This window comes from Urocitellus parryii, chromosome 6 (genome assembly GCF_045843805.1).
Source record: "Urocitellus parryii isolate mUroPar1 chromosome 6, mUroPar1.hap1, whole genome shotgun sequence".
Taxonomy (NCBI): Eukaryota; Metazoa; Chordata; class Mammalia; order Rodentia; family Sciuridae; genus Urocitellus; species Urocitellus parryii.
The window spans coordinates 186304517-186448695 of record NC_135536.1 but is presented as its reverse complement, the minus strand read 5'-3'; the positions used below and the strand labels follow the sequence as shown (position 1 = coordinate 186448695).

General features: G+C 40.8%; 2 protein-coding genes across 2 annotated transcripts; both read left to right on the top strand.

Annotated features, from left to right (window-relative positions):
* Positions 1-81901: 81901 nt before the first annotated feature.
* Rab22a (RAB22A, member RAS oncogene family) lies at positions 81902-140041 on the top strand. The gene is made up of 7 exons (XM_026412251.2): positions 81902-82165; positions 83014-83093; positions 123701-123782; positions 132743-132814; positions 132897-133003; positions 133622-133731; positions 138207-140041. The coding sequence occupies exons 1-7, from the start codon at positions 82130-82132 to the stop codon at positions 138302-138304; spliced, it is 585 nt and encodes a 194-aa protein (XP_026268036.1). The 5' UTR covers positions 81902-82129; the 3' UTR covers positions 138305-140041.
* On the top strand, positions 121019-121356 carry LOC113199341 (large ribosomal subunit protein eL39). Its single transcript, XM_026412252.2, has one exon. The coding sequence runs from the start codon at positions 121067-121069 to the stop codon at positions 121220-121222; it is 156 nt and encodes a 51-aa protein (XP_026268037.1). The 5' UTR covers positions 121019-121066; the 3' UTR covers positions 121223-121356.
* Positions 140042-144179: the final 4138 nt, after the last annotated feature.

Sequence of the window (144179 nt, the reverse complement as noted above, 5' to 3'; positions counted from 1 at the left end):
GCATGGCAGTGCACAAAGCCTGTAATCCTGGCTGCTTGGGAGGCTGAGGCAGATGAATCCCAAGTTCAAGGCCAGCTTGAGCAACTTAGTGAGATCTTATCTAAAAATAAAAAAAAGATATTTACATATGTACAGTATCTCAGTTAAAAATAAATATAACACCATGAACTATATTTTATATAAAAGCAAAAGGGAAACAAATATGCAAGTCTAGTAAAGATTTCAGAGCTTCTAATAAGTGATCGGGAGGGGAGACTCGAATACAGTCTGTCTTGAACAAAACAAGTTGCTGGCAGGCTGCACCCTGTCCACTAGGTGTCCTGGGTCAGGCCTGTGGGGCTGGGGAATGTGGCACAGGCCTAGCCATCTGCACTTAAGTCCCCACCGAGATTCAGTCTGGGAGCCTCAGACAGGAAAGGGGTCTGTCATTTGGGTGCACAATGTGGAAGTTTCAGAAGTCTTTTCTTCTTCAGCAGATAAAATACAATCAGTTCCCCTTCAGGTCACAAGCCAAAGGTGCCAGGCATGAAACAACCTTCCCAGAGGAGTCCATCCTGTTTTCCTGGTGCAGTAGGGTCCAGAAGACTCTGTCGCTTGGTTCTAGGGTGGCAAAAAGGAAACATCTTGGTCCTGGTCAGATTGCAAAGCCAAGATGGTCTCTCCAGCAACTTCAAGATGAGGGTTACTTGCATTTCTAAAATACCCTGAGGAGAGAAATCACAAGTTCGTATCACATGTGCCATGAACTGTGTCTTAACACATCCTCTAGTTGCTGCTGCTGTTGTGAAACCACGTCAGGATAACAAGTCATTTTAATAGAATAGTCATACGGACGTCCTTTCAAATGACAAAATGCCTTCATTATTAAGTATCTAACTTTTAAAGATGGACTCCCAATAGTTTTGCATATTTAAAAAATTATAGTAAGTAAAAAAAATTAATATTACTTGTTTTCCCTGAAATATAAAAGAACTGGCACCAAGTGGAAGACAGGAGGAGGGCAGTTGCTCGTGGGTGGGGCAGAGGTACAGGTACAGGGAAGGATATAACCTCTCCCTATATTGGGGTGTAGAAATAAACCATTCAAAGAACACACAGATTTTATTAACTTAGTCTTGCTCAGGTTTAAAATAACCAACCAGGCTGGTGTAGGAGTGTCTTCTTAGTACACCTCCGCTGCAGTGGAACAGAAGTCACAGCATAAGTCACTAACTTTTACATCATGCCTCAAAATTTACAAGTGTCCCTCCTTTCTAGAAGACCACGTGATATTTTGTACTTTAGCATATGTTCATCAAACATAAAGACTAATTGCATTTATTTCCTTAGCTGTTTTATAAATAATAGGCACAAAAGTTGGTCTATTAATTCACCTACTACTTTGGAACTGTGTTGTCACATGACTTGCCATTGTTTCCTAGAGGAAGTCCAGTTCCCCCTTTAACAGCTGATGGTTTATTGAAGTGTGTAAGTTTGGAAAAGCGCAGGGCGCACCCTTGTCCAGCAGTGTCCACCGCGGAGCTCTGGCCAGCAGCGAGGGATCCTAAGCAAGGCCCCGAGGCTGGGACGCAGGGGCTCTGCAAGCTGGTCCTCCTGCACCATTGCTTGTGGCAACAAGCAGGGAAGCCAGAGGAGCGACTTGTCCAACTGTTTTCTAAAAACACAAACTTGTGTAGTGCCAAAGAATTCAGAATCTGTAGGTTTAAGGTATACGTGTGTGTGTGTGTGTGCGCGTGTGAGCTTCAAAATCCCAGCACTGAATGTGGTTAGAAATACCATTAATATTTCAGCCTCATTTAGCCACTGACCAGCGACATGGCCTGGGTTTATGGCTTAACTTTTCCAAGCCTCACTGTCCTCAACCGTGCGGTCCTTTGCACAAAGCATGGAGCAGGGTGCTGCCGCACTGCATGTGGCTGGCCACGAAGGGTTCGAACCCCACCTCTGCTATCCACCAGGGCACAGGCTCTGATGCAGGGTGTGGCTCTCTGCGCAGCACGCTCCTCCAGCATCTCCTGCGCACTCCTTCCCTGGCCAGCTGTATGTATATCCCCTCATTTAATCCTCAGGACTCCCCTAGGAGAGCAAAATTAGCCTAGTATTAGAGTGAGAGAATTCTGGTCCAATCTGGTGGTGATATCTGGAGGCCTCATGACAGCTGGGTGGGAACACGCCAGGTAGGCCCTGAGATCTTCCTGCTGCAGGGCATCTGGACCCTGGTGGGTGACACTGGAGCCACAGCTAGCAGATAGGCGCCAGGCACTGTCCTGCCCAGCTGAGCAGCCCTAGCCCTCTGAGCCCTTCAGCAGCAGGCACAGGGGACACAGTGAGGCTGCTCTGCCCCAGGCCACTGGCGAAAAGTTGTAGACCTGGGCTTCAACCAGATGGTCTTGCTCCAAGTAACCCTCCCAACTCCCTAGTGACACTTCCCAAGAGCTGTGCTGAATAGTCCTCTCAAGACTCCCAGAGGGACAACTGGCTGCAGGGTACCCACTGCCTTCTGCCACTTACCGAAGGCAATGGAGGTAGCAAGTGACCTTATAGTGAGCCTTTTGGGTTGTGCTTTTGTGGGTGCTCTAAAACCTGAATAATTAATTAGTTAGAACAACAACAAATCTCATTGATTTTTCTTGAACAGAATTGGTTGGTGTGATGTCCTTTTGTTTCTCAATGATTTTCTAAATCCAGATAGAGAATTAAAAAGCAAAAGCAAAATTATTTATGCTTCTGCAGTTTGGGAGTTGGCATTTTTCAAAGCAAATGGCCCAGTACTCCACAATTCCCTTCCAGCCCTACAGGGGGCGTTCATGAGTCCTTTGGTTGGGGATGATTATGAGGGAGGAAAGGAGATTTGAGGTTTGGGGTCAGGTAGGGTCCAACCATGGTGTGCGTCATTGTACTATCAGTGCAGCTGGGTGATGGGCTCAAGGAGATGAATCACACCATTGTATATGCTTGAAAAGGTACATGAAGTAAAGTTACAATGCTTAAAATAACACCAGCAGAAAACAAAAATCATGAGTTTATACTTCCTGTGTGATCTTGAGTAAATTACTTAACCTCTCTGGGCTTGAAATGTATTATCTAAAACAAGAGTCCAAAGGCAAATTGCTCAGTACACAGTAGCTCTATTAGAGAATCTGATGTGATGAGATGCTTTGCACTAAAGAAGTATTCAATAAATGGCAATAAACCCTCATCACTGCCATTGTCCCCAGCCAAACACATGCCCCCATTTCCAACACTCAGTAGAGCACGTGGCCTAGGAGCCTGACAGACTGATATGAACTTCAAGTACCTGAAGAGGTGAAGCAGGCTCTGTTCTCACCTCTTGCTCTGCCTTTCATCCCCTCTCCTTCCAAAGCCACTGGCTACAGTAAGGTACAGTGGTGGGATGGCCCTCGCCTGGCCAGACAAAGGGAATGGGAGAGTCAGAGCTTGTTCCCTGCTAGCAGCCACAGGATGTCTGGCACACAGTAGGGACTCTGGCCATCCACAGGTGGGTGAGCTCACTGGAAGGTGAGCCTGGGTTGGTGCTTCCCGTCACTGCAGGATAAGGGTCCAGGCAGAATGTCCTGGAGCTCCCAACTAGGGCTCGGGGGCTGGGGTTCTGTGTTGAAAGGATGTCATCAGGTTGCAGAGCAATACAGGGGTGGATTCTCCCAGGGCCTCACCTACCCCACCCATTGAGAGCAGTGCAGGAGCCCCCACCAGCTCCCGGGGGCAGGGGACTAACTCCAGGCCCCTGAACTGTGTGGCCAGAGCGTATGCAGAATCACCACGGCCTGCGAAAACACGGAGGAGCTCATGAGAAATGCTGCCCTTGTGCCGTCTCTAACCATGAAACAGAAACCAGACATCTGTCACCCTCCCACCTTTCTCACGGATTCACAAGCAAGAGAAAAAGTCGGTTTTGTCACAATAATCATTAGAACACAGAAAAAGGATGTTTAAATATATGGCAATAAACATATAGACACACATATAAAAAACCCTTCATTAAAAATGAAAAAGAGAATGGCATTTGAAAAATGCATTAGCAAGCTTGGGGGTCTAAATTTTAGAACATTTCTTCTTGCATCATAACGAACTACATCGTTACTTCTTAGAACATGTCACTTTTCATAAGATTTTAGAGCCATCAGAAAATCAGTATTTTCAAATGAGATTTCTCAGTCGGTATTCAGCTGGTACGAAGCCCATGAGAAGCAGAACCGGCTTTCCTATACTGCAGTCTGCACACTGAGCACCTCACAAAACCATGCCAGAGTGTTAAAAAAAAAAAGAAAAGAAAGAAAGAAAGAAAGAAAAGAAAAGAATAGGAAAGGAAAGAAAGAAAAAAGAAAAAGAAGAAGAGAAATAAAAAGCAGCAGCTATTATTTAAAGGGTTTCACATATAAAGTGATCTATCCACAAATTCTAACACTGAGGCACATAATTTTTAAAAAAGCTACTCCAAAAATTGATAAAACTATATATAACACAGTTCCTAATTTCAAAATTTAAAAGCTGGTTTTATAGGTAAACTGACAAATTCACCCCATGAAAAATACAGATGTTAAAATGGAAGATAAACACTCCTGCTTTTTTTTTAATTGATGATTTTTAATGGCATTGCTTTTTATTTTTTTTCTGTTTTTTATTTGTTCTAATTAGTTACACATGACAGCTGAATGCATTTTGATTCATTGCACACAAATGCTTTTAATACTCCCAAACAGAAAAGGCCGTGTTTCCTCCCTCGTTGGAAGGAGAGCCACCAACTTCAGAAACCTCTCGGCATACAACTTCAGGGCAACGTGCATTAGGTAATCACAGGCGCCACAGGGGCTACGGAGGTCCAAAATCAGCTTCAGCTGTGTGAAATTAAAACAAAACCAAAATAACAAAAAGCAAAAAACAAAACAACAAACAAAAACAAAAAACAAAAACCAACCCAACAACAAAAAAACTTCCTTTGGTCCCAAAGAACACCTCACTAATTTCTCTTCACTCTCATTTAATCGTATGCATGGAGGCAGCCAGGCTGGGAAGCGAACAGCACAAGACCTCGCCAGCGCGGTCAGTAAAATGCACACAGCAGAAGGCCAGGCCGCGCGAAACGGCTACGCTAAGAAACGTGGAGGCAAAAATCAACGCGCACAAACCAAACTAAAAGGAAGCGGATGCAGCTTCGCACCACAGAGGCTGGGAAACGACGGCCGCGGACCTAGTGTCCAGCCGGTACCGCTCGAGCGGCCCAGGACACCCGCACCATCCGACAGCGTGAACCGCGGGTCGGGCTCCCGGGCCGCGGGGGAGCGGGGGCGCCGCCTGGAGACCCGGCCGCGGCCACCAGCCGGCGGCCGAGCGGAGCGGAGCGGGCGCAGCGCGCCGCGGCGCCCCGCGGCCCGGGCGGCTGCGGAACCGACCGCATTATTTGCACCAGGCAGCCAAAGGAAATGAAAAAGCGGCGGGGAGGGGGGTCGGCGCCGCGAGCCACGGGCGCAGGTGCTACTTTCATATGGAAAGCACTGTGCTGGGGAAAATGACACCGTATCGCGGGCGCGGGAGCACAGGATCCTTATCAGCAGCTCGGGCTGCAATAAGCGCGGCGGAGATGGAGATCGGCGCTGCGGAGCGATAACGCCGGGCGGCCAGCGCCGCGCACCGCCGCGCACCGCCGCGCACCGCCGCCAGAGGGCGACGCGGCGCCGTGGAAGCCGCCCGCTGTCCTCCGGCTCTGCACAGCGCGCGGGGAGCGGGCATAATGACTGAGCCTCAATCTCTCAAATTAAGCATAATGATTAAAGCTCGCAGCAAAGAGAAAATCTTCCAGCTCGCCCCTGGCACCAGCCAGATCATATCCTGAATGGCTGCAAAAGCCTGATGAATTTCTTCGGGGAAGACAATGACTGGAGAGATTTCGAGTTGTGGATAAGAAAAATGAAAACTAAAGATACCGAAATGAATCTCAACAAGGCGTGAACTAAAACCCAAACCCCTGCCAACACAAACAAACCCTCTCCACATCACGAAAAGCGCATTATACACCTCGGGAAGGGGAGTTACTTAAAACGATGCTATCACCCTTTCATAATCACGAAAACCCAGCACATTCCTACTGCCGGCACAAGATGGAATCGAATAACTCCTCCACACACGAAATGATGCACAGATATAAGCCACCTTGGGGGACATTTTTATTTAATAATCTTCTCATCTGGGTTAGACCTTTTCAGATCTCGCTGTCGCCCCATTTTCTTTAGCAGCTGAAGTACATAAAGCATGCTGTACCCTGCAGAGCCGACAGCACTCAAAATGCTCAAGAAAGCTTTGCAAAACCTGCTCTGATTAATAGGGAAATATTGAAGAGTGGGCAATTCATCTTTTATTTGGTTCAAACAAATTACCTTATAGAACAGCAGAACACTCTAATTCCAGGGTGCCTGCAGCCCCGGCTCTGTGTGAAAATGAATGTCTCCCCAGAGACCGTGGTATTTGTTACTTAGAGCTTTGGAATTCGGTTATACCTTAATAAAAACATAATCTCTTTATCCAAAAGAACATTATTACTGCTGGTTTAGAAATCAATTATAAGGTAGGAAAATTAAGACTTACTTCTTCTGATTTGCCTTCTCATTGCCCTGAACAGGTTTCTACTTACTCTGCTAGTTAATGTCCAAACCTCCAATTCCTGCTGATATTGGTCACTACAAATTCTTGAAGCTGATACAGATATTCTTTCCTCTTGTCTTCATGGAGAAACTATTTTTTAAAATGTATATGTAATTAAAAACATATAAACCCACAAAATAACCCCAAGTGCCCCCTCTTATTTTGTTTCAGATTAAGGTTTGGCACTGGAAGATCCCTGCCTTTCCCTCATGCCCTAACTCCTTTCAGTTGTCATCTATGGCCCAGTTTGTGTGTGAGCTGGCATCCCAGCCAACTGACATCAGTTCGCCCAGGATGCTCCCAGTCTTTCCCCTGGTGGGCGCCTGCCTATGCTGTGTATTCCCAAAAGCCCCAGGGTCTCTTCCTTCTGCCATTTCCCACCTAAACAATCACCTCGGTGTGTGCAGCGGACAGTGCCGCTGCTGCCTTCCTGCAGTCAGCTCAGCACCAGCAAAGGGGAGTCTGAGAGCGCATCCCCCCAAGGGCAGCTCCGGGTCAGTGGATGCAACTAATTAGTTTCTCTAGGCCATTTCTAAATGCTTGTTTTTACACTCATCGTTCCTTTACAGCAAAAAAGAAAAAGGAAAAAGAAGACAAGACAAAAGCAAGACGGGAAGCAGCAATATCCTGCAGAGAAAGCCCTTCATGCCGACCTGAGGTCAGGCCTCGGCCCAGGCTCTCCCCAGCTGACTCTGGGCAAGTCAGGCCACACGAGGGGCCTGGTTTCTTCTTCTGCACCCAGTGTGCTCAGCTGTGCGTCCATAACACCCTACACAGAACTGCAGCCCTGAAGGACAGGAGCTGGGGAGGAAACACGCTAAGGCATTGCCTATTGATAAAACAACATCCACTTTAAGATTTGGGATGGTGCATTTCAACAGAAGAAACCCAGACAACTGCACTGTGAATTTTTTTCTTTTTGTTTTTCACTGATTCCAGACATATCCAGGGCTTAACACGACTGACTGGAGAGAGGGAGCTTGTTTTTAACCCTCCTTCCTGCCTTTAGAAAATCATAAAGATGCTTAAGAACTCCTGTGCACAAGATCCTTTAAAATCCACTGAAGACAGGTACCGGGTCAGCTGCCATCAACTGATCCCCAAGAATCACAGCCAGCTCATGAAGGGAGAAGGCAAGATTCTGGCGGACCTTCCACTAGGGGTACAGAGCAGACACACAGATCACAACAAGCAAATGTAATTTAATGTTCCCAACATCTTACATGGCATTTCTGGAGCAAAATGAATGCTGCCAGGTGTCAGCCACTTAAAGCTCTATTTCATCAGAGACCAGTAAACACGCCGATCGGCATCCACAGGAAATCCAGGTCAGCGAGCCTGGCCGAAGCTTCCCTTTGCTTCCTAATTAAATAACCCTCCTCTTTATGCACCTTCCTCTGAAAAGGCTTCCTTTACCTGCATGAAGACAGTGTTTTGTACGTGTCCTTCAGGCAGTGCCAATTCTGCCTACCCAGGTCACTGCCACCCTGGGAAGCTGTCTGCACAGTGTTTGGCTACGTCTGGGCCTGCACTTGGTCAGTCATTGACACAAAGTGATTTAGCAGAAGCTGAGGGATTATAGCCTGGGAAATGAGAGAAAAAGGAAAACATTACACTTTAGGAAAGAGGGTCAAAGGGAACAGCAAACTAAGGAAAACAAGCAATTTGGAATTTAAAGGTGAAAATAACAAAGCAGAAATTTGGGGAGGAACAAGAGGCCTTCCCAAAGTCAAAGGGCTTTTGGGTAGCACCCTGTTTTCTCCTGGGAATGGGTTTTGGCTTTGGAGGAAGTTCAAGTGGTGCCCACAACTTATCTGGAATCACAAAGAACAGTCTAGGTAGCTGTCTGCTTGGCATGGTTAACCACCTTGAGGTTGGGGGCTGTCTACTCTCTCCCACAATCACCCTGCAATCGAGGCCCCATGACCAACACCTAGGTCATTACTGTCTTCCAACAGATGGGTGGTGCCCCTAAGATGCCCCCTGCATACATTCATTGCTGTAAGGGCAAAGCTCCACCATAATCTAGAACATGTGTGAGAACTTATTTGGCACCAGAAGCTAATCCATGAGAGAGAGAAACTGAACACACACAGTTCAACCAAAGAAGCTGTCAACTTTTGACAAAAAAAAAAAAAAAAAAAAATATTTGTATTAAACAGACACCAAATAGTAAGATGTCAAAATATTTCTTACATTAACTTTATTAAAATAATATTATAGATTGTTCAGAATATTTTAAACACTACTTTAAATTTTCTCTTTTTAAGTTAGAAAATGTTAGCAACACAGGTTATGAACCAAGATATATACTTAATATTGATAGAAGAAAATTATTTGGTTTCAATGTCTGTTCTTAAACTTAACTTTCAGAAAATAAAGTTTTGAGTTGTTTGTTCTTCTTTCTTTTCTTTTCTTTTTTTTTTTTTTTGAGGAACAAGCCTATAATTTAGATTTGTTCTCCTCAAGGGGATGGGTTCATGCCTCTGCTCAGTCTCCAAAGGGTCACTGGTTTCATTTCTGGGGTTGCCAAGATCCTACAGAGTTGTTTGGGAGTATTTATCAATTTGCACCAGGCCACTCCCCCTTCAAAGAAATGAAAGAAGCCAACCTAAGCCAAGAACATTCTCTGAAGTCAATGATGTCTCTCCAGAGGTTACAAACTGCTTTTGTACAGTTAGATATCATGTCGTACAGGCCAGTCATTTTAAGAGCTAGAGAAAATTGATTGCACATATTTTAATTCCAAGACTGCTTGTGGTCCTTACACAAAACAAAAGCTACTGTAAAAGTTGGTGAGTGCCAACCATGTGAGCCTGCTTGTACTAGTCTCTGAGCCCTGAAAACCTCCCCCGTGTGGCTTCCAGCACCCTCCAATAACATTCACATGTTAAGGGTAGACTGCCCCAGAGGAAGGATGAGGTTTGCAAGCCACAGAGTGGCAAGCACCTCAGTTTTCTGGGGAATAGATACTGCAGGGCCAGTGGACCTCTCAGAGGGCAGGGGGCAGTGAACTGAGTGAAGAGGTGTGGCGATGACAGAGAATGCGCCCCGTAAACTGCTTTTAGTTTCCACGTGGACAAACACTGTGCCTGTTTGCTAATGAACCTTTACATTAGGTTAACAATTAAAATGAACAAGAACATTCACCAGTGACATATTGGTCTCTGATCATTGATTAACATTAACTGAGATGGATCTGACCTTCTCCTTCAACCATGACGTGGATTTCTAGCTTGCACTTGAAATGTCATACTGTCTACCAGCTTAATGGATTCTGACAAATCAGCTCAACATATGATCCAGGAAAGTCGATTAATACAGGGATAGATGCTTCGTTCATTCTGAGGCATGCCACCAGAACCTTCAATGCCAAGGTTTTCACTGAAGTACACTGTTTATTTTAACAGAATACGAGATAAATACAGAGGTCATCTGGTATGACAACCTAAGGTTTTTTTCTCTAAGTTAATAAATTCACATATACTCACAATGTGTGTGGCTGGAATTATTATTATCCAAAGTCCTCGGGGTCCTGTTGAGTGTAGCAGTTACCAGGAGCCAAGTTGGGTGCAAGCCAACCACCAAGGCCAGCCCCTAACAGTGCCTGAGTTCAGTGCCCTGCACCAGCGCAGCAACAGGCTAATGGCTCCTGAGCACCCCCTTCCTTGCAGAATCCTGATGCTTGAGGAGATGGGCGTCTTCTATACCCTCCCTCATGCTGCACCCACAAATATATGGAGCAGCTATGGCCAGAGAGGGGCACTTGGGGAGAGGGCAGTGAGGTGGGTTTCTGGCATAGGATACCTTGCTCTTCTGAAGAGACAAATGGGAGACAGGCAGAACTGTCACGAGCACCTGGCAGAGTGGACAAAGATACCGAGTGGCCAGCCCTGGAGCTTCCTGTCCACGGCACTGCTGTGTCTCAGCATCTGGCATGAGGGAGCTCTCTCCTCACTGTCCAAGCCTCTCAAGAGTCTGTTTCCTCTTCCTTCTTTTGCAACTGGCAGCTCTGGCTGGGCCCAGAAGAACCTTGAAGTTGAGCTGAAGTCCACAGCTCTGGCTCCTCACTACAAAATGAAGGCACAGGGGCACAGGGGCTTTTCCATCCACCCAAGAGCCAACCTGAAGCAATTGCTTCTTTCCCTTTCCATGTCTGTCTCTAATGGAGAAGCCCAAATACTGTCACATCAAGTTCACCATGGTCACTCACACCTTTCTACTTTATCCCCATGATCACTACAGTCAGGTCACAAGGTAACAGCATGAGTTTTCTGGCCCATTTTTTAGGAAAAAACAGCAACCCAGTATACCGTCTCATTTCTTACTAAAGATAACTATGACCAACTCTTAAACATTTTATAATCAGGTTTTATGAATTTTGTTTTGCTTTGCTTTACTGGAGCAGGTCTATGGAGTATGAGAGTTGGTAAGTCAGTTTTATCACTAAGCCAAAATTAAAAACTGTGTGAACAGAGAAACAATTTGCACTCAGGCACTGAAAACCATAAGTCTGAAGAGCCTGCCCACCACGGCCCACGGTGAAGAGAAGGCTAACATCCCTGCTCCTTCCCTGATCACAGACCCCTCCCTGGTTTTCAGGCTCCACTCCAACCCCCAGGCACGGGAGAGCATATTTTAAAGTGGTCGAAGAGAAGTTTAGAAGGAATTAGGGCGGCTCAGGAACCCCAGTGGAAGAGGGTTAGAAAGCTTCTAGAGACTCAGAAAGAAAGAAATCCAGGCCCTCTGACCTGGCTTCAGGCCCTGGACTCCAGGAGGACTCAAGGTCTATGTTCCAACCAGCACCACTGCCAGGACACCCTGGACTAAGGAGCCCTGTGCAGTGAGGGGCTGGGTGCGATGATCTTTCCCTAAAGCCTCCATCAACTTTAAATTCTAGGAATTCCATGAGTCCACCCTCCACTATTATTAAAAGATGTAAATGACTGTCAGCAGTGACACAGACATTTATATCATTAATGCCCCCTCTCCCAAGAATCAGTTCTTGTCATCTTTGGAGGAGAGGGAAGGTACTTTCTGGTCCCCGCCCTGTTTCTGTGGAAGAGAATCAGTGTTATCAATCACCTGATTGATTGGATGTCTAGTTATCCCAAACATGACCTTAAGAATGAAATGAAACTTGCCATTTATCTTCTCTGCAGGGATATATTAATAAAAGAAAACGCAACTTTGTGATTTCTGTCACATCCTCAGTGGCTGAGGGATAGGGCAAACACTTACTGTGCTTTGTAATATCCTGGCCACAGAGAGCTCATTCCGAGATGATGAAGCTGGCAGGGGGATGTGACTGTCAGAGGCAGAGCTGGGATCTGCAGTGGACCTTCTCTTCATCCTTCTGTTGGCCTATGCTGGGGTCATCTGCAGAGTCATACTGTGTGGCTCTCAGTGCAGCTGATGACACCTGAACTCGAGCTGCAGGAAGAGAAGTGTCAAGAAGCCGAATAGCTTATGTGACCTGTGGGGGCTCACTCCAGAGAAGTGGGCACCGCACACACACACAATTCCCAAGCTGAACACGTCAGAGTGACAAGGTTCTGGAGTCTCAAAGTGAGTTCTCAGTAAGATGTAATGGGCCGCTTACAGTAACCACTTCAACTAAGGGCCAGCCCCACACACAGCGTCCATTTTGAACTCAAAAGCCTCGGCCAGGCAAAGCCAGAGCTGGACTCCATCAGCTTTCACAGAAAGAACCCAATGCTACTGCGCAGCAAGCCTGGGAGGCCTATGCCACGCAGGGTATGCTCCCATCCTCTGTGAGGCCTGCCCCTGGCACGCCCTGCACACCCGCACTCAGTGAGTTGGTGTGTGAGCAGATGAGTTACGACCTGCTCACCAAGCCCGGGCTTCCCCCCTTTGTCCATAGCATGACTAGGAGAGACCTCCTAACAGTAAAGATGATATATTTGACATATTTTTCTATAAAAATAAAACTGCATGCTTCCAGTGTCCAGCCTGCCAACACACACACACACACACACACAACTTCCTGCATCCTGTTTTCTATGAGTTAAATTTGATGGACCCCAAGATTCATTAAAATACTTAGAGCTTGCAGCTGGCTCTCCTCTGTGCCCAGGGCAAGTCCCCTCTTCTTAGTGCAGCACACTAGGCCCTTCCCAATGGCCTAAGGGACATTCCTGTTATGGTCAGTTTACAAATAAAACATGTCATTTATTCCTGTATCTTTGGGGTTACAGATGCCTTGGAGAACCAAGGAAAGCTATAAGTCCTTTCTTACAAAGAAGTTACACATGCTGCACATACAAGATGCCACAAACAATGGTTTCAGAGAACTGAAAGAACCCTCTGGAACTCACTCCTTGACCTCCCTGGCTGGTGGACTCCCAGCCATCCCCCAGAGATCAGGTCAAAGTACTGGTGTACTCTGTAAGTAACTCTTGCAGACATTTCCTCTGTCCCCAGGAACTACACTCTTTAAGCTGGCTAAGTCTCCTCCTCAGCCAGTCCTCACCATGCTCCACATGGGGCTGTCTGCATAATCCCCTCAGCAGATTCCAAGAGCTTCAGGTGCCCATCATAGGTGCCCAGCCTCCAGGCTCAGGTTCCAGTGCTAGGGATCAGGGTGGGTCCCATGATGTGTTTTCCAAACAGACCTCTGCCTGCACCTGTTAGAAGTGACGTGTTACATGTGCTCTTTCCTTTAGAAAACTTGATTTAATACTCTCCATAAATTTAAGGACAAAGACTAATCACAGGGCTAACTGGACCTTCACATTTCCCTTCCTGAAAGCTTCACCAATCTTCACCCAGCAATAGCAGTAAGTGGTGTTTTTTTCCAATTCTCCAACTCAAGGAAGAGTATAAATATAGCAGCACCATAGAGAAAGCAGAGTCATGATAATGGATATAGACGGCAGGGTCTGACTCTCAGATCAGATGCCAAAAGGAGCTCTAGTCAGAAAATAAAAACACCCCAAGATGAAGCTGTAGTCTTCCTAGCCACACAGAGACAGACACCTCAGAGTGCAGCCAAGGGCTGAGTTAACAAGCTCCAAAAGAAGCATCACCCTTAGCTGCCTGTAACGAGAAAGGGCATCAAACAGGGGAAAGACATCAGTGTCCACGCACTGTACTTTTCTTATAAAACTGCCTCAAATGATGCATATGTCTGTCTGCAGAACAAGGAGGCTCAGTCCTTGCAAGAGTCCCACGTGGAGACACCTCCAACTGTCCTGGCCAGGGAGAGACCAAGCCGATTGGTTTTCTCCACATGTGCATAGTGTATGTAAACTCAGGCACACACATGCATCAATATGCAGGCCGGAGGGGGAAGGAAGTGGCCACATGCAATGCACAACACAGAAACATCTCGTGTTCTCTTTAATGACAACAGACCACCTTTACGTTGAACATCTGGACCATTCATCTTATGCTCCTGCAAACCAGGGAGGACTTCCTGACTCTCACATCTAGCCTCGGGTCCGCTACAGCCCTCTTCCTGCGGCCAAGCCCCACTCAGAAGCTGCTTTACGTCCTGGCTTATATCAGGAGTTTGCCAATAAAGAACACTAGAGAACACATCCTTTGAATTCCTTGGGCAGGCTGGCTGCTGATGGGAGGTCATTAATATCAGAGAGCTGTGGGAAGGCACTGGCCCCGAGCAGGGTTTGGGCAATGCGGCGCTAGTCACAGCAGGGCCTTCCCCCAGGTTTTCTGTGGGGCTGGTAGAGGGGCTACTGATAGGCAGGAGACACTAGTTTCCACTGATGTCCCTTCCATGAGTGGATCTGGCACTATCTGCATAGGCCTTGTTGAATCAATAGGTTAAACTGAAGGAAGCAAACTTGTAGTGTCATGTGACAGACTGGAAGGGACGTGAAAAAACCTGAGACCTACCTCCTCACAAGCCCAGTCCTTCTCCTCCTCCTCTAACTGGTCATCCACCATTCGTGTGCCTCCCAGTGTCAGATTAAAACATAACGAGTAGGTAAGAGGCCCAATTCACTCCCTCTGAACCATTGGGAGTGTGGCGGACATGAAGAACATCATGTGACAGCCAGGCTGAGCCTTCCTCTGCATTCCAGTGCAGAGTGTGCCTGACACTGCAGAAGCACCTCAGGGGCAAGTTGTACCCACTTACTGCTCATTTGTACTTCCACTAGGGGGCAGGCACTGGGAAAGAAAGCATGTGGAAGCTGGCAAGAGCTGGCTATTTGTTGGCCACTGAAAATCTTGATGAAGAAGGTGCGGCACCTGGGCCTGACATTCAGCAAGTGTTTCATGAATTCTGATGGAGCAGGCTGGTGGGGAGGATGGCCCCATCTTCAGATGACCTGTGTCAGCTGAGGTGTAGCGTGCCCACTAGCGCATACCTGCAGAACGCTAACAGTGGACAGACACTGGATTACCTCAAGGCGTTGGGTTGGTAGGCACCCTTACACCACAGAAAAGATGGACACTCCCAGAGACAGCATTGCAGACCTCAGAGGTGGGCAAGAATGCCACCATTATTTGCACAGAACACCTACATCACCAAAGCGCACTTGGAAGACTTTGCATTTTTCCTGTGTAAACTATCCAAAGAACTTCATTAATCAAAAAGTAAGAGAAATTTTTCTTTATAGGTTATTTAATCACTACTCTCAATGAATATTTTATCTAAATTTAGGAGACATGGTAGCTTCATTATTTATAACCTAGTAGTCATGTTTCAAAATCATTATTGCAATTACTTTTTGCTTCTTTACATAATTAAAGCTCTAATATTCCATCCTGCCCAGAAGGTCACTGTCACTAAACTCAAGACAAGATGGTAACTGCGGGGATTTTAGGGGAGTGCTTGAGGTGCGACTGGATCCTGGTGTTGACCCTGGCCAGGAGGCGCTACCTGCTGGGTCTGGGCCAGCCAGAGGCAAGAGCAGTCCTGCCTTAGTGGAGGGGGGCTCAGTGTGCCATTCTCTGGAACATGCAGGCCAGCCCTGGAGGGGTTTACAAAGATGGAAATGAAGGGGCACACGCACTGGAAGGCAGCCTGCCACACCTGAAGCCAGAGTGCAGCACAGCGAACAGGCTCAGCCTGCGGTGGAGGCCAGGCTTGCTGACAGCTGACCGCCAGACATCTGCTCCACTGTGTCTGCCGGACTCAGCGCTATCCAGAGCATTAGACAAATCCCCAATAAACTAATTTTTAACAGAAAATAAGCAAAAATTTAGCCCTATAGTTTTTATTTTTTCTAAAATATTATTTATACAACAAATAGTGACAGATCATATAAAGTATTTAAGCAGAATGCATTAACCATGGTGTACTTACAACAGTAACAGAAAAGGGAACAACTCGGTTAGTATTTCCTTCTCGATTCTAACTTCGACAAGAGTGAGCTCATTGCAGATAATAAGGTGTGCACCACTTTCTTAATATTCACCCCCAAACTTTTGATACTTCAGGTGCCCTAATTTTGACTTCAGATGGTCTAAATCTGATTATGCCACCAACCAGGGACTATAAGGACACAATACATAGGCACAAGCCCTGAGGCTGGACACAGTGAGACAGGCGGACACAGCACTTTCAGCACTCACCATCCACAGGGGTCACTGACAAGCCTGATGAAGAGGGGAGAGCAGAGCTCTGCGGACCCAGGGTGGGGATGGGTGGGGGTCATAGGAAGTATAGGCTTGTCGTGGGCCCCACCATGTTATCTTAGTAGAACTCAAAAAATCTGGGGATCTAACAAAGCACACACACACAAAAAGTAACTATTCAACTCTGAGTACCCTGGGGACGGGCAGAACCTGTCTTACTGCACAGTGATGGCAGATCCCAAAGTAGTAACAAGAGGGAAACAACCCTGGTCTAAAAGGAACCCCTGGAGACAGGAGAAAGTAAGAGAAGTGGAAGAGAGAAACACATTCTTCACCTCCTGACTTCACTGTAGGACTTGGTTAAATTTAACAAGATACAAGGGGAAGCTCAAAAAAAAAAAAAGTTGGGGGGGGATATAACTGATATTTGTTATAAAAACAGAGAAAGACTGTACAAAACTGAGGCTTAATGGTGGTCCCTAAGCGGAAACTAATGGCAATGCAAGCGATTCCTATCCACAGAAGACCAAGTGTGTCCCGTGGAATGCAATCAGGTATCACTTTGGATATTGATCTGTTTTGAATCCCTCAAAGTTTACGTCAATATTCCTTGTTCAGACTACAAATGTGTGCTACTTTGAGTTCTCCATTAAACTGGTTGTACTATCTTACTGGTTTCCATCATTAATCAATGAGTTAAAAACATAATCTTTGACATATGTTCAGTTATATCTAGGTGAAGGTCATGATTACATCTTCTTTTAAAATTTATCCTTTAAAAAGGCTTTGACTTTAATATCATAATGTAAAATAATTAGCTTAAAGTGTTCCACAAAGGGGAATATGATATGATCATGGAACTATCTGCCTACAGAAAGATCAGCATTTTGGCCACTGCTGCTCCTCATTCAGATACATTAGGTGGAAAATAACACTCACTGTATTTTCAAAGCAGCAAGCCCATTAAAAAATTGTTCTTGGGTTACAACCATGGTGACATGGCTTATACTTCAAATAAAACAAAGTGAGTTTCTAAACCTAAATTTAAAAATCGATTAAAAAATTATAGTTTCTGAGGTTAAATTCCAACCACCCAGGTAGTCCACTCTGCCAAATGAAAGTGAGTGCCTTCTGAGCACCTGGCAGCTCTCCAGTTGCCAGGTGGGCACAGGGGAGACAAAGATTAACAAGATGTGGTCCCCGTCCTCAAGGTCCCTCTCCACAAAACCTGCATGAAGTGCTCTGAACAAAGGTCGACAGAGGGCTGCCAGGGAGAAGTGAGTGGGCTCTGGCACAGTGGCCAGGTGAGTCTGGACAAGGAAAAACACCACAGAGCAAACCCAAGCTGTGTTTTAACTTTGCAGAAGGTCCAATCAGGCAGAGAAGACCCTTGTGGGAGAGCAGAGGCCCAGAGGGCAGAAAAGCATAAAGCCTCAGGGAGCTGAGGGTCACCTGGCTGGCTGGTGAAGTGGCTCTCTGTGCTGTTATATACCAGGATCACATGGGGATTTATAAAAAGTATAGATGTGTGGGCTCTCCTCCTTCCTCCAGCTTCTCCAGGATTCAGATGAATGTCCAGAGGTGAAGCCCACCAAGGCCAAATAGAACAGAGCAGGTGACTGCAAGTGAGGCAGAAAGTACGTCTGTGAAGGGGACTGAGGCCAGTAAGGTTCTGGGCTTTCAGCTTACACCAAGAAAAAGCATCCATGGTTTGGAGGCCCAGAAGCAAGGTGAGAGTGAGCAGAAGAGCAGCGAAGAGGGGACAGAGAGTGACTTCCATGGGGAGAAGAAACAGGGAGTGCGGCCTGAGAAGAAGCAGCTGCCACATCTTCAGGAGAGGCGGGCTACCTCCATCACTTCCAGACCAGCTGCCTAGTGCTCAGGAGTAAGAATTTCAGAAGTCGAGAAATCTGAAGTTGATGAAGGCAGAACTGAATTGCCATTCCAGAATAACAGACTCATAAATATAAAACTTTACAAATGATCTGGAAAGTGCACTAAGAAATGAATCAGCAATTATAATTGGCAAAACTATACATACTGAAAATTTCTTGTGGCTTCTTGTCCAACAGCATGACAAATAACACCAAAATTTGTAGCGCACACCTTAGAGAGGCAAAAGGCATCCGCATTATCCCTTTTTGTCTTAACAAATTTAAAACTAACAAGCAGGAACCCTGAGAGCAATCATGGCTCCAGTCAGGGCGCTAACAAGCACTTACCACGCCTGCCGCCCACACAACATCAGGCTAGGGCCTCTGCTGCACTGAGAACACAAGAGCTACGAGAAGATGCCAACTTCTAGGATTGTCTGGCTCCTAATTGATCTTGATACATAATGTATTTGGTTAGCAATAGGGCAAAAAGAGCCCCTTCACATTCTCTGCATGGTAAATGAGACCGTTGTCTTGCCCACGCATCACGAGGACGGGCTAGAGGAGCAGGGCCAGCAGGCAGCAAGGTGGAAGCAGAGGCTATTGAGAGAGGGGCAATGACAGCTTCCAGGAGGAACCTGACACCAAGTGACAAGAGACCAAGTGGGAAGCTGGAATTGGGTTTGGAAGGTACAGCAAAGAGAAGAGGGTTCTGGCAGGAACTACCCCAGGAAACCTAAGACCCTGCAGGTCTGGCACAAACCTGGGCCACGGAAGCAGTGGGTGGCGAGGCCTACACCCCCAGCAGGCAGGTCCCGTCCACTCCCACCCCAGGGCTCTGTGTACTTCCTATCTGCAGCAAGAAGTGGAACACTGCCAAATATTTCCCTACACAGTTCACACTGGCTACATCTTTTCTCCAGATGTGCATCTACTGAAGGAGTAGACAGAAACTTTAGAGAAATCAATTCTGATTATTTTGATTTTTAAAGAGTTTTGAAACTCTTAGGTTCCTACCTTCTGAACTTGAAAGTGTTTCCCATCACCACACAGTTCACAGAATCAAGGGAGGAGCAGGTGTTCAAGTATGTCTTTGCTCAGCATTGATGTCATTTTTCAGATTATCTATAAATAAAAAGAAAATCAGAATCACTTGAAATACCGAAATATCTAAATTACATGTACCAATGACAAGATAGTTTCCAAAAGCAAATATTTAAAACATTACCAAAATAGCCAAGAATGATAAACACAGAGCATCTTCTTTTGAATTTTATCAAATTATATGATCAATAGACAGATATTTCTCCACTGTCACTCACATAAGTGCCTGTCTAAAGCTCAAGCCATCATCTTCCAGGTACACACCATGTGCCCAACACGTGAGCACACGGTGGAAGTACACAGGCTCATTCTACCTTCCCCAAAACGCCATAGCGTGGATATTATCCCACTTCTCCAGATGAAAAAACTAACACTGACAACGGCTAAGTAATGTCACTGAGAACAAACGGTGGTAATCTGGGACATACAGGCATAGAAGGTCACGGCATATAAAATGCTACATGGGCTCTGGGGAATAATGAAACACTCGAGGAAACTAAGAGAGGGACCCTTGCCATGAGAAAAATGCACTGGATAAAGTGCTATTTTTTGTGTGAGGGCACTTCTTAGGCTGCATGGCCATATAAGGTAGTCAGGTCTCAAGCAAAAGCAACAATTTTACTGTTTTGAAGCCAGAGAGCAGAGGTTGAACCTGCCATGGCAGCTAGAAAGTGGGTAGAATTCCTGGGAAGAAAGGAAGGCTAGAGCTAGAGACTTTTCTGTGAGCCCCACTATCTGTGATTAGATCCTAACCCTAGAATGACCTCTGACCTATGCATGCACAGGGGAGATGCTAAGGCTCAGAGAAAACATTGGTAACTTGTGGTTTAAAGAGTGAGTACTTAGAACTGCTGACTACTGTAAGGAAACACAAATATGAATGCTGCCCAAAACAAAGTCAACACTCTTCAGAAGAAAATAATAAAATCCAGAGTTTTTACAAAGCTTCATCAATAAGATACAATAAAAAGCAAACACACATAAGTATATCCCAACCCCACAAACAAACAAACCAAAACAAGCAAAAGCATAAGGAGAAAGAGGGTAATGTGATTCATACACAAGAAAAATGTCGTCAGTAGAAGGAAACCCACACAAAAAAATTCCAGATATTGGAATCTGCAGACTTTAAACTGAATTTAAAGTGACTATTATATATATGCCCAAGGACTAAAAGGAAAAGACAGTCACACTAAATGAAGACCAGGAGTCCCATCAAAGAAATAGAAACTATAAAAAAAATCCAGTAATGATCCAGAAGCTTAGTTGTACTAACCTTCCTACAGACAATAATGAGAGAATATTAACAAACATTAAAAACAGGCATTTGGAAGGAATGGATAACAACCAAAAGGCAGAAACTGGAGGGCAGCCTGCCCTTAAAGAAACTGTAATGGGAGAAATTTGTAAGCAAGGTCCAAATCTGCATATAAAATCTGCTTCTATCTTTGGCTGTCTGCTAAACCACACACATGGGGCAGATTACAGAGGACCCAGCAGGCAGAAATCAGACAAACTGGGCAGACATTAGCTGATGTTCATCAAAGGGAGACAGTTTGGAATTAATGATCAGTCAAGGTAACTGCCTACTAAGGCAAAATGACATTAGAGAAACAACACAATCCAGAGCAATTACCACTTATAATGTCCAGTATTCAACCAAAAACTGCTATTCAGGGGTTAACATGAGAAGGTGACCCTTAATACAAGTAGTCAATGGAAATCAACACTTAAGATGACACAGATGTTGCAATTACCAGAAAAAGGCTTTAAAGAAGGTATTATAAATATATTCAAGGATTAAAAGAAAAACAAGTGTAAAGAAGAACAGATAGGAACTCCCTATATCACACATAGGAACCCTCAATATCACAGCACTATTGAGACTGTAAAGATTCTGGAAAAGATCAAAATGGAAATTTAAAGCTGAAAAGTAAGATAACTGAAAAAAAGAAGGGGAAGAAGAAGAGGAAGAAGAAGGGGAAGAAGAAGGGGAAGAGGGAAAGAAGAAGAAGGGGAAGGGGAAGAAGGGGGAAGGGGAAGAAGGGGAAGGGGGAAGGGAGAGAAGGGGAAGGGGGAAGGGGGAAGGGGAAGGGGGAAGGGGGAAGGGAGAGAAGGGGAAGGGGGAAGGGGGAAGGGAGAGAAGGGGAAGGGGGAAGGGGAAGAAGGGGAAGGGGGAAGGGGGAAGGGAGAGAAGGGGAAGGGGGAAGGGAGAGAAGGGGAAGGGGGAAGGGGGAGAAGGGGAAGGGGGAAGGGGAAGGGGAAGAGGAGGAGGAGGAGGAGGAAGAAGAAAAAGAAGAAGAAGAACAACAACAACAACAAGAACCACCAAAAGACCTAACAACAAATTGAAGATGACAAAAAAGAGTTATTGAACTTGAGATAAATAAAAATTATCAAATCTGAACATCAGAGAGGAAAATGATTAAAGAAAAACAGAGCCTCGAAGACCTGTGGAACAATATCAAGGGTTAAAACCTCATATAATCTAAATCCTAGACTGAAAGGAGAAAAAGAGAATGGCAAAGAAAAACGTATTTAAAGGAACAATAGTCAAAAACCTCCTAAATTGTGTGCAGGGTATAAATACACAAATCCAAGAAATTCAATGAACATGAGCAGAATAAACACTCTGCTAAAATCCAAAGGTAAGAGTGAAAAATCTCAAATCCAGCCAAAGAAAAGAAGAATAATTGAGAGCATAACATGAATAGCAGCTGACTTCCATGAGAAAAAAATGAAGGCCAAAAAACAGCAGAATGACTCTAAACATGCTAAAGGAAGAAAGCAAACCTGCCGACCCATAATTCCATATCCAGCAAAACTATCACTCAAAAAATGATGGCAAAATAAATACACTGTCAGATAAACCAAAACCGAGAGATTTCATTACACGAAAGTACTAAAGGAAGTTCTCCAGGCTGAAAGCAAATGATACCAGATGATAATTCAGATCTAGGGGAAAAAAAGGAATGACGATCACCAAAAATGGTAAAAATGAAAGTATAAAAGCCATATATTTTTCTCTTTTATTAACGTCTTTCAAAGATATAACTTTAAAAATTATGAAACTATTTTCAGATTCACAATGTAATACAGATGAAAATAAAAAGGACAAAGCACGAAACCAAGTGAATGTAAATACAACTGCACTATTGCTGTATTTTTTGAAAATCCTTATCAGGGAAATTAAAATGCAATGCTAAAAAGTATTCAATCAACTTAATGGAAAGAAGAACAAAATTAACAAGGGAACAAAAACTGATCAAAAAGTGGAAATCAAAGAGCAAAATGGCAGAAATAAATCCAAATATAGAAATAATCACATTAAAAATAAATGGACTAAATACTCCTTTTAAAAGGCAGAAGCCCAGAGTGTTGGCTCATACCTGTAATCCCAGCTGCTCCGGAGGGTGAGGCAGAAGGATCATAAGTTCAAAGCCAGCTTCAGCAACTTAGTGAGGCCTTAAGGAACTTAGTAAGACCCTGTCTCAAAAGGGGCTGGGGAGATGGCTCAGTGGTCAAATACCCCTGTGTTCAATCCATAGTATTAAAAACTAAAAACTGTCAGACTAGATATAAAAGATCCAACTATGTGCCAAAAGCAGAAACACTGTATATATATAAGTTGAGAATATAAATAAATGTTATAATAAACAGTAAGTATAAGAACAGTGGAGTAGTTATATTAATATCACAAATAGAAAGCAATATATAGATTACTGTAAGAAACATTCCTTAATGATAAAAGGGACAATACATTACAAACATGTTTAATGTTTTTATATTTATAATGGGAAAGAAGTTAGGAGTAAAAATGCTTCCTCTTCATGAAGCTAAAAAATACATGCAAACTAAGTAAAGTAGAAGAAGAAAAAATAAACAGCATATATTTTTCACAAAGAAAAAAAGTAACAATGAAAACCAATAAGGCCCAACTTTAATAAAATTGACAAGCCCATAGCAAGACTGATTAAGAACAAAAAGAGAGAATACAAAGTACCAATACCATAAATGCAAGAAGATAACACTATTGATCTTACACTCATTAGAAAATATAAGGAAATATTATGAAAACTTAGATGAAATTAATAAATTCTCTAAAATATCCAACTTACCCATTGACATGACTGAAATAACAAAAATGAAGCCCTATATCTGATTTGAATCTGTTATCAAAAACCATTTCATTAAAAAAAATTCTAGAACCAGGCAGATGAATTTGAACAAATATTTAGGAGGGACAATAACTCCAATCTTAAACAACTTTTTAATCAGAAAACTGAAGAGGAGGGACTACTTCCCAACTCATTTTTGAGGCCAGAAAACTCTGATTCCAAAACCTGACAAAGACATAATAAGAAAATTACCTACAATGGCTCTGTTAAATAGAGATGTTAATTCTTCAACAATCTATTAGCAAATAATGGAAAGGGAACAACTAGAATTATCCACAGGTACTAAAATTCATGAGTGAAAGTTTAATGAGGAAGAGTATACTCACACAGCCTTGAGGAAACTCTCCTGTAAAATTGGGCAAATACTGTCTCTATCTATGAAGTCAACAAAATTAACATCCCAAGTATTAGCAGGTCTTGTGCCTCCTGCCATGACACACTGAGAACATATCATTTCTATGACACTCAGCCAGTTGGACAGATTGAATCCATTCATTAAGACACATCAGTCAAATCGGGAGACGTTTTACAAAAGAACCAGCCTATACATATCAATGTCACAAAATTCAAAGACTCAGTAACTGTTCCAAATTGGTAGAAACCAGACCAGATCAGTGGAGACAACTTGACACAATGAGAGATCATCCACAAATGGCACCGGGATGTGAACTGCAAATGACAGACATTGATTAGCACAATATCAGTGCTAAAATTCCCCAAATTTGATCACTGTGCTGTATTTGTACAAAAGTAATTTCCTTAGTTTTAGGACATATACACTGAAGTATTTAGATGTAAAGGGGAACAATGTCTCCAACTTACTCTCGAATACTCAGGAAAAAAAATGTGTGTGCATGTGCACGCCCATGTATATGTGCTTAAAGAGAGAAAATGACAAGAACAAATGGAGTAGAACATGAACTACTAAGGAAGGTGGATAAAAGGTACAGGAGTTTGGGTTATTATTCTTGCAACTTTTCTGAAAAATGTTAAAATAAAACAAATGAAAAGTTGCCCTAAAAAAGTTTTTTAAAAAACACTCTCCCAATCTTGCCCCCAAAATAAAAGGGAGTGGCTGGGCACAGTGGCACACGCCTGTAATCCCAGTGGCTTGGGAGGCGGAGGCAGGAGGATCGCGAGTTCAAAGCCAGCCTCAGAAGTTTAGCGAGGCACTAAGCAACTCAGTGAGACCCTGTCTCTAAATAAAATACAAAATAGGGCTGGGGATGTGGCTGAGTGGTCAAGTGTCCCTGAGTTCAATCCCTGTAACCCCCCAAAAAAATTAAAATAAAAGGGAGTGAAGAGGGAAAGGGAAGGGAGGAAGGAAGGGAGGACCTTCTGTCTCTGAAGTCTGCCAGTCTCAATGTATACTCAGCACTGCTGCTTTATAGTAGGAAAAGGTCCTGAGTAGGTAATCCACCCATCACTCTATTTGGAATTTGCAGACAAGCAGGCAAGAGAAGAAAAAAGAGTAATCAGAGCAGGTAGAAGCAGAAACCAGCTCCATAGCACAAAAAAGGAAAAGGCTTGTATCTTCTAACTTAGGAGGCACATATTTCTGATCTCACTCAGCGAAGTTGTACAGTTACAGCCTCAATAAACAGAGACATTAGGCTTCTGTTTCCAGGGTAACAGGCAACTATAGAGTTCCCAGTACCTCCTTCCACTCCCCTCTGCCACACCCACATGACCTTATTATCACACAGTATAAAACAAAGCAAGAATCATTAAAAGTCAGCACACTGAGTGACAAGAAATGATTTTTCCGGTGGCCCCGGGAACCACGTATATAAAATGATGATCTGCGTTTAGTTTGTTGGAACCAACTATTCTTTATGGCGTATAACCACAGCATACTCTTTAAATAAATGCACAGATAAAAATGAGCCTAAAAACAGGAATGACGACAAAAAAATGAGGAAGCCTTAATGTGAAATGCATTGCGAGAGAGAACAGGCTCCTGACAATTAGTTATAATTTCAGAATGCTAATGGCCTCCCTGCAAGCAAGAGGAATTATAATTGGTCTCCGGTGGCCTGTTTATCCTGTCTAGATATAATTACAAGATACAGCTCTTGCCGCCTTGAACCAATCCATTCATCCAACAACTAACATTTATCCAGGACCGACACTGGGCCTTGCACTGTGCTGCGTGTTGATGGTGCAGATATGCCGGGCCCATGTTTGAGGAGTTCCTTGTCTCAAGGGAGAAACAAACAGAGCTCACAACTCAACTGCCGAGTGACAGAAGACAGATATGTACAAACTCTAAAGTCACTAATGCTGCTTGGGGGGTTGAGAAAGACTACATGAGCAAGAAGCACATAGGAACCCAGGAATCTATCCTCATCCCAGCAGTTTCCTTAGGAGTGAGAAGCCATTCCTCCGAACAGCACTGTTCTCAGTAGGTATGTATTTTTACCTGCGCTGTGGCAGTGTTCACATGGTTGCAAAGACAGCCCTAGACACAGAGGGCACTGGTCCAGCCCAATTTAATTCTTTTCTTCTCGATCACCCTGCAAACCATCAGCCCCCCAAACCACTTCTAAACAGAAACATGCTGGTGCCACAGTGCTGAAGGTCACTCACAGACCAGCTGAATCAGAACCTGCAAAGCACACACGTGACTTCCTTGAATAATGAAACCCACACTCTACCCACAGTGCCATTTCCCAGCTGACAAGAGATGAGCTCTGTCTGCACCCCACAGCTCCTGGGGGCCCAAGGGGCATGTTCTCTCTGAGGTTCTGGAGAGGAACTAGACCAAGACTCATGAAGGCCATACAAGACACTCCACAGTCTGTTCCTATAGGAGCTCCTGGGAGAAGCTCAGAAACCCTCTAGAAACACTGTGGGGACAAAGGCATGTGCCTGGCCTAGTATTAGGGGGGTCCAAGGTCATTTCAGTTCTTGCAGCCACAGCTCAAGATTCAAGCCATGATACCAGCAACTCACTTTGAATGAGAAAGAAAATTTATGTGAACTAATTTGTTCTGCAAATGATTTGTGGAGAGAGCTTCTGAGAGGCCTGTTATATTTTCCAAATGTTTCAAAGAAGAAAAAAGAAGAAGAAGGATATTGCTGACAACAATGGAGTGTTTGGAAACAAAACAAAATAAATATCATGCAAAAATGCCTTTAGCATTATTTTTCATGGTATTATCAGTCCTTAGGGATAAGATATTTGGTTGTCGGTCGTAACCTTGGAAACTCACCTAATCAACTTCCAAATGAAGAAGATCTAGTTGGCAAAGTTCACTGCTCAACTGCCAAATACCCCACTAAATGTTATTATCCAGGTTCATTTTGCACAATAAATTTAATTTCTCGTAGAGAAACTTGAAATTTATAAAAGAACCCTGGAGAATTTGAATTTTAACAATCAATTATTCTTCAGGCTGATTCATCTTATAAACATATGGAAGATGCAAAAAATTAAATTAATTTAAAAATTCAGGCCTTTAACACATAGTTGAAGAAAACTTTTACATAAACGAAGAAAAATTGCCAAATGTTCTAATGACACAATATAATATTTTAGCTCTATGGTGTATAATGATTTTGTATTTTGGAAAAGAAAATAATTCCTTTCTCTAATATCATTCTTTACTTAATAAAAGAATAGTTTAAGAAAAGATAGTTTATCTTAATAAAAGATAGTTTAAGAAAACTATCCTCTTTTATTTACTCATAATTAAGGCTCATTATTTTTAAAATCGTTTATGTACAAATTTTTCCTAAAATGCTGAAATAATCCCAAGCTATGCACTTCTGTACTGCACAAAGAAAGGGTCAAGTCACACAGCAACCTTTGCACTGGTCAATGGAGGAATGGCAGCTTCAGAAACAAGATGGTCCATGACAACCTCTCCTGGAGTCACAGGCCAGGCTGCAGCCTCTGATTTCAGGTTGGTAAAAGCTCCAATGGCTCATCAACTACTGGTCTGCAAATAAAGGCTCCAGCAAGCAGAAAGTTATATAGTCACTTAGCAATGGGCTCAGACTCTTCCAAACCCAAGGGTACCATTTCATTAACTATTAAAGAGAGAAGATACTAGTAGAGAAACTATTACTTTCATCATATGTCTTTAACTGATATGAACACAAACATTCAACAGCATTTCCCACACTGCTATGAACATCTGTTCACATCTGCATCCTTCACAGTGGCTTCTGTGCTTACCTGTGCTTACCTGTCTACTTGAGTTCTTGTCCTACATCATAAATTAGACACAAATTTTTCCTTAACTATCTCAAGTACCACTGAAAATCATCTCACATACCACATGATGTTCCTGCCTTGCAGAAACAAGCCCCAGGATCCAGGCAGGTCAAAGGCTCTGTCTGTGCGCTTGAGCATTTCACCCAGCAGAGGTGCTAGGCCCATGCCTCGGTCACCACATCATTTCCATTTCCAGAGCCCTGCCTTCTTAAATGAGGAGTGCTCAAAGGACCACTGCCTCTGCAGCAGGCTCAGGGTTGACCCATGAGCTTCCTGTGACTGAGGCTGAGTCACTGGCCACCTTGGCTACAGGAATGGTGCTGGCCAGATGAACACATATGTCCCTTCGAGTCCTGCACACGCCAGCATACAGGACAGGCCCAACAGGTTCTTGCAGTCATTACTTGTCAGGTTCAGCTCACAGCTTCTGCTCTCCTCATCAACACTGTCTGGGGCAGACAGCTCCAGCAGAACTGGACACGCTTTGTTTCCAATATCATGACGGAAAAGTAGATCTTGTTCCAGAAGAATCAAGAACACTTCCTGACTGGATCTGCTAACCTAGAAGAGGGGGAAAAGGCAAAGGTGAAATAGTAGCAGAAGACTAGATTCCCAAGCAGGCCCTCCATCTTTGCCCTGGCTGAGCACTCAATGCTCGGTCTCCTGCACTTTCCCTCCTCCTCCCCAGGGACCCTCGGCTCAGCTGATGCTACCATTCCACCCTCTCAGTCCAAAGCCCCTTCCTCCCTGAACTCCAATTGGGCCAGGTCCTGGTCTACACCAAAACGAGCCCTGCACTCTCCCTCCACGGCTCTTCCCATGTTTCTGCATGGATATACTGACACTGTACACATATATACACATCTTGACCCACATGACTCATAACTACCACCTGTCTCCCCCACCACAGAGGGTGAACTCAGAGAGCAGGTACCAAGTCTTTCCTCCAGCATAACCTCTAGACCAGCAGTATTGGGCATGACTTTTTTTGTTCTATTAGGAACTGTTGAATAAATGGATGATTTAGTGCATTCTCTCCTCTGCAAACATGGAGCTGGAAAACATGGCACCCTCCTCCTGCTGCTTGGTGAATCCTAGAATACACCCGAGACATGAATGACATCTGGTGCAAAAGAACACCACAGGGAAGGGGTTCAAGAAGACACTGGTGTGGAAAAGAAAGACTCCGTAAACAACAGAAGATGAGGGCAGAGGAGCGTCTGTTCTTTGCCATCAGCATTGAGTGAACAAGTACTGGGACTCAGAGGGATTCGAGAAAGGTAGAGAGTCATTTTTAGAGAAATGAAAGCACACAAAATTGCCATTTACAGAGAAAGTAATAAAACACACAACCCATCACCATGATGGGGAGGCAGGAAAATAATATCAGGTCACAGAAGTACGCAGACAGAGTCGCAGATGATCAGTCAACAGCAGGTTATAAGAGGGCAAGCCTGAGACTGCTGGCCACAGAAGGGAGGTGACACCAGTGCTTCTGACCAACGACAAAGGAAAACAAGTGTTTCAAGAAGATCATTCTGACAGCGCTATGCTGAGTGAATTGGAGGTAACGAAAGACTGAAGGTGGAAAGGTCAGGAAGACAGCTATTGCAACAACCAGGTGGGAGGAATGAGGCCCGGGCTGGCTGCCAGCAGGAGAAAGGTGATAGCCCACAATATTACCCACACACGGGTGACAGGACTTGAGGGCGGTGAGAAGTGAACGTCCACAACTCTGCGGTGTCACACTCTGATTAAGGGTCTGGCGTGTGTTTGGAGCTGAGAACCGGAGAGAAACACAGAAGCAGAGAGAAACCCGCCCTGCATGTGAATTCTCCCTTGGGTGGGGTGGCAGATGAGACCGTGGAGGGAGCCCTGGTACCATGAGAAAAAGAAGACCAAAGACAATCCCATGAAGAAAACCAATCCTTAGGGATGGGCAGAGGACCAAGGGATGGTGACGGAGACAGGAGCAAGGCAAGTTAGGAAGAAGAGGAGGGGCAAGGCGGGGGCACCCAGGAGCCAATAGGAGATGCTATGACACTGGTGCCGGCTCTGGCTGTTAAGAGGAATGCTGTGTCCCGCCTGTGCTGGACAGTACACCTATGAAGTCACCCTCGACAAGTGACTTGGCCTGTCTAAGAGTCACTGTCTTCATCTGTAAAAGTGGATCATAAGGGGGCTGAAGCTGGGGCTCAGTGGTAGGGCACTTGCCTAGCATGTGTGAGGCACTGGGTTCTATCCTCAGCACCACATACATACAAATAAATAAAATAATGGTCTGCCAACAACTAAAATATAAATATATATATATATATATATATATATATATATATATTTTTTTTTTTTTTTTTATAAAAGCGGATCACAGGGGCTGAGGATGTGGCTCAGCTTGCCTGGCATGAATGAGGTCCTTGGTTCAATCCCAAACTCTGCAAAAAAAAAAAAAAAAAAAAAAAGAAAGAAAGAAAGAAATCAAGAAAAAGAATACAGATGTTCCCAGACAAACAGATGTGTTTCTGTCCCAATAAATCCATTGTTAAGTTGAAAATATCTTAAAATCAAAAGTGTATTTAATATACCTAACTTACTAAACATAATAGCCTAGCCTCACCTATCTTAAATGTGCTCTGAATACTTACATTAGCCCAAGTTGGGCAAGTTCATCTAACATAAAATATATTTTATAAAAGTATTGAATATTCCATGTTATTTACTGAATACTCAGAAAGTGAAAAACAAAATTGAGTATGCTTTCACACCGTTGTAAAGTTCAAAAACCTTACACTATTGTTAAGCCGTGGACTGTCAAGCGTGTAGAACCAATTTCAGGGGGCTGTTGTAGGAATGAAAGGACTTAACAAAGGACTGAGAAGAGGGTCTGGGATATAGGACGCCCACATGCACACTGGTGAGTACTAAAGCTACTCTCACCAGAATCCAAAGGAGGGAGGGTCCCAGGGCAAAGCCCCAGGAGAGTCATCCATCACCCTTCCATCCCACTGCTGAGGTGTAGCTGCATGAAATGCCTAAACAGGCATCCAGTAAAAATTTCTTCAAAAACTCACAGTGGTGGAGCTGGGGCTGGGACTCAGTGGTTGAGCACTTGCCTAGCATGTGTGAGGCTCTGGATTCAGTCCTTAGCGCCATATAAAAAATAAAAAAATAAAACAAAGGCAAAATAAAATACATTAAAAAAAAAGTCATGGGGCTGGGGCTGGGGCTCAATGGTAGAACACTTTCCTCACACATGTGAGGTACTGGGTTCGGTCCTCAACATCTCATAAAAATAAATAAAGATATTGTGTCCATCTACAACTAAAAAATATTTTTAAAAAATTCATAATAATGAACAGTGACCAATGGCTTCAATGGATCAAGCAAAGAAGAAAAAGAAGTCAAAAAAGGGTTATTATCCAGATAAGCAAGTAGAAGGGGGAACCTAACTACAGTGCTAGGAAGCACTTAAAATGGATGACTGGGAGTGCCTCAGATCCACGTGGGCAGACCTAGAGCACAGAGGGAAGCGCAGGCAATGATGCGCCTCGCACAGTCCAGTGCCACCTGTGTGAAGTGATGCAGCACCAAAACTCGAGATGCGAGCTTACTCACTGTCATCAAGTGAATCATCCGTGAGCACCAAGCTGTGAAGGATGGCTGCTTCCTATGGAAGGGAGGGATACAGGACACTGAACCATAGCTGTGACCTCTAAATCAAAGCTGCAGAATGGGTATGTTTGTAGGCATAGCAGTATTCACTGCACAACTGCACAATCCTTCCATGGATGCTTGAATAATTCATGATATATTAAAAGTTGAAATTACTTAAAAAAAAAAAAAAGCACTGGATTTTCCAATGAGCAGACTGGTCAAGTTCATGGCCAGATTCCTATTAATCAGCTTCCAGGAGCATCCTCTGTGATGCAGGAAGTGGACGCCTGAGTGACAACCCAGGCAGAGGAGTTTGGCTACAGGGAGCAGAGTGGGTGGTGTGCTCAGGGTCAAGGCCAGGGAGGAGCAAAGAGAGGAGGGAGACTGGGGCACGATCATGACGGAAAGAGAAAAGCCAATGAGAATGCCAGACAGTGAGCAGGCCAAGTCAGGAAGACAGGAGCAGAAAGCCACAGGAAGACACCTGACTGGAGCAGAGCCCACGCCAGCTGAGAAGACACAGCCACAGGGCAAAGGAGAGCTTGCAGCCAATTCAGCTCCACACACCTTCACTGCAATGTCCGTAGGAGCAGACCCTGCACAAGGTCATAGGGGTCAAGACAATAAGATCTACTTCTACAGTCAGGGGCTCAGATTCAGAACATGGAGAGCAGCTTCTAGTTATAGAGCTAGAAGAGCCTCCACCATCCTAAACAGATGACAGGTGAGCCTCAGAAAGCAAGTCCACCACCTAGCACTACCTGACACCCAGAGCTCCATTTGCTACCATCTCAGTTTCCTTGGCTCTGAGACAACTGTCACTCGCCAGGTGCGGACAGCAGGAGAACTAAAACAGGCCATCTACCCTCGTCCTGGAGCAGTGCTTCTCACTGAGCCATGGCTCAAGAAACTGTCACTGAGCAAGGCTGCAGCAGTCCTCCCGAGACTGGGTCTTGCCCCAGCACTGCCAATGGCATGCCTCGCCTGAGTGCTGGTGTTCATTCAAGGTGATGAACACACTGACCTGAGAGGCAAGTGCCCAGAAGTACCTGGCAGCCCTACCACTGTGGGCAAAACCATCTGCATCTCTGCAGAGCTAGAATCTTAACTCACCGTGGACCTTTGGGGCATTGCCAGCAGCCCCACAGCTGACGTCTGCAAGGGTAAGCATCTAGCAATGGAAAGCACAAACTGACAGGAGCAGACAGAAGGAGCACTGGGAAGAGCAGGCAGGTTCAGAGGATGAGGTCCTGAGAGGGCTGATGGCAGGAAGGCACAGGCATCCCACAAAGGAGTATGTGCTATGCCAAGGGGCAGGAGGGCTTCAGAGTGTTCAGTAAGGCTAGTTTTCTCCCAGCTTTGGGTTTGAAAATGGTGGGAATGGAGAGGAGGGATACCCTCAGGATTATGTATTTATGAAAGAATCAAAGATGATGTGGCTTGAGTCTAACTGGATGTAGGAGGTGAGAGGGAAGAATTTTGATGGCTCCCAGGTTGCAGCTCAGGGGAATTGAATAAAGCAGATGGTGGATCCATTCATTGCAATAGAGGATGAAGATTGAAGGCCTCTATTTTCTCAGTGATGTAAAAGGCAAGGTCACCTGCCTGGCGGAGGCAGGATGAGGTGAGGGGCCTGATGAAAGTGGCAAAGGTCTAAGAAAGCTGCCAAGGATAATGTGAAAAGCAGCTGATGAGGGACAAGGAAAAGGATTGCCACGCCACGCTGCAAGTCCAGCCACGATTGGAAGCCATAAATTTGCAATGGCACCAATCAATGCGTGATGGGACTCCCTCCCATGGAGATCAACAACCATCAGTAGAGAACACAGGGGGATGGGACTGTGCAGGCAGGGCCAGGGAAGCACTGTCAAAAGAGAAAAAAAAATGGAGGTGATGGCAGGGATGGGTCCAAAAGGGTGGGATGACAGAGGAAGCAGCTGAGGAAGAACAGAAAGGATATGCAGGTAAGGATAGGGTTGTGCAGCCAGCCATCTCCAGGGGCAAGAAGGCCAGGGCAGCAGGAGAGAGGAAAGGAGGGCAGGTGTGGCCAGAATAGAGCTCAGAAGCACAGCAGCCCTGGTGAGAGCAGGGCAGGGAGCCACTGAGGCAGGAGCGGAGGAAGTGGGGTGGAGGCTGAAGTGGGGAAGCAGTGTGGGAGGACAGTGGCGAGTGCCTGCTCTTGGTCACTGATGCGCCTTGCAGCAATCACAGAGCAACTGAGGGCACCATGCTAGGTTTTGGAATTAAAACCACACTTCCTGCCTTAACCCTTCCATAATAGGGTATATGTCAATGACAGATGACACAGGTCAAGAGAATGTCAAATCCCCTTACCCAGTATAATCTCATTTTCAAGACTGTATCCAAAGACAAAAGAAAAATCAAAATAATAAAACTGCATTCTTTACAACATTCACTGTATCTACAGCGCACACGCGCATACACATACACACACACACACACACAGCTGAAAAAATCCAAGCATTCAACAAAATTGAAAAGATGACGATCATGAAGAAACAGGGAAATGTCTGCACCCACAGATGTGCGTTCTGCGGAAGAACATCTGTCCTGTTCGTCTCCTTATCCCCAGGCACAAAGCGCAGAGCTTGGCTCGTAATGGGCACTCAGAACCTGTCAGAGTAAGTGAGTGAGTGGAAGAAACTGCACCACGTTCTGATTAGACCATGTTGGAAATAAGGCTGTCACCTAGAGAGGAAATGCAAACATGTCCAGAAACCCAGGTTAGAAGAGTGGAAACAGGCAACCTTCTCCCTACTTGAAAACTCCATCCTGTCACACAGTTTAATAGTTAAAACCGGGCATCTGCTCCTTTAATAACACTGGATCAAGGAAGAAAGACAAGTCAGAATTTTAGAATTTCTTTAAAAATAATGAAAACATGGCATACCATTAAAAATTAAATACATTTATCCTTTGTGGAAAGCCATCTTCAGAAGACACTACTGGCACAGATAGAACGTTGCCAGGCTATTATTCCTCACAACAGACTTTCAGTATAAAAGACTAGAATTGACCCCAATGTGCAAAAATGTAAGCTTTATCCTCCCATAGAGTATCCTACTGCAAGGAAAAGCAAACAAAGAAGAGATCCACAGATTCCCCAGCACCAGGGAGAGCAAGGGAGAGCAGGGGAGAGAAGCAGGCAGGTTGTGGCACAGTGCATCTGAGCAAGGACAGAAATGGGGAGCACAAGGCCATGATCTGAGAGTTGTAATGTAAGAAAAAGCCAAACCCTGAAAGAGAGGGTTACCTAGAAGGGAGGGAGAGAACAGGCAGCAGGGACAGGAATGGAGACAGGTGACCAGATAGGTTTTGTTTTTGACTTTGGAACTAAGTAACCACCTTAAATAATTACAAATCAAAATGTAAAAGCTGAAGCTATTCTTATAAATAAACAGCTATGCACCAATAGTCCTAGCTTCTCAGGAGGCTGAGGCAGAGAAGTCAAAACCAGCCTAGACAAAACAGTAGGCACTTACCTCAACACACACACACACACACACACACACACACACAGAGTCTAACCGTGTGTCAAGCTGGTGGCTTTACTACAAAAGAAGGTTCAATGCAAGTGGCTTTAAAACATGGTAACATACGCATTTCTAGTGGGAGCAACCCCAAGGCAAAAGGAACACAAAGAAATCCTAAGCTGCATTTGGCAAACTGCCACACTATCAGCAATGCTCTAGGGTTTTGCTTTGATGCACATACATGTTAATGTCATTAAGAAGCGAGATTTATGTTCTTAGGTTTAAAAAAAAGATACAAATATAAAACCAAATAAGTTAAATACAAGTCCTATTATCCTAAATTTGAGTTGGAAATATCAATATAAATTCATGAGGGATTTTATTTAAAAAAGAAATTGTTCTGTCACTAGAAGCAAAGCTCACCCTTGTTGCTATGAGTACCCACAGGACTATGCTCTGGTTTCCTATTATCATTTCCTCTGTAAAGGAACCTGAGCTTCTTGGTGGAACGGCACATTCTGGGCACAGATGCACTATCAAAGTCTACTGAGCAACTTCAAGAAGATTCTGGAGCCAAACTGAAGGCATTCCACTGGTCAAAGCTGGGATAACTTGATCATCAAAAAGAACAGGCCCTTGGGTTGGGGTTGGGGCTCAGTGGTGGAGCACTTGCTTTGCAAGTATGAGGCACTGGGTTCAATAAAGGTATTATGTCCATCTACAACTAAAAACAAACAAACAACAACAACAAGAAAAGAACAGGCCCACAGTGGATTAAAGTATTTTCTAATTAGGTTACAATTCAGGGGATAATAACAATACTAAAAACATATCTAAAAACCTAAACTGGTCACCTCTGCAGATTATTAGGACACAAGCTAATTATTCTGGAAATAGGTAAATAATGGGGAAAATAAACCACTTGCCCTGTCTTTCTCTGTACAAATAGATCTTTAGGGTTAACCAAATAGTTGATAGGAGAAGTTCTTTACAAATTCTAGTCATTAAACTAAGAAAGAATGATAGAACCAGAGCCTCATAACTGAACATCCTCCCGCAAAAATACTGGGTTTTGGCAGTGACCATCAAGCTGGCTGACAAAATAATGGGCAGCTTTATATGGAAGGACAAGGCTGATGACACCTGCAACCAGGTCAAAGCTGACACACAGAAAGGGCCACTCAAGAGTTTCTGTGCTTCCTGATCTGATGCAGCAGGAGAAAACAGCCTATCTACAATCTCTCTAAAACAGAAACTGAGTCTCATGGAGCCTCCAGATGTAACTACCAATTTATAAAAAATACTTGGAACAGGAAGACAATGTGACACTCGAGATGGAACAAGCCAGATCCATAATGTGAGAAATTCTGTAGAATTAAGGTCTGGCTTCCTCAATAAATAAATGACAAGGGAAAGGCAGAGGGATCTGAGAGACTTATCTACTAAATTCAAGTTGGGGACTTTATTTGTATTCTGTTTTGAACAAACCATCTGCAAAAGCCACACATATGAGAAAACTGGGACAATCTGACCAATGACTAGATGTTAGATGATATTAAATAACTATTAATAATTTATAAATTATAATCATGGCATTGTCATTATGTTTCTTAAAAAGTGTACTTCTTAGCTATACTAAAGTATTTATAGTTGAAGTAATAGGGTGTCTGGGAATTGCTTTTATCTGGGATGATTTTACCTTGGAAGAAAAATGAAAAATGATTGGTCAAATGTCAATGCTGGCTGAAGTGATGAAGGTACATGAACATTCATTTTAATTTTCCCTCTCCTGCAATGCAGGTTGAAAAATTTCCATAACAAAATATTAATGAGAAGAGAAAGGCCCCATCCACAGGATGCAGTGCTGCCTACCCCTCCTGCTTCATGAGAGGAGCTGAGCACAAGCAGAGCCTATGTTCCTGAACCAGCTCTAAGGAGACTGTTTTCTGAATCATGAATATCAGCTAAAACAAGACCAATGAGGATTTGCTAAGGAGATCTAGGTGACAATGTTCAGACCTGACTGGATTCGTAAGGTCTCTTACTACAGCAGGTATGAGATATCCACACAACACCACTGGAAACGTGCATTGTTTCCTTGTAGAAAAGTGCCAACAAGAGGGACCTATTTCATCAACTCGGTTTGTATCATGGGCTCTAGAGCAATGAAAACCAGAGAAAGGATTACATTAAGGTTAAGCCAAGCATCTTATATAGTATATACTTATAGTTTTTAGCTTTTCTTACTAAAATACTTCATCAAACAAATTAGACAAATGCAGTTTAAAAATCATTTCCCATTTAGAGTATTTATGCTACAGACAGGCTTAAAAAGCTAATAAGCTATACGGCAATATAAAAACATAAAAAGAAGAGAGAATGACAACTCTATTATAACAAGCCATATATAAATCGAGGAAGGAGCAAGAAGTCTGCATGCTGGGCCAGCATCCAAAAGCCATTACAACTAATGGCTTATGTGCCAGGCCTATGGGTTGTGCTTATTTAAATTCCAGCCAGAATGTATACATTATAAATAATTCTTTCATAAATGCACTCCCCCACAATCCACGCATCCCAATTATTTCTAAGGCAAAGCATTAAACAAAAGAGCGGCTCTAGCTCCAATATACCACATTAAATTTAACACAAATATATAATTGCAGCAGCACTGTAAATGGTGATTCATTTACAAAGAGAATCCATTTAAAGACTCCAAACATCCACTTGGGTCTTTTTAAAAGCGTTGTGTCATATTCATATGAATATTTTAAACTAATATGGGAAGTACACGGAAGGCTTATTTTTCTATTTTCAGTTTAAAATGCTCAGAATTCTAAAGCCTAAGAGTCCTGAAACTTTCTGCAGTGGCTCGCCATTCGTTACTAGAACAGGCAAGGGGGCTGCAGCAGCTGTCAGGGCCGGCAACCCTGCATTCTTCATCTCATTCATCTCTACGGAGGGGCGGGGGAGGGGGCACAGGCAAGGCCGTGGCATCTGCCGCACAGCAACGTGCTTTTCTTCCAGAATAGCAATCATGGAGAAGCAGAAAGAGAAAGAAAAATCAAGATTTAGCCCATGGAGATCACAGGTGAGAAAAACTAATGACTGGGATTGTTCTAATCCAAAGGACCTCTTTTGATTGGGTATTTCTTAGCAACCAACAGTCTGGCAAAACTCAAGAAATACAAAAAAGGCCTAACTGCCAGGGCAAATGGCATTCATAACTATTAGTCTTCCTAATTTTCTAAAATAAGGACGATTTGTGTCACTTTCAAATAAGATACCCATTCTTTATGACAAACTCATTCGTGGTCAGACTGCTTAAAGTTGATTGATTAATAAACAGATTTTTAATTGTGCTACCACTGACTATATATCATTTCTTACAAACATATAAGTAAAAAATATGTGACGCAGTAGTTTTACAAACCAGAATCTTCTGACTGTCAAACTACAATTTCCACTACCATTGAGAAGTCATCTTCATCAGCCCTGAAGTCCCAGATGATATCAAGGAGTCCTCTAACAATGATCTGACTATGGAGATTAGCAACAATCCACACAGCTATGTGGATAACACATAGAAGGACCGAAGGACACTATGTTCCAGGCACTGTGCTAAGCCAGGTGATGGAGCAAAGGAAGGCAGCAACCACCGTCCACAAGGAGGACAGAACTGCTGAGGCCTGTCTCAGACAGTCACTTCAGGGGGGACCCACATCTCCCAGTCTGGCAGTCATTAAACTTTGAAACTATCCACTAAGACAAGGGAAAATCTTTTTCCTCCTTTGCTGACTGATTCTTCAAGACTAAACAGACTTGAAAGAAAAGTCTGAGGTAGTGGAAGAAATTAAGAGCCAATAAACACAGAAGGCAGATTACCAAAGAGGCACCTGGAAGCCCTCTCTCTGACTGAGGGTTCTGAGTCTGGAAGGCATTTTTTTTAAATTCAGACATTTCTCTACACTCACTATTTTTACTTTCCCATCTTCCTGTGATTATCAGCAATAAAACCCATAAAATGAGAAGGAGTGATGATGCTTACTTGGGGGAGTAAGGAAAGCTATGGGCAGGATAAGTGGTGACAGTCATCTTAAGGGAAGGGGAGACTCAGGCCACAGGGCCTTGGCAGTGCACAGAAGAGCAGCACTCCAGCCCACAGCTGAGGAGCAGAGGAAAAACTAGGAGGAACCACACAAGATGGCAGGCCACCACAAATTGAGGGTGCCCAAGCACTCCACACAGAGGTGGCACCAGTCATCAGGGAAGAACATGTCACTGCCACCACTGTTCCAAGGGACCACAGTCTGCAGGTGCAATCTGAATGACTTAGGCCTCCTGGGGAGAAACATACACATAAGTAAGATGCACTATAAAAACAGTGTGAAGACCAGCAGGCAGGAAGTGGAAGCACACTGCTGGACGGCTCTTAGAAATGAGGTGTCGCAACACCCCTTCAAGGGGCTGTGATCAGGAGCACACACAGAGGGTAAGCACTGAGCAAGAGGGCAGAGGCACATACTTGTCATCCCAGCACCGCAGAAGGTTGAGGCAGGAAAGTAGCCAATCCAAGTCCAGTCTTGGCAATTCAGCAAGACCCTGCCTCAAAAATGAATGTGAAAAGGGCTGGGTATAGCTCAGTGGTAGAGTGCCCCTGGTATGAATGCATGTCTGTATGAATGAATGAAGAAATGCGTGAATTAATTAAATAAAACAACACTAAGACAACTATTAGAATAACAAAACAATGAACTATGGTTATATTAAAAAAGACAAATAGAAAAATTTTTTTAAAATATTCAATTAATCTTAATCCAAGAGAAGGTAAATAAAGAAAAAAAAGAAAAAAACAGGTATGACAAATAGAAAACAGCAAGACAATAGATTTAAAACCAACCAAATGAATGATTCCATTAAATGTAAATGCTCTAAACATTCCAATTAAAAGACAAAGGTTCATAACAGAAGATTTAAAAAGCAAAAGCCAATTATATTCCACTTATAAGAAATGCACTTCAAACAGAAACATAAAAATAAGTTAAAATTAAAGGATGAAGAAAGATATATTAAGCTAACACCAGTCAAAGGAAAGCTGGAGGGGCTGTATCCACATCAGACAAATCACTGTAAAGAGTCGAAAAAGAGATCCACAAATATATCGTCAAGAGGTTTTTCATAAAGGTAAAAAGGAAAAGGAGAGTCTTTTAAAAAAGTGATGCTAGAATAAACAGATATTCACATGGGGACAAAAAAAGACTTACCTCATACCATACATAAAAATTAATTTTCAAATAGTTTAAGCATTTTATATAAAAGCTAAAACATAAAAATGATCAATTTATCAGGTTAAAACATAAAACTTCAGCAAATTAAAAACTTTTGCTCCCCAAATCACACAAAACAAAAATGACAAGCCATTGATTGGAGAAAATATCTCATGGAAGACTTGCACATAGATTATATAAATAACTCTTTCCCTCTTAGACCTCAATAATTAAATACAGAGCTTAATTTTTCAAAATGTGTTCATAAATGATTGCAGCAGCATTATACACAACAGATAGAAATTGAAAACAACCTAAATTTCTATCAGCTCATGAATGGGTAAACAAAACACAACTGTCCACTCAGTGGAATATTATTTAGCAACAGAAAGGAATGCAACACTGAAATCACCACCACACAGAAAAACCATGAAAACAGTATGCAAATGAAAAACTCAGTCACAAAAGAGCACATGTGACAGGACAACATTTCAATAAAATGTCCAGAATAGGCAAACCAATGGGGATGGGCTGCCTACAGCTGGGCACTGAGGATGAATGTTAGTGACTACTAATGGCAATGGGATTTCTTCTTGAGACTAAAAAAGCTTTAAAATTCATTGTGGTGATGTTTCACAACTCTGTGTATGTAATACAAAACATCAATTTGCACACTCTTAAGGGGATGCACTATGTGATCTATATAAACTAAATCTCAATCAGGTTGTTATATTTTGGGGGATGCACTATGTGATCTATATAAACTAAATCTCAATCAGGTTGTTATATTTTAGAAAGTGTAGATGATTTCATGTGTGTGTCTGTGTAGCCAAGAAGCACAAAAGAAAAAAAAAATTCTCCACATCACAAATCTTCAGGAAAACAGAGATAAACCTGACAGACACCATGGGAACATGTGATAAAGGTAAGCACTCACCTTTTATCATCCATATCAAGTCCTCCTGACAGCATGGAACGCCTCCTATGGAGCACTGAGAAAGGCACATCACCTCTGGGTGCACTCTCCACAGTTCCAGAATCACAATCTAATTCTGAGGAAATATCAGACAAGCACATTATGAGAGACATTCTACAAAATGCCTTGATCATTATTCTTCAAAACTGCCAAGGTCATGAAAGACAAGAATGGACCAGGAGGAGGTGGCAAGATGGCAGAAGAGAAGGGTCACTTCCCTAGTAGCTCTGTGGTGTGAGTCAAGAAAAGTGGACAGGCAACTTTTCAGTAAAGTGGGTAAACAATCATGAATTAGGGGGAACATTACTGGAAATACTGGACATTCAAAACAGATTAGGTACTCAAGAAATTGTATATAATAAAACAAAGAGGGAAGACCTTAGCCCCATAGTCACAAAAGTAGCTGAGGTGAAAACCAGAACAGTCCCTAAAAGAATGCAGTAAAGCAATAAAGGAATTAAAGGAATCCCCATTCTTAGGAAGACTGAGGCATGTCCGGGTACAGAGAGGTTAGAGATCAGAGACACTGCTCAAAAAAACAGTAAGCTGTGCTGCACAGTATCTGTGAAAGGGGAGGGAAATCGCCATCTCTCTCAGTGGCATGCAAATAGCACAGCAGAAGGAACTATTTTGGTAGCTGAAGCCTGGGGGCTAGCAGCTAGAAAAACAGATTACTAGAAATCCCAAGTCTGGACCAAAACACAAGACAGGCAAACACACACTGCATGACCAAAAGTGTACGTAAGTCACCAGGAGAAAATGAAGCCTAGAAAGAGATTTACACAGGAGAATACTGGTCACACAAACCCACCTGGCTCCCCCTGAACCTCCAATCTGGCTGCTTGCAGGACCAGCTGGGAGAGAAGCACCTGGCGAGGAAAATGAAATAGCGGGGGCAGGACAGATGCAGCTCAGACACTGAATCAGAGACCAGGAATCGTGGGGTCTATAGGCAAAATAGTGTACTAAGAACAGGCTCCTACACCACATGAGTGGACAATGAGATCCCTGAGGTGCAATCTTCCAGCGTGAACCAGCAATGGCTGAGTCTTAAAGGTGCACTGACTTAAAATCTCCAGACCAACTGGCATGCAGCAAGGAGACCGAGCATACCAAGCCTACGTCCTCCTCCAGGAACTCAGCTTCCAGGACTAACCCTCTCACCCTATCAACCCCATGGACTCTGAGGGTGGAGCAGGCAGCAAACTCCAGAAAACCTCACCTAACTGCTGAGAAGGGAAGCTGAGAAACTTTTGAACTCCAACAGAAACAATAGTTCAAGTTTTCATCAAGATCCCTTTTTTTTTCTTTTTTCTATTCTCTCTCACATTTATACCATCTTTGAAATAGAAGTACTTTTCATGCATCAGTTTATTGAGCACTAGGATCTATGAATAGAATGTTACAGTTTTCTTGTGTATTCTCTTTTTTTTAACTTTTTCTTTTTCTTTTTAGTTTTTTTTAACAATTTTTACTTTATATATATTTTTCATCTCCCTATCTGTTTCCCTGGATTCTCTTTCTCTCTTTTTTCCTTAATTAATTAATTAATTAATATTAATTAATTCCTCTTTCAGTCATATTAATTCCTCTTTCAGTCTTCCTATATTTTTTACTTCTATCTTCTCTCTTCCTTCCCCATGAATATCACATCATAAACCACTTTGGTTCTCTCTTGTCCACTATTTGAACTTGTAAAACCTTTGCAAACTTGAAATTATAAACCCTTTTGTAAAAGAGAGATTCTCAAAAAAAAAAAAATCAAGCAAAAATCCTTGAAATGAAGAAAGCAATAAACAAATTAAAAATTCAATGGAAAGCATGACCAACAGACTACACAGAACATCAGACAATGAAGATAAAGTATATAATCTTGAAAACAGAGTTGATCATGGAGAGAAGATGTTAAGAAATCATGAACAGAAATTCTAAATGTCTAAATTATTGTAGGCAATAACTGAATATATCATTTCTGTTTATTATAATTGAATATATCATTTCTGTTTATTGCAACAAAACAGTAGATGTCTGAATAGGAACTATATGGCTTAGGGTTGTATATTCTTTGCACTGGGTGCTGTTAATAATTGGTCTCCTGCTTAAAGGTGCGATACTAGAAATTTTCAAGGACACTGTAAGTCTACAGGGAAGAAACTATACTGCCCTAGATCCACAATGCTAGAGGGATAGACATACAAAACACATGAAAAAACAAGGGAATAAATCACCCCAAACAAACCAAGATGCTCCAATAGTAGAATCCACTGACACAATAGTAGAAGAAATGTTAGAGAAGGAGTTCAGAATGTACATAGTTAAACCAATCTGCAACATACAGAACAATGTAAGGAGCGAAATCAGAGAGAAAATCCAGGAATTGAGAGATCACTTCAATAAAGAGAGATTCTCGAAAAAAAAAAAAAAGTAAAGCAAAAATCTTTGAAATGAAGAAAGCAATAAACAAATTAAAAATTCAATAGAAAGCATGACCAATGGAAAGACTAGACCACTTGGAAGACAGAACATCAGGCAATGAAGATAAAATATATAATCTTGAAAACAGAGTTGATCATGGAGAGAAGATGTTAAGAAATCATGAACAGAAAATTCTAAGAATTATGGGATAACATGAAAATACCAAATTTAAAATTTAGCGGGATAAATGAAGGGGTAGAGTTACAAACCAAAGGAATACACAATCTTTTCAATGAAACGATATCAGAAATTTCCCCAAACCTAAAGAATGAAATGGAAAATCCAATATAAGAGGTTTACAGGACAACAAATGTACAAAATTACAAAACATCCACACTGAGGCAATTATGAAAATGCCTAACATACAGAATCAAGATAGAATTTTAAAGGCTGCCAGAGTAAAACAATAGATCAGTTTTAGAGGGAAGCCAACACACTTCTCAGTTGATTTTTCAACCCAGACCCACAGAGCTAAAAGGTCTTGGAATAATATATACATCAAGCTCTTAAAACATGAATGCCAGCCAAGAATACTATACCCACCAAAATTAAGCTTCACAATTGATGATGAAATTAAAACCTTCCATGATAAACAAAAGTTAAAAGAATTCACAACTAGAAAGCCTGCACTATGAAACATATTCAATAAAATATTTCATGAAGATGTAATGAAAAATAAAAGCAAAAGCCAGCAAAGGGAGGAACTACACAAAAAGAATAGTCAGTCAAAGGAGACACTAATTCAAATTAAAAACTAGAAATAAATCAAAATGACAGGGAATAAAAATCTTTCTCAATAATCACACTGAATGTAAATGGCTTAAATTCATCTATCAAAAGACACAGACTAGCAGACTAAAAGACAAGACCCAATAATATGCTGTCTCCAAGAGACTCACCTCATGGGCAAAGACATCCACAGACTGAAGGTAAAAGGATGGGAAAAAATATATCATTCACATGGATCTTGTAAAATAAGTAGGGGTTTCTATCCTCCTATCAGATAAAGTGGACTTCAAGCCAAAGTTAATCAGATAGGTCCTAGAAGGACATTTCATACAGACATATATGGAATAGTTGTATCCATCAAGGAGCGAATACACTTTCTTTTGCATAGCACACAGATGCTTCTCTCAAATAGAGCATGTATTAGGCCATAAAGCAACTCTTAGCAAATACATAGATTAAAAAAAAAAAAACAGATAATACCTTGCATCCCATCAGATCACAATGAAATGAAGTTAGAAATCAATGATGAAATAAAAAATAGAAGCTACCCTAACACCTGCAGACTAAATAATATGCTAGTGAATGACAAATTAACAGCAGAAGAAATCAGGGATGAAATTAAAAAATATTTAGAGGTAAGTGAGAATAGTGATAACATATCAAAATTGCTGGGACAATGTGAAGGCAGTGCTAAGAGAAAGTTCATTGCATTGAGCTCATTCATTAAAAGAATAAAAAGTCAACAATTCATGACCTAATATTATATATCAGAGCCCTAGAAAAAGAACAAATAAATACCAAAGCATTAGAAGACAGGAAATGATTTTTAAAAGAGCTGAAATCAATGAAATTGAATCAACAACAAAAAATAATTCAAAGAACTGACAAAAAAAAATTTCTTTGAAAAAAAACAAATAAAATTGATAAACCCTTAGCAAAACTAACAAGAAAGAAAAAGGAAAAGAAAATTCAAATTACTAAAATTTATGATGATAAAGGAAATATCACAATGGACAGTACTGAAATACAGATGATAATCAGAAACTATTTTGAAAATTTATACTCCAATAAAATAGAAAATATTGTAGACATCGACAAATTTCTAGAGTCTTATAACACACCCAAACTGTATCAGGAGGACATACACAATTTAAACAGATCTATTTTAAGCAATGAAATTGAAGACACCATGAAAAGTCTACCAATTAAGAAAAGCCCAGGACGAGACAGATTCTTAGCCAAGTTTACAAGACCTTCAAAGAAGAATTAACACCAATCCTCCTCAAATTATTCCATGAAATAGAAAAGGAGGGAACCCTTCCAAACTCATTCTATGAAGGTAGTATCACCCTGATACCCAACCAGACAAAGACACAACAAGGAAAGAAAACTTCAGACCAATATCCCTGATGAATATAAATGCAAAAATCCTCAAAGAAATCCTGGCAAATTGCATACAGCAACATATTTAAAAGATAGTGCACTAAATCAAGTAGAGTTCCTTCCAGAGATGCAAGATTGGTTCAACATATGGGAATCAATAAACATAATTCATCACCTCAACAGGCTAAAAGACAAGAATAACATGATTACCTCAATAGATGCAGAAAAAGAATCTGACAAAATACAGCACTCATTCATGTTCAAAACACTGAAAAAACTAGGGATAACAGGAACAAACCTCAACATTGTAAAAGCTATATATACTAAGCCCAAGGCCAACATCATTCTAAATGGGAGAAAAATTGAAAACATTCCTTCTAAGAACTGGAACAAGACTAGGATGTCCTCTTTCACCACTTTTATTCAACATCCTCCTTGAAACTCTAGCCAGAGCCATAAGACAGAAGAAAGAAATTAAAGGGATATGAATAGGAAAAGAAAAACGCAAACTATCACTATTTGCTGATGACATGATTCTATATTTAGAAGACCCAAAAAATTCCACGAGAAAACTTCTAGAACTAATAAATTAATTCAGCAAAGGAGCAGGATATAAAATTACTTCCCATAAATCAAATGTGTTCTTATACTTCAGTAATGAATTGACTGAGAAATTAGAAAAACTACCCCATTCACAGTAGCCTCAAAAAAATAAAATAAAATAAAATATTTGGTAATCAATCGAACAAAATGAAAACTACAGAACACTAAAGAAAGAAATTGAAGAAGACCTTAGAAAATGGAAAGTTCTCCCATGCTCTTCGATAGGCAGAATTAACATTGTCAAAATAGCCATGCTACCAAAAGTGTTATACAGATTTAATGCAATTCCTATTAAAATCCCAATGACAATTTTCACAGAAATAGAAAAAGCAATCATGAAATTCATTTGGAAAAATGAGAAACCCAGAATAGACAAAACAATCCTTGGCAAGAAAAGTGAAGCAGGAGGCATCACAGTATCAAAACTTAAATTATATTACAGAACTATGGTAACAAAAATGGCATGATATTGGAACCAAAACAGACACATAGACCAATGGCACAGAATAGAAGACAGAGACAAATCCACATTAATATAGTTATCTCATACTAGACAAAGGCACCAAAATCATACATTAGAGAAAAGATAGCATCTTCAACAAATATTTATGTTTAGCCATATGAATGTTTTATAACAGCTCAGTGCACAATAGGTAGGTTATAGAACCAACCTAGGTGCCCTTTAACAGATGAATGGGTCAAGAAAATGTGATGTATATATACACAATGGAATATAACTCATTCTTCTTTAAGAAGAATGAAATTATGGCATTTGCCAATAAATGGATGAAACTGGAGAATATCATTCTAAGAGAAATAAGCTGATCCCAAAGAACCACAGACCAAATGTTTTCTCTGATATGCAGATGTTAATTCACAATAAGGTGTGGGGAGGAGAATACAGGTATTTTGGACTAGACAGAGAGGAATAAAGGGACGGGACGGGACGGGGAATGGGGGTAGGAAGGACAGTAGAATGAATTGAACATTATTACCCTATGTGCATATATGATTACATGATTGGTGTAATTCTACATCATGTACAATCAGAAAAATGAGCAGTTATAATCCATTTATGTATCATGTGTCAAAATTCATTCTACTGCCATGTATAACTAATTTGAACAGATTAAAAAAAGATTTAAAAAAAAAACATGCTAACTTTAATAACTGGATTTTAGGGAAGATTTTTAAAAATCTATAATGCCTGTTCTTATTGAAACTTTTATTGGCCTCACATGGATATGAAAACTAAGGAATACATGACTGAAAAGTGCAATCTATCACTGTTATTATATTTAATGTTTATTACAGTTTACCTTCAAATACTATTAAAGTGTATTTATATACAGTGTGTATATGTGGTGCATATAGTATATATGTAAGAATTTTATATTAGTATTCTTCATTTTCTACTACCATTCTTTGTGATTTTGTGGTCATGTATCTTACCTTTACTTTTGTTTTAAACACCACAATGCACCATTATTAATTTGAATTTATTTTTATTTTTAACCTCTTTTATGTTTTTGTACTATTAAGGATTGAAACCAGTGACACTCTCCACTGAGATACACCACCAGCCCTTTTTATTTTATTTGAAGACAGGGTCTCACTAAGTTCCTAAGGATGGCCTCGAACTTGCTGTCCCTGTCTCAGTTTGTGGAGTCTTTGGGATTACAGGTATATGCTATTGCACCAGATGGATTTTTCTTAAATAGTAAATTATTTTTAAAGAGAATAAAAGTGAAAAAATAGTCCTTTATGTTTGCCCATATATGAATAATTTCCAGTGCATTATTCAAGTTGAGAAAAAAAAAAGAAGAAACCAAGAAACTGTCACAGATTGGAAGAGCTGAAGAGATGTGACAATAAAATGCAACATGGTCCCCCAATGGGGGACACCAGACACCAGATAAGTGGTTGCCTGGGCCATGGCAGTGGAGGAAGGAGGGACAGAGTGAAATGGAGGCAACTCACTGAGTAAGGGAAATGTTCAGACTTGATTATGGTGACAGCTGCCTGACTAAACATTTACCCCAACTCCTCCAATCGGACCACTTAGAGTGGGTGGATTTTATTCCATTAAAATAAAGCCTCAACAAAGCCTTTTTTTTTTTTTTTTTTTTTTTGGTACCAAGGGTTGAATTCAGGGACACTCGACCACTGAGCCACATCCCCAGCCCTATTTTGTCTTTGTTTTTGTTTTGTTTTGTTTTTTGAGACAGGATCTCACTGAGTTGCTCAGCACCTCGCTCTTACTGAGGCTGGCTTTGAACTCCAGATCCTCCTGCCACAGCCTCCTGAGCTGCTGAGATCACAGGCATGAGCCAGCAACAAAGTCATTTTAAACAAAGATAATGATGGGGGGGGGCGGGGAGTCAAGGCCATCAGCGGCAGCCTTGGTGGCCTGGAGGTCTCAGTGTGCAAGAGAAGGAACTGCAGCTCCTAAAAGCTTCCTTTGAGCAAGTGGAAAGGTCTCTAGTCTGCTTCTGTCTGCTCCCCGAAGCAGCTGATTCTCCAGGAGCCATAAACATCACTCCTGGCCACACACGCATCAAGAGAAACCCACCTTGATTTGCAGAAAAAGGGAACTAGAAATATGCGATTCAAAGAGGCAGTCCTTTGGTGCAGCATACACAGGAAGAAATCCATCAACTGGAGCCTGTCCACCAAGAGACTTATACCACCCTGGGGATAGAAGGTCGGGATCTGGCAGCCAGGAGGCTTGGGAAAGTCGAAACAGACACTACAGAGAAAGTCGCTGATTACATTCCACTGGACCACATTCATGTTAACCTCCCCTGGGAAATCAAGCAACCAAGATCCCCAATCTGCTTCTAGGGCCATAGAACAGATAGACAAATCTGCATCTAGCCTCAAGTGGTCACAAGGGACCTGCCCTCTTAAGGAAAAAGAGGAAAAGGATAAGAGAAAGCCCCTGAAGCAGGGACAATTTGCCACTGTGAATACAGATGGCAAAGAGCTAAAAGCAAACAAATGGTGCTTTGGAATCAACACTTGGTGAACCTGCTGCTTTACACTGGCATGACCTGGAGGGCCACAGTGGCTGAACAGAGTCCAAAAGTATCAGCCCCAATACCCCTCACCATCAGCTACGTTAATGAGATGAAAGGAGAGAGAGGCTCTCTAGAGAGATGGCCCAGACCTACCCTGGAAGACTGTTGTAAGAATGCAGTGAGACAATCATAGGAAGCTCACAGATGGTACTTGGTCACCAATAGCTCTCCAGGTTGTCAGTCATGACAGTATGATACAAGCAAAGGACCGTAAACAACCTTAGTGTCCTTACAAGCTATGGAAGGGAGCTTCAAGAATCATAACATAGGGCTGGGGATGTGGCTCAAGCGGTAGCGCGCTCGCCTGGCATGCGCACAGCCTGGGTTCGATCCTCAGCACCACATACCAACAAAGATGTTGTGTCCGCCGAGAACTAAAAAATAAATATTAAAAAAAAATTCTCTCTCTCCTCTCTCACTCTCTCTTAAAAAAAATGAAATACAAAAACATACAAAATCTAAAAAAAAAAAAAAAGAATCATAACATATCTACACCTTGGCATACTATGCAAAAAGATATCCATGTAAAGTAAATGAAAAACCAAGGTGAGGAATTTTACATATGGTAATCTTAACAGATTACATTTATGAAGACATGTGCAATACATGTATACATGTACATGTACATGTGCTTACTTAAGAAAAAGCCTGAGAACACATGCACCAAACAGTTGACAGCTATTTCCAAGCCTGAGTGGTGAGGGAGGGAAAACTGTTACCACTTCAACTCCTGGATCACTCTTTCAACAGATATATGTTATTTTTGTAAAATTTTTTTAAAATATAGAAAAAGAAGACACATTGCTGAATTTTGTACAGCAATGTAAACAAGTAACCATGGAAGCAGCCCTGCAGGTCTTTGTTCATTTCCTCACCATTCACTCAGCTACAGGCCTACCTTGAGCTCAGGTGGCGCCAGACTGAGCATGAGAACTTCCGGGTGCCACATGAGCAAGCTCCAGGCCCTGCCTCAGGGGCTTAAAGGCCTGGCCAGGCCCAAAGTAGGCAAGAAAATCCTCAATGGCCTACAGTGACAACGTCTATAAGAGTACCTGTAGAATACTCCAGAAACCGAGAAAAGCATGGAGGAGTGAGTCGGTGTGGGGAGGACACGAGGCTAAGCAGGAGTCAGGCAGAAATGTGCAGGGTGAACACATCTAAGTCAGAACCGTGAGATAGCCTTCACAGCAAGTATGGTTCCGACAACCCGGGTCTAGTGGGAAGCCTGGACGTGCTTGCACAGTTAAAGAATACGAGAACTCTCTGCACTTCCCACTCAAGTTTTCTTTTAAAACTATATTGCTCTTATAAATCCAGTTCTTTAATTTAAAAATAAAAGTTAAATAAAGATTTCTTCTAGATGCATAAAAGCCAAGAGAATTTCTGCACAGCTGTATTATATGAGCAAGTATGGTCAAAGAAAATTCCAGGGACAAAAGGATATCTGCTGGAAATGCACATTTCACAAAAAGAGAAAAAGCACACAAAATGATGTCAAATACAAAAACAATTTTCTCATTACCTATGGCTTTAAGAGCAAAGACAGAGCCATGTATGGTGGCTGCATGCTTGCAATCCTAGCCACTCAGGAGGCAGGAGGATCTGAAGTTCAAGACCAGCCTCTGAAACTTAGCAAGAACTTATCTCAAAATAAAAAATAAAAAGGGCTGGGGATGTGGCTCAGTGGTAAACTATCCCTGGGTTCAATTCCTAGAAAATACTCCCCCAAAAAGCAAATATAGTAACCAAGTATGGTGTGGTTTAAAACATGCATACAGGTACAATGTAGGAAAAAAGCATAAAAGCTAGGAAATGGAAGTGTCCTGTGTCAGTTTCTTACACTGTATCTTACACCTTCTACAAAGTGGCATCATTTTATTTTAATATATGTTGTGGTAAGTGAAAGAAGTAAATTATAATTCCTAGAAGAACCAATACAAAATTTTTAAGAAGGTATAACTAATAAGTCAAATGGATATAAAATAGAATCTATTTTTAAATTTATTTTTTAAAAGCAAGAACATTGAGAGAAATGGAAAATAAGATGGTTTTTACATAAACCAAATCAATGGTAGCATCAAATATAAATGATCTAAACATTCAAATTAAGAGGCAGAGGCTGTTATACTGGATAAAAAAAGACTCAACCATGTGCCTTCCACAGTAAACAGAAGTTAAAAACACAGATAAATTAATAGTAGGTATAAATATATGTCATACAAATATTAATCAAAAGAAAACTGGAGTGCATAAATTAACATCCGAGAAAGTAAGCTTCAGAAAAAAGGAACAGTACTAGGGAAAAAGAATTATCATGCAATGATTCAGAGATCAATTTATTTACTTCTGTCTGACAAAACTAAATGTGTATACACTCTACATCAAAGCTTCAAAATATACAAGAACTGAAAGGAAAAATAGATAACTCCACAATTATAGTTGAGGATGCCAACATTTCTCTCTCAGTAATTTACAGAACAAGTAGAAAGAAAATAAGCAAGAATCTAGAAGAACTAAACAATATTTTCAACTTACTTACTCTAAATGATATTTACAATATGTTCTACCCCCAAACACTGGAATGCCCACTCTTTTCAAGTATTCACACAAGACAGAACATACCCTGAGCCATAAAACTAGTCTCAATTCACTTTATTTATTTATGATACTGGGGACTGAACCCACAGATGACTTACCACTAAGTTATATCCCCAGTACTTCTTTTTAAAATTTCTTTTATTCTGAGACTGGGTCTCGCTAAGTTGCTGAGGCTGGTCTTGTTTTAATCAGCTTTGAGTCATTATGACCAAAAGACCAGACAAGAACAACTTAGAGGAGAATAAGTTTATTTTGGCTCACAGTTTCAGAGGTTCAGTCCACAGTCAGCAAACTCCACAGCTCTGGGCCAAGGTGAGATGGAACATCACGGCAGAAGGGCACACAGAAGAAGACAGCTCAGGACACGGCAGCCAAGAAGCAGAGAAAGTAGCCCCCAAAAGGGACAAAACTTAAACCCCAAAAGGCACATCCTCAGTGTTCTACTTCCTCAAGCCACACCCTCCTACTTAGTTACCACCCAGTTAATCCATATCAGTGGATTAATCCACTGATTAGGTTACGACTCTCATAATCTAATCATGTCACCCCTGAACACTCTTGCATTGTCTCCTACATGAGTTTCGGGGGGATATTTCATATCTCAACCATAAGAAGCCTCTAACTTGTGATCTTCCTGCCTCAGCATCCAGAATGTTTGGGATTACAGACATGTACCACTATGCTTGACTTCAAATCTCAACAAATTTAAAGAAAATAAATAACATAAAGTATGTTCTCTGACCACAAAAGAACTAAAAGAGGAATCAATAACAGAAAGATATCTGGAAAAATCTTCAAATATTTGAAAATTATGTGGCATACTTCTAAATAACTCATTGATCAAAGGAGAAATCATTTTAAAATCATTTAAAATTCATATACTGCAAAGTGATACAAATATTACATATCAAAACTTGAGGATGCAGCTAATATAGGGCATAGGAGGTAATATGGTTTGGAACTGAAATGCCCCCAAGGTCTTGTGTGTTGGAGGCTCAGTCTATAGCCTGTGGAACTACTGAGACATTTTGGAACCTGTAGGAGGTGAGGTCTAGTTGGAGGAAGTTAGGTCAATGAGGGCATGTCCTTGAAGGGGATATTGGGACTTCAGCCCTTTCCTGTCTCTCACTACCTACTGGCCACCATGAGGTAGGCAGCTTGGCTCCACCACATGCTCCCCACCATGGTGGTTTGCCTTCCCAGGGCCCAAAAAGCAATGGAGTTTCAACCAACCATGGACTGAAACCTCTGAAGCCATGAGACAAAATTCACTTTTCCTCCTTTTGACTTATTGTCTCAGGTCTTTTGTCCGTGCCAGAAAGCTGACTAACACAAAAGGAAATCTCACAATGTAGAATTCGGATGTTACAAAGAAAGGGCCAAAAAGAAAGAAAGAAGGAACTAAGTACTCATAGTTTAAAAAAAAAATAGCAATTAAATTCCAAAAAACCCAAAGGAAGAATAACAAATCAGACCAGAAATTACTAAACAAGAAAATAAACATATAACACAATAATCAACGCCAGAAATTGGTTCTTTGAAACCGCTAACAGAATTGATAAACTTCTGGTAAAAATTATCTAGAGAGGAAAGGCCTATAGAAGATGAAATAGCAGGATTAAAGTGGGGCCACACTACAGATCTCACAGACAACAGGAAGAAGACTGCCATTTTCCAATATATCATACAATCATACACTCAGGCAAAGATTATCTGCAACCATGAAAATCACCAGAAGAAAAGGTGCTGAGGAATTTCATAACATGAAAGAATCAAACACCTGAGCCACTGCTCAATATTAACATCTCTAAAAGCAGGACTAGATATTCGTTTCCTAACAATTTGTAATGGGTACATAAAACAATTATATTGTTTTTAAAAAATTAGGCATAATATAATCAAATTTCCAAACATAATTTTCAGTTTACAGAAAAAACAGAGCAAGAGCTGAGGTTTTAGCTCACTGATAGAGTGCTTGTCTAGCACATGTAAGGCACTGAGTTCGATCCTCAGCACCCCATAAAAACAAAGAAATAAAGAAATAAATAAATAAATAAAAGGTATTGTTTCCATCTACAACTAAAATTTTTTTAAAAAAGAGCAAATCATACCATAAGAATAATAACCACCAAATCCAGAATGTGGAAAATTTCTACAAGACTAATGACCCCTTCAACAAATAAATGATGTGGGGGAAGATTAAAGAGAGAAGCATTAAAGATTAAAAGAGATTTAAGATGAAAAGGAAAAGAAAACTGTTAACAAAAAGAGACTTAAGAGACACATCTACCTAATGAAATGTGTGGACCTCATTTGGATCATGATAAAAACAAGCCAACCATAAAAAGGCATTTTTGAAGCTGTCAGAGAAAATTGGACATAGCTTGGTAGAATGGAAGGCATTACTGTTAATTTTGGTGAGTGTGATAATGATACCACAGTTAGATTTCCTTTAAGTCCTTAACTGGGTACAATGTTTCTGACTTCCTTTAAAATACACCATCAAAAGAAAAACACAAAACCTTTACAGAGGAAAGGATCAGATTTTATTGGACATTAAAGAAAACTTAAATAAATAGAAAGATACACTGCATTATGGATTGGAAGTTTAAATTATTATGAGACGGCAATATTCTCCAAACTGACAGAGCTAATGCAAGCCCAGCTGAAATCCTACCAAGTGTTATCTGTTAATTTATTTTGTTAGACTCTGTTGAGTTGGGCTTAAAATCTACATGGGAATGCAGAAGACCATGGACAAGTCATATTAAATAAGACACAAAGGTGAGGACCCTTGTTCTCCCAGTTCCGCAGGAGTCCCTGTGGTGAGTGTGATGCTGGCTGAGGGAGAGCAAGCCACCAGCTGGAAGGCAGGGAGTGCAAAAGGGACAGCTCCTGCACAGAGACTGTGGGTAACAGTACCAAGGCAGTGGGAAAGGTCAGGGCTTCTGAAGCCAAGCTCATCTCTCTTCCATTATAATTTTTCTTACACATGAAGAAAAATTAATTTTGGCTAAATTATAGAACTCAATGTGGAAAGAAAACTAAAGTCTTTAAAGCAATAAAAAGAATAGAGGTGGGCTGGGTTTGTGTCTCAGCAGTAGAGTGCTTGCCTCGTACACACGGGGCCCTAGGTTCGATCCTCAGCACCACATAAAAATAAATAAATATAATAGAGGTATTAAAAAAATAAAAAGAATAGCGGAGCTGGATATTGCTCAGTATGTACTCATCCCTGGCACTGAGCCCCAGCACCAAGAAAGAAAAGAAAACAGAGAAAAAGCTTCAAAATGCCCCAAGTGTGAAGGAAAATGCTGACAAAATTAACTGCATGAAAATGGTTTCTGGTCATCCATGGACAATTAAGAAAGGTTTGAAATCTAGAACATATGCAGAACTTGCACTAGTCACGAAGAAAGACTAGCTTATTCTCTCCCCACCCCTCCTACAAAAGATTTGATCAGGAACTTCACCAAAAGAAATACAGGTGTCCCACAAAAACAGGAAAAGGCATTCAAACTCAAATTGGTTAAACTTCAAACTCAACTCAGAAGAAGGAAAACACAAGTCCAAATCACAAAGTGACATTATTATATATACTACCATACTACCAGACTGAAAGAAAATCTAAAATTTGACAATATCAACAGGCAGACAAAATGCAGGGCAAAGGCAGGGGTGTGAACAAATATTCCCACTTGGGAAAGCTGTCAGTACCTACCCGAAGATAAGCACACCCCAACTGACATCCATACTCTCTTGAGTGTGCTGCCTTTAGAGATGTGTACTTACGTGCTCTGAGTGCATAGAGAAAATTATGCTTAGCAAACTGTTCCTATAGTCAAAAATGAACCTCTCCACCAATTGTAGATGGACAATGTCAACATATTCCAAGAACATTGTTACAAAGGGAACAAACTCAAACTATAAACAGAATTCACAAATCAATATTTCCTGTATGATTTCACATATGTCAAATTCAAAAAAAACTAAAATTAAATTAGATATTTGGAGGTAGATACTAGACATAAAATTTAAGATATGATTGACATAAAAATCAAGATGATGCTTATATTTGGTAGATAGAAAGTAGTGATTAAGAATGGGGCAAGGGGCTCCAGATGCTGGCAATGTACAATTGTTTGACCTGGGCACGTGACTACACGGATATTTGCTTCATAAAAATGTCTTAAAACTCTGTATGTATGTTGTTTCCAAATTTCTATATGCATTACACTTAACAATAAAAGAAGTTTTAAAGAGCATTTTTAAAAAGAGAACTTCAGTGGAGAAAAATCACCTGGTATCTCAACAGATATAGGAGGAGCATGACTTAAAAATCAGACCTCAATGATGATTTTAAAGTTAATCAAGTTTATTTTTCCAAGACAAATGAGTTGCATTCTTCCAAAATGTCAGTATCACAAGAGCTAATGCAAGGCTAAGAAATTTAGAAATTAAGGGAGACTGAAGATACACAGAAATTAAAGGCAATACAAGATGCTGGACTGGGTTCTAGACAGAGAGACACAGAAAAACCACATTAAAGACACTGTTGGACAACTGGCAAGCTTTCATGAAAAGTTACACATCAGATGACAACAGTACTGCATCAGTTAAGTTTAACTGTGCTATGATTATATGAGTGAATGGTCAATGTCCCTATTTACAGAAAAGCACAAGGAGGGGAGACAACATGAGGGACAGGCTTAGGCCCAAGCACTCAGATCGAGATCACTAAACATAGAACAAAGAGAATGATGGTGCTAATGGGCAAAATCTAACTGATGAATCTGAGCAAAGGAAAGCTATACAAGAATTTTTTCTATACTCTTGAAGCTTTTTCTGTGTGAAATTATTTTTAAAAATTTTAAATAAATTTTTTAAGGCAATAAATTAAAGTTACTAAAAATACAAAATAAGAAAGGAAAAAATAAAACTGCCATTTTTCATAAACAATATCATGGATATATGTAGAAAACACCCAATAATCCACAAGATGTACAGTAAATTGATAAATGAATTTAGTATCAATGTGAGAAAATAAAAATATAAAAATCAATTTCATCTTCACATATCAGCAACAATTAGAATGTTTAAGAAATGGCACAATTACATTAGCATAAAAAATCAACTAACTGGAACCAAAACTCATAAGACACAAGACATGGGTCTCCACAGCAGAAAGTTCTGGGCCATAGCACCATAACAGTTGATAAGGCAGCCATCGTTCAGAGAGTCCAGGCCTCAGGGACACAGCTTATATCCCACCTCAGCCATGAGCCCTCTGAACTTTAGCAGCAAGGTGGCCCCAGCGCCATTGTAAACCACACAGAGCAGAGGGGTGTGGCTGTGGCTGTGCTTACCATTAAAGATTCCAGGTGCACCAGAGGGGACAAGTGGTCCTGGCCTGAAAGGTCCAAGAAGGTTGTTATCCTCATGCTGGCCCAATCTTACAATAATCTTCGAATCCATCTACAGGGGAAAGGAAAAACTTTAAAACCACTCTCATGATAGTCACAGTGGTACACGCCTATAATCCCAGCTGCTTGGGAGGTTCGAAAGCTTGAGGCCAGCCTCGGCACCTTAGTGAGACACCCTGTCTCAGAAGAAAACAATAAAAAGGGCCGGGGATGGGGCTCAGTGGTACGGCATCCCTGGGTTCAAACCCTAGTACAAACAAACAAAAAACCCATACTCCTGAGTGTGCATCAACCAAGACAAGTCACCCTGTGCAAACACAAGGTTTCGTGCGTGGCCTGCTCCCTACCTTTACAGCCCTTTCCACTGATGCCTCTAAGGATCCGGACTTTGAGAATCCATCTCAGAGGAAATGAGAGTTGTACTACCCCAAAGGAAGGGTGGTGAGGACCAGATCTTTCCTCAGTGCCCTCTATCTGATGCAGAGTCACTTCCTCTCAAAACAAACACAATCTACTCCTCTACTGTGGCTCTCAGAAGCAAGGAGACAAAGGGGCTTACCCCTATGAAAAATGATTATGCGGTATTACTCAAACACATTGAAAACAGCAAAAGAAACAAATAGGTTTTGTCTGGTTAGCAAGAATCTAATAAAAAGTTCACCCCACATCTCGTCTACCCTAAGGTACTGGAAAGGCTTCCTGAATGGCATCAACTCCCATCCACCCACACTCTGACCTGGCGATGCCCAACCACCCCCCCACCCCCACGTCCAGGTCTCCCAGCTCACTCTGGCTAGAAATGAGCCAGTTATCATCCTTTCCCTTCCTCTCAAAGCCTTCTCTTTTCTGTATACCTGACCAAGGGCAGCATTCCCCTCCCCAAGACAATATGGTGGCTGAGCTCACAGTTCTGGAGCCAAGCACACTTGGCATGGAATGAATCCCACAAATAGTACCTACTAAGTGTGTGGCCAGAAGTCGAGTCATCTCACCTATGCTACCATGTTCTCATCACACCTCTTCAGGATGTAAAACACATAACTTCACACACATGAAGACCTGTGGTTCTGGCCAACCCTAACCACTGCCCACCACCCTTTATGTACCCCATGTTTAGGTCCATCAGAAGTGGAGGTTCTTCTCCTCTTGGCTATGAGGTGTTGGCTGGGGTGCAGCCTCTCTAGAAAGGCTTTCCTGCTCACTGTGCTCACCTCAAATGCTCCAGGTGGTGGCAACCTGGACTGACCTGCTGCTGTATTACAGTTCACAGCTGTGTGCAACAAATTCTTCTATGACAGAAGCTCCCTGTGGGCAGGACTGCATCCAGTTACTGCTGGTTCCTCAGTGTGTGTCAGCACAATGCCTGACACATAGTTGATACTCACAAAACACTGCCATGGTTTGGATCTGGATTGTCCCCCAAAGGCTCATGTATTTTAGGCTTGATCCCCAAAGAAGCAATTTCAGACAAGAGGATTTGAAGAAGTGATTAAATCATAAGGACTCTGACCTTATCAATGGATTAATCCACTGAGGAATTAGTTAACTGATTGATGAGATCAGTGGAGGTAGTGGGAACTTTAGGAACTGAGACCTAGCTGGAGGAAGCAGGTCACTGGAGGCACACCCAGGAAGATATATCTTGTCCCAGGGCCCCTCCCACCATCACTCCCTGCTTCCTGGCTACCATGGTTGAGCAGCTTTCCTCCACCCTATCCTTCTGCTCTGATGGTCAGCCTCATGTCAGGCCCAAAGTAATGGAGCCAAGACAACCATGGACCAAGACCTCTAAACCATGAGCCAAAATACATCTTCCTTTCTCTAAATTGATTTCTCAGGTATTCTGGTCACAGAAATGCAAAGCTGACTAACACAAACACATAATAAATTAACTTCAAAGCCATGCATTTCACCAAGAAAGCCCAAAGCCAATCACCTAATCTTTCCAGCCATTTTGTGAATCCAGGGCATAAGGAACTCAGAGCTGAGAGGCTGCTCTCCAGGAATGATGAAATCAGAGGAACTGCATTTCTGAGTGGGTGTGATGAGCTGGGGCAGGGAAGCACCTTACAAGTAGGGCTCAATTCCCACATCAACTCAACCAAGCCCAAACTACCATCATCCTCACTTTCCAGCTGAGCAAACTAGTACCCAGAAAGGCTAAGCAGCTTTCCCTTGGTTGCTCATCTAGTTTGTCCCCAGCAAAGTAGGCTGGTGCATAGCCCATATAACCCAGTTGAATGACCTGCCCACAACAAGGGACTTACCTGTGCTCCCAAGCCTGCTTATACCAGTTACCCCTCCTACTCTGGTTAAACAACTCAGTGGGATACTGTGTAAACCAGTGACACAACTGTCAAAAGAAAGTTGAATTCCTGAACATTAGTTGGAATTCTTCAGAAAGATTCAACAAAGATGAATCACTAAAATACAGCTGTTGAATTTGGCATGGGTAAAACAAGGAAAATTTCATAAACTCAAAAGAGTTTACATGTATGTTTCTAGCACAAATCTTCTCACTCCATGTAAGACATGGAACTACAGGCAGAGGAGAGGCTGTGGAGAAAGGAGAAGGTCCTCGGGCCTAGACAAAGCCTTGGCTCAGATCACACTGGCTTATGGATATGCATCTTATTCATATTAGAAAATATGGGCAACTCTTTTAAAGAATTCCCCCATATGACCATTTCTTTCTATTAAGCAGACACCCCTCATTCTATTCCTGCTGGAGAAGAGGGCATCAACTGAAAGGACAAGGCAGGTGGGGAACTGCCTGGATTTGACAGCCAATTATCGAGAGGACTCTGGCTGTTTGAAAGAGAGCCTGGCTGGAGTTAGGCGCAATAGAAACACACACCACAGAGCTTGCCCTCCTGCTCCTCCCACCACCCAGCCTTTCCATTTCTGACCTAAAAGAATAAAGATAGAGAAACAGACTGCCAAACACCTCCCTGAGGCTAGTTTTGGCAAGAGAACTGCCCCCATAGTTAATTCTGGTAAGACCAATCGCACCTGCTCTGGAGGTGTAAATGCCTCCTACTATTCCCTGCCCTGAAAATCAGAGAGCTGCCCAGGAGCGCTGCTGGAGCCCAACACAGGGGGGTCCTACCCAGCAGACAGGAAAACCAGGGTCAATTTAGGCAGTAATTGATAAGATTTTAAAATAGAAATGACAAGCTGGTGCCTAGGTGCTTACTTTTCTCTGGAATAATAACCACATTTTTCCTCAACTAATTCTGTTAAGCTAGTAATAAGAACTTATTAAAAATGCACACTGTAAAATAGTTACTTGGAGAATTTTAATAAAGAATTATACATACGAAAAAAATGTGTGTGACATAATCAAAATATGTAGTTTTTGTGCAGGATCACTGCCTCAAATGAACACGGCCACTCTGGGTCATGGCCTAGCCCAGGGATCACAATGCTGGGCATGAACATTCACAGGGCGTCCTTCCAAGGGCCCAGCAGGAACATGCAGCCCCAGCACAGGCAAGTGCAGAGCACCTGAGGACCTGCACGGAGGGGACTCAGAACAGGACAGGCACAGAGCAGCAGTGCAGCGCTCCAGGCTCAGCTCCACTTTGGGCCAGGAGAGACCCCTACGCAGTACACTCCAAACTCCTCACACAGAAGCAGCCTCAAGGCCCACTGTGTGCTCTTGCCTTAAGAACTACCTTGCTGCTTTAAGGTAACAGAAAATAACCAGAAAAATACCAGGAACTCTGCAAGAAACTCTGCTTAATCAGGAACTAAAGACCCTGGCAATTAAGTCCCTCAAAAGAGTAGCTATTATTGCAGAATATTAGCGATCCTACTACACTAGCTACATAAAAGAAGGAAATAACATCTATAAGCAATAAAATACTGGATAATAATTAACCCGTATTGGTTATTTCCTAAGTGAGGAACTGTGCTAAGGGCATTTTGTGTAGCAGTGGTTTGTTAAATCTCGACATCAACCATATTATTCCCATGTTTCTATTAAGAAAATCTCAGGGAGGTTAAGAAAACCGCAAAAGGTTACACATCTAGAAAATTGGGGTCAGAATTTGAACTCACATTCGGACTACGGACACTGTACCATGCTACACTGCCAGAGTAAGCACAGTGCCCTTCCTATAGTTTTTTTGTTTGTTTGTTTGCTTGCTTGCTTGCTTTTGGTACCAGGGATTGAATTCAGGGGCACTTGGCCACTGAGCCACATTCCCAGCCCTTTTTGTATTTTATTTAGAGATAGGGTCTCACTGAGTTGCTTAGAACCTCACTGTTGCTGAGGCTGGCTTTGAACCTGCGATTCTCCTGCCCCAGCCTCCCAAGCCACTGGGATTACAGGCGTCTACCACTGCACCCAGGTCCTATAGTTCTTAAAATGCACCCAAATCCTCCATCTCAATGATCCTGTACCTGCTCTTCCAATGGCCAGAGACACTCACTTCTTTCACTCCAGTTTGAGAATTCTTGTCCCAAAGAGCCTTTCCCACACCCCAAGAGGTCAATCTCCCGCTACTGCATTTCCTGGGGCTGTAGGCTCTTCCTTGCCAACACTGGCCATCGAACTTTTGGCACAGAGTTCTTTGGTGGCATCACATTTGTGCCCACTGCTCTGGAAGTCCCTGAAGCACGCCAGCCCCCATGCAGCATCTGACTGGGAGTGAGGTTAAATGGAGGGCTGACACCGTTAAAATAAATTTATGAAAATACTGAAAAAGTGAATGACATAGACCATAAAATAAAGCAGCACAAAGAACCCTACAAACATGCCTGGATGAACTCTCTCTGCATGGACAGGCAGAGGACTGGACCACAGCCCCTGGGAAAGGCCTGCATCCAGCCCAGCATCACACCACAGTTACGCAGGAAGAGCTTGTCAAAAGAACACTGAAAGAATAACAGTGCCCAGGGAAGGGTGATGGCTGGCCAGGAGGAGCCAGCTGGTGAAAAGGGGGCAAGACTGACCGCAGCTGGCACAAGTAGGAAACCAGAAAAAAATGAATGGAGCAGCAGTTTGGGGCAGTGCAGGATATAATTCCTCAGAGAAAGGACACGAATATGAATATGCAGGGAGCCACTGAACACCTAAGGCTACTTTCTACCAAGGGAAACCGAAGACTACAGAGGCCCAGGAGGTTAGAATTTGGTTGGGAAGGAGCAGTGCAGCAGAGACACAGCAAGAACAGTAGTGATCAGCAGAGAGGTCCCAAAGAGACTTAACTGCAGACAGAGGAGCTCTAAACAGGGTATGGACCAAGTGGCAGGCTGGGCCAGTCTCCACCAGCACTGTCCCCAGCACTGCACTGGAGCACTTGTAAACAAGTCTCAGTGGACTCAACTGACCTCCAGTTCACTACACATTCTAACAAAATCCACATAACTGGATTATACCATTTATACAGCAAAACCTAGCAACCAACCACATAAAATTCTTGAAGTCTAGCATCCAATGAAATATTACCAAGCATGTAAGAAGTCAGACAATATGACAAAAGACAGGAAAAGTGAAGAAAAAATTTCCATAAATGTCAGAGTTGGTGAAGTTAACAGAAAATTCTCTCTACAGAGAAATTAAAAGAATGTCCTGTATATTCCAGAAAAAAATGATAACTTTTGAGGACAGAAATGCAAATAAGACTTAATTAAGTATGCATTTGAGTTATGAGAAACACAATATATAAAAGATAAACTGAAAGAAATCAACAGACGATTACACAACTGACAAAAATGAGGGAACTCAAGGCACAGCAATAGAAGCTTTCCAAAGTGAAGCACAAAAGAAAATGAAATAGAGGGAAAAAGAATAAAGCACCCTTCATCTGCAGACAGGACCTTAAGAGAAAGGAGAAGAGAAGAGATGTGCACAAAGAGAGGAACGGCCAGCTTTCAAAAATCTGCCAGGAACTGTAAGCACACAAAGAGCCCAGCACTCCAGGATCCCGTGCAGACATGCATAACGCAGGCCCCCACCAGGCTGCTGGTCAGTGGCTGCAAACCAGGGACAGAGAGGTATCCTTTAAAATGTCTATTTTACATTTAATTGACAAATGATAATTTGTCAATTAAAATTTTGAGTACAGTTCAAGAAGAAGACACATTACATAAAAAATGGAGAAATAAAGAAAGAATAACAGCAAACTTATCAAGAAACGTGCAGTGAAGAAGGAGTCTTTATGGCACTGACCAGAATTTTTACCTGGAGAAAAACCTTTCAAGTTGTAAAGGGAAATACAGACATTTTAAAATAAGCAAAAGCTAGCCAGGCATGGTGGCACACGCCTGTTATCCCAGTGGCTCCGGAGGCTGAAGCAGGAGGATTGCAAGTTCAAAGCCAGCCTCAGGAACTTAGTGAGGCCCTAAGCAACTTAGTGAGGCCCTGTCTTAAATATTTAAAAAGGGCTGGCAATGTGACTCAGACGTAGGTTAAATGGCCTGGGTTCAATCCCTGGTAAATAATAATAATAATAATAATAATAGGCAAAAGCTTAAAGAACTCACTGTGACACACTTATGAGAAACATTAAGGAAGTTCCGGATGGAAAGCTGATGCTACTTCAGCGGAAGAAGAGGAGTGGGAATGGCAGGTGTATGAGTAGTGCAATAACATTTCTTCATTCTTCACAATCTCTTCAAAAGGTAACTATTAAGGCAAAAATAATGTGGGGTTCATCACATGCAGAAGTAAAATAGCAGTGAGATAAGAAAACAAAAAAGATGGCAAGGAAAAAGTCAAACTGTCTTCATACCCAAATAGCATGCTGATGACCCCAGTGGAACTCCAGTGAGGTTTTCAAGATGCAGAACACAAGTAAATACACAGGTGGAAAGCAACTGGATGCTAGCACCAAACGGCTGGGCATTAGAACTTTTTGAATACCATTTATGGGGGTGTCAAAAATACAAAGTTCTTAGGGATAAATTTAACAAAATATTTGCAATTCCTATAATCAGAGAAATGTTAAAAGAAACTTTTAAATGAAATTAAGCCACTTTCTTGATCAGAAAATTTTGTTTAGTCAACTCCTCCCAAGTTTACCTACAAATCCAATTTTATTCTAATGAATAGCCAAACAATGGCACACATCTATAATCCCAGAGACTAAGGAGGCTTAGGCATGAGGATTGTAAATTCAAGGCCAGCCTCAGCAACTTAGTGAGGCCTTAAGCAACTTAGCTAGACCCTATCTCAAAATAAAAAATAAAAAGGGCCAGGGATAAAGGTCAGTGGTAAAGTGCTTCTGGGTTCAATCCCCAGTACCAAAATTAAATAATAAAAGTCAAGAAATTAGTTTGGTAGAAATCAATAAGCTAATTCTAAATGTATATGAAACCCCAAAGGACCTGAAATAACCAAAACAATTTTGAAAAAAAAAAAAAACAAGTAGAATGATTCAGGGAAAATATACACTCATGATTTCAAGATAAACATATAGATTAATGGAAGATAAGAGAAAATTCATAAAGAGATCCACAAACCTAAGGTCAATTTGTTTTTTACAAAGGTGCCAAGGTAATTCAGTGGAGAAAGGACAATCTCTTCAGCCAACAGTAACAGAACAGCTGAATACACGTGAGAGGCCGAATGAACTTAATCCTTAGGTAACATAAAGAACTCAAATCTTTCACTGACAAAAACCCAAAACAAAACAATAAAACTTTCAAAAGAAAACACTGTGCTCTTGGGTAAGGGAAAGATTTCTTAGAGAGGGCATGCAAATCATGTGCTATAATTAAATACTGGTGAATTAAACTTGATAGAAATCAAGAACTTTTTTTCTTCAAAATAAGAAAATGGAAAACTGAGCCACAGACTGGGAAAAAATATTTGCAAAACATATAAAGGATATGTATCTATGCTATAGAAAAATCTCTTAAGGGCTTGATTCCAAGACTTGAACAGACTTGAACAGACATCATAACAACGAATATATATAAATGATAGTTAAGCCTAGGGAAAGATATACAATATCATTATCAGAGAAGGAAATATCAATTAAAACTACAGTGAAGGCCAGGAAGGCAATTTTTTTAATTGACCATGTTAAATACGTGAATAAAGACACTGAGAAACTGGCTCTCTCACACACTGTGAGTGGAAAGGCAAAGCAGTGCAGCTACTAAATGGTTGGCAGCTTCTAAAAAATACACACTTACCACATGATCCAGTAATCCCCACTCCTATATGTTTACCCAAGAGAAATGAAAGTGGGTTCATACAAAGACTTGTATGTTCATAACAGCTTTATTTTTAATAGCCCAAACCTAGAAATAAAATATCTATCAACTCCTAAATGAATAAAACAAATTGTGCATCCATACAACGGGATGCTTCTCAATAGTTGCTAATATGCAACAACCAGACACAGCTCAGAAAAGTTACGCCAGGGGAAAGAGACTGGATCCTATGCAGCGCTACTAATAGGAAATTGCAGGGAAGAAGAAACCATGCAGCACTGAACAGAGCCCCACTATCTAGGATCGAGGCAGGGGAAAGTGTCTTGGTGGAGACACTCCTGAGAGCATGGAAACCAGAACCTACACAGCCTAGACTTGGAGTCCAAATCAACACTGCCCCAAAGTACAGGAGCCCTAGCCTACCAAGATGACTATTGTGCAGACTCATGAGAAAGTCCCAGGCATCCCAGCAGAAGAAAACGAGAAAGTGTTCCAAAGAAACCCTTGCACAGCCCAGACACATGGAACTTCACAGCACCACCCCGAAGGCAATGAACATTCCACACTACACCACATGCGGCTGCAAACCATTACCAAAAAGTGTTAGCACAGAAAAAAAAACAGAGTTCACACTTCAAGATTAGAAATATCAAACGTGTAAAAGAAATCACATGTTTGATATGTGATTATCAAAAAATGTACTTAGAATCTAAGATTTTTAAAATTTACATCATAATCAACAAGGAGAAGAGGGAGGAGAAGACACATTCAAAAAAGATCATGTAGAAATGGAAAATAAAGACAATGTAATTAATATTTCAGTAACTAGTAGAAGCAGAAGAATAGACACAGCTCAAGAGAAAGTTAGTGAGCTGGAAGGCTGATCTGCCAAACCATCCAGAATGCTGCACAGAGAAATAAAGAGTGGAAACTATGGATGGCAAAAGGACCCACGAAGAACAGGATGTTAGGGCCTAGGATAACTCCAACAGGAATCCCACAGAGATAAGGAACACGGGAAGGGGCAACAAAGATATGATGGCTAATAATTTTTCAGAACTAAAAAAAGAAATGAATACTCAATTTTAAATACAAATGCTAAACTGAATATTTAATAACAAATCCATATCCAGATGAACTGCAGAACACTAAAGATTAACAAAAACAGAAAAATTAAAAAGCTTAATTCCCAGATTTCTCATTGAAAAGTATTAGAGAAATAACTGTATAATTAGTAGGAGTGAGAGATCTTGAATCAGAACTAATTCTGATGTACAGCTAGGTATTTATTAGGTTTGCAACCTTGGATAAATATCTTACCTGATTCTTGGTTTCCTCAGTTTAAAGGGTGTATGAAAATGCCTAACTCAGAAGATTGTTGAAGGACAGGCTCAATGACATAAGATAAAGAGACAGATGACAGAGACATGCAATACCTGGCACAAATAAGTTCTTTATTATTAAGTCACTGAGTACATAATATTACTAATATTGTTTATGTTTATATCTCTAGTGTTCAGAACAACCATAATCACTAGAAAATTTAGGGAAGGGAAACTGAAGGAATTCTAGAAAGGAGAAATTCAGAGAGGGCAACCCTCTCCATTAAATCCTGCCCAAACCATGATTTGATCCTTAAACCATGCAATTTGTGTGGCAAACTCAGTGCAGCACAGCTAAGACAAAAGAACTGAACTGAGATTTGGGAGTATTATCCTTTATGTGAAAGAAAAGGTAACATATCTATCACCTCAGTTGATCTAAGTAACTAATAATGTTTTTTTTAAAAAATCAATACTCTTTGGATGCATATGCAGAATCCAGAGATTCTACAACATGTAACATTCTACAACACATAACATTCACAATATCCAGGTTACAATCCAAAATTAGTATACAAAGAAAGTAGGAAAACATCAACTAGTTGAAAAGATAAAAATCAAAACAGACTGATTCCCAAATGCTGGATTACACACAAGGATTTTAATAATGGTTATAAATGTAAAGGAAAATGTGCCAGTGTGAATAAAAAGATGAGAATTCTCAATAAAGAAGTGTTATTCGAAGACACCAAACAAAAATTCTAGAATAGAAACAATATATGAAATATTAAAATTCACTGAAGTGACTCAAAGAAGAAAGAAGATGACAAAAAATAAACAGAAATTTCCCAAATTTGGTGAAAGATATCTGTGTCCAAAATAAGGAAATTTAATAAATCCAAAGAGGACAAATACTCAGAAAACTTCACTTAGCCACATCATACTCAAATTACCAATAACCAGATATGGTAATTTTCAAAGCAACAGGGAAAAAATTACATACATGGAATAATAATATGAATGATTTCTACTCCTCACCAGAAAGAATGGAAGCAGAATACAGTGAAACCATTTCATTAGAGGATTTTAAAGAAAAAACTGTCAACACAGAACTTGATATTTGGGGAAATTATTCTTCAGGAATGAAGATGAATTAAGACTTTCTCTTCCTTCTCTGAGGCTGCTGGACTCTCATGGATTGAATCCTGGTAATCAAAGACTCAAGGAGACTGCTTTCCATGGAAATGGACATTTATTAAGTGTCTGCTGTGTGCCAGACATTATATAATATGGTCCAAGTGTTTAAAGGGCCTCCAAGTCTAGCTATAGACAGAAACAGTCTAGTTAGAGTTAGTACTATCATATGAATGTGAGAACCATGAGCCTGCAACTCTCAGAGCTAGTTGTTGGTGAACTGGAAGCCAAGTGCGTGGTCTGTACAGAGGCTGCAGTGTTAACAGTGAGTGGCACAAAGGGTGGTGTCGGATAACAAAACCAATGGGAACAGTGCAAAAAAATTACAAAAGTTTAAATTTTCCGAGTCCACTTGGAAGAACTTTGGTAAATTTTCTCAATCATTAGTATTTCAACTATTATACACAGATCAATAACAACTAATATGTTAATTTTTTTCAGACCAGAAAAGCATAGTTAACCCTTATGAAGAAATAATGTGCATCAATTTGGAGTACTCGATTTTAACATATATTCACAGTATTCCCATGCATCCTCAGTTTGCACCAAAGACAATTTAAAGAAAAAGTATCAGAGAAATAACTGTATAATTAGTAGGAGTGAGAGACCTTGAATCAGAACTAGTTCTGACGTAATTTAATAATAAACTAAGTAATATCAGCACCATTTTTTCAAAAAAGCTTCACATAATGACCACACCTTACTTTTTTTGCAAAAAAAAAAAAATTTGGCACAAAATCTGTGACAATTATATGATGAAATAAAGTAAAAGCAAGTTTCCTTTGATGCCAGCATGTCCCACACATTTCCCCTAAGACTAGCAATCTGCCTTTGAATTCAGTCTCTTATTCAGAATCACTGAAGGCAACTGCATCTACCTAGAACTTAGTAATGTTTTTATTTCTGTTTTATGGTATATTGTGTTAAGTTTCATTTAGAGCAATGAATAGAAGTTTCCCCAAATGGTTTTAAATTAAAGAAATTATTTTATTTAAAGAAAAATATAGGTAATATATGGACAAGGTAAAAATTATAAAAGGGGCACACAAATAACTGATTTCTAAAAAATCTGGTTGGATGCAAATCAAGAAAACTACTTTTAATAATAATCTCATATTTATATGCAAATAGCTTTTATTCTAAGCACTGAAAATCCTTTTTTTTTCTGTATAAGTAAACATATTCCCTTGTGTGGATCAATATCCTGGACCCTTTCAAAATCTTAAGATCCTACTTGAGTTCAAATTAGATTATCACTACTTACTTATAAATGGTATATGAGTTTCTTTTTGTTTTTTTTTTTAATTACTTCTTAAAAACACCAGGATTTACTAAAATGTATAAGCAAGATGTGGACTTTCTTTCCTCACAATGAATGAAAATATCCAACATTAGCTTCAATGTCAATTGTAACTACGGTGATTAATAACCTCTTCCCATGATTTTTATTTTTTAATTTTTTTGGCCAAGTCTTCAAAGACAAACTAAATCAATCAACAGCCTATGAACTATGTAATATTCAAACAGGTTTCTCAGCCTTAGCACTACTGACCTTCTTTGATGTGAGGCGTTCCTTGCACTGTAGGATGTTCCGCAGCAGCCTTGGCTTCTATCTACCATGTGCCAGGAGCACCCTCCCCGAGCTGTGACAATCAAAACTACCTCCAGACATAGATGTCACTGGGGTAGGAGGCATGACAAAATCACCCTATTGAGAAGCACCTGGAGGAGAAAGGTGTCCTGCACTGGTTACCTGCACTGGTTACCTGCCCTGCTTACCAGGGAATTCCCACCTCCTCTCCTCTCCATCACCACTTACACCAGACTTCAGGGCTCTGCCCACACACTCAGTCACCTCCCAGACAAGAGCCTGGGCACTGGCTGTTCCCATGGACTGGCACTCTCCTCTCCGAGATGTCTTCTCATGTCATGTCCTCTCTTTAAAATCTTTACTTGTGCATCCTCCTCTCAGGGAGGTCTTCCACCTTATTCTGAAACTGCAAGTCCCCCATCTATACCCCCAGATCTACTTTTCAGTTTTTCCATAGAAGTCCTCACCTCCTAAAGCAAAACAAAACAAAAAAATAAAATAAAATAAAAAACTTTACTTGCTATGTTTACTGTTTATCACCCGTGCCCACTCCTCACTCCCTCACCCCCAGATCAAGAATCTAGATCAACTCATTGCTATGCCTGGCATGGCAGGCACTCAATAAAAGTTGTGCAGTGGAGGAAGGAATGGAAAGAAATGCCAAGCTAGTTTGCTGTGTCCCCTGACAATGAAAGTAGCACATAAAATGAGTCCTGCTCTCTAAAGAGTTTTCTAGAATACATTTCTGGGCACTGCTAAGATGACATATTATCTGGTAGCTACTGACAGGAATAAAGGGTCTAGGGCCACATGGTAGAATCACGAGCAGTCCATTGTTCTAGGACCCAACAACTCTAGGCTACACGTGAACCTCAGGAATCTTAAGGTTCATGTCAGAAATGGAATATGAAATAGCATATAAATCATTCCTTGTTCAAATTGTTTGCATTGTATTTTTTACATTTGGTGAGAGGGGAATTACCAACTCCATTCATGAAAGCCCAAAATAATGCAGAGAAGTAAAGTTTTCTGAAGAAAATCATTTCTAATAATAATTCCATGCTTTCTTGGTCCAGTTTAAAGTATAAAGTAAACCAATATTGATCATGTTTTTCTTTCATTTGCATTCATGATATAATAAACTGCCACATTTAGGTTCACTGGCAAGTTTACATGGGACATCACTGATTGTACCAAAAAAAGGATTAATAATTTAAATTAGCAAAGGACAGTTGTAGAAGGACCTAGAAGAAGTATCAGTGTGACATGCAGGTCTGTGGCCCTTGCCAGCATCCCTAGTCCACTGTGCTGCACACATACAGGCTGCCCAGATTCCCTGAACTGTGCCCAACATCCCTATAGTCCAGTGCTACGGGTTTCCAACAGGAAGTACAAGTCTAAAACTCCAATAGCTAAGACATAGCTCACCTCTACCATCTAACTCGAACAAGGTGATTCAGAGCTCATATAACCAAAATCAGGATCAGTAGGTCCTGCCTGTCCTGTTTACAAAAAATAACACCTGATGCCAGGTGAATGTTTTTAAAAAACAAACAAACAAACCAAAGCCCTTCTCTGATTAAAATGTCCACCAGAAAAACATACTTGGGAATCCTACCATAAAGAAATTGGATTTACCCTCCTCTATGGTAACCAGTCACTCAAGGGCTATCAACCACAATAAATGAATACTGTCAGTACCTTCATCATTTAAAACAATCTGGAACATAAAATAAATCAGACAAGAAGGCTGTAGTGAAAAACACTTTGAACCCCTGAGTTTTTGCCTGCTTTTTACGAGACATCAATCTGTCTAAGGCTAAGTATAAATTAATATTCTAAGTCTGATGTTAGGTGAATGTGTTTCACAGGCTCAAAGCACAGTAGACATAATCTAACAAAAAGAGAAAGAAAAGAAATATTATAGATTATTTTACAGCAAGAAAAGAATCAAAAGATTAGTCTGAGAGCAGAAAGCCTGTTAGTAGCAAACCATCCCATTGTGGTTAACTCTGACAGCAAACCACAACCCAACAGAGCACTGGGGATCCAGAGGCAAATGGACAGGGCCCCAGATTCCAAAAGCTCCCGAGGAATAAAAGTCATCTCATGCACAACAACCCATAATGCCACAATGGCAAGAGCCATGGGAAACTGCCAGGAGGAGACAGGTTCACTGGGAGGAGGGCAGAGGGATGGAGACATCTCTCCAACAGAAGCAGGATACCAAGTGCACCTAGAAGGTCAAGTGGGCATCTTCCTCATGGGAAAAGAAAGGATCTGGGAAAGGGAGAACAACACTCCAGACAATGGCCTGAGCACAGCAGAGGCAAGTCTGCTACCTTCAAGTGGCTCAGAGACACTGGAGACTTCACAGAACACCACCACGCCCTGACTAAACAGCCACACTAAAACTGTTTTAAGTGAAAAGTAAGAAAAACTAAACACAATAAAACATACCCCATGATATTCTTTTCTGTCTCAAGACATGAAAAGGGCTAGAGCTGGAGGCAGCACACGAGGACACATCCATCCCAGAAAGCATTTTCATCAAGAACCCCTTCTCCAGGCACTCCCAGGATTTACGACTCTCCATTCAACATGTCATCCTGGCACCATAACTCTGGATGAGATATGACACCCTGGGCCAGACCAATCATCCATATGACCCAATATTCTGTCTCTGACACAGTGCTAGGGGAACTCTGGATGGAGAACACACAATAGACGTGGTCCACTATGTCTTGTCCAACTCAAACTGTCAGAAGATTGGTTATGGGTAGCCAAGAAGCTGGTAAGCCCTATTTACAAAACTAGTATTTAAAAAAAAAAAAGAAGAATGTACTAACTAGAACTTATATAAATAAGTTTTAGGGGGTATTAATGGCCATCTTTGAAGAACAACTCTTTGAAAGGTTTTACATGATTTGAAGGAAACTTGAGTAAAACCATTCCCTTGTTACTTAAAATGGTTGTAACATGGTTTTGTTCTTCTCACTAAGAGGCTTACAAGTATTAATGCAAATTCCTTAATTGGGACTACCTTTATGAGCTAAACCAGATAAACTTAACCCATCTAAAAGACAAAGAATGCTCTTGACTCATTACTGGCTTTTGTAGGGGAACTGACCCCCAAGACTGCAGATCCTTGTTGACTTAACTAAATTTCAACGGCAAGTTGCACAGGCAAACTTCCTCTATATAAATGTCATTCTCTAACAAGACCCACGCTGATTTATTAGCTCTCATATGAGCAGATCCGTCCAACACATAATGTTTTATATTGCAAATCTTTGAGGGCTACTGATGGTTATTACCAGCACTAGGCAATGGGCTGGCTGAAAGACCAACTTAATTCATGAGCAGCCGTCCTCTCTACACCATGCATACATGGAAATTCCTCTTTGATTTGTGGCTTTAATCAGGGCTTCCAAAACCCGTCGTTATTTATGACTCTGACTTTTACACTGGCGGTCAACGGGAAGCATTTGCTCAGGTTACCTGCTAGGCGAGAACTCCGCATCTTCAAGCAGTTCATGTGCTTCACTTTGACATTACACACCCCAATATTCCTGCCAACCCACCCAGTTAGACAGAGAAAGAGAAGGTGAGTGTAGTAGTCCACACAGTATTAATGAATGGAATGATAGTACTTTAAAATGCTGCTAGAAGATGACCCAAGACAGAATGCCATTTCAGAAACAAGGAGGAGGAGCACCTAACCCAATTTGGAGGGAGTGGAGGTGTCGCACCAGTTTCCCACAAGATCAGTCTTTGCTGAGTCTTCCCTTGCCAGCAGGGACAGCTACCAACCCCATTCCCTGCCCTCCTGCCTGTCTTCCTTATGGTATCCCACCCCTGACTGGATCCCAGGAACACCCTGGGCTTTCTTGGCTTGCTTCTCCACCAGCCCACCCTTTCTTGAATCTCAGCTCTCGTCACTCCCCTGGTTAAAATTCCCCAGTGACTTCCCATGACTCCTGAATACAAGGCAAGGCCTTCAGGACTTGGGTAGCTCAGGGGTATACTTCCCTATTATGTGCAAGATGCTGGGTTTGATCCCCAGCACTGTTTAAAAAATTTAAAAAGCAGACACTTCACCTTGAGACAGACTTAAGGCCCACGAGTGGTACGGCCCCACCTTCTCCTCCCACCTCTAGGGTCTGTCACTGAGAGCACTCTAGACACACAGGCCTTCCAGCTATTCCTTGACAGGGAAGAACTACACCTGGGCGCTTCCTCTAGCTCTTCATGTGACAATCTCTGTCTTTACTTGGGTCTTAGCTCAAGAGCCTCTCTCAGAGCTTGGAGAAGCCTCAGGCAGTCACAGCAAGCAGTGCCTGCATCCCTCCAGCCACACTGCACTGGGACTTTCCATCACACTGGCTTTGCTATGTGTCCTTCACAGCACCTGAAATTATCTCATTAGTTTATGTTCACCAGTTTAATGTCCTTCTCTGCTGCTGGACTCAAAGCTCCATGAGAGGAGAACCCAGGTTTTTTTTACTCACCACTATGTCCACAATGCCTATGTAGTTCTGAGACTTAACAGGCCCTCAATAAACATTAGTACTGTGAATGAATGAATGCATGCATAAATATGAGTGAATGATGAGTCGTCCAAAGAAGAATGGCTAAGATGAATTCTACCGTCAGTCTCTGACTTACATTCCACCCCTGCCACTCACTACCTGGGTTACTTGGGACAAGTTACTTAGCCTTTCTGAGCCCCTTTTGAGCCTGCTGAGCAATAAAATGAAGTTAAAAATACCTGTCTTATAGGGGTTTTGTACTCAAATTAAAATGTTAGAAGCACTCAGAACATGGATTGCCATATCATTAGTCCTAAAAAAACAATAGCTTTTGTAGCACAGCCAGGGTTGCCTTACTAAGACTTAAGTTCCAGCAAAACATCTAGCTGGTGGAGCAGATTCTTCCCTTGACAGTCATCAGTCCTATCACCCAGTCTCCTCCTATTCCTTATCTCCCACACACCCCTTATTTCCAAGTCTCCCACCTGCTTATCAAGCCTCATCTAACAGGGCAGGCTGTCTCAAAACTCCACCTCTGTGCATATTTTGCCCAGAGAGCTGCCTTCCTCAGCGTCACCCCACTCCAATGTCATACCCCCACCTCCTCTCAGCGCACAGTCCCCCTCTCTTCCTGGTGCCCTAGCTCTCGCCTCACTCTCCTATCTCTGTCTGTACCACCTTTACTGTCTGCCACCCCTCTAGGCAGGGAGCATCTCAGGAGGTGGTCCCAAGGCTTCTTCATGCCTCTGTGCCTAGCACTTCCTGCAGTCCTGGCACCTTGGAAAAGTTGGAGGGACACTGGTTTCATGGGTGACTGACTATCAAATGTGGTAGCCAACCATGTACCCTCACCTCTTTTCTTCTTCCCTTCAGGGTTAAGACTAATGGCCTTTTTGAAGATGAAAAACATTTCCTCTTCCATTACCTAGGTTTGTTACAAAATTTCTGTCTAATAAAAAATGTTTAAAAATTTTATGATGTGATTTTATTCTTATTTGTGATGAAGATAGCTATTTACAACTCTTTTCCAAACAGAGATAATTTCAAGGAATTGCTAATGTTCATCTGTTGGCTTCACAGGAAATGAAAAATCCAGGACCTTCTCTGATTCTAGCCTGCCCTGAGCAGCTTTGGTCCACCACACCCTCCCACCACGATGCTCTGCCTCACCTCAAACCCAGAGCAATGGAGTCAGCCAACCATGGACTGCACCCCTGAAACCAATCAGCAAAGAGGAAGACATGCACTGTTTTGAGAAGAAATATGATTTGATCATCTTTCCTGGCAAATAAATTCCCCTTTCTATCCAAAAAGTTAATAAAAAGTTTCTATGAAGATGGCCGAGTAGAGGAGCCCAGTGTTGGGCTCCACTTTCACAGAGAAGAATCAAAATACCAAGTAAGGAGTTGTGTTTCAAGCAAAGCTATCCTTCAGAAGTAAGGAAGAAACAGACTTTCCAAGACAAGCAAAAATTGAAGATTCAAGCCCACCTGACCCAATTATTGGATACTAATTGGACTCCTGCATCAAAAAGTGAAAGAAAGAGAGTTACTACGATGAAAACATTAAAAGTATAAAGCTCAGAAGAAGAACAGATACACAAGAGAAAAGGGAAAGAAAATCTTATTAATATAATAAAGATTCAAACTACAAAGATGAAAAATAAGAGAGGAATAAAAGATCAAGGAATATTCAAAATAAACATAAGAAATTTAACAAAATAACAAGGCTAAGACTTGTACTTAGCAATAATAACCTTGAATGTAAATTGGAAAAAAATCAATTAAAAGATACAGACAGAGCCAGACATGGTTGCACATGCCTAATATCCCAGCGACTCAGGAGGCAGGAGGCAGGAGGACTGCAAGTTCAAGATTAGACTCAGCAAAGTTCTAAGAAACTTAGTGAGACCCTGTCTCAAAAAATAAAAGTGGATGGGGATGTGTCTCAGAGGTTAAGCACCTCTGAGTTCAATCCCTGGTACCAAACACACACACACAAAAAAAGATACACAGAAGGAAGAAAGAGAAGGAAGAAGAGGAAGAAGGAGGAAGGGAATGAAGTGGCAAAGGAGAAGTGGGAGAAAAGTAAAATAAAGGGCAATCAAAGTGAACAGTCCAGAGCAGGAGGGGAACAAGGCTGGACCTGCTTCCCCCACTGTGACTCTGGTCCCCTGCTATGCTCATCCCAACAAGAAGACACATTCATTCTCAACTAGCACAGGACAGATGAGACCTCAGGTGGGCAACTTGCCAAGGGGCTTTCAACAGAACAGGGTGGTCCTGGTTCAACACTCAGCTTTCTCCCTGATCCTGGGAGAGGCCCTGGTCAGGTTGGCTCAGCTCAACAGTCATGGCAGCACTAAGGGAATAAAGCCAAGTGTGACTTAGAGCAGGAGTCCACAAGCCACGGCCCAGGAAGCCAATCTGCCTACTGCCTATGTTTGTAGATAAAGTCTTGGAGAACACAGCTATGCAGTCATTTATGTGAGCTTTACAGCTGCTTCAGGCTATAACCACAGAGCTGAGGCTGTGCCAGAGATCTTCAGACCTGAAAAGCCAAACTCAGTTGTAATCTGACCCTTCATGGAAAAGAATTTGCCCATCTCTGATTACAAAAATAATCTGATATCTGAGTTTTTTCCCTAGTTCTCAAGTATTAGAGTACTAAATTAGTTGCCAATCCTATTCAAATTATTTCACTTGACAGGCAAACTTTTATAAAAACGTTATAACTGACAATCTTTGATCCAAGTTTATACTAGTCAGATAAAAAGTCCAATAGTTTTGGGCTCAAATTAATGAAATACCTCTGGCCTGGAGGCCAGCAGCTTAGTTATAGTCCTTGACAAGGGCCTTTTCGCAATCATGGAACAAAGCAGGTGGACCGGAATGCCCTGGCTCTGGAGACATCTTTCACTCAAGGTGGACATGCTTTGTACTTTCTAGCACTAAGACTCTGAATATGTCCATATCCCACTGGCCTGGCCGAGCCTGTTTTCACCAGGGCTCCAGATATCAGTTGGCACCTGGCTTTTGTTATACATAGTATGCCCTCTTCCAAGCTCTTTCACAGATACCCTTTGAAAACTAAGCATTTGAAAAGAAACACTCATTCCCCCAAATACTAATGTTTTTATGAGCCGTTCTTTTGAAGCTGATGCATCTATAACTCTATAATGACTTCAGAATTAAAGTCCACTTCCAATTCCCTTGCTGGTGCTTGATCATGTGATGCTCCTCATTTTTAAAACATCTCTTGGAAAATTTTTAAACATGTAAAAATAGAGAGGCTAGCCCCAGCCATTTTTTTCCATGACCCCTTCTCCCAACCTTTTATTTAATATTTGTTGCAGCATTTAAAAGCAAACGTCACACATCAAATCATTTCACTCATGAAGGATTGTTTGTTTTGGATAACACCTTTATCACATCCAACAAATAAAAAACTAGCACCCATTATCACACCCAACAAAATTAACAAGAATTCTTGCTACCAATACCCAGTCTCAAGCTCAGTGCTCTTCAGCTCTCTCTATGATGTCCTTCCCTGGAGAGTGCAACCAAGGGTCCAAACACGACTACTGAGTCAGTCAGCTTTCCTCCACTAGCACAAAGTGCCTGAGAAAAGGAAAGATATATTTGACGCACACTTTCAGAGGTCTCAGTTCTGAATGGCTGGTTCCAAAGTCAAAACATCATGCCAGAAGGACATGGCAGAGGAAAACTGCTCACCTTACAGCAGCAGAGAGGGAGAGAGGAAGGGAGAGAGAGAGAAGGGAAGGAGGGAAGGGCTGGGGACAAGATAAAGTCCCCAAAGCCCCCGCCCATTACAACTCCTACAGTCTCTACAAACTCCAAGTAGTCCATTCAAATTATAAATCCACCAACAGATTAACCCACAGAGGAGGTTAGAGGCCTTGTGATCCAATCATTTCTTAAAAGCTCCACTTTCGAACATTGCTGAATTGGAGACCAAGCCTTTGATATATGAGCCTTTGGGGACATTCTAGATCCAAACCATAGCAACTACATATTATAATTTGTTGACAAGTCTCTCAGGTCTCTAGATTTGCAATAGATTCCTTTCATGGTTTTTTTTTTTCCACCCACTTTTGTTGATCCATTAAATTCTAAGTTGGACAAGCAAACCTTACCAACAATAATACTTTTTCAGCCTTCACATGTTATAAGCAACCCTAACATTCACAGACCCTCAGCCCCTTAGGCTGACTCTTGAGCTCCACCTTCCACAGGCAGTGCTAGTGAAAACCAATATGCTAGGCCATCCCCCCACACTTTCTGCTCTCCAGAGAAGGAATTTAGATTGCTTCAGCAAGCCAATTCCCTAAAATTAAATCTTTTCAGTGCTGTGATGGCCCAAAGACTCTGAATGATTTAAAAAAACAAGGCACCCATTCATTATGGTCTCTTTTATGAATTAACCAAACTTAATCAAGAATCACAAAGTAAATCAAACACACCTAGGGACCCATTATTGTTAACATAACAACATTAATTGAGCACCTAGATCATGCAGCACATTGAGTTATAAGAAAGGATGACCTACATCCCTGCTGGAAGGGACTTACAGTCTAAACCAAGAAGCATTGCATCATTTAAACAAAAGTGCCCAAGGGGACAACAGACACAGTACCACCCAAACTGACACCTATCCCCCAATCACTGGGTTAAGTCTTTATAGCGAGTTGTGGTGGTGTGTGCTGACATTTCCAGCTACTTGGAGGCTCAGGTAGGAGGATCACTGTAGTCCATGAGTTCAAGATAAGCCTGGGCAACAGAAAAAGATCCTATTCCCAAAAAAAAAAAAAATTTTAAAAAGAATATTTGTGAGACTGATCTGCACAATGGAATAAAAAGAACAAGAGTCAGAAGGAACAGAATTTGATTGTTAGTTCTACCATTTACAAATTGTGCCATACTAGATAAGTTATTTAGTCTAATTCTCAGGGTTGTTGTTTTTTTCACTTAAAATGCAGGTAATCCAAAATACCTCACATAGTAGCAGCTGAACAGAATACCCACTACTGAACAGAATACCCACTACTGAACAGAATACCCACTATGCCAGGCATTGGGTTACAATGTTTTATGTGTACTATCTCATCTAATCCTCAAGCCAACACTAGGATACATCACCTATCATGCCATTTTCCAAAGAAATTAAAAAGGCCAGGTGCTGTGGCACATGCCTGTAATCCCAACCGCTTGGGAGGCTAAGGCATGATGACCACAAGCTCAAAGCCAGCTTCAGCAACTTAGTGAGGCCCTAAGCAACTCACAAGTCTATCTCAAAATAAAATATGAAAAAGGGCTGGGAATGTGGCTCAGTGGTTAAGCACCCCTGATTTCAATACCTGATTCCTGGAGGAAGAGGAGGAGGAGGAGGAGGAGGAGGAGAAATAAACAGATTGGGTGAGTGATCCACCCAAAACCCAGCTACAGGTTATGGAAAGCCAGGAAAGGGTAGTAGGGCTTCAGAGTTCTTGGTGTCAATCCATGTGATAATGCCACCCAAATACTCCAATCATCAAGTATGAGACACAAGGCAGCACAAATTGAGGGACTACACCACCAGTGAAATGCCACATCATGTACAATCACAAGAATGGGATTCTAATTAGAAATAAGTTATATTCCAGTTATGTATAATGTCAAAATACACTCTACTGTCATGTATATCTAAAAGGAACAAATAAAAAATTAAAAAGATCAAAAATACTAAACCAAAAATACAAATAAATGAAAATAAAAAAATAAGTTGAGGGGTAGGGGAAGACCTCCTACTACCGGCTATTAGATTCACTATACTCCGAAGTCATAAGGCACAGCACCTTGTAGCTCCCACCCCTATCCAAACAAGAAGCCGGAAGAGACTCCCAAAGTTGTCCTACCTGAGGAATGATTATGTTCAGAGCCATATGATGGTTTACTTCCTTACTGGGGCAAGTCTTCAGCCATCTGCTAAAGAGTATATGAGCCTTTTTTACTACAAGTCTCAAACACCCAACACTTATATTCAAATAAGGCCAAAGAGAAATCATAATTTTTCCTTTGTACTCTTTTACTTCCCTTTTACACATATAAATACATAAAAAAGACTGAAGGAAACTAGCCACCAGCAAGAAAGTTCCACTCCCTGTGGCCACCACACCATGAGAAGGCCAACCAAGCCAAGCAGAAACATCACCTGGAGAACTCAGGTCCTTGCAGGAGTACCACCCAGTCAAACCAGAAAATGAAAGAAATAATAAAATGCTGTGGGGTTAAGCTGCTGAGATTTGGGTTGGCTAGACAACTGAAACTGGTAGAAAAGTTTTTCCTGCTAGGCCAAACATCAAATCTATGAATGAAAGGCACCTTGATGGCAACTCACCATCATGTACCAGGGAAATGATACATTCCTTTGACTTGAGGATGCCCACAGGTAAAACTACTCAGCTCTTAGAACCCAGGTTTAAACTGTACCTGGCTCAAGAAAGTTAAATATTAGTAATGCTCATATTAATAACCATAATGGCAGCCAATATTTACTGAGTGTTTATTACATACAGGCTTCATATTAAACCCTTTATACATTCAATTCTCACAAGTCTTCTGAGGTGGGCTGCTATGATGCCCAATTTCAAATATGGTCACTAGCACTTGCAGTGGAACACTAACTGGCCCAGGATCACATTGCTAGTAAATAGCGAGTAAGGTTTTCATCCTGGTCCATATAACCCCAGAGAGTGAGCTCCCCACTTACTTCTATCGCCCCTTCAAGTGTGCTGCTACTTCAATAAAGTTGCTCTCTTTTTTAAATTTTTTAATATTTATTTTTTAGTTTCAGGTGGACACAGTATCTTTATCTTATTTTCATGTGGTGCTGAGGATGGAACCCAGTGCCTCTTGCATGCTAGGCAAGCGCTCTACCACTGAGCCACAACCGCAGCCCTAAAGTGGCCCTCTCTAAAGAGGGAAAGGGTGTAAGATTTAACACTGCCTGGTCTGTGGAAGCCTTTCAGTCAACACCAGCTCTTGATAGGAAATCTGCAGATGGTAAGGGTAGAGGGGTAGTTTCCTCCCTGACCAGGACCCCGAAGGCCCAGACCACAGGGAGCTATTTTGGCGATTTACACTAGCCTTCCTCACCCCTGGCACCCCAGGTGTGGAGGCCACTTGTAGCATACCCGTGTGGCCCGGCTTAGACCCGCGGAGCGGCAGCTCTTTCTGGTCCACCTGGGCCGTGCAGAACCGCAACCGGCGCGAACCAAGAGAACGGACAGAAAGTTAAGGCTTCACACACCACGAACCACCCCCCCCCCCCAGCAGCCTCAAAGTTCTCCAAAGAAAAGGAGAGTTCTTGGCAGGATGGGACAGTGGAGGGTCCCACCCAAGAAATGAGGGGGCCCGGGACTCCCAGGGCCGGGGGCGGGACCCGGTGCTGGCGCGCCCGGAGCGCGGGGAGGCGGGCGAGGCCGGGAGGGAGCCCTTCCTCCTGGCGGGCGGGCGCCACAGGTGGCCCGCGGAGGGCGGGGCGCGGCGGTACTCACCGGAGTCCCGTAGTCCTGCCAGCCCGCTGAGCGCGGGGACCCGGGCGGGGTGGGACACACCCCCGGAGCTGGGCGGGGCGGTAGGGGCGGGGACCGCCGGCAGCCCGCGACAGCCCGCTCACTCGCCATCTTGATCCGGTCGGGGGCGGGGCCACCGCCCCAGGCCCCGCCCCGGCCGCCCCGCCCTCGCGGCGAAGGTGGCTGCCGAGGTGGGCGGGGAGGTCAGGTGACCCGGCCGGCGTCCCAAGATGGCGGCGGCGGCGGCGTCCCGGAGGCCGTGGCGGCGTCCCGGCTGCTGAGGCGGCTCAGCGCGGCTGGCGGCAGGCGGGCCAGGCCCAGGGCCGGCTTACGAGCGGCCGCCGCCTCTGCGTGCCCCGCGGCCGGGGCCAGGCCGTGCGGCGGCAGCGCCAGGGGATGCTCGTGCTGGGCCGGGCCTCTCCCTCAACTTAGGGCGGCGGCGGGCCCGCGGCCGGGGCTCCCAGGCCATGGCTCTGAGGGAGCTCAAAGTGTGCCTGCTGGGGGTGAGTGGTGGCAGGCCCCGCCGGGAGGCCGCGGGAGGCCGGGCGGGCGGGTCCCCGGCGCCCGCGGCCCCTCCACCCCGCCCTGTCCCGGGCCACTCGCCACCTGGCCGCGCCCTGCCGAAGCCCGGGCGCGAGGACCCACGGGGACCCCCTCCCCGGGGCGCAGGCTGTCCGCCGGGGATGGCTGGTGCAGGGTGGGAGCGGCCAGCCCCCCCCCCCCCAAGGGAAGCCCGCAGGTCTGGAGGTCGACCAGCAACACTGGCCTCCTTCCCGTCTGTTGAGCTGGTGGGACACCCAGACACTTCTTGCAGAGTTACTTCGCGAAGTAACTCTTCCCGCGGAGAGGGCCAGGAAACCCCAAACGCGAGCGTGCAGCTTGGGTTTCCTGTCTTGTCAGGGTACTTTGGCCCTTTCAGAGTCTTCTGAGGTTGATGCTCTCCTTCCTGAGTTTCTGCTTTGAAGATGAAAAAGAGTTCCCACAACTAGGCTTTGTTGCCCTCGGAATAGGGTGGGGACAGGATTCATCAGGGATACTCAACTAATTCAGGAGCTCAGAGTTTACAAATACATGTTGGAAAAAGCAAGTATGTCACTTTTCACATAAAGCAGAAACTTCAAGTGGTTCAAAGGTCCTGATGTCTTAAAAACTGCAAAACACTTCCCCTATGACACATTTGAACTCTCCTATTTAAGTGTTTATGAAAACCTCTTTTGTGCCCCTCAACTTACAAAATTTGATACACATCTAATATTATTTTTCTGAAATCCTGAACTTATACCATAAAGTTGATTTTTCCACTTGCAAGCAGGTTCACTTTTTCTTAGTCGCACGTCTCATTCTCTTTCAGGATACAGGTGTAGGCAAATCCAGTATCGTGTGGCGGTTTGTGGAAGACAGTTTTGATCCGAACATCAACCCAACAATAGGGTAAGAGATTAAGCTTAATTAATATACATCTAAAGGCACTTAGGAAATTCTTCCATACAAAAAATGTGTTACAGGTGTAGCCCCTGCTGCCTCAGGGAATTCGGAGTTGCTGATCCTCAACATCTCCAGGACTTGAAAGAATACCATGAGGTCTGGTGTATTTTAGGAAAATATTTTCTTAAGTCTTGGGAGAGAAAACTTTAAAGTAAAAAAATAGAAATTTGAATCTTGCTTATTGTAAGAATAGACATAGAAGCCATTTATTTATATATATATATATATATATATATATATATATATACACACACACAAACACACACACACAGGTCTATAAATATCAAGAATTGCATCTTGAAGGAAGGCAAATGAAAACAGGTCCTGGTACCATTCTTTTAGCCCTATCAATTAGAAAATACTCAGATGGTTTTAGTCCTTGAACAGCAGCAGGATGGGGTCCAAACCCTTCTCATAAATTCCTGTGCTGTTAGTAATGATGCATTAATAAATTAATGTTGAGATGTGAGGCCTCTGGTGTTTTGGAGATAGAGTATTAAGTGTCACAGTACTAATATTTAATGTGAGAAGTATTTTGTAGTAGCTTTGTTTTTGTTTTTGTTTTTGGTACTGGGGCTTGAACTCAGGGGTGCTCTACTACTGAGCTATACCCCTGGTTCTTTTTATATTTTATTTTGAGATAGGGTTTTGCTGAATTGCCCAGACTGGCCTCAAAGCTGCCATCCTCCTGCTTCAGCATCCCTAATAGCTGGGATTACAGGCATGCACCACTCGGACTGGCTGTTTTATAGGTTTTAATATTACATTAGGCTTGTAAAACAGCTGCTGTGCTCTATTTTTATTGTCAAACGCCCACCAATCAAATGGTTTCCTCCATTTAAAGAAAAGTTCTGTGGAGCTCATCATTAAGATAAAATACGGTTTTGTGCTCTATACAGATCATTTTCTGCTTCAAAGAAAAATATGTTACCAGTCCATGAAGGGAATTGTCATCTGATTATCCCCTGAGAAACTAAAAACTCCTATTGTCAGTTCATGTCTGCTTTGTTAAACTTTGTTAAACACTTGAGGTCATGAGAATGAAATCCACCACCCTTTCTGCAGTTAAAATGCCTTTCAGTATCCTTCAAGCAAGAACTGGGTATGTGCACATGTTTAAAGCATGACCTCACCCTCCTGGGGGCCTGCCTGTCACTACCTGCACAAGAAAGTGAAGTGATAGGAAGTGATATCAAGTATTGCTGATGATTCAGAGAGTGACACACTTCACACTGAGTCAGAGCCCAAAACACAGAACCCACAGAACCATCTTGGTTAGTCCTGAATGAGGAGAGAAGAAATGAAGGTACAGTTTCGTGGGCCTCAGTATGGCTAGTGCTGACTTCCCCTCTCCCTGTCATCAGCGGCTCCTCTGTGCCACATATTTGTGGCCCTGAGCTGTCTCCTCTCTTCTCCACCAGGAAAGAAGAAGCCAAGGCTTTCTTTCTCCTCATTTCCTTCTTGCTTCCTTCCTTGTTTCTTTTTTCTTAGCCCAAAAGGTAGCTTCTTCCCTCATGACCAACCCCACACACACCCTGGAGCTCTGGTAGCCCACCTCTTCATCACTTTCTTCTGCTTCTCCTACCTTCTTGTCACAGCCTGCAAACAAGCTTCCCATCCACCCGCCTCCACTACAAGGACACAGTTGCCCAGCCCTGCTGCTCAAAGCATGTAACTCCTCGGCTGCTATTCTCTCCATAGCCACTGTCATCTCATCAATTCTAACCCACCACACCATTAAAACAGCCTTCTGTGGGTATTGATCACCATTAATTACCAAACCAGTAGGTCTTTCGCCTTCCTGTCCCTCCCTTAAAAAGATTTTTTTTTTAAAAAATCGAGTATTTAAAGAAAAGAAGTATACCAGTTGATGTGAGGGACAGTAAGTAGAAGAAAGCTGGAACCACACACTGGGAGGGCTGAGCAGGTTGAGAGGAAGGGTTGGAAGGCTAGAATGGCAGGACAGAGCAAAAACTGGAAAGGTAGCCAGAGGGGCTGCTAAGACAGCAAGGACCAGGCCTCTAGGCCACCCTGGGCCCCAGAGATGAGAGCAGATCCAGCATTGCAAACACATCCCCAATTTCTTGGAGTGAAACTCCTCTGTCTTCCCTAGTTCCCTTCTTCTGCCTGTGAACATACTACTCACTGTTGTTTCCTGGCCTCTCCTGCTGATGAGGAGCTGTATCCTGGCTCCCATATCTTCCTGAAATCCCCCTCTCCCCTTTCACAGCTGGCCTTCCTCTGGATAGTATGACCCAAAGTCAATTTCTCTAACCTTTTCCTTGGCCCATATCGCCAACCCATGATTTGGACCTATTCTCACACAAAACTCAGTATCTGTCCCACTTCCACTCCTAAATCTTTCACTCCTCCTAAATTTGGGTTCTTCCTTAATGGCCCAAGTGTTTTGAATAGTGGGGAAGAGCCTGGGCCCTGAAGAACTGTGCTGTGCTGAACTTGAATTAGGCCCTTCACTTGAGCCACCCTGTTGGGTGTAGGGAGGTCCTAGTCCTGCCTACACCGTGGGGTGGTTAGCAAACATTCATTCAGTCTCTTGACACAATGGACACAGGAAGTGTGCAATAAATATCAGTGATTGTTAATGCTAGGACTCATCCCTTTCGACCCTCTCATTACACACATGCACGGGCATCCTCATGTCCCCTCCTAACTCACTGTCACTAGCTCCTGTCCAGGCCACCAACTAAATATCCCAATTATTAAAGGCCTCATCTCCTCTTATTAGTGTGGGTCTCACGCCTGTGGTCTCCCTGGACTGTAGCTCTGCCACTTACTAGTCAATGAGCCCTGGATAGTTGACTCTTAATCAGCAAAAGAAAGGTAATGCCAGGACCTCACTATTGTTAGGAGATTCCATGCACTAAGGTTTTTGCAAAAACCAGTAACATTGGGGCTCAATAAGTGGTAACTTGTTATTTTTCAAATATTTCAGTCTTTTTTACTTTATTTTTGTCAAAGCAATGTGTACGTGGTTTTTAAAACATATGAGATGGTGACACAGGGCTTTTAAGGAAATATGACTGTCCCCATTCCATTCTGACCCATTTCCTAGAGACAACCACTGTTGCCATGAAAATCAACTATTTTTTCTGGTCTTTCCTCCAGATTTTTTGTAATGTATGACTGGTATGTCTCTTCTTCTCCCCTTCCCCCCACCCCCAATCAGTTTTAGGCAATATCTACTGATTTTTTTTCTTTGGAATGTGAGAATTTGACCTTTCTCCTCTTCCCAACACCTAAACATTTGCCCTTCTCTATCTTTGCATTAAAGTTCTGTCATTGAACTACACTGATAGCTTAGTGTTAACAGTAAGACCCTGGGCTGGGGATATAGTTCAAGTAGTAGAGTACTTACCTTGCATGCACAAGGCCTTGGGTTCTGATCCCCAACACCACCACCAAAAAAAAGAGACAGGCCCTCAAACCAAAGTGTCTTCACCTCCCAGCTTTAACACTCAAGTTGCTCTGTGGACTTGAGCAAGTTATTTAACCACTTTGTTATTTAATTTGCTCATTTAGGAATACTCTGTGACATCTTTCTTAAAAGGTTTTTGTGAATATTGAGTTAAAATACAAAACTTACTTGGAATGATACTTAACATACAGTAAACATTCAGTACTTCTTAGCAGTTTTTTGCTTTTTCAGTACTGAAAATTGAACCCAGGAGCCCTCTACCACTGAGCTACTACTCTAGTCCTTTTCTTTTTCTTGGTTATTTTTAAACCATTATCTTCAAGTTGTTGAGGCTGGTCTTGCACTTGCCATCTTTCTGCCTCATCCTCTGGTGTAGCTGGGATTATAGACATATGCCACTGTGCCTGGCTAGCGATTGGTATTTTTAAATAAACTTCTAAAGCTATAATTTTTAATTCTATAGATGGAATTAGACAGTGTATGTTCTTTCAAGCATTGTGAGATTCATCTGTTATTTCATGTGCTAATAGTTAATTCATTTTTATCATCATATCATAATATCCCACATTTGGATGAATGTCCCACATTTTATTGATTCTATTCTTGTACATTTTGTTCCTCATATAGGGCTATTACATACAATTGTGCTATTTGTACACACATCCTCCTATGTGCAGAATATTGTACGTATATTGTGCCTGTATTTATGAATTTTGTTGGAGGCTATATACATCTGGCAGTGAATATTGTTGGGTCACAGGGAAATGTATCTTCCAAAGGATTAAACCAGTTTACCCTTCTCACCAGCAGTGGACAGGAGTTCCAGGTGCTTCACACCCTTTGCAGCATTTGCTGTGTCTTTCCTTTTACTTCTTTTGGAGGTATGTGATAGTATCTCATTCTGGTTTTAGTTTCTATTTCTCTAATGATTAAAGCTCCTGAACACTTCTTCCTGTTTATCAGCCATTTGGACATTAACCTTTTTGAAGTGTTTGTTCACAAATCATGTCCATTTTTCTCTTGGATTGTTAGTCGTTTTCTTAGTGGTTTGCAAACATCGTGTTTGTCTAATATATACTAGTCATTTATTCTGTGTTTTGCAGATGTTTCTCACACTGACTTTTTCACTCTTTGAAAGGGTCTTTGAATGAACAGATGTTCTTATTTTTAATGTCCATTTAATCAGTCTTTCTGTTTTTGGTGAGTGCTTTTTAGGTCTTGTTTAAGAAACTTGCTTTACCAAAATGATGAAAATGTTTCCGGTTGTAGGAACTTTGTTTCACTTTTAAGATTTAGATCCAATAGTCCTATTCCCTTTTCTTTTTTTAAAGATCATGCAGCATACCCTGCTGCTATTTGCTGAACCACCATTGTCCTGAATTGAGCATACATATTTATAAGGCTCTGTTTATGGATCTTTTATTATATTTCTTTGGTCTATGTTTTCAATTGATTGTACTGAAATATAGTTTAACTACATTAAAAATGAACCCATTGTAAGTGAACACTTTGAATTTTTACACATTTCTTACATCTGTGAGATGACTACTGCAGTCAGGATCATTATTCCAATAGATTCCCTCTTGCTTCTTTCTATTGAGTTCCACCTTTCCCCCCAGCTCCAGGCAACCACTGAGAAGCCTTGTTACTTGAGGTTGTATTTACTTGTATTCATGCATCAATGGTTCGTTCCTTTTTATTACTGAGTAGTATTTCATTGTTTGCTATGTAGCACAATTTATTAAGCGTTTTCAGTTGTATACAATGCTGTTACAAATAAAGCTGCTCCAAATATTTATGGGCATATCTTTGTAAGGAAATATATTTTGTTTATATATCTAGGAGTGCAATTTCTGGGTCGCATGCTAAATATGACAGTTTTCTAAGAAACTGTCAAGCTATTTTCCAGAATAGTTGTACCATTTTATGTTCTGTCAGGCAATATGTGAAAGTTCAGTTGTGTCTTTTTAATTTTAATGATTCTATTGATGTATAGTGATATTTCACAAGCTTTAATTTGTATTTTCCCATGGCAGATGACATTGCTCACCTTTTCATCTGCTAGTATCTGTTCATATCTTTGTCTATTTCTCATCAGGTTGTTTGTTTTGTACCTCTCAATCTATAGCTTTTCCTTTTCTTAGCAATATCTTTTGAAGAATACAAGAGTTTCAATTTGATCAAATTCAACTTATCAGTTCTTTTTATGCTTCATGTATTATATGTCTGATGCATCCAAGATCACAAAGATTTTCTCCAGTGTTCTAGAATTTTTACATCTTCATGCTTTTTAAATTTGGTCAATGATCTTATTTCTAACAATTTTTATTTACCAAGTGAGATAAATGCCAAGGATCCTTCTTAGTATTTCCTGTATGTCAATTTAGTTAATCCTAGCAATATTTGTTAATTTTGAATTTTGCATTTATTGCATTAAATTACCATGGCACCATTCTCAAAAATAAATTGATGCATATGTGTGGGCTTATTTCTGGACTTTTGGTTTTATTCCATTGGTCTAGTTTATGCCAGTGCAATACTGTGTTTGTTGCTATAGTTTTAGTTTTTAAAACATAATGTGGTCTTGAAGTCTGGTAGTTATCTAATTGTGTCCTGATTTCTCAAATTTGTTTTGGTTCCTCTAGGTCCCTGGCATTTTTGTACAGATTGTAGACTCATGATGCCCACTTCCTCAAGAGAGTCTCCTGATTTTGATTAGGAACACAATGACTCTATTGACTCATTTGGGGAGAATTGACATGTTAACAGTATTGCATCTTTTGATCTATAAACATGATATATGATGTATTTCTCTGTTCTTTTAACTTTTTATCAAAGTTTTTTAGTTGTTACACAAGTCTTGTATTTATTTTGTTAAACTTACCCCAAAATATTTCATGACTTTTGATGTTACCATAGTGGGGTTTTTTGTTTGTTTCAATTTTCTTTGCTAATAATACATAGACACAAAATTGGTTTTTACATAACAACCTTGTATCCTGTGACTTTGTAAATTCAGCTAACTTTGGAGAGCTTTTTGTTTGTTTGTTTATTTTTATTTTTTTTGTAGATTCCTTGGGATTTTTTTAAGCACATAATCCTGTCAGTTATACTTCTCCACTACCAAACTATATGCCTTTTATTTCTTCCACTTGCCTCATTAACAAGTAGACCTCCAATAACATGTTGAGAATTAGTGTGAGCCATTATTCTTCTCTTAGTTCTGATTTTAGGGGAAAATCAGTCAGTCTTTTACCATTAAATTAATGGTTGATCTAGGTGTTTTATAGATGTCCGCTATCAGGTTGAGGATATTTCTTTCCATCCCTGAATTAATGAAAACAAATTTTTTTAATTGAAAATTGTGTTGTGCTGGGTGCAGTGGCACATGCCTGTGGGCTCAGGAGGCTGAGGCAGGAAGATTATGAGTTCAAAACCAGTCTCAGCAAATTAGTGAGGCTTTAAGCAACTTAGCAAGACCCTGTCTCTAGTACAAAATCTGCTGGGAATGTAGCTCAAGGGTTAAGTACTCCTGGGTTCAATCCCCAGCACCAAAAAGCACACTGTTTTTTACTTTATCAGGTAGTTTTTAAAATATATTTGGACTTTACAAAAATTGATACTAAAACAGTAAACAATGTTATGTTTCTAGGATAAATTTCTCTTGGTCATTATGCATTATCTTCTTCATACATTGTTGGATTTACTAAAATTTTGTTAAGGATTTTATGCCTCCATGTTTATGAAGAATATTGGTCTTTAATTTCCTATGATGTCTTTCTCTAATTTTGGTATGAAGGCCTCATAAAATCAGTTGGGAAGTGTTTTTTGTTTTGTTGGAAGAATTTGTGTAGAATTGGTGTTATTTCTTTCTTGAATATTTGGTAGAATTCAAAAAGCCATCTGAGCAGAAAATTTTTAACTATAGAATTCACTTTTATTATTAAATATAGGCCTATTCAAGCATCTATTTCCTCTTCTGAAAGCTTGGCTAGTTTGTGTCTCTCAAGGAATTAATTTGTTGGTATTAAAATTGTTCAGAATATCCCCCTGTTGTCCTTCTAATATCTTTAAGGTCTGTAGCAACAAGCCCCACTTCCATTCTTTTCCTGTCGAGAGAGGTACTATGCCCCAGAGATTGACCCCAGCCTTTCTTATTTTTCATTTGGACATGGTATCCCTGAGTCACCCAGGCTGGTCTCGAACATGCCATTCTCCTGCATCAGCCTGGAGTTCTAGGCATGTGCACCAACCTTCTTCCATTCTCTATTAATAATTTGAGTTTGCTCTCATTTTCCCGGTCTGTTTAGTATAACTTTATCAATCTTATTGTTCTCAAAAAAAAAAAAATCAGTTTTTGCTACCTTCTTATTTCTGTTTTTCTACTTAATTGATTTTTGTTTTTACTTTTTTTTCCTTCCTTTTGCTTACTTTGGCTTAATTTGGTCTTTTCCTAGTTTGTTGTTGTTGTTTTTATTGTTTCTTTTTAAATATACATGACAGTAGTATGTAATTTAACATACGTATATGAACTTATTATAATATTATATTTATTATATTATAACTATCTTATTATAATTAGGATCCCATTCTTATGGTTGACCATGATGTGGAATAACACTGATCATGTTTTCATATATGATAATAGGAAAGTTATGTTTTGTTCATTCTCTTGTCTTTCCAATTCCTATTCCCCTTCCCTTCACTTCATTCTCTTTTGTCTAATCCGGTGAACTTCTATTCTCCACCCACCATTATTATGTGTTAGCATCTGCATTATCAGAGAGAACACTGGGCCTTTGGATTTGGGGGGTTTGGCTTATTTCACTTAGTCTACTAGTCTCCAGTTCCATCCATTTACCAACAAATGCCATAATTTCATTCTTCTTTAGGGCTGAATAATATTCCATTGTGTATATTTACCATGTTTTTCTTTATCTATTCTTCTATTGAAAGGTACCTAGGTTGGTTCCATAACTTAGCTATTATGAATTGAACTGCTATAAATTGATGTGGTTGCATCACTGTACTATGTTGATTTTAAGTCCTTTGAGTATAAACCAAGGAGTGGGGTAGCTGGGTCAAATGGTGGTTCCATTCCATGTTTTCTGAGGAATCTCCATACTGCTTTCCGTAGTGGTTGCACCAATTTTCAGTCCCATCAGCAATATTTGAGTATACCTTTCCCCCCACATCCTCGCCAACATTTATTGTTACTTATATTCTTGATAATTGCCATTCTGTCAAGAGTGAGATGAAATCTTAGAGTAGTTTTGATTTGCATTTCTCTATTTGCTACAGATGTTGAACACTTTTTCAAATATTTGTTGATCAATTGTATTTCTTCTTCTGTGAAGTGTCTGTTCAGTTCCTTAGCCCATTTATTGATTGGGTTATTTGGTTTTTTTGGTGTTAAGTATATTATGAGTTCTATATATATCTAGAGATTAATGCTTTATCCAAGATGCTTGTGGTAAAGATTTTCTCCCAATCTTTAGGCTCTCTCACGTTATTGTTTCCTTTGCTGAGAAGAAGCTTTTTAATTTAAATTCATCCCATTTATCCATTCTTGATTTTACTTTTTCCACTTTAGGAGACTTGTTAAGGAAGATCCTAGGCCAACATGGTGAAGATTTGGGCCTTTTTTTCCTTCTATTAGGCACAGGGTCTCTGTTCTAGTGCCTAAGTTCTTTACCCACTTTGGGGTGATTTTTATGCAGGGTGAGAGATAGAGGTTTAATTTCATTTTGATACATTTGGATTTCCAGTTTTCCCAGCACCATTTATTGAATAGGCTATCTTTTCTGCAGTGAATGTTTTTGGCATCCTTACTAGAGTATGAGATTACTGTATTTATGTGGGTTTGTCTTTGTGTCCTCTATTTTGTACCTTTGGTCTCCAAGTCTATTTTGGTGCCACTTCCGTGCTGTTTTTGTTACTACAGCTCTGTAGTATAATTTAAGGTCTGGTATTGTGATGCCTCCTGCTTCACTTTTCTTGCTAAAGATTGCTTTAGCTATTCTGGGTTTCTTATTTTTCCAAATAAATTTCATGACTGCTTTTTTCTATTTCTATGAAGAATGTCTTTGGGATTCTAATAGGAATTGCATTAAATCTGTGTAATGCTTTTGGTAGTATGGCCATTTTGACAATGTTAAAAAACTGCCTGCCCAGGAGCAAGGGAGATTTTTCCATCTTCTGAGGTTTTCTTCAGTTTCTTTCTTTGGTGTTCTGTAGTTTTCATTATAGAGGTCTTTCACCTCTTTTGTTAGATTGATCCCCAGGTTTGTTTGTTTGTTTTGTTTTGTTTTGTTCTGTTTTTTGAGGGTATTGTGAATGAAGTAGTTTTCCTAATTTCTCTTTCAGTGGATTCATGGCTGATGTATAGGAATGCATTTGATTTATGGGTTTTGATTTTATATCCTGCTCCTTTGCTGAATTCATTTATTAGTTCTAGAAGTTTTCTGGTGGAATTTTTTGGATCTTCTAGATATATGTCATCAGCAAATAGTGATAGTTTGAGCTCTTCTTTGCCTGTTTGTATCCCTTTAATTTCTTTCTTTTGTCTAATTGCTCTGGCTAGAGTTTCCAGGACTATGTTGAATTGAAGTGGTGAAAGAGGACATCCTTATATTATTTCAGTTTTTTAGAGGGAATGCTTTCAGTTTTTCTCCATTTAGAATGATGCTGGCCTTAGGTTTAGCACATATAGCTTTTACAATGTTGAGGTATGTTCCTACTATCCCTAGTTTTTCTGGTGTTTTGAACATGAAGGTGTGCTATATTTTGTCAAATGCTTTTTCTGCATCTATTGAGATGATCATATGATTCTTGTTTTTATGTCTATTAATATGATGAATTGCGTTTATTGATTTCCATATGTTGAACCAATCCTGCAACCCTAGGATGAGCCCCACTTGATTGTGGTGCACTATCTTTTAAATATTTTTATGTGATTTGCCAGAATTTTATTGAGAATTTTTGAATGTATGTTCATCAGGGATATTTGTCTGAAGTTTTCTTTCCTTGATGTTTCTTTATCTGGTTTTGATATTGGGGTGATATTAGCTTCATAGAATGAGTTTGGAAAGCTTCCCTCCTTTGCTATTTCATGGAATACCTTGAGTAGTTTTGATGTTAATTCTTCTTTGAAATCAGCTGAGAATCCATCTGATCCTGGGCTTTTCTTGGTCGGTAGGCTTTTGATGGCGTTTTCTATTTCATTACTTGAAATTGATCTGTTTAAATCATTGTGACCTCCTCATTCAGTTTGGGTAGGTCATATGTCTCTATAAATTTGTCGATGTCTTCAATATTTTCTATTTTATTAGAGTATAAATTTTCAAAATAGTTTCTAATTATCCTCTGTATTTCAGATATGTCCATTGTGATATTTCTTTCTTTATCTTTTATTTTGGTTCTTCTCTCTTTTTCTCTTCATTAGCATGGCCAAGGGCCTATCTATTTTATTTATTTTTTCAAAGAACTAACTTTTTGTTTTGTCAATTTTTTCATCTGTTTCTTTTGTTTTGATTTCATTGGTTTCAACTCTGCTTTAATAATTTTTTGTCTTCTATTGCTTTTAGTGTTGACTTATTATTCTTTTTCTAGGTCTTTGAGATGTAGTGTTAGGTCATTTATCCATTGACGTTTTTATTCTTTTAATGAATGCACTCAATGCAATAAACTTTTCTCTAGTACTGCCTTCATAGTGTCCCAGAGATTTTGATATGGTGTATCAGTGTTCTCACTTACCTCTAAGAATTTTTTTATGTCATCCTTGATTTCATCTTCTATCCATTCATCATTCAGTTGTGTATTATTTAGTCTCCATTTGTTATAATAGCGTCTATTTTTTGTTTTATCATTGATTTCCAATTTCATTCCATTGTGGTCTGATAGAATGCAGGGTATTATCTCGTGTTTTTTTTTGTATTTACCTGAGTTGCTTTATGACATAAGATATGGTCTATGATAGAGAAGGAACCATGTGCTGCTGAGAAGAAAATATATTTGCTTGTTGTTGGATGAAATATTCTATACATGTCTGTTAAGTCTGAATTATTGATTGTATTATATAGTTCTGTAGTTTCCTTATCTAGTTTTTGTTTGGAAGATCTGCCTAGTAGTGAGAGAGGTGTGTAAAGTCACCCAGTATTATTGTATTGTGGTCTATTTGACTCTTAAAACTGAGAAGGTTGTTTTTTGTTTGTTTGTTTGCTTGTTTTATGTACATAGATGCTCCATTGCTTGGGGCATAAATATTTATAATTGTTATGCCCTGCTTATATATACTTCCTTTAAGAAGTGTGAAATGTCCTTCTTTGTCTCTTCTGATTAACTTTGGTTTGAAATCTACTTTTTCGGAGATGAGACTGGAAACCCCTGCTTATTTATGCAATTCATATGAATGATTTATAAATCCTTTCACCTTCAGCCTATGATGTCTTTGCCCATGAGGTGAGTCTCTTAAATTAAGACAGCATATTGTTGGTTTTTGCTTTTTAATCCAATCCTCCAGTCTATGTCTTTTGATTGATGAGTTTAGGCCATTAACATTCGAGGTTATTATTCACATATGATTTGTATTCTTGTCATTTTGATTTATTTTGGTTTTTTATTTGTCTTAGTTTCTCATTTGGTTGAATGTCCCTTTAGTGTAAATCCTCCCTTTGCTGGTTTTCACTTCTTTTTTTTCACTTCATCCTCATGGAATATTTTGTTGAGAATGCTCTGTAGTATAGGCTTTCTAGTTGTGAATTCTTTTAATTTTTGTTTATCATGGAATGTTTTAATTTCATCTTCAAATCTGAAACTTAATTTTGCTGGATATAAAATTCTTGGTTGGCATCCATTTTCTTTCAGAGCTTGAAATATATTATTCCAGGACCTCCTAGCTTTGAGGATCTGGGTTTAGAAATCAGTTGAGATCTGAATTGATTTCCTCCTATATGTAATCTGATTTTTTTTTCCTCATAGCCTTTAAAATTTTGTCTTTATTCTCTGTGTTAGTCATTCTCATTATGATGTGTCTTGGTGTGGGTCTGCTGTAATTTTGTACATTCGGGGTCCTGTAAGCCTCTTGTATTTGATTTTCTATTCCATTCTTTAGATTTGGGAAATTTTCTGCTATTGTATCATAGAAAAGATGTGCATTCCTTTGGTTTATTTCTCTACTTCTTCATCTGTTCTAATAACGCTTAAATTTCATCTTTTCATGTTATCCCATAATTCTTGGTTGTACTGTTCATGGTTTCTTACCATATTCTCTGCATATTCAACTCTACTTTTCAGATTATATATTTTGTCTTCATTGTCTAAGGTTCTGTCTTTCAAGTGGTCTAGTCTGTTGGTGATGCTTTCTATTGAATTTATAATTTGGTTTACTGATTCCTTCATTTTGAGGATTCCAGCTTAGGTTTTTTTCATGGTCTCTTTATTGAAATGGTCTTTCTCTTCCTGTATTTTTTTTTTTATTTCACTCCTTATACTATCCTTTACTTAACAAAACATTATAACTACATACAGTCTGAACTCCTTCTTGGACATTTCTTCTACTGTGCTATCAATGCCTTCCATTGTTGAAGCATCTTGGTTTGTTTGAGGCACTTTATTCCCTGTTTTTTCCTGTTGTTAGTGTGCTTTCCCATCGAAAAGTATGGATATAAGACAGGATAAATTCTATCATGTAGACCTATAGTGTTCCTGAAAGTTTCCAGTGTTTCGCCTTTACTGGTGAGACCAATATCAACAGCACACAGTTTAAAACAATATATAGCCTTAAACCTAAGAGCTCCCACTAAGGCATCTATTGCTTTCTTGCATTAAACCAAAATGATGAGTTCAGTAACTGTCTATAGTACAAACAGAATATTTGTTAAAACGATTTACAATTTTAAATGGTGAATGACAGAACAGAGATAGTGTAGTATGCCATATTCGCAAGGGAAGAAGAGAGAAGCTAGAAGTAAAAATTCACAGGAAGAGTGGAAGAGGAGCCAACAGAGATTGGCTGTTGGTTGGAGAAATGTTGGATAGAAAATCCAAGAAAATAGACAAGATCAAGGAAGAATACAAACAAAGAAAAAAACTTAAAGACATAAAAATACAACAAAATGCAAAACACCATTCATATGTCATTGTCCTCCACACACTGATGCATAAAAAACATCCTGTTTCAAATATGGTAGAGAGATTAGTGAACCAAGGGGCTGGAGATGTGGCTCAAGTGGTAACGTGCTTGCCTGGCATGCGCGGGGCGCTAGGTTCGATCCTCAGCACCACATAAAAATAAAATAAAGATGTTGTGTCCACCGAAAACTAAAAAATAAATATTAAAAAATTCTCTCTCTCTCTCTCTCTCTCTCTCAAAAAAAAAAAAAAGAGAGAGAGATTAGTGAATCAAAAAATAAATCTTGCTGGAAAGTCAAACTTTCTCTGTCAGTGTTCAACAGTTTCTCAGCTCTGTCTCTGACATCTCTTGGGATCACCAAACCCAGATCAGCCCTCACAAACCCAGTCTCTATCCCACCGATCTGGGCTTCAGATCCCTCAGACTTAGTCACACTGCAGTCCCAAGATCAATGCTGCTCCTACTTGCAGAGAGAACACCAGGGATACACTTATGCAAAGGAACAACCCCAAAAAGCAGCAGCAGGACAAAGGCCACCAGCACTCTCAGCAGGAATACCCCAGGCTCCCCCAACCCACAGGCACCCCCACACTGGATCTGCAGGTCCCAGCTGAAGTCCCCAGACAGGCTCTTGTGGTGGTAATCCTCCTGACACCAGGCCCTGGCTAATGTCCCAAAATGGGTGCAGCCACATGCAACCAAACCTGGAGTCTCCCCCAAAGCAGTCCTCTAGGCTATGGTAGCAGCAGTAGTGGCTGTGGTTGTTGGCAGCTGGTCAGCAGTAGCAGAAGTCTGCAGCTGTGGGGGCAGCGTCACCAGGCTCTCTCCGGGAGTCAGCAGCAGTGTCTGCTTCAGTTGCATCTGGGGCAATGGTTTCTTCTGTGGAAGTAGCACCAAGAAAGAAGACTTCCCGCAGTAGAATCAGAGGCAGAAGCAATGGTGCTAGTGGTGCTGGTGGTGGTTGATTGACAAGAGATTTCTGGTTCAGCAGCAGCAACACAGAGGTAGAGTCAGAATTCACTTCTGAAGTAACGAAGGTTGTTCTCAGAGAAGAGACCTCAGGGCAGGGCAGCAATGTCTGCCTGGCATCCATGTTTTTTAAGAGCTTGGTATATAGCATTCTAACACCTTTTAACTTTGCAGGCCTGGATTGAGAAATCAGCTGAGATGTGTGTTGGTTTCCCTCTAAACCTGACATGTTGTTTTTCTCAGGCAGCCTTTAAAATTCTATCCTTATTCTGTATGTTAGGCATTTTCATAATAATGTGCCTTGGTGTGGATGTGTTGTAATTTTGTACATTTGTGGTCCTGTAAACCTCTTACATTTGATTTTCCATTTCATTCTTTAGGTTTGGGGAAATTTCTGATATTGTTTCATTGAAAAGATTGTGCATTCCTTTGGTTTGTATCTCCACCCCTTCATCTATCCCAATAAATCTTAAATTTGGTTTTTCATGTTATCCTATAATTTTTAGAATTTCTGTTCATGATTTCTTAACATCTTCTCTCTGTGGTCAACTCTGTTTTCAAGATTGTATATTTTGTGTTCATTGCCTGAGATTCTGTCTTCCAAGTGGTCTAGTCTGTTGGTAATGCATTCCATTGAATTTTTAAGTTGGTTTATTGCTTCCTTCATTCCGAGGATTTGTGCTTGATTTCTTTTCATAATCTCTGTATTGAAGTGATCTTTCATTTCCTGCATTTTCTCTCTGATTTCACTCCTTTCATCATCATTTACATCAGATCAGTTTAAATATGTATTTTCTAAACTCCTTCTCTTGTCATTTCTTCTACTGTGGTGTCTGTGGATTCTGCTATTGAAGTTTCTTGGTTTGTTTGGGGTGATCTGTTCCTTTCCTTTTTCATGTTGTTTGTGTATCTACACTTCTAACATTGTGAGTCTGAGGCATTGAGGTTTCTACCCTGTGGACTTACGATGTCCAGCAAGGTTTCCAGTACATGGCAGTTGAGGGGAAGACAAATAATAACAACCACCAATGCAAACAATATACAGCAATAAACCAAGTACTTCCTGTTGTGATGTCTACAATGTTAATTGTTGCAGTAAACACAAAATGCCCACAGTGATGTGAGTTATTTCTCACAGTAATAACAGTAAGTTTGCAAAGTGTTTACAATTTTGAATGGTGGACTGGGAGAGAACAAAGTGATATAGGATGTGATGATTATGATGGAGGAGGAGAGAAAATAGAAGTAAAAAGCTAAAAGAGTGAAAGAGAACAACAGAGTTTGGCTGTTAGCAGAAGAAAAGTGAGAGAATTAAGAGAAACCAATAAGTAAGAGAAAAAAAAAATATATATATATATAAAGTAAAAATTTTAAAAATAAAAATAAAAGAATTCAAAACAAAGTCAAAATATACTAACCAAACATCTTATTCCTCATAATACTGATCCATGAAAAAATAACTGGCTTCAAAAAATGCTAGAAATGAGAAAAAACAAATATGAATATGTGTAAATATCCATGAACCATTCAGTTCACAATTAAACAGAGAATAGGAAAGGGAAAAAATAAAAGTAAAAAATTAAAATTAAAAAGAAATCTTGATGTAAAATTAAAGAATTTTTACCATTAGAGTTCAAGTGATTCTCAGCTTCCGTTCTCAACAGTGTTAGGTGGGGTGGCCTGGAGGGGGACACCACACCTCAGGGTATGGTTGCTGGAGTTAAGAATAAATACCAGAAATACCGTAGGCAGAACTCTTAGAGGCAGGGTAGTTTGTAGGTTCTTCGTGAATGACGATTGGTCCGATGATTTTAAATCAAAAGCACCTCCAGTGCCCAGCAATTGCTGGTCCACACTGAAGGACAGGTCTCCAGGGATCTCCTCTGGGATCTCCAGTCATGCAGTTGAGGAGCCAATGCTTACTGCCCTCCATCACCTGCGAACCCCACGTTTCCATGTCTCTTGGGTTCTGTCTCCAAGCTCAATTTCTCCCGTCCCTGCCCTTTTGAATTCCCATTCAGACACCTCACTCCCAGCTGGTCTTGCAAGCAGCTGGATTGGGCATGGAGGAGTGGAGCCAGGTGAGATTCCATGACCAGTATTTCCCTGAGTAAAGCGCTCTCCGCGTTTGATTTTCTCCTGGTAGTTAGGCACACTCTATGTCACGCATTATGGGTTTGGCAGGCCTGTATTTTGGGTCAGACTCGGGTTTTGCCAAGAATCTTCTCTCCCAGTTGCTGGCCCCTATGCCACTGCCAGAAAATGGTCTCTTCCTCTGTCCCCCTCAAATATCGGGGCGAACTGCGGCTTCTTTCCCACACAAAGATACCGTGCAGCCTGCCTTTCAGTGTGGCCCAGCAGTGTCTTTGGTTTCTAAATCACAACTCAGGCCTCTCAAAAATGTGGGTTGCTTTAATTTCCTTATTCCTCCAGTTTGCTTGTGGAGAGACCCTTCTGGCTCGGGCAGCAGCAGTGGTGCTGGAGATTTCTTTCTAATTATATCCAAACTCCTCAGTCCCTGATTTGCCTTGAGCATCCAGTATTAATCCCAGAAAAGTCCCCTTTTATTCCACCCACCTTGCTGAGGTGCTGCCTATCCGCTTTCTTAGTTTCATGCCACAGAACAGCCAAGAAAGCGACCTTCTCTATTCTACCATCTTGAAAAACTGCCTCTTTTTCTAGTTTTAGGTAGAAGTTTAGTCCATTGATTTTTAAGGCCTTCCTTTTTTCTTATGTGGATATTTAGAACCACAATTCTGATATGCTTTATTTTAATTTTGATTTAGTTCTATTTATAATTTCCCATGTGACTTCTTTGACCATTCATTACTTAGAAGTATGTTTTATAATCTCCACAACTTTAGGGGATTTTCCAGAAGTTTCAGCTATGGATTGCTATCTTAAAAATGTTGTGCCTAGAGAACACTTGAGTATTCATCAGACCTTTGACTTGAGGTTTGCTTTATGGCCTAGAACATGGTGTATCCTAGAAGTTCTGTATACACTAGAAAAGAACACGTGTTCTGCTACCGCAAATGTCAGTAAGTCTTCATAGTTAATAACTCTGTTCATACCTTCTATATCCTTGCCAAATTTTTTTCTCTGAAAAAAATGAAAGGGGTGTTCAAAATAACCCTAATTGAGGAATGGTCTGTTTATTTTTTTTGGTGATCTGCTATGCTTCATGGGTTTTGAAGCCTTTGTTATTCAGTGGTTGTGTATGTAGCATTATATTTTCTGAATTATTTGACTCTGTGCCATTAAGAAATTTCCCTTTTATTCTACTTTAATGCAATCTGTTTGTCTGTCTTCTCCCATCCATTTATATTTAACCTGTTTATAGCCATGTATTTCAGATGAGATTCTTGCAAACAGAATTAAAGGGTTTTACTTTTTAACCAATCTAACATTTTCTCTGTCTTTTATTTGGAGTATTTAGATCCATACTACCTAATATCATTCCTGTTAGTCACATGTTAAGATCAAAAATTTAGATCTTGTCATAAAAGCTACATTTCAATCCTTACCACAGAAAGTTGTTGTATAACAATGGCTTAGACCATTTTTATTTACTATAACTGTCTTGTTAGGTTTACATCTTTGTTATTATTTTAATGGTGTTCTAGGATTTGTAATATGCTTCTTTTTTTAATTTTTTGTAGTTATAGATGGACAGCATGCCTTAATTTTTTTTTTAATGTGGTGCTGAGGATTGAACCCAGTGCCTCATATGTGCTAGACAAGCGTTCTGCCACTGAGCTACAGCCCCAGCCCCTGTAATATGCTTCTTTAATTCAAATTTTGTGTTTAAATATGTGATTTTACTTATAATGCAGGAATTTATTGAGTATGTACTATCATTTCTCTTATGTTCTTTGTGCTTTTATTGTCATATTTCACTTCTGCATGGTACAAAATCCACCATATCCCTTTTTTGGGGGGAGGGGATGCTTAGTTAAAGAGACCATAAGCTCTTTATTTTTCCCCCTCTATCCTTGTGCCTGTAGCTTAATTTCTAAACCTTTGTCATAGGTCATATAATGTCTAGTGATATGAGTCTTCTTTGTCATTCTTCAAGAAAGCTGCTGGTGTAATGTCATTTCTTGTGAAAAAAGACGAGGACTATTTCCTACAGGCACCTCATCACTGACAATGGACATTTTTGAGAAAGACTGTTATGGACTGATTTGTTAGGACCCACATCCATGGGATAAGTCACTAACTCCTGATGTGACTGCATTGGAAGCAGGACCTTTATGGGCATCATCACTAAGGCTAGAGGAGATTGTAAGGGTAACTCTACTCCACTAGAATTGTGCCCCTATGAGAAGAGTAGATTGTACAGAGAAGGTGGCCTGCTGATGAGCCAGTAGGAGAGGTCACAGCAGAATCCAGCACTGCCAGCTCCTTGGTCTTTCACTTCCAGACTTCAGATCTGTGAGAAACAAAATGTCTGTTGTTTAAGCCACCAGTCTATTTTTTTCTTTTCTTTTTCTTTTTTTTTTTTTTTTTTTGGTGACATACTGAATACATTAAAATAAAGATTTAAAAAATACATGGAAAAACAATGTTGTATAAGTGTAAGTATGGAGAAAAATTAATTGTTGACTATATATAGTTTGTAAAAGATTAATTTTTTTTTTTTGTTGAAAGCAGAGAAGAATGATATTGGCTCATTACCTTTCCATATAAACATTAAAAATCATCTTGTCTGTTTTCATACACACCAAGACACTCACCTGCACTGTTTTCAATAGGCACTGCATTGAATTTATAAATCAGTTTGAAGAAAAATGATATCTTTATAAAACTATTGTGACTTCAGATGTATGAACTTTAGACTATCCTTCCTTTATTGGGATTCTTTATTTTCTATCATTTTTTTTCTATTTCTCTCTATATAGATATAGATTTGCACATCTTTCATTAGATTTCTTCCAAGGAGTGGGATATTTTTGTTTTGAAATTTTTTTATTTTCTCATTTGTTAATTGCATATAGATGTAGTTTACATTTTTAATTGAGCTTACATCCATTGAGTAACCTTCCTAAATTTACTCATTAATTCAGATATCACATATCTATGGATTCTTTTGATTGTGTTTTGGTGCACACTTTGATATCATCAGGAATGACATGGTTTTGATGCTTTTTTCTAATCCTTAAGCTTTTTATTTCTTATTTTATCAGATCCTGTAGGATCTCCACAACAACACTGAAAAGAAATGGTGGTAATGGGTCTTCTGATCTTGGTGTAATGTTATTGGGACACTTCGTTGTACCAGTAACTATTTTCAATGCAGGTTTTTTATACATAGCCATATTACATTATTCAAACATCTTCCTTTTCATTGTTTCTGGGATTTTTTTTTAACTTAGTATTGAATTTATCAGAATTTTTTCTGTATTGTACTAATTACATATTCTCTTTTATGCAGATAATGTTAATTTTGCTGTCATTTTCATGGATTTAGCCCACTTAGGTTGTGACAGCCAGTCACAACTATAATTGACTATTATGTTTTAGGATTTTTTAGTTTTATACATGAGAATATTATGTAATACCCTTTTCTGAATACACATTTTAGATTTGTATCAAGATTGTGATTATCTTATACAACTGGAAAAGTCTATGGAAGACTGTAAAATTGCTCTTTTCTTAAATTGTGAAATTCATCAGTGTTGCCATCTGGGCTTAAACCCTCCTTGTATGATAGAGTTTAATTAAGAAATCAGTTTCTTTCATTCTCAGGTCATTTATTTCTGCTTGCATTGGTTTTGATAAATTGGGATTTGTTTAAGAATTTTGACTTTCATGGACTTTTTCCAATTTATTTGTGTAATGATGTTAAGATTGTATGTTGATAACCCTTTTCATTTCGATATTATCTATTCTGTATTTTATTAATTTCTGCTGCTAACTTTATGATCTCCATCCTGTTCAGTTGCATTACTCCTTTTCTAACTACTTGAAGTAGGTAGCCAGCACTCAATTTCAGTCTCTTTTTCAGTTATATTCCTTATATTTTAAAACATTAACCATGGCTTTTGCTAGATCCAGCAAATTTTTATACTTCATCATATCGTAATCCCTTTGTTCAGGTAATTTTCCAGTTTACGTCACAATTTCATCTTCGCCCCAGTGTCATCTGTATGTCTCTCTCAGGGCACACCTAGGCATAATCCCAGTTAGTTTTGTTAATGATTGCTAGCACCATGGTTTGAGGTGAGAGGACACATTTTGTCTAATTTAAATCCTTTAAAATATGATGCAGCTTGCTACATAGCCCAGCAACGGTCAGTTTTGATAAATGTTCCCTATTTACTTGACTGGATTATGTACTCTTCAGCTGCTAGGTGCTGTGTTCTGTGAGTGGAATTAAGTTAAGATTAGTAATCAGGTTTATTTTCTGTTATCCTTGCTGGTTTTTTGAGACCTGATTCTGTCAGTTACTAAGAGAAATGGGTTAAAATCTGCCGCCATGGTTGTGAATTTGTCAATTTTTCTCCTTTATTCTGTCAGTTTTGCTTTATCTATTTTGTAGCTACATTAGGTACCTATGGATTTAGAATTTTATGTCCCACTGATAAAGCAAACCTGATAAAATTTTGAAATGTACTCCTTTATCTCCAGGAAAACATTTTGCTTTGAAATCTAAATTATTATTTCTTTGGTTGGTATTTGCATGGTGCATCTTTTCCCCATCCTTTTTGTGTTCAGCCTTTCTGCATGTTTATATTTAAGGTGGCTCACTTCTAAAATCAGTATGATTTGACTTTCATAAAGCATACTCCACGTAACCACCATCCTAGTCAAAATGCAGAAATACCAGTAACCTCAGAAAGTCCCTTCTGTGGGTCCCATTTTCCATAAACATCCATTGTGATTTCAGTCATAATTTACCTATTCTTGAGTTTCACATAAGCAAAATAATGCAGAATATAGTATGGTTGATTATTCCACATGAAATATTGTTTTGCAAATGTCTCATAGTCTGTTTTTTTTAAAATTGGGATATTATATTCTCTTATATGAATAGACCCTAAGTTGCTTTTCCCTTTCCTGATTGTGGACTAATGTAAGTCGTTTCCAGTTTTTTTGTTTTTTGTTTTTTTTGGAAGGTGAGGGGTACCAGGGATTGAACTCGGGGGTACTCGACCACTGAGCCACATCCTCAGCCCTATTTAGAGACAGGGTCTCACTGAGTTGCTTAGTGCCTCACTTTTACTGGAGCTGGCTTTGAACTTGTGATCCAGCCTCCCGAGCCGCTGGAATTACAGGCGTGCACCACCAAAGCCCTGCTTGTTTCCAATTTTTAACTATTATGAATCTGGATGCTATGAACATTCTTTTACAGATTGGATTTTTGTTTTGTTTTGTTTTGTGTTGTTTTTTGTACCAGGGTTTGAACCCAGGGGCACTTAGTCACATTCCCAGTCCCTTTTATTTACTTATTTTTATTTTAAGACAACATCTTGTTAAGTTATTTAGGGCCTCACAAAGTTCCCTGAGGCTGGCTTTGAACTTTCAATCCTCCTACCTCAGCTTTCCAAGCCACTAAGACTACAGGAGTGCACCACTAAACCTGGCTCTTCTAAAATTCTTTTTGTATACATAGGTTCTCACTTCCTTTGGGTAAGTAGTAGAAGAATTGTCAGTTCTTAGAGTAGATGCATAGATAATGTTCTAAGAAGTTGCTAAATGGCTATCCAAGGTGGTTGTATCACTATACCATATGTTTTAGTCAGCTTTTTTGTTGCTGTGACCAAATGACCTGACAAGAATAATTTTAGGAGGAGGAAAAGTTTATTTTGGTGCTCAGGGTTTCAGAGGTCTCAGTCCATAAGTGGTCAGCTCTGTAGTTTTGGGCTCAAGGTGAGGCAGAACATCACAGAAAAAGAGTGTGGTGAAGAAAAGAGGCTTAGGATGTGGCACTAGGATACAGAGAGAGCCTCCACTGGCCAAAGACAAAATGTGTACCCCAAAGGCATACCCCCAGGGACCCACCTCCTCTACCTGCCTTCATTTACCACTCAGTTAATCCCTATCGGGATTAATTCATTGATTGGGGTAAGGTTCTCATAACTCGGTGGTTCACCTCTAAACCTTCTTACATTGTCTCACACACAAGCTTTTGAGGGACACCTCATAACTAACCACAATACCCTGTCTCCATCGCAGAGCTTTTGTGTGCTCTAATCCTCATCAGTATTTGATACCATCTTTTTAACTTCAGTCCTCCTAGTGGGTATAGAATGGTATCTCATTGTGTTTAATTTGCATTTCCCAAGTGACTAATAATGTTTAAGCATCTTTGCAAATGCTAATTTGTCACTTATATTCTTATGAAGTTGCTTGTTCAAGTCTTTTACCTATTTTTAAAATTATTTTTGTCTTATTTCTTACTAATTTATAGAAATTCCTTGTATGTTCAGATAACTTTTTTCATGAGATATATTCATTGTGAATATTTTCTCCCATTCTATAGCTTGCCTTTTCATTTTCTTGATAATATTTCTAATAGTGTAGTTTTAAAGTTAATGGAGTCCAAGTCATCAGTTTTGTCTTTGGTTCACAACTTTTTTATTCCCCGTTAATGATCTACCTGCCTTAAGTTCTCAAAGATATTTTTCTTCTATAGTCTTCCTGTTTTTAATTTTGTATTTAGTTCTTCGATTCATCTCGGATTGATTTTTATTCACTGTGAAAAGTTCATTGTTCTCCCATGCGCTTGTTCAGTTGTCCTAGGCTCACCTGCTGAAAGACATTCCTCTCACCGAACAGCTTTTGAGTCAAAAATTATATGAAAGCTTTTGATCTTTGAGCATGGTATCTCATGCTCCGTTTACTTAGGTCTTCTTTATTTTCTCTCTGCACTTTCTTGTGGTTTTTAGTGAAAGTGTAAAAGTATTTTTGTTCAATTTTTCCTCAGGTATTCAGTTTTTTTTTTAATTTGCAAATGGCATTGTATTTTTTTCATTTTCATGTATAATTGCTTGTTGCTTACATGTAAAATGCCATTTTTTGGGTCATTGTTATAGACTTGGGATACTTTTTAATGTTTAATTCACTTTTTAGTACTAGTAGCTATCTTGTATTATACATGATTCCTCAGGGGTCTTTACATACGCAATTATGTTTTCTAAAAATATAGTTTTACTTTTTCCATTTCCTTGTAGTCTTTGTTTTATTTGGGGGGGTCTTTTTTGTTTCTCTTTCATTTTTTTGTTTTTGTTGTGTTTTTCTTTTCTTTCTTTCTTCCACCCCTCTCCCCCCATGCCTTATAGCACTGGCTAAAACTTCTAGTGTCTATTGAAAAAGAAGAAAAATCTTTGAATTTTCTCATCCCTCTGGGGAAAACATTCAATATTATACCATTGAATATTTTCAGTAGTATATAGTGCAGTGTTTATTGTAGGTTGCCCATTATTACATTCAAGAAGATTCTGTTTCTGGTTTCCTGGAAGTTTTATTAAGAATTTATTAAGAATTCTGTCTTAATACTTCTTTGCATCTGTTTTAGATGCTAATATTTTTCTGCTTCATTCTGTTAGTGCAGTGGATTACTCTATTGTATTTTTTGGTAACAAATTATCCCAATACTTAGCAGCTTAAAACAGCAATCATTTGTTATCTCAAGTTCTTTGTGGATCAGGAATTCAAGGGGCCTGGCTGATGTGACTCTGGTTCAGAGTCTGTCATGGTGCTGTGATCCACATGTCATCCAGAGCTCCAGTTACCTGAAGGGTTGGCTAGAGCTAACATATCAGCTGACTCGTAGGTCTGTTTACTGGAGGCCTTGTTCCTCAGTTCCTCAGTCCTCCACCTTGTGAGCTTCTCCCTAGGCTGCCTGTGTGCGCCCACAGCAGACATCTACTTCTCCAGAGCATGTGATAGGGAGAAAGCAAGGGGGATGTGCTGGGTCTTTATGGACCTGCCCTCCGCTCACCTGCCCATGGCTAAACCCATTCCAGACTCTGGGACAAGGAGTAAGCTTTCCCTTGAAGGAAAAACCCTTCCCCCCTTGCACACACATACATACACACACGAGCATAATTTAGAACCAACATAAATTTAATTTCTAAAGTTTAAATTACCTCTATCTAATACATCAGACAAACAAATGGGAAAACATTTGATGAGACAACTCATGATCTTCCAAAGTTTCAAGGTCTAAAAAGTCAAGGACAGGCCTTCTTTTCTTCCTTCTTTTCCAAGGCCTCCTTAAAAAAATAAATAAATAAGTAAATAAATAAAGCTGATCCAGATTGGAGAGGCTGAACAGTCATAACACCTAAATGCAACATGTGGTTTTGGACTGTATGTTTTGCTAGAAGAATGTATTAGGACACTTGGCAAAACTCAAATGGATTTTGAGGAATAGAAGGTATCTCCACATCTGTTAATGTCACAATTTGGATTCTGCTTATATCAGAAAAACAATCTTGCATGTAGAAAATGTTCACTGACATTCAAAGGTAATAGGCAGTTTGCTATCAAAATGGTTCATAAGTAAATCCTGTACTTAAAACATTTCTCAACTAGCTGAGGAAAAACAACTCAAATTTGTACTTTGAAACTTCTATAAATTGGAGATTGTTTCAGATTTTTAAAAATTGTTGTTTGTTTCACTGTAAAGTATTCTTTCCCAACCCACCCCTAGTGTCATTGAAAGAACTAGTTGTTTGATGTGAAAAATTATACTGTTGTGTTCTTGATCCCATCTTCAGGGGCACAGGGTTCTACCAACCCAGACTTTTTGCTTTATTCTGCCTGAATGGGTGTTCCTGACTATTGTCAGTCTTTGATACCCCAAAGTGTCACAGTGACACTGTGACACTGCCTACCCCCCACCATGAATGACTACCTGTTTAGCCTACCTAATAGCAACTTTGAAGTAAATAATTATTAGGAGCAAGAAAGAAAAGGGAAGAATAAAAAATAACTATTTTACACACTTATTACTATTTCCGTTGCTCTTCCTTCCTTCCTATAAAATTGAGCTTTTGTCCCATGTCATTTACCTTTAGCTGAAAGAACTTTTAGCATTTCATATATTTAGGATTATTGGTGGCAGATTTCCTTAGAATTTGTTTTTCTGATGGTGTCTACCTCACATTCTCTAGGACACATTCCTTATTTTACTTACATTTTAAGACTAACTTTAATGTCAAAATTGCATATTCTTATATTTCCTTTTTGTTGACTTCATTTAAATGCATGATTTATTAAACAAAACTGTAAAATACTTACCATCTGTTATGTGTAACATAAAGAAGCAGCTTTTAACAGAAATTCATCAGCCCTTCCCAATATTTTATTATAAATGAGTATCAAAACAATGCTGAATGTTTTTGTTACTACTAGTGGTAAGCATCCTGCTTTCAAAATTCATACTGTGTATGGCAATATTCATTGCACCTGCTGCTTTAGACCATTCTAACCACAGCTCTTTCACTAAACAAGATGCATAAAACATGTTATCTATATTTTTCTTTCTTGAGATTTTTGTACTTCTCCAAAACACACATTTCTACTGCCAGCTTTCATCTTGTAAACCTGAATTCTATTTTAGGTACTCCAGGTTTATTTAAATAACAGTGCCTGAAAGAAAAATTGTACTGCATAAGAATATGCAGTATACTTATAAATTTCCTAGTCATGTTTACCAGCTGCAAATCTTTTACTTAATGTGCTGCTGTTTTGCATTGTGATATTTAATCAAGACATTAATCCAAGCAGAAGATTGTTGATTTAAGACAAATTTGAGACCCACTAAAATTGTTGGATGTTTGTTGTTCTGGTGGCTGTAAAGCTTCATCTTTTCTTTGAATATCTTGAAGTACAACTTTACTGCCATTTTACTAACTCTGGGGTACTCCATGCACCCACTGTCCCACTGGAATTATTAAGTGGTTTATTAATCCAAATTACAGATCTGAGGAAGGAGCCTCTGAGTGCTCAGTATTCACATCCTGCTTTAACAGCTTATACCTTTTGTCTTCATAGTCTGTCCTTGGTGTCCCAGTCATCACGCCTGTCCACCTTTTAGGTGTTTCATGCTCATCCTCTTCTAACTAGCCCTCAAATTGCTATCTTTTTTTTTTTTTTTTGTCCTTCAATTTCTTCCAACACATAAAAATTATAAAGGACTTAAACTCCTGTGGAGAGCTCCATCTTCGCTGTTGAAAGACAGCTTGCTAAATATAGATTTCTGGGTGTTTTTTTTTTTTCTTTCAGCACTTTAAATATGTTATTTTATTCTATCATGGCCTCCGTTGTTTCTCTGAATGGCCTGTCATCCCTAATACTTCTGGTATATGTAATGTGTCCTTTTTTCCTCTGGCTGCTTTGAAAGTCTGCTCTTTATCTGCAATTTACCATAATATGCTAAGTGTGTAATATACCCTGGGTTAACTGAATTGCTTGGTCTGAAATTTGATTTTCACAAAATTTGGGACATCTGCAGACAGTAATTCTCTAAATATTTTTTTCCACTGCATTATCTTGCTCCACTTATGGGAACTAATCATATATATGTTAAACTGCTAGATGAGATGCTCAGGTTCTGGATTTTCCCACCTCCATATTTTTTCTCTCTATAGAAATCATAATTTCTATTGATTTGTCTTTAAGTTCAGTTGATCCTTTCTTCACCTGTCTCCAGTATTCTGTTCAGTTTATCCAGTGGGAGTTTTTGTTTGTTTGGGGTTTTGTTTTCCTGTATTTGTTTTTTGTGGGCTTTTTCCCCCCAGATTTTTTTCCCTGAATTCTAAATTTTTATGTTTCCTATGTTTAGATTTCTTATTTACTCATTAAATGTGACTCCTCTTTTAGATCCTAGTTTTTAACATCCATATCTCACTAATTCCAACATATGGATCATCTCAGGTTCTACTACTATCTACTGTTTTTCTCTTAATCTTGGGTCACATTTTCTTTGCACATCTGTTTGTTTGTTTTTAATTGTATACTGAATACTGCAGGAAATATGAGATTTTAGGTTCTCTTCTGCTGAAGAGTGCTATTTTGTTTTAGCCAAAAGTTAAACTGTGAGCTAATTGTCTTGAACTTGTGGAAGTGTGATTGTACACTTTGCTAAGATGGTTGTGTTGGAGTGTTGCCCTTCCCTGTATGGTAAATCCTTCTTCCTGAGTCATCATCTTTACTTCTAAGGTGTGGCATATCTGGGTTTTAATGATGTTGAGTGAGCCTCTTCAACTTGGCAAAATTCAGACTCCCAACCCTTCTTCCCTGCTGTTGGCAGCAGCCAAAAATCTCTGCTTAGCATTTTTCCAGCCTTCCAGCTGTTTCTGTATCCTGGATTCCTTGTAGTCTCCTAGTTGTATGTAATTTGGGAACCAGCTGTGGATTTGGGAAGGTTTGTGAATGGCTTTGCAGCTCTGTAGCTCCTTCCTTCCAAAGTAGCCTTCTAGTTTCCAACCACTGGTAGTTCTGAACCCCGTTTTCCAGCACCTCTAGCCATTGCTGGTGATTTGTCTTCTCCAGGATTTTTTAATCTTCCTTTCTCACTACATTTTGGCCACATGGACCTTCTTTCCAAACACCTGATACTCTCTCTCTCTCAACTTGACTTATGCTTTTACTTTTTTCTCTCTTGAAATGTTTTCTTCCTTCCAAATATTTACATGTTTGGATTTTCTTACCTTTTAGTGTTCATCCAAGAGATTTTCCCACCATTCTTTCTCAGATTGCCACTCATTCACAGTCACCACACAGTGTTTTGTTATCTTCATAGTAAATGTTATGGTCTATAATCATTTATCTATTATACTTATTGTTTTATCCCACCACCCTATTGTAAGTTCTATGAGAAGAGGAACCTTAACTGAAATGATCACAGCTATATCCACAGCCCAAAATAGTTGCTCAATTTCAAAACAATGTTCTGTAAGATTTTTGTAATAATATCTGTTATTTTCTCTACAAGCTTCTGACATTATCTTGATAATATTTTTTAATCGTTACCTGGGACATGCCTCTGAGTTTCCTTTCTGCCTCTCAGGGTCTTCCTCCTGGTTCTCAGCCTCAGTGTGCACACCTAAGATGTTTTCTTGCAGAGCTGTGAGCTTTCCTAAGGGACTTAATGCCCTCCCACAGATCTGAGGGTCATCTTTCTCCAAGTGACTCCAAGTGAGTGTTGTTTCAACTCAGTCATCCCTGTGACTATTCCTAATTGCTACTAATTTCACTTCCTTAAAGCCTTGGCCCTGCCTTCTCAATAAAGGAAAGCATCCTTTAGTGTAGGTATAGTCACTATGAAGGACAATGGGTAAAACCCTTCAAAATATAATAATAGTCATAATAATGACCTTATTATATTCTTTAAATATAATAACAGTCCTTGCCAGACATGATGGTACACATTCTTGATCCCAATGCCTCAGGAGGCTGAGGCAGAAGGATTGTGAGTTCAAAGCTAGCCTCAGCAACTTAACCAGGACCTAAGCAACTCAGCAAGACCCTGTCTCTAAATAAAACATGAAAAAGGACTGGAGATGTCATTCAGTGGTTAGGCACCCCTGGGTTCAATCCCCAATTCCCCCCCCCCCAAAAAAAAAAAAAACAGTCCTTGAAGTAACTTCACATCCTCCTCAATTCACCCATATCACAGAGACTGGCACAAATCCATATAACCAAAACAGGCAAGATTTTTTTTTTTTTTTTAAGGCCCATTAGCCAAATATACAAACAACCTAAATGAACTAGATTTTACAAAGTGACAGCCATTCAGAAGAATTTCATGGCTTCTCTCAGCCTCTACTGACACAAGAAAGAATCCTCCCTGGATGGGAACACTCAGGCTGTGCCTTCAGAGGCAGGTAATTCTCCAAACAACCTCTCCACAGGGCTCCCTGCCTCTCCTGACCATGGGGCCACCACAGCCCAGGCCCAGGAACACAGGGGTAAAACCATAGAGCCAAGATCCCTCAGCTCCTTGGCAAGGTTCTCATTCTTTCTACTGCTGCATCCATCTGTTGTCAAGCTCATCTGGTAACATGTCCAGAGTCAAGTCAGTAGAAAGTATCCAAATGGAAACACAAAGAGAAGAAAAAGATTTAAAATATAAAATAAAATCCCAAGAGCCTTGTATGTTGTCAAGCTCACATATACACACCAGGCTTCTAGAAGGAGAAAGGGAGTAGAAAAAACAAATCAAAAGGTAAAGTGACCATGTACAAATCCAAGAATATCTGCAACCCCTAATCAGGATAAATACACAACAAACCACAGTGTCAGTATATTACAGTCTAACTACTGGGAACTAAAAATAAATAGCAGATCTTAAAAACAATCAAAAGAGGTGTGAAAAGCAGGTGATCTACAGAACAGTGATGAGAATCATCACTGACTTTTCAGCAGAAAAAGTGGAGGCCAGGGATAATTACATGGCATCTTTAGCATAGTATTTAAAACAAAAAACAAAAAAAAGCTGCCAGCCAAAAATTCTCTATCCAGTAAAAATTTCCTTCAAAAATGAAGATATTCTCAAAAAGACAAAAGCTGAGAATTTGTCTATAATAGACCTGTATCCAATACTAAAAAGAAATTCTTAAAAAAATTATTGGCTTGTAAAGCAAAGTAACAATTGTATTGTTGTATTTGTTACATGTGAAAAAGTTAAATGTAAAGCAACAAGAGCACAGTGGGTGGGAAGGGAATACATGGAATTAGACTGTCAGTTTCTTAGGTTTTTCATGAAATAGTATATTATTTGGAAGTAGACTGAAATTTAAAATCGCATATTATAATCTCCAGAGAAACCATTGAAAAAATAAACACAAAGAAATATAGCTAAAAATTCAATATGAGAGAGGTAGGCTACAAAAAAAAAAAAGTAATTTATTCAAAAGATTGAACATGGGGCCCCGTGCATTTAAGAGGAGCAGAACAACAGATGGGAAACTTAAAACCCACCACAGGGCCAGGCACGCGGGGTGTGGTGGTGTAGCCCTTGCCTAGCACACACGGGGCCCCATGTTCAATCCCCAGCACCATGAGAAAAGACGGAAGGACTGCCATATAAATAATTGCATCTACTGTCCTCTAATTTCTAGCGCTTATATTTTTTATAGATTCCATGGTTTGCTCAGGGGTCAAGAATTAACTGGAAATGGGCAGGAGGGAACTTCCAGGGGTTATAGAAATGTTTTTGGTCATAATAACATGAGGATCTGAAATTTCAACTCATTGGCCCAAAAATCTATCTACACTCTGCATTTACGGTACAAATAAGGACCCATGATGGTGTTGGTCAGCTTCCCATCACTTTAACAAAATACTCAGAAATACTTAGAAAAGGATTGTTTGGGCTCACAGTCTTGGAGATTCCCATCCATGATAAATGGGCTCTGTTGCGTCAGGCTTGTGGCAAAGTAGCACATCATGGGGGGAGTGAGTGGTGGAGCAAATCACTCACTTCATGGTTGGTAAGCTAAAAGGGAGGGAAAGGGTCCCACAGTCCCCTCTGAGTGCATCCCCATTAACCCTACCTTTGGGCTTCACATCCTGAAAGTCCACAGCACCTCCCAGTAGTACCACTCTGGGGACCCAACCTTTAACACATGGTCTTTGGGGGACAGTTGTGAAGTGTTTTGGTGAGAGAACTGAGGTAATTACAGAGAGGTTAATGGGCTTGACTGGTAGTATACAGCTGGTAGTGAAACTAATAAGCTGGGTTTTCTAACTCTGTGTTCTTAGCCAGTGTGTTATTATCTCATACTGTTTGGCCCAGTAATTCCACTTCCAGGACTGTACTGATAAGCGCCTGTACATTCCAAACACGGGGTACAAATTGTACAAGGTTAATACTTGCAGTATCGCTGATCAGTAGGGATCTGATGATATAAATTATAGTGCAAGCCCTCAAGGTAATATAACAAAGGAAAAAATCCATCTGGAGAAACTCTGTATTCACATCAGATGATCTCTGAGGTATAGTGTTGAGTGAAAAAAAATCAAAGCATGGAGTGTATATTACTATCTGTGTTTAGAAAAGATAAAGGAGGGCACAGGAGAAATTATGTGTACATGTGCTTTATAAACCTGAAATATTTCGGAAAGACCCTGATAAAATTCAAGTTTCCAAGAAGAGGAAGAGACTGACTGAAGGAATAGGAGGGAGACATTTTTAGTATATACCTATTTTGTGTATTTGGGATATTGAAGCAGATGAGTGTATTACCTCTTCAAAAAATTAAGTGGTACAGTTATAATTTGGAAACGATTAAAATAGTTCACTGCACATTGCCTGAGCTTACTCTCAGAAGCCTGCTTCAGTTGGCTCAGAATTCTTTCCCTCACCCCAGTCAAAATCCTGTGACTTCCATGTATCAGTCTCAAACTGTCCCTTTTGTTCCTTCCTGCCATTGAAGCCTACCCCCTTCTTTGTCCAGGATTATTTCCACTTATGTTGCTTCCCTCCCATGCTGCCTTCCCAGTCCAACTCCCTCCATCTTGCCCTGCTCTTACAATGCTTGATATTCTCCAGTCCTTACCTACATCTGTGTCTCTGCTTCTGTCCTAAAAGGTCCTTAAAGACAAATTCCCCTTGCTCACCCACCAGTTATTATGGCCATGAGCTCTGGGAGAGTCACTTTCTAAAATTAGTCAAAGAGAAGCATCCCTTCCCTCACCTCTCCATGACCCACTTCACTTTTAGCTATCTTTTCCAAAATATTGCATGTGAGTTGATTTTATGTGGTACACAGATAAGTACTTATTATATATATATTGATCGTTAAGTTCTCTGCTTTGGTTCCTGATGTCACTCTGCCCTACCATCTGCACAGCCAACACCCTTCTGAACTTCCAGGTTCAGTTCAAAGTCCCTCTCTTCTCTGAAGCTTTTCTGGCATTTCTTCTTGCTGCTGTAACAAATCACAACAAACACTATGGCTTAAAAGAACACAGATTTATTCTTTTACAGTTCTGGAGGTCAAAGGTCCAGAATGTTTCACTGATTTAAAATGAAGGTGTTGGCCAAGCTGATTCCTTCCAGAGGCTCTGATAGGAATCTATTTTATTTTTTCCAGACAATACTTAACAATCCATATATAAAAAGTGCTTATCTGTGTACCATATAAAATCAACTCTATTACCTTTCTCAGCTTCTAGTGCCTGCAGTGGCCCCTTCTGCCCATCATTCACAGCCCATCATTCCCATCTCCATCTCCAAATTATCTTGTCCTCTGACTTCTTTTCCTGGTCCCTTTTGTTAAAGTTTTTAAAATTTCAAAAACCTTGTGATGTCATCAGGCCTGCCTAGTAATCCAATATCCTTTCCCCATAACAAGGCTTGTACCTTAGTCACATCTGACAAGTCCCTTTTGTCATCTGAGGTCACCTATCACAGGTTCTGGGGTTAGGGTGTGGACCTCGAGTGGGAGTGGGGAATTATTCAGCCTCCCACACCTGGCATGCCACTCTCCTGTACACTTAGACTTGGCTTTGCCTTTCTGCTCTCAGTCTTTGTGTCCATTCTTCTGTCAACTCCCAGAATATTTGCCTTTATATCTCTTCACTTGACCAGCCCCTCTCAAGGGGTTATCAGTCCCTCAAGGAGAGTAATGGGTCTTACTCTTCCTGAATGCCCAGTGTTCTACCGTGTGTTCAGGGACTTGTGAGATGGACCTACAGTACTGCTGTTCAGAATGCAGGCTGGGGGCCCAGCTGCCTGGCCTTGGACCCTAGCTGCTCCATGCACTGGCTCTGATTCTGAAGTGTCCTGTGCACACAGTGGTGATGGCTTGAGCCCAACCCAGAAATGGGCTTTAGATTAAATGGGGTCACACACATGAAAGTTTGAGAAGAGTGCCTGCAGCAGTGAACTTCAAGGGAAGCAGCTGACTTTATCATTGTTGGTTTTATTATTCATCTGTGAAAGGGTTGTGTTTGTGAGTTATTCTTGACAAAATTAAGAAGGGGGAAGCTAAACTCTTTGTTGTTTAATTATCTTCATGTTTAAATATATATTTTCCTCAGTGTTGTTTTCCAAAAGTTTTTGAATGTGTTATACCAAAGGGTTGAAAGTAATAAAGAATTTCCTTGGGGTAACCATGATCCTATACAAGTCTGTGCACTCCTCTGTTTAAGTGGGTAGCAACCACTTTGAAGAAAGCCCTGTGCAGAGTGATGAGTTAACCCTTAGTTCTAGTCTCAGAGATGCTGGAGTTCCAAGAAAGGGTTACGATGTTTGTGACTATGGAATGCATCTGAGTAATTGAATTGATGGGTACTCAGAAGACGACTTCTCTTGGTTGTACCCTTGTATCCTGCTGAAACTTGTGAGCATCTGCCAAGTTCTTTGCACCATTCTAAACCTCCTTGAAGGTACCATGGTATCCCTGTTAGAAGAACTACTAGATTTCACATATGTCTGGTTTTTTCATATCTCAATGTTGCTATTGCCCTGCCCCGCCCCGCCCCGCCCCACCACAGGGTGGAAAGGGTTCTGGGGATTGAACCCAAACCCTTGGGTTCAATCTATCACTGAGCCACATCCTCAGCCTCTACCACTGAGCCACATCCTCAGCCCTTTTTACTTTTTTATTTTGAGACAGAGTCTCTCTAAGTTGCTTATGGCCTTGCTAAGTTGCTGAAGCTGGCCTCAAGTTTGTGATCCTCCTGCCTCAGCCTCCTGAGCCATGCACCACCACACCCAGCACTGTTTGGTGTGTGTGTGTGTGTGTGTGTGTGTGTGTGTGTGTGTGTGTGTGTGTGTATGAGAGAGATTCACGGATTGTGTGAGATATAAAATGTTCAGAAATTTTTGTCTTTTGTTAATTGCTCGTCCTCAAAACAATACCTAACATTATAGGGACAACAGAATCCCATATGCCATTCAAAGAAAGCAGCTCATGGTTGAGAAAAGTTCTGGAGTGTGATATTGTCGCCTATCTATGTTTAAGGAGAACCAAACAAGTTGGTGCTGATGTAGAAATTTTTGAAATGCCTTGTAGCAAGTATTTTCATTGGGAACACGTACTCTGACCAAAGATCATGACTACTTGGTGTACATGAGAATCATATTTTTAGAATGTCATGAAAAATGGAGAAGTCTATGAAAGGCAGTCTAGCTTTAGGAAATAATGCTAGTAGGGATTTTAGATTAAAGAGCTAATAAGATCTGCCTAGGCAGACTGAAGAGAGACAGTTTAGTGGTGAAAAATAAGGTTATCAGACAAGTAAATGGCAGGCTGGAAAATAAAAATGTATCATTTGAATGGCAGGGAGCCATTGCCTGATTTTCAGAAAGCAAGGTATTAAAGTTATCATGCCCTTTGCATCATTTAACTTGAACGTTAAAGGAGTGATCTGAAGTTTGACCAACAATGGGAGGAAAAAATTGTCATAGTCCTGAACAAAGATTAGGGACCAGCTTTTTAATTTATTTCAGAGGTTGAGGTTCAAATGTAAATGAAATATAAAATGAAGAACCAGGCAGCTCTACTAAAAAATTGAATGCAAGTAACAAAGAATAGTTACAGACTAGTTTCTGATCTGTGGAAGGCAGACATACTTCAACCATTGAGAACTTGAGATTTAGACAGTTTGGGGGCTGGATGGAGATAAACCCAGCTTGGCCACATTGAGTATGGTGAAGTACCTGCGCTGTGTAGTTAAACTAAAGTCAATCAGATGGGGAGAGTACCATCCTCCACAGATGAGACTGAAGCTATAACAAGAGATTTCATGGCTGAACCAGGCAGGAGTTCTGCCCTGCGGCTACCCCAGAGCTCAGTGGCCTCCACTCAGAGACAGGCAACACCCTCTCCAGGAAACACAGAAGATATCTCCCAGGGGCTTGGGAGGCTGAGGCAGGAGGATCTCGAGTTCAAAGCCAGCCTCAGTAATGGCAAGGTGCTAAGCAACTCTGAGACCCTGTCTCTAAAAAAAAAAATACAAAAATGAGGACTGGGGATGTGGCTTAGTGGTCAAGTGCCCCTGAGTTCAATTAAAAAAAAAAAAAAAAACAAAAGCTGAAAAGGAGGAAATGATTCTTACAGATGTGATAGGTCAAGATTTTAGTTTTTTTTGTTAATTGGTGCATAAAAATCTTATAGAATAGTGGCTTTGTGTCATATTTCTATGTGCATGTGACATAATTGGATCCATTGCACTCCCAGTTCCTCCTTACTGTCTCCTCCTCCCTCTCCCTGCTACCCTTCCTCTACCAAGTAGTCTTCCTTCTACTTTTATGACATCTGTCTTTTTTTTTTTCTTTTTTCCTTTTTTCCCCTCTGGCTTTCACATATGAGAGAAAACATTGAATTTTTGTCTCTCTGAGTCTGGCTTATTTCACCTTAATGTGATATTCTCCGGTTCCATCCATTTTCCTAAAAATGCCATAATTTCATTCTTTACAGCCGAATAAAACTCCATTGTCTATATGTACCATCTTTTCTCTACCCGGTTACCTGTTAATGGGTACCGGACTGATTCCTTAACTTGGCAGTTATGAATTGTGCTGCAGTAAACCTGAGTATGCACAGATGTCTGAAGTATGCTAATTTTAATTCTGAACAAATACTGAGTCGTGGTATGTCACATGGTACTTCTATTTAGTTTTTGAAGATTTCAGTCTCTTAAAAGTCTATAGTCATGCCTGTTGCTATGAGGAAACAAGTGCAGCCCGAGAGGAAGGTAAGAGAGGTGTAGCCCTCTAGTCCTGGCCACCTGAGATGGGGCTGGCACCAGGAAGCAGCTCCTGATGGAACATGTGAGTGAGCAGCAGAGACTCCTGTGATGTGCCCTGGCTCCTTCCTCAGTGGAATTCCAGAGGTCAGAGTGATGGAGGGACACAATGGAGTCTACTTACTGCTTGTTAGCTCGAGTAGGGAGAGGTTGAAGCTGGTGGCTGAGCAGGAGAAGGCAGCGGGATGCTGGATGTAGCATAGCCAGCCCGCCCTAGTTGAGCCACTTTCCTCAGGCCCTATATGCCACAACCTTGGTACAGGTGAAGACCCAAGTCTCCTCTAATCTTGACTCTTTACCTACACCTGAGTGGTACTTGTCTCGTTGTGCTTCAGGAAGTATTGGGATTATAGTAGCTTGTGGGCAGTGCAAGTTAGAGTTCTAGGATAGCAAGGGGGAGAGCAGTGAGGGAGATGCCCCTATTCCATAAGAGGAGCCACAGCAAGGTCCCTGCCTTCAGTAGCCTTTGGTTCTTAAGAGTGAGTTAGACATTGAACAGGTTAATTTTTTTAAAAAGAAAACGAACAAGCTGATGAGACATTATAGTCAGTACTCTGAAGATGAAATGACTATATTCATATAATGATGATGTGTTGGGAAACAGGCAGCTAGAAGGCTGCCCGGTTTGGGTGGGTGGCCCAGGTTTCTGAGGTCATTGACATTTGAGCAGAGACCTAGGGAATAAGGAGCATCTGGCCAGGGGAGAACCCATGGGAGAACATCCAAAGAAGAGGGGCTGTTGTGGAGGGTAAAGCCAGGTTTGAGACTGGGGAGGGGAGGCCCACCTGATAACTGCGGGGGCCCAAGTCCACTATGCCAGGATGGGGAACTAGGGCAGCAGTGATGAACAAACCAAGGGAGAAGCACCTCTGACTCGGCCAGGGTCAGAAGAGGGGAGCACTCAGCCAGCAGAGTTTCACCTGTTCTTGACCTAGGAATATTGACGTGGGAGCTTTAGGAAGCCATATTCCTTAATCTTTATTTCTAGAAAAAGCTGGAATGTGCTTGTACCTGAAGAGGAGGATGGTGGGAAATGGCAAAGCTGTTAGCAGACCTAAGAATGTGATATACACATGCACAAGGCCCTCTTGGGTTCAATCGCCAACACCACCAAAAAAAAAAAAAAAAAGAAAAAAAAGAGTATGTTATAATTGCTGTATGCAGCGGGAGAAGGCCTAAAAGGCACCATGTGACACAGGGTGAAATCTCCATGCTGACCCACAAGGACTGTGATTCTCCTCCAGCAAGGGAGGCACCCTGCCACCTAACAGAAGTCGTAGACAGAGAGGTTGGTGGGACTTTTCTGCATAGTTGAATCAAGATGCACAGGATTGCTAAAGAACTGGGAGTGTGGGTGAGTGGTGCCAGTGAGAAGAAGATGGGAAGCCGACAGACAGAGAAGTGGGCAAAGACTTAAGAAGACAGCTGTGAACACAAGAAGGCCTAAGAGAAGCCTGGAAGCAGGCGTGGCAGGTGCGAGGCAGGAGTGCTGAAGGGTCCAGAGTCAGAGAGGGTTTAACTCTTCAGATACTTTGATTACCTCAGAAATGCTGTTTTGTCTGGATCCTGGATCAGTGATAAGTCTGCTTTCATTAAAAGGAAATGGTTTCTCTCTTCGCCTTTTTTCGGCCATTGTGGTGCGAGCCCCGAATCAGGTCCCTCACCATGTCTTCTCACAAGACTTTCAGGATCAAGCGATTTTTGGCCAAGAAACAAAAGCAAAATCGTCCCATTCCCCAGTGGATTCGAATGAAAACTGGTAATAAAATCAGGTACAATTCCAAGAGGAGACACTGGAGGAGAACCAAGCTGGGTCTATAAGGAATGACGTGAAATGGCACACATATTTATCAAAGCTAGGATCATTTTGTCACATCCACCTGAAAATGTCTGCCCTATCTGGATAGTGTCACAGAAGCTGTAGTACTGGTTTGGGTTGGTTTGCTAATAAATATGTGAAACATTTGAAAAAAATAAAAAATAAAAGGAAATGGTTGGCAGGCAGGATGAGCTCCAGCAAGTTCTAAACCTGTGGTGAGACATTGCCTTTTACTTTTACTGCCTCTGCCATTGCCAGCTTTTGATCTACGTGAAGCACACTTCTCTTGTCCTTTGAGCAGTCAGAATGGATGTATTAGTTGCCGTAGTTCTGTGAACAGGCTTCTTTCTGTTGGGTGCCTGTGGTCACTCTTCAGTGTTACACCACAGCCATAATTGATGGACAGTTGAGTTGCAAGCTTTTAGGACTAATTGCAAACCAAACTAAAACATTTTCTGGAACCACGTTTAAATAATAATGATAATACCTTGTATAGATACAGTGCTTTACAATTTACAAAACACTTTCACATACATCAGCTTATTTAATCTTCACAATAAACAATGCTTTTTGAATGCTTAGATCTTTCCTAAGTGAGAAATCACTTTGCACATCCTGATTTAATTAGAGTGAGTCACCAGAAGTTGTTGGTACAATAACCATCTCTTAAGTATCTTCTATGTACAAAGTACTTCACTAAGGATACCAAGGGGTAAATTTTCAGCAAATAAATATCTAATAAAAAGTACCTGTCCAATATATGTGATTTTGCCTCCTGATTCACTCACTCCTTATAGTCACTCCTTTGCCATAAATGCATGAAAATATTGCCAGAAACTCCTTATATCATATTTGAAAGCTTTAAAACTAAGGATTCTGGTACTCACCTAAGCTCAGTGATTCTTCCAAAAGTCATTCTATTTCAACTTTCGGTTTCTTGAAGATTATCCATTACTTAAATCTCTACAAAAACATTTGAAGCTCCCAGCATGTTTGAAGATGCTTGACCATTGAGTTCATTGTCTTGCTTGGAGTGATTAGGTTTGATTCAAGAGTACAACTTCGCTCTTGCCCCCAGCAAGTTTATTATCCACTAGAAAAGAAGAAAGACATGGTCATTGTGTTAGGTTTTCCTCACTGTGGCCAAAATACCCTACAGGAACAACTTAGAAGAGGAAGAGTTTATTTTGGCTCACAGTTTCAGAGGTTCAGTTCATGGTCATTTATCTCCATTACTCTGGGCCCAAGGTGAGATAGAAGATCATGGCAAAGAGTGTAGCAGGGGAAAGCTGTTCCCTGTGTGGCAGCCAGGAAGCAGAGAGTGAATGGGAGGAGCCAGGAACAAAATACAAAATCTCCCAAAGCATGCTCCCAGTGACCCACTTCCTCCAGCCACACTCCACCTACCTACAAATTGCTACCCAGTAATCCCTTCAGATTTTCAGTACATCAAATGGGTCAGTCTGTTGAGTAGGTTATGGCTATCATTTCAACTCCTGCTTTAGTGCAGGAACTTTTCAGGGATACATCATACTTAAAACAGTCATCTCTAGGTTCTATAAATCAGACTGGGAGGCTGCCCTCTAGGTGAAGTGGAGGGCAAAAGATAGTATTAGTCAGGCCCACTCACAGGGCAGGACTCCTGAACCTGTGACCCCAGGCCTCCGGAGTGTCCAAGAACTTGCTTTGGGCTACCATGGCTCTTCAGAAAAGAAAGGCTTTGCATCTTATCTTACTCCAGATACTCCAAAAGTGCAGGATCCCCAAAATAATAGGGTCCCTGCCTTCAGAACCCCTTGGACAGAGTGCCTTCCTCAGCACAAACAGTATGATCTACAAACTGATTCCTTCCTGCACCAAGAGCTGGTTGAAACTTGTGGGCTACTGTGGCATCTCAGCTGAGAAGCCTGTTGTGCTATTGACACCCAGGTGTCATAAGGGATGCTGAGGGTGAATCAGATCGCCTTGGCAACAACTGTTGTTTCTTCAATCCTCTTTCAACTCCTTGTTTGGCTTCTTAATTTTATTAACTTCAACATTATAGTAGTTCTCAGTAGTTTATGTGAGCGTGTAGTTTGGGATTTGGGGGAGGATAAACCCAAACTTTTTGTTTTTTCTTTTTTTTTTTTTTTAACTCATTTCCTGGACATACTGGTTTTTAGAAAGTTTTCTTATGGTAACATCTTGATAACATTTTCTCTGTTTTGCAAGGGAGGCTAATGATCTGGAGCTTAAGCAATCAAAAGTCTTAAGAACTCTTCCTTCTTTGTGTTGGGCAGAAGTGCCTAATACTTTATTTTATTTGAGCAGAGAATATGCAGCCAGCATCTGAACATCCCGTAAATACTTGGGAGAGGAACACAGTTAGGATATAGTGTAGAGCTGGGAGTTGGAGCTTTAAGTCTAAGTGATGTTTCCAACTGGGGCTGGAAACGTGCTTTAAATAATTGTATTCTGATCATTTAGGTCTCTCTTTATAGGGCATCTTTTATGACCAAGACTGTCCAGTACCAAAATGAGCTACATAAATTCCTAATCTGGGATACAGCTGGACAAGAACGAGTAAGTCACTCTTTAATTTACTATGTGTTTTTCTGAGGCCCAAACCAAATTAGAGCACCAACTAAACTGTCACCGTTCCTGTCATTTCACGTTACTCACTTCTCTTCTATGCGCCAGAGACACATTTATTTCCATTTGTGGAGGCCAGCCTTTTTCTTTTCAATTAGAGTCACAAAGTCCGCTGATGGAGAAAGTGATAATGGGCACTGAGGGCATTTTTATATTTTTTAGTGTCTTAAAGTAAATGCTGACTAACAGGCTGATAAAATCTCACTTGAGCATTGTGTGTAATTTGGGGCTCCATCCTCTAGTAGAGATGTAAAAGAATTAGTGGTAGAAAGGGAGAGTTAAGCACAACTCATTTATAGCTGCCTTTTAAAAAGCTAAAGAGGGAACTTTACAGCATATAAAGTTTGAGATTTAAGTGAAATGGATGAGCTAACACAGTGCCTTGCAGTAGGTACTTAATAAATGCCTGGTAATAAAATTGGCCACAGTAGTTATCTGCCTAAGGAAGAGCCTAAACCAAACTGGGGCCAGCCACAGCAGCACAGGGCCAGGTGGGATTTGGGGAAGCCCACCAAGTCAGAAGAGGGTGGGAATGGGGCAGGCACAGGTACTATCTATCTCCCCTCCCCTCCGGGCACTGACTTCAGTTTGTTGTCATGGTGCCTGTGTCTGCCCCATTATTCAGCAGACGTTTAATTTTGTTTTCAAACAGTACTATCAAACCTGCATCAGATGGATGCACGGTGCTATCTTAAGCTCTTAGAAGTACACCAGAAGTAATCAGGAAAAATAGTGTGTCATCACCGTCTTATCTAAGACAACGTAGATACTGTGTATGGCATAAAATCTGACAAGAATCATCGCAGACAAATGGAGGAAAACAAAACAAGCCATTACCGTTGTCCTAGATGTAGACACTATACATTTGTACAGATTTAATGTTTTAAGTTCACTTTGTTTGGTTTCTTCTGTTTTTAATGCTGGATGTCTTGCTACCATCCAATTACTCATCTGAGATGTGTCTGCTTATGGTTTTCTTTTCCCCTCTCCTGTTATGCTGGTGTTGTGCATCTAGAATGAGACATTTAAAATAGCTAGACCTTTGCTAACCATCACTCTTCTGTCCTTCAGAAGTGGTTCTTACCACAGAGTCTGCCCGCATTTATCTATACACACAGCCATGGGATTTGTCCTATCAGCCCCAAACTGGTGGGGCTCTTCCTACCAATAAAACACACTCCCTTCCCCTGGATCCCCAGGTTCAGCTACCCCTCACAAATACAGATGGTACAGCAAAGCCATCATCATAAAGAACCCTGCTATAGTACAGATCCCATTATGCTCTCTTCAGAGCCTGTCCTGGTATACACAATGATGTATAGCATCTCTTTTTTTCTGGAACATGAAAAAAGAAATAACCCAAGGGCACATGGCTCTCCCTTTCTGCTGGCATGATTGCAGGGGTCTTTGAAGTTTTGTAATTAGCCAGCTTGCCTGCCTTTTGTGTGCCTCCTTCTCATTAGTTCTTCAACAGGAATAGCTGCTCTCAGATGTGAACCTGCCTCCACTACGCAGAGTACCTCATGCAGCCCAGAGCTGGAGAGGAGGTGTTCATGAGGAAGGGGCCAAGAGAGGAGAACCCCCAGGGAGCACTGGCAAAAGCACATGTCCATGGTTGCCAGATTGCAGAGCTTAAGAAAAAGCTAAACATGGGACATATCATCAAAGTATAGGGAAGATCAGGCAGGACGTAGCCGTGAGCCTGGTCAGGGTCAAGGACTGACTGACTGTCCTGGGAAGGCCTTCTGGTCTCTGAATATACCAGCCACTGCCAGACTCTCTATCTCTTCCACCAACCTGGCCTCTAGCACTGAACTGCTTATAGTTTTCCAACATGCCATCCTGTTTATATCCTCTTACCCTTCTTCTTAGGTTTTCTCTGGAAAACTTTCTTCAGCCTTCAGAACCCACCTCTGATGTCATTTGACTAAAGGAGGCTTTCCTAAGCACTCCTGGTGGTCTCGAATGAGTAACCACTTTGCCATATCCCATTGTTGCTCAAACCCAAATCTGGATGTTGTCTTGGACTCCTCGCCAGCTCCCCACACTGCTCTAGGAGCATGTGCTGACAGCTCCCTTGTCTAAATAACTTTCTTCATTTCTACTCTCATCACCCTGCTCTTAGACACCTTTTACTCTGACTTGAGTATTCCATAGTCTTCTAACTGGTCTCCCTGCTTTCCTCCAGCCCAGACCTGACCCATGCCACTTCTCACAGGACCTAGAGTCCTTTAGAAATGAAATCGGACTCTCGTATTTTCCTGCTAATACCCTTCAGCAGCCGATTATTGCTCCTCTCCTCTGCCCACATGCTCTGCTCCTCCAATCTGCTTAGTGTCCTTCCAGCCCATCCTCCTCCTCTCCCACTGAATTCCAGCCCACTGCCCTTCGTTAGGTCCTTGAGCACCCGATGTCATCAGGCCTTCATGTACATTGGTCCTTCTTACTGGAATTCTCTCTCTCCTCTGCCAATAGGCTCCCTTTACGAGCTCTTGATCTCAGGTTAAATGTCATACCCTTAGAATTTTCCCTGAATCCACCCCTTCACCCCTTGCATCTAAGCACAGCTCCCATTTATTTCCCATTATTGCCAGTATTCATTTTCCTCAAGACATTTGTTAAAAGTTATAGTTCAATGTCTGTCTGTCTGTCTAGCTTTTATTGACAGTCTCTCCTTGCAAACAGTAAACACTGAGAGCTGAGAGCACAGTGTCTTGCTTGTCCTGTATTCCCAGCCTCCATCCATGGCCTGATGTAGAGCTCATGTGCAGAGCCTGGTTGGACGGAGCAGCAGATGAACTCTTACATCCTGAGCAGGCTTCAGTTGCCCTCATCCATGCCATCAGTACCTGTTCCTTACTGTCATGTCTTCCATTGGACAGTGAGCTCCTTGGGAGCAGGACAGTCCTCATGTCTCTGCTCTCAGCTCCTAGCACATGGTGTTGGTGACAATAAACGTCAGCTGCTTGCTAACCCTCCTTAGGCATACACAGATAAGGACAGACCTTCTACTACTTTCACCATGTGAGTAGTGCATGCCTGGAATGATGCTTTTTCTGGTGTTTGCATGTGTATTGTTTGGTTCACTATAGTTTAAAGATTCTCAATGGAAACAAAAATGGTTATAAAATGAAAACTTTCTGATCAACTAACTAATTGTATAGCCTCCCCATTTGAGTCTAGCATCTATCCTGTTGCCACACATTTTGACAGTGTGTTGTCTTTCTGTTGATCAGGTTATGGATGATTACAAAGTGATTAAACTGGTGAAAGTTATTTTGGAGAATTTTTAAAATCTTATGTGAATCATTGACGATTGGGATCTTGTTAAATGAAGAGAAAAATACCTGTCAGGTTGCTGGTATAGCACTTCAGATGACAGTGAGTTCAGAGGGACTTACAGACAATTCTTGGAGGCCACAAATATCTTGTAAAACTTACTATTTTTATAAGACTGTGTGATCAAATATGAAATGAAGGATATCATATTGTGCTAGCATATAGTTTAATCAGAACAGTCATAACCAAATTATCAGTTAACTGTGATTCAGTGTTCATCCAAAAAACTCAGCTCCTGACTGTTAAAATATGGCTACAGCTCAGTGGCAGAGCACTTGCCTAGCATGTGTGAGGCTCTGGGCTCATTTGTCAGCACCACATTTAAGCAAATAAGTAAAGGTCCATCAATAACTAATAAAAATATTTTTAAAAATAAGGCAAATATTTTTCAACTACCAGGTAAAATGAGACTTATTTTCCTAAATTTAAACTTATTTCCTCAAGATGACCTCTGTGAGTCCTTTTTGTCCCTGTTATTTGCAATCTGAGTGAATTCATTTTGTCACATTTTCCCACCAATTATCCTTCACTAACAAAAACTCCTGTAGTAGTGTGGAGACAAACACAGCACATGAGCACCATGAGTGCATCCCATTATTACACCATCAGTGTAGAAAAACACTTCAAATGCTTTCCATCTGCATGTGATGATGTAGAAGAAAGCTGTTTAGCAGAATCTAGCAGACCCTACATCCAGATCCTAAACATTTACATCCCTACTTGTTGTGGTTCTCCTGATGGCTTTTTCCACGGGTCAGAACACCAGGAAAGCACACAGTTATTATCACCATAGTCTTGTAAGGAATTGTTCTTATGTTAAAAGTCAGGAACTTAATGACTTAAGGTCATCTAGAACTGGAGTAAAAGACTATGGCCTATGGGCCAAATCCAACCTGTTGCCTGTTTTTGTAAGTAAACTTTTTATTGGAATATAACCATGCTGGTTTCCATGGCTGTTTTCATTATATGGTAATAGAGATGAGTGGTTGTGACAAAACTCAAATGGTCCACAAAGCTGTAATATTCTTGGCCCTTGCCTTAAAAAGTTTGCTATCTCCTGATTTAGAGCCACATTTGGAGCACAGATGTGCTAATGTCTTTTGAATTTCTTTATGTGCTTCCATCTTTTTTCTTTACATCAAAATGATATGGAAAGAGTTTCAACATGACAGAAGAGTACCCTATAATAGACTAACCTTCCCAGATACAACAATTTATATACAAACTCTGGATAAAACTTTTAAAATGTATTGCAGAGCAACCAGATGCAGCCAGGGACTGAACAAAAGAGCTATGATGGACATGGTCCACATTGTCACAGCTTTTCCTAGTTAACACTCCTCAGACCATATGGCAACTAGGACTCAAGCAGAAAGCCTGTCTTTTTAGCTTATGACACCTGTGAGTAGTGTTGAGGACTGCAAGAACAGCTGGGAAAAGAGGATACAAATCCCACAAAAATGGTCCCAGCAAGGAGGGAAGCCCCAAAGTCTGTTTGTAAGTTTTCCTCAAGTCTTTAGTTGACCATCCAAGTTGTGAATATACAGAGGAGACATTACCAAACCCAGAAGAGACCAACAGCTAGAAGAGTGACTAGAACAGAGCAGAGACTGCCATTACAGCAGAACTGGAGTCTGGAGTTTGAACCCAGTCCTGCCTTGTTAGAGGGGAGGGGTAAACACCTCGGGCATCCCATTGAAACTTCCAAAGGGCAGTGCCTCAGCAGTGGAGAACAGGTCCTGCAACTCAGGGGGTCCTTGATGGCCTTACACAAAGTTAAGGTGGCCTGTCTCACAGTGGCTAGCCAGTAATTTAACACTCTGCAAAGAAGAAAACAAAAACTAGTTTTCTTAAGTGTATCATCCATGCAGTCCAGTATACAGTCAGAATGATTATACATACAGAGAAGGAGAAGAGGACACAGGGAGGAAAACAACTCCCCACCCATTATTAGAATTTGCAGATACAGAATTTAAAGCACACATTTTAAGTATGTTCAAAGATTTAAAGAAAAGTAGTCTTAACTACTTAACTGCAGAAGAGAAATCTCACTCTTAATGAAAAAGAATCAAATGGGAATGCTAAAACTGAAAGGTACATTTCATTTTTATTTAAGGTGAAGAATTCACTGGATAAGTGATAGAACAAATTAATCAGAGGAACAGAGTAGAAAAAGGTGAACAATACTTATTGAGACAAATTCAAATAGCCTAACATAGGTATAATTGAGACCCAGAAGAAGCAAAGAAAGAGAGAGGTTCGGGGGGGAAAAGAGACTCAAAAAAGAATGCCTAAAATATTCCCAGATCCAGTGAAACCCCATCTCACAAAACCAAGAAGTTCAGCAAACATGTAAGTACAACAAAAAAACACATTTAGATACATACATCATGAATCAAACTGCTGAAACCAGAAATAGAATCTCAAAAGCAGCCACAGATGAAAGATACATTATATATGAGGGAACAGTTTGAATGATGGCTGTCTTCTTACAGAAACAGTGATGACCAGAAGTCAGTGGGACAGTATCTCTACCATGCCAAAAATACCTGTCAAATATGAAGTCAAAATAGGATGCTATTAGAAAAGCAAAAACAATTCAGCAGCAGTTCACAGAAAGTTTTTCAGGCTAAAGTGAAATGACTTTGGTAAATAAATGGTAAATAAGATCCACAGGAAGAAATAAGCAGCCTTGGGATATAGTAAATATGAGAATCTCTCATTGTTTCTTCTCAACTTTAAAAGAAAACTGGCCATTTAATTTAAAAATTATGATATTGGATTGTGGAATTTAATAGATTTTAAATATTTGACAACAGCGCAAAGAATGTGGGATAAAAAGCATTCGATGCTTGGATGGTTCTTACATTTTATATGAAGTGATAACATTTTAAACTCTTAAGTACACTAGAAAAAAATGTATATTGTGGTTACAAGAACAGCCACTTAAAAAGTGATGTAAGATAATATCACTGCATCCAATCCAAAGAGAAGAGTAAAGGAAGGACAAAGGAATTTAGAAAGAAATGGAACACACATAAAAAAAAAGTAGTGGACCAAGACCCAAGCACATCAGTAGGTGCATTGAACGTAAAGGACCATTGCACTTGGAAGGCAGAGGTGGGCAGATGTGCCGAAAGGCGGGACCGGACTGTGTGCTGGTTAAAGATTGTTCATGAATACAAAGAAAGGTTGAAAACAAGAGAATGGAAATGATATTCTATGCAAATCATAGAAGACAGCTACTGTGCTCAAGTTCATAGTAGGAAGTAGGCTCAGAGACAAAGATTATGTCAAGGTTAAACAGGGACATTAAATTTCACATTTGCTATCCTGGTGGATGGCTTCTTTTTTTATATATATTTATTTTTTTAGTTCTCGGCGGACACAACATCTTTATTTTTTATTTTTATGTGGTGCTAAGGATCGAACCCAGCACCCCGCGCATGCCAGGCGAGCGCGCTGCCTCTTGAGCCACATCCCCAGCCCCGTGGTGGATGGTTTCTATGGATGTGTACGTCCATCACTTATCAGTTGCACAGCTAAGGACTTTGCTTTACTCATGTGAATTTTACCTTACAGTTTTGAACAAAGAAAAAGAAAGAACCCTGTAAAGGATGTTGCCAACATAAGCATATCAGAAATGAAAACTAATACCATAACCCTTTCTTCCACCTGTGTGCTGTGTATGCTGTGGAAGTCAGTCCGACATTTAAAATCTTTTTTACCTAATGTAGTTTCTTCCCCTCCCCCTCATGTGTGGTCCTAGGAATTGAACCCAGGAACACTCTACCATGAGCTACACCACAGCCCTTTTTATTTTTCATTTTGAGTCAGGATCTCACTCAGTTGCCAAGACTGGCTTTGAACTCTGTGATCCTCCTGCCTCAGCCTCCCAAGTAGCTGGAATGACAGGTGTGGCCATTGCACACAGATATAGTTCCTTTTTCTGCATTGTTTTCTTAACTTACAACTTTTATTTTTGTTTTCTTCTAAAACTTACCATTTTGTTGGAAGTAGGCTTTCACCCAGGCAGACCTTTTACTCACAGAGATTAGTGAACATTTCTGTCTGTGGACATACAGATCTGGCATTTAGTTTGACATCCCCACATTACAGTTCTTCATTTGCTCACCAGTTCTTGATTACCTCAGGTGCTAGGCCCTGAGATGAAATGGAGTTCAAAACACTGATGCTATCTTCCCTTGTGGAGCTTATAGTCATATTTTTCTCTTTCTTTTGTAAAACTCAAAGTAACATGAAAGTTTAAAAGCCAAAAGATTATGGGCTGGGTTTGTGGCTCATCGGCAGAGGGCTCGCCTAGCACGTGCAAGGCGCTGGGTTCCATCCTCAGCACCACATGAAAATAAATAAAATAAAGGTGTTGTGTCCAACTACAACTAAGGGGACTTTTTTTTTTTTAAAAAAGCCAAAAAATTAAACTAACTGATAGGAAGTTAGAGTCCAGACTATCACTGTGGCCCAAGTAACTGAGGCAGGAGGATCGCACATTGGAGGCCAGCCTCAGCAACTTAGCAAGGCTCTGTCTCAAAAAATAAAAAAGGGGTAAGGATATAGCTCAGTGGTTGAGCACCCTTGGTTCAAAACCCAGGGTCACAAGAAAAGAAGTTGCAATGTGCACAGTTCTGTGTGTATGCTGCGTATGCACCAGTGCTCCCCCATGAAGCTATTCCTGCCATATTTGGTATAAGCTGCCAGAAACAGCAGGATACAGTACATAACATGACATCATACAGTTCAGCCTTCAAAGTTGAAGTGTGAAGGTAAAAGTCTAGTCTGTTAACTTTGGCCTCACATTCTGTGGATGATGCTTTCACGAGGACATTTGCTCAGGAACCAGATTTTGACTGGGGAAAGTACTTCATGTTTCCTGTTTGGCATTCATCAAAAAAAGGGCTCACTAAACCACCGTAGCTGTGGAAGTGGTTACTCCTCCTCATTTCTTCTCATCCTTATTGTGCTCAGTGGAGGGGAGGTGGAAATGAAATGAGACATGTACCCTGCATTTGGGAATCGCCACATGGATTAAGATATCAAGAAAGCATGTTGCAGACTCATTCGAGTAGTGAATTTAAATGTGTAACCTTGTCTAGGACAATCAGCATCTGGATTACAGGGTGATCTCTGAGACACTCCAATGCAGCACTTCTCTGGAGAACTGTTCACAGCATTATTTTTATCTCCCTGATAGTTTGGAAAGCCAAAGTTTAAAGGACTATTGAACAAATGAATTTGGGAATTACAACATTGAGTTCAATTAAAAAGCCTTTTTAGCTGAATCAATTGTTTATAGCACCATATTTAATTCCTATAAAACTGTATTCTAAACTTTCTTCTAAGAGACATTTCAGTGATAACATTAAAAGTTTTCGCCTTTGGTAATTACTGGTTCATTTGCTTTAAAACATGATGTCATCTTTGGCTTCAGAGAAAGATTACCTTTTGTACAGGGATAATGGACTTTGAAGTCTAATTTTAAAAAAAAATATTTAACCAGTTTTTCCAATGTTGTTGTTTATTTCCCTCTGCAGTTTCGTGCCTTAGCACCAATGTACTATCGAGGCTCAGCTGCAGCTATAATCGTTTACGATATCACAAAAGAAGTAAGACCATATTCAGTTTTCCTTAGAATATTTTGGAGATTCTTAGTTGCTTAGATCTCCAGTTTCTTCCTTTGTATTACAGGAGACATTTTCAACATTGAAGAACTGGGTAAAAGAGCTTCGACAGCATGGCCCACCTAATATTGTAGTTGCCATTGCAGGAAATAAGTGTGATCTTATCGATGTCAGGTAAGTTATTAGACAAAGAGATTGCACTGCTGATTATGTGTTCCTGTTCTTAATGAGCAATATCCAGTGTAAAAATCTTGGTGTGTGTGTGTTTTTGTTTTTTTTAAATCTTTGACATTGAAAAATTCCTTTTTGTTATATGGTCTGAGTCCTGAAATTTCAAACTAAAATTATAATTTCAGGCATTTGGAGCAAATCATATTATGTCTATAGACAGGTGTGTAATTTACTTGAACATTGGTCACATCGCAGTTGGCATTATCTGAGATCAGTGCAGCCCCCAAGCTCTTGTGTTACAGAACTGAATAAGGAAAGCACATTTATTAGAATTTTCTCTCTACCGTTTCCATAATTCCCAAGGCAGGGTTTTTTTATTTTTATTTTGGGGGTGGGAGTAGAAAACCTTGCCCTAATCATTCCATTAGCTATGTTGTTAGTGGTGCTGGGTTTTGTTTGTTTAAACACAGAAGTGGTATAATTGGGAAGACCGAGTGTTGGGGTTCACAGAGCCATTCAGAACACTCTCTGTCATCAGTAATCTGGTTAATTACTGGGTAGGTGGGGGTAACATAAGCTCTTAATGGGTAGAAGTTCTGATTTGCAATTGTTGCCTTACAGAGAAGTCATGGAGAGAGATGCTAAGGACTACGCTGACTCCATTCATGCGATTTTTGTAGAGACCAGCGCAAAAAATGCGATAAACATAAATGAGCTCTTTATAGAAATTAGTGAGTATCTCTGTGCTTATGGGTTTCCTCTGTGCAGAACAACTTCAGAAAGAATTATCTTCCTGGTTAGAATTCCCATCGTATTTTGAGTAGTCTAGTCTCTGGTGCTGTCGTCAGTGAAATGAGATTTGAGAGTACAAGAGGAACGGCCAGCTTTCCTCTCAAGGTGTGATTGCTGGAGAGCTGCTGCCTGATGACTGTGGCTCTTCTGGAAATAATGTTGCTACTGAATAAGTAATGCACAGGGCATGAGGTCACAGAAGCTATAGTCTCCCTCTTTCTTTATTTAAATGTATTTCAATTAGTCATCCAAGGTCATCAAAAATGAGCAAAATAAATAAAAGGAAATAAAATGCAGATATAATTACCCTGTAAGAAAATCCTCAAAAATTAGTAGTAAGCAGGGGAGAGGTATGGAGATCTTTTTCCTACCCTCCCCTTTCCCTTCCAGAGTGTTGCATGATGACACTAGATGGGAGAGAGGCTGCTGCATGCCTTTGGGATCCCCTACAGATTGTATCTATGTTTATTCATTTCATTCAAATTCATCAAAATATTTATTGGAAACTGTTCCAGGCTCTGGGGAGAGAGCCTGAAGAAGATAGACACAGCCCTTGCTCTCTCAGAGCGCACATTCTGCCGAGGGAGACAGAAAGTGAACACCAGATAAATAGGATCATTTCAGATCATAATAAGAGACATGAAGAAAATAATTTACGGGGGGAGGTGGCAAGGGGGTGGGAAAGACGGTGGAATGAGACGGGCATCATTACCCTAGGTACATATGTGATTGCACAAATGATGTGACTCTATTTCATGTACAACCAGAGAATTGAAAAATTCTGCTCCATTTATGTACAATGCATCGAAGAGCTTTCTACTGTCATGTATAACTGATTAGAACTAATTTTTGAAAAAAGAAAAAATGATTTAGGATGAAGTGAAAAAGTACCTGCAGGTGATCAGGGAAGGCCTCTCTGAGGAGGTGATACCAGCTGAGGTCAAGCAGAGCAGACCCTCTCGAGATGCGGGAGTTCACATTGACATGGCAGGCGCCAGGGAGGTGCAGGAGTCAGCCCTGCAAGGTCAATGCATTAAGGCCCACCCTCTGGTTAAGATCTGAGACAGCTAGAACTGGAAAGGTTCTTAGCTTCTGTGAAGAAGGATTGTGAACTCCAGTGCCCACCAAGGCCACGTGGAGCAGTGTCCCGGGAAGCCCTGGGGTTTGGGCCCAGCTCCAGCAACTGGAGTTAAGCTGGAGTATGAGCCTCTTGGTGCCCAGTTGCGGAGGTGGTTTTCAAGGTTTTTTATGGTTTACTTTTGTTTTGCTTTTATGTTGCTATCTATAATTTGCTCAGAGATCTGGATTTTTATGTAATGTGTCCCATTGTTTAGATCTGGCCGTTTACACTAAGCACAGTGTCATGCGCCTATAATCCCAGCAATTTGGGAGGCTGAAGCAGAAGGATGGCAAGTTCAAGGCCAGCCTGAATAACCTGGCAAGATCCTGTCTCAAAATTTTAAAAGGGCTGGAATGTAGTTCAGTGGGAAAATGCCCCTGGGATCAACCCCCAGTATAGCCAAAAAAAAAGAAGACGAGGGTTGTGAACTGTATCAACAGTGTGATTGGGAGTGTGGTTCAGGCAGAGCAATTGCTTGCCATGACTGAGGTCTTGGGTTCTATTATCAGCGTCCCCAAAAAAACGATTCACAAAGATTAGAAAAATTGTCATAGGTAGAAATCAGGTTTATTTTTCACTGGGTGCTGCTGTTACATTGTGTGAGCACAGTGCCTGGCATAACTGAGTGTTGAAGATTCATATGGAGAAGTTCACCTACAGAAGCACAAAGGCCAATGTGTTATCCCCAGTGGAGTAGAGCCTGTGGGTGCACTCAGGGTAAGCCGTGGCTCTCCTGCTTCCAGGATGACAACCATCCTGTTAACTCTTTTACATGGTTTGGTTTTACATATGTTTTGTGCTATTTATATTTTTTAAAGCATACTCTGTTTACTCTTTGTGTCTGGTTTCTCTTATTATATATTACATTTTTAGATCATCCCTATTATCTCATGGAGCTGTAGGAGATGGGGAAGGGGGATATCCATAGTCTAATCTATTCTGCTGTAGATGGACATTTGGACAGTTGTTTCCAATTTAAAGCTACTACAGTACTGTTCTGAACATTCTGGTCATGTCCTTTGGTGAACATCTGTACACATTTCGTTAGATATCTTTATCCCCAAAAGAAGAATAGCTGGGTCGTTGGATTTACCTGTATTCATATGATTTCACTGCCAATATTCACAATGGTGGTTATGCCAGTGGATACTCATCAGTGTATGTGTGAGGTTCTACTCCTGTATCTCTGCTGGGCAGGTAGTAGACTACATTTCCCCTGGGTTGATGAAACCGAGCGCTGTCCAGACACTTATGTACGTTTCTGTGCTCTCTGAGTGGTCTGTCTTGTGAAGTGCCTGCCAGGCAACTGCCTTCTTAATGTCTATGCTGCTTTATTTTGTATGTTCGTCCCTTGTTGATTATGTGTATTAGAAATATCTCCTCCTCTGTGGCCTGACTTTAATTTTTGAATCAATCTTCAATCAACTGAAGTTTTTCATCTGAGTCTATTCCAATTTGTCCTTTTTTTTTTTTTCATGGTCAGCATATGATTTTTAGTTCCTGTTTAAGAAACCATTGCCTATTCCCAGATGATAAAGATGTTTTCTTCTAGGAATACTCATTCTAAAAAGACTTTTTGTCACATTTAATAGCTGCTTCTGTGATACCTGCATTTGAGTTTCCATTTATTGAGAAAAACATAATAACAAGAAGCTTCAGTAAACTTTTAAATAAATTGGTAACTTATAAATATTACAGCAGTATCTGTAGATATTTGAGAAGTTGCAGGAGACTTTTTAGTTGATGTGGGGACCATGCCGTGTGCTGCCCACACATGTTATACACTTCCCAGAATGGTGAAGTCTTGAGGCTTGATTGTCAAGGACCTGAGAGTTGCTGCCAATTCTCTCTTAGCCTTGCTAACATCAGAAGCTGTGCCTGTCCATTCATTCCATGTTTACGAATACCTCCACACCAGGTAGTGTGCCACAAAGATTCCAGGAATACCACCCATATGGAGAAACAGGATCTCTCTTCTCTAGAAGAGCATAGGGTATAGTTAGAGGGAGTCAGTCATGTAAACAAATATATCCTGGTGTGCTTCTAGTGACCTGATGGAATTCGGTGTCTGAGATGGAGAGAGGTAGGAAGTGGTGGGCATCAGGAAAGCCATCTTAGAGAAAGTAGCCCTTGATTATCAGCCAGGTAGATGGATGGGTGATTTAAGATTTGTCTCAAATTTGACATCATGCTTCACAGAGCAGTAAAGTGAAACCTGTTCATTCTTACACATTGTTGGTAGGAGAATAAAATGGCACAGCCTCTTTAGAGAGCAATCTGGCAGCATCTGTGAAAATTTAAATCACGAATCCTTCTTGCATTTGTGCTAAACAGACACTGGGAAGACATTGTGTGTCAGACAAATGCCAAGTATAGAATAGCATGACCTAGCTCCTCCAATCCTGTTTGTTTATCCAACACACACAACACAACACACACACACACACACACACCACTATTATAATATCAAAATATGGGAATAAACTAAATATCTATCAGTGGAAGAACAGTTAAATATATGATACATACAGGTGATGTAAAGCTAATAAAAGAAGCAGCCCTCTCCATTGTGCTAAGGAAGAGCAGTCCCCAGGATGTATTGAGTGAAAGCATCAAGGAGGAGGTCAGTTCCTACTACTTGCTCTCCTTCATGCTTCAGAAAGCAGAGCGGGGCAGGAACCAGATACTCCCTCCCCAGAAGGCTGCACCAGCAGTAGGTCACAGTGGTGGCTCTGCCATGACACAAAGGGACAGGCATGTTCTGATCGAATTTTTTTTTAACATGCAGTTTATTATCTACTCAATGGTTTTTTTTTTAATGTGTAATTTTTTAATTAAAAATTTTACTAATGGTCTCAGGATATAGCTCAGTATAGAGTGTTTGCCAAGTATGCATAAGGCCCTGGGTTCAATCCCCAGAAGTACAAAAAAAAATTTCTTGTTTCTTTACTAAGTATTGTGTAATATCCTTGTTTGGATCCTGGGACTGAAACTGGACATTAGTGGAAAAACTGGTGATACCTGAAAAAAGTCTAATGTTGATTTATTCACTTCAACAAATGTCCCAAGACAATATAAGACCCCAGTCTATATTGAAGGGAACAAGATGAGATGTACAGCAACTCTGTACATCAGTCATCTTTGCAACTTTTCTGTAAATTGTTCCCAAGGAAAATGTTTATTAATATTTTTTTGCTTTTTTTTTAAACTCAAATTGCATCTGCAAAATTGTGTCTGAGAAGGAACCGATTTGGAAAGTTGTAGCTGATTCCCTCTCCTCCCATTTTGGTGTAGGTCGAAGAATTCCATCCACTGACGCCAACCCGCCATCTGGCGGTAAGGGCTTCAAGCTCCGCAGACAGCCGTCAGAGCCAAAGCGAAGCTGCTGCTGATGAGCCTCAGCCTCAGACTCGATGGTGAAGCAGGTGGTCCTGACAGTTAGCAGGAGGGCTGGGGGCCTGCTACCAGTGTCCACTTAGCCGCTCGAGTCTTCTTCATGCAAAAAGGACTCACAGAAATTGGCCGGTTCTGTTCTCCCCTTGAAGACTGCAGCAATGGTATTTCAGTCTGTGGACGTCCAGTATGTCAAGGATCTGTGGTGTCCAAAGGGACCGCATCATTGACTTTGACCTTGCTGAAGGGAGCACATCATTGTATGGATGGTGGAATTAAATTGCTGAGTAGTTTTGTAATCAGGATTTTATGTAACATTTGTAAAAAGGGAAAATTAGCACTTTCGTGGTTCTTGGGGGGGGGGGCAAGATTATCATTTCCTTGGTTTCCCGTTACCACTGTTGGAGGGAGTTGTATCATTTAAATGTGGTAGGATATTGCAGGTAAAGGGACGGCAGTTACTGTTGGAAGCTGAAATGGTTCTGTCTAGGACAGATGGAGATACTCCATCTCTGCTGTCTCTGAAGCACTTTCTGTGAAGCATGTTAGCCCCAGATACATACAGAAAGCCAACACCATGGCAGTGGTTGCTGGCCCACCCTGGGTTTGCTTTTGACCCTGTCGCACATGTATCACTAAACACATCACTGGCGCCACTGTGGTGGTGGTAGAGAAGCACCTGGAATAAATGAACTGCGTATGTCCTAAATAGGTTAGCAGCAGTTTAAAAAACAAGGAAGAGGAGAAAGTAATGTAAATGCTGTCAATTTTTTTATTTAATCCAAGTATTTTGGTGGGGAAAACAAGTATCTGTTGCTTAGCATATGTAAAGTTGTAGTCTGTATTTATGAGACCATTGCTTAAAGACTATAAATTATGTAAATACATTAATAAATTCTAAGTTTCATGCAGCACTCCATTTAATCTCGCACCCAGTCTTGTGATGCCCCCACCACTTTTCAGCCTGTCCACTGGAGACTGAGGCACATTTATGTTGTGCAGAGGCATAGATGTTTAGCTTACAGTCTTTCCAGGTTTCTGTGCTTTCCCTTCCGCCCACCCCTCTTCCCTCTACATCCCATCTGGAAATGATAATAAAGACATATGCCACTTCGATGAGCCTGACTAGTTCTTGCTGGCCTGTGGTAAAAGAGTGTGCTCTGAGCTCAAGTCATTTACCTGGTCTTGGTAATAAGTTTCTCTCGGCTTTCACAGTGACCTCAGACCAACTGGTTTAAGAGCACTTTTCTTGTTAACAATCTAGCTTATCTTTTCGTTTCCTTTATTTTCCCCTGCCTCTGTTAGTGGTTAACACTCTTTTCCCTCAGGGAGCCTAATGAGGTTTTTAATATGATCTAAAAATAAAGCACTGAAGTGCAGTTGGTGGAAATGTGCTCCTGGTCTAATTGGGCACCCTCCAACCTGAGTATTGTGCGAGAAGGAAATTTACAGGATTAAATAGGAAATGAAACAGCTTGAATTTCAAACTAAATTGTGTTTTCAGAGCTAGCCTTAAACTGAACAGTCAAAACTTTTGAAAATAATTGTTATTTCTTTGTGCCCCCCACTTGATATGGATAGGTTTTAATGGGAAAATTATAACTCGGATTAAGTAAAAAATGACTCCCTTTTCCCTCTTGTATGTCTTAAGCATTTGAAATTGCTTTATTCTTCTTGAAATCATATAGAAAGAATGCAGTTGGTAAAAATTCCAACACTGTTTTGTGTGAAATACACATGGACTCTTATCTCTCTAGCATTGCCTCCAACTCAGCATTAAATTAGCAAACTTGATACGAGAAGCCACATGACTCCTAGGGCTGGGCCCTTGCGACTGAAGGTGGCTTGATGTTACTTCATATATATCCAGGATGTCCAGCCACTGCCTTGGCCTGTCCCCAGCCTTCCCACTACCAGGCCTCTATCTCTACGACAACAAATAAAAACAAAGGTTGCCTGGCTGATTGCAGAAAAGGCAATGCGTGTGAGGCCTTTTTTTGTCTTATTTCACAGAAAGATGATGCAAATCCACCACCTTCACATTTTTTCCACCAAACCTGCCAGTAGATGCTGGTGAGCACACGGTGTCTTGGTGCACGGGTGAGGTCCTTTGAACCTCTTCTGAGTGCCTCTGATCTCGCTGTGATGTTCTCCATCTAGCCCAACTCGAGGCCATCTCTCCTGCCCTTTGCAGCTCTCTGTTTCTGTGAGTTTCTAGGGAATGATTCTGCCTGGTCACAGCCACATCTCACTAACGGACAAGCAGTGTGGGGCGTATGCTCAGGCATTTCTGGGGCCTCTTCTCCCTCATTTTCATCAGTCTCTCCAAAAAATTGACAGAGTGCTCTTTCACTTGTAGTACCTTTGTAATGCCTAACAGCAACAACAGGTTTCTATCACAGATCCATGACCCATGCTCAGTGAAAATGGGGAAAAGGTCTTCATTTTATATTGTTTGCTTCTAAAATGCAAAGGTAAATATTAGAGTCAGGAGCAGTGCTTTACTTTGAACACATTTCAGATTAACCAGACTAAGCAGTGATCCACCACATTCCATATTTCTTTATTTCTTATGAGAAAAATCTCATAAGATTTCAAAGGAATTAAGACATAGCCCATCTGTAAAAAACTATTTGGTTCCCTTATGACGCAGGGCCATTTTTAAAAACTTTGGGACTGAATAGAAGAGAGAAATCATTAATTAGCTGCAAGTGTGTATCGATTCCTTTCAGAGAAGTTGAAATAAGATCTTTGCAGGTGTCCAATCCTAGAAACCACTGGTCTCCAGATCTCTCCTTTTACATAAGTGTTTTTCTGATTCTGTGATAACTAATTATCATGTGGTGATTAAAAGAACATAAAGTAAGAGTATGATTAAGTAAGTGTCCTTCATTTCCAACTCTCTATAAGAAGTGATTGGGGAGAAGTATCTACTACAAGCCCTGTTGGTTCCAAATGAAACCTCTATCACCTGCTTGTCAGCCACAGTCAGGACAGGCCCTGCTCAGAGCAGCTGAGAGATTTGTTTCTTTTAGATTAACACATGTCCTTGTTCCCTATTTCTGATGTTTGAAGTGCCTGCTCTCATGTTCCTCTTTCCTGGGTGCCCACCCATGTCTGAAAGGATGAAGGCATATCAGAGGCTTGATCTCCCGGGCCAGGATCCTTCTTGGGGTTGTCAGTTCTCTTTACTTTTAAATATACAAAGCGAAAGAAAACTGCATTTAATTCGGAACTTCTCTTCAAGTATTCTATTTCTTGTCTCAAGAAGGAAATAGGCTGAGGAGAATTTCTAAAACCCTGGGAGATAGAGCAATGAAAATGGCCTTTGGACAGTGATCACATGGCTCTCCTGGCACTGTCAAACTGGAGTGTCTATTTTTCATGGCCTTGTGTTTCAGTAGGCAGGTTAGATTCAGATTATGCCATACTCTTTGGTACGTGGGTCTCCAAATTTGTACGTGTGTTCAAATTTGTGCTAAGAGTGAATTGCAAAAGAGGTCGTATAAATTCTATTTGGCACTTTTTCATTCATTCTTTCAGAACACACTGAAAATGTGATGCATGGGCTCTTAGAGTCTCATGCACACAATGTGTTGCATGTAACAGATGAGCCCACTAAACATACAGATGTCTTTGCAGGAGCCTGTGGAAGTGATGAGAGAGTCCTTCCTTCCTTCCAGAAAAAAGTTGTTGGGAACCCATTAGTGCTCCTCATGCCAGGTGCCTGCTTTAGAATGTTTGGAGGAGAGTGACAGACACAGCCCACTAACTCAGGCTGGCCCTCCTTGCTAAACCCAGAAAGTTGCATGGCAGTGACAAGCTAGATGGGAAAATCTTCAGTATTTAAATTTGTTTTAAAGAGATGAACAACACAATTTTTGTTTATTGTTTGATTTCAAAGGAACTGCACCTCTTAATAGTTTTTAAAGGAAGAAATGGAATGTACCTTTGGGGATCACACTGTTAAATATACTTGACGTTAGCTTGGTTCATCAGAAAATTTTAAAACATTTTAAGGTTATCTTTAGAATATCCTGTGGTACTGTGATTTACAGAAAGGAAAAAAAAAAGTCCAAGCAACAAATGATCTAGGAGATAAGCAGTATACCCTGTAGTTTTAGAAAAGGGTGGTGGGGGTGAAATTTAGCCTGGGGCTTTAAGAAATGACCTCCGCAAATTTCTTTTGACAGCAGAGTTGCTTGTCTTGACTTCCAGTAATAGAAAACCAGGCAATTTGATTATCTGATTTGCAAGAAATGTTAATGGAATTCTGGGGCATTTGTCCTGTTTCATGTGCAAATGAAAGTCTAAAAATGTATTAGAAGAGTCCATTTTTCAGGAGCCTCCATTTCCTCCACCTAAGAGAATGATAAGTGATAGACCTGTTGTGATGAAGTCTCCTTTGACATCACTAGGAAGGTGAATAAATGGAACCAAGAAGCAGCACATTTCTCAGCTCATCCTTCAAGATTCTCTTAGCTTATAGGAAAATGATTTACTTTCCAAATCTAGAAGGACTTTCAGTAGCATAGATCAAGTTTAATTTGATGGTCTGTACCATCAGAAATAACTAATATCTGTGTTCTTTCCTTTCAGAGCATAATCAATTATAGCTATGCTAGAATATTTTTGGCTTCAAAACAAAAGGATTCAGAAGTTTAATTTTAAAAAGTCTCATGCCTTCCATCAATTCCTTTTGTTATGCTGAACATTTGAGATAGTAAGATTAGGCTATATCTACAGTAGGTGGTGAAGTCAACCATGATGTCTAACAGATTTTTTAAAAATTGTTTAATTCATTTTTGCAAGTTCATTTTTATATCTGTCTGGTGCCTCATCAAAATGCTTCATTATCCCAACAAACAAAATTGTGGTAGCTTTCAGGTGTTCAAGTACCAATTCTGACTGCCAATTGTAATGATTTTTTGAAGGAGTCTCTGTTTTTGTCTTTTTTTTTTTGGGGGGGGGGGAGGTGTTTGTTTTTTCTTGATGGGACTGGGGATTGAACCCAGGATGTTCTCCCACTGAGCTGCATCCCTAGCCCTTTTTTTATTTTGAGACAGAGTCTCACTAAGTTGCCTAGGCTGGTCTTGAACTTGGGGTTCTCCTTCCTGAGCCTTCTGAGTCACTGGAATTTACAGGCATGCACCACTGCACCTAGTAGCTCCTAAAAATTTTTGAAGCAGCTTTTGAATTTATTTACTTCCTTTGTATATGAAGTTATTAGGTAGTTCATGAAGCTTATTCTTAACGTGGACCATGCATGTGTCAGAGAGATAAGTCAACTCAGTGAGGGAGAGTCTTGCGCAGCCGGCTAGTGTTGGTGGCTCCATTTTTAAACCATGTGTTGTTCTGTATAGACAGAGCTTTATTGCCCTGGGAAAGGGAAAAAAATAAAATTCCCTACTCTCATCTGTCTCATCCATCGTTTTGCTTTATTAGTCGCTCACATAATCACCATTTGCCACTCTGACCTTAAGAGTTTTGTCTTTCCTTCCTCTGTGATCAAAGCAGACTTCTTGCCTTAGTTTCCTTCTCACTTTTTGGTGACCTGTCCCTTGGAGACCCTGCATTGCTCACCTTCCCAGCACATGACGTGCCTTCTCCTGCAGCCGGTCACAGTTGCAGCACCAGGCTGCACCCACTCCATCCAGCTGGGCAAGTCACGTCTATGCAGTCAGATGCCAGAGCTGACTTTAAGTAAGGACCTCCAGGATTTCCAGAAGGGGAGTGGGCAGCCCTAGCTTACAGTGGGAACTCAGCTGATTGGCAGAATGGTTTTTTGTCACTGGTGATCGCCTAAGTGTCAGAATTTCACAGAGCTTGTAATAGAGCATTTGTTAAAGTGTATAAAAGTGCAAGTCAAAGGTC

What these genes read in the sequence shown, in the direction of transcription:
- Rab22a (XM_026412251.2), top strand. Translation starts at nt 82,130, where the DNA reads ATGGCTCTGAGGGAGCTCAAAGTGTGCCTGCTGGGG. An exon ending in ATACAGCTGGACAAGAACGA is followed by an intron (nt 123,783 to 132,742) that starts GTAAGTCACTCT and finishes TTCCCTCTGCAG; the next exon opens with TTTCGTGCCTTAGCACCAAT. An exon ending in TGTGATCTTATCGATGTCAG is followed by an intron (nt 133,004 to 133,621) that starts GTAAGTTATTAG and finishes GTTGCCTTACAG; the next exon opens with AGAAGTCATGGAGAGAGATG.
- LOC113199341 (XM_026412252.2), top strand. Translation starts at nt 121,067, where the DNA reads ATGTCTTCTCACAAGACTTTCAGGATCAAGCGATTTTTGGCCAAGAAA.